The following is a 144179-nucleotide window of genomic DNA, read 5'->3' as shown; positions in this document are numbered from 1 at the left end:
ATTGTCTGCAGTGTACCTCATCTATGGATCACATAAAATATATTAACAGTTGTATTCCTTGCATTTGCACATGTCAATTTGCCTATGGTCAGAATCCCACATCCTGGAGGTATGTACCAGGAGTGGAGTTAGGAGTAGGCACTTCGGGGGAAGTGTTAAGCCTCCCATACACTATGCGCTTTTGGGCCTATTTATCCTGATTCTGATGGATCATGCAGTGAAATCGGCCCAAATCACATGTGTGTGACATAGTCGCCATGGCACTTGCACAGGGGGGGGGGGGGGATGGAGGAGTGTGTGTGCCCAGGAAAGCGTTGGGTGTCCCCATAGGAACACAGATGTGCACCTGTCTTCCAGAGGTGGACAGCTGATCACAGGACGTCGGCTGCCCGCCTCGTTCTCGGACCTGGACGGCGCAAGTCTAGGTCAGTCTAGACTGATTTCAGCCCCTATGCTACCTTGCAAATGGATGTATATGCAAAACATCTATCTGCAAAGAGGAGGGGATGATCAGAGCATGGCGGGGGCATGCATTTGCACGCCCGGCGGGCAGCGTTAGTAGGATCACCCCCATAATGTGTTATAATCACCCCCAAAATGTAGGGTGTTGCCTAATATGTAAGGGGCATTATGATAACAAGGAAAAAGGGCTAATGGGGTGTGTGTGCTGAAACATACCATTGCTCCCAGCACCATGTCGTCTGATGATATTTATTAAAAGAATATATTTTATAAAAATATTTGATGAACAATTCACATTAGTTCTTCCAGAGAATGTAGCAGGCCCAACGTGTTTCGTCACTGAAAGTACTTCATCAGGGGCAAAAGTAGCAATTTGTAACAGAGTACACTTGTGTGTAAATCGTCAGAAAGAAACAGGCACAATTTGCGCTGCGATCATGCATTAATGGTCCCAAAAGGTAGAATCCATAAATATTGGAGGCAATCCCCATAAATTTGATTCAAAATCAAGTTGGATAAAGCAAAGCAGGGATTCACAATTTGATGTTAGAATATTGGCCCCCCACTCACATAGGCAATCAACAATGGGGATATAGAATCAATGGGACCGGATGTGCACTCTAGGGATCCAAAAACAGAATCATGGGTACGCATTTCGTAATGCAACTTCATCAAAGGGCCCTCTGACGAAGTTGCATTACGAAACGCGTTAGTCGGGGCTCGTAACGTCGGCTCCCTCTGTGTCTGGCTCCCCTGCCTTGTCTGTTCCTGCGTGGTTTCCCGACACACGGTGTCCTTGCACGTTGTGCCCAGCGGGTGATCGTGGTCTCCAGCAGTGCCCCAGATCGGTGGTAGGAGGTTGCCTGGCTTAATTTTATTTGAATCTTGTGGTACCCAGCCCACAGCAGTTTTTTTTTATCTGGTACGAGTACACTGTTGCTCCATTGGATTTGTCTTTTAGTACTTTTCATTAAAAATCACTTGTGATAAAATAAGAAACAGGAGGGGCGCTCCGTAGTGTAACAGATTGCCCGTTTTCCTCCTGTAAAGCCCTGGGAGTACTGGAGGCGGCTGCATCCCATTTATGGATTTAGTGTGCTCAGCTGGGATTTCGTGTTAAATCAGCTGCTACGTTCGTGTTGGAGTGGTAACACCCTCATTTGCGCTGAAAGTCCATTACCTGCTTTTTCTACACACATATATAATATATATATATATATATATATAAATACAAGAAACGAGGCGTCACTCAGCAGACTGTGAATATGAAGTCCTTTACTAAAGGACTTCATATTCACAGTCTGCTGAGTGACGCCTCGTTTCTTGTATTTGCATTTGGAGGTTCCTACCCAGGACCTACCTAGGAAGGCACCGCAGCACTTGTCCTCTCTGCACTATCAAGCTCTCATTGAGCAGTCCTGAGTGCCGGATTACCTGCATCATATATATATATATATATATATATATAAACGAAAAAAAGGACGCACTCTCCAGGTTTTTTTTAAATGCAAAATAAAATCAGCTGTGTATTTGGTAAATCATCAGACATGTAGTATCATGGTATACTCAACGTTACGTAGCGTTTCAGTCCATCTAGGGACCTTCATCAGGAGCTGATCAACATAGGCATCCAATAATAAGGCACAGCATAGACCACACAGCAGGTTCCTACAGTGTGGTCTATGCTGTGCCTTATTATTGGATGCCTATGTTGATCAGCTCCTGATGAAGGTCCCTAGATGGACTGAAACGCTACGTAACGTTGAGTATACCATGATACTACATGTCTGATGATTTACCAAATACACAGCTGATTTTATTTTGCATTTAAAAAAAACCTGGAGAGTGCGTCCTTTTTTTCGTTTATACATACGAATTTGCTTGCCAATTCTGGATGACACCCTAGGAGTTGCACTATGATGGATGGAGTGCGATCTTGTACTACATAATAATATATATATATATATATATATTTTTTTTTTTATTCTTTGCGATCTATTTTTTTTAACCTTCCTTCTGCCTTTTTCAACAAAAATTTCCTATATGTAAATATGAATGATTCTCCATTTTTTATAAATAGAATGATGCTGGTTATGCTGCATGCATCGGATAGAATATACTGTAAATTCCCATAGCAGTGTCAAAAGGATAACAAGTTATGAGGAACAGACAAAAAGGGACTTAGAAATTATGCAGGAGAGGTTTGTTGAGAGAGGTTACAGGAGAGATGACTTAGAAGCCACCAAACAAAAAGTATTGTTGATGTCTAGGGAAATGGCCCTCACATCCAATAAAAATAGAGAAAAGGACACAGACCAACAACTTAAAAACAGAATTCCATGGGTAACACAGCATGCAGCCAATAGTGAGGTTCACACTAAAAAAGTGAAATCTCTTTGGCCTATAGTCTCCTCGGACAGGGAATTGAAGAGCTTGCACAATAAAAGAATCATGCCAGCATATAGGAGAGGCAGGAACCTTGCAGACATGCTGGCCAAGGTGGATGTGACTGAGCTTACTAAGAAACCAGCAGTAAGTAATTTTTTAACCCGTCCTAAAGGCTGCTACAAGTGTATCGGGTGTACCACCTGTAGAGCCATGCTTGTTGGGAGCACTGTCAACCATCCACACACGGGTCATAAAATACCCATTAAACACTCTGTGACATGCTCTACAAAGTACGTGGTTTATGTTCTGTCTTGTCCATGTGGCTTATACTACGTGGGCAAGACAGAGTGCCAGTTTAAAGAGTGCATGGAAAACCACAGGTTGGCCATCCGACAGGCCCTCAGCACCAGCACTAGTGACCAGCCAGTCGCAAGGCACTGCGCTCTCATTGAACACAGCATAGCAAGCATCAGATTTAAAATCATTGACCACATACCCCAGCATGTCCGAGGTGGTAATAGAAGTAGGAAACTGCTACAAGCAGAATCCAAATGGATTTTCGTTCTGGACACCTTATCGCCGAGAGGGTTGAATGAACAGCACGGGCTGCAGAGCTTTATTTGAAAGCGTTTTAGATGAATGCAATATTATTAGTTAAGAATGAAGTGCCTTTGGCACCAAGCTCTGCACGACATGCTGTTTGCGCATACCTGACGGTGATCAGCCGGGTCAGCTTACTTACACTGGTACAGTGCTGTTAATTGTTATAGTTAGGTAATTAAGGTACTAATATGAAGCAGAAAGAAAGTTATTCACAAGGAATAATCATGCGCCTGGTGTAGAGCTGATCCTCCAATAAAAGCAGCTGCTCAGGTGTGGGGGTAGTCACTCCCCACTTTTTTAAAAGGGAAAAAATGGGAAACACGCACTAGGCGAGTCGAGCAGCGCTTAACACAATGAATAATACCAATGGGTAAAAAAGTAACAATTTTACTGTTAAAAAATTGCATACAAATAATACAATAATACAAATGAATAAAAGGAAATAAGGTGGGGAAATAAACGTAAATTGGAATTAATATAACTAATAATAAGGGATAAAATTGAAGAATATGAATCCTCGCCTCAATGGACACAGCTGTGGAGTCTATGGTTCACTTATTGAGAATCAGGTAAGTGCACATTACCAGAATGAACAATGATGTCCCACGGGAATTGTAGCAAGACTGGGAGTCCTCACGATGTAGATGGCCAGGTGGAATGGCCACTGGAGGAAAACAGATGAATTCGGATGGAGTCAGTCCTCTAACTGAACAGCGAGAGAAGATGTAAATTCTTGGTCTCAAATCGCCGGAGGATCCAAGACGAATTGTCCAGTGGGTGTTGCTGTGGTGGATTATGGCTTCCGTGTCTAAGTAACTCACACTGGTGTGGATGTTTGTAACCAGGAGTTGCTAACCACGGTGTCCGCCGTTTGAAGAAACCACAATGGGGATTAAAGGATGGTAGCGTTCACATGTAGTGAGATGTCCACAGTGAAGTCCAGAGGCTGAGGAAAGTCACTAACGCGTTTCACTGCGTCCTGCAGCTTTATCAAAGTGACCAGCCAGTCGCAAGGCACTGCGCTCTCATTGAACACAGCATAGCAAGCATCAGATTTAAAATCATTGACCACATACCCCAGCATGTCCGAGGTGGTAATAGAAGTAGGAAACTGCTACAAGCAGAATCCAAATGGATTTTCGTTCTGGACACCTTATCGCCGAGAGGGTTGAATGAACAGCACGGGCTGCAGAGCTTTATTTGAAAGCGTTTTAGATTAATGCAATATTATTAGTTAAGAATGAAGTGCCTTTGGCACCAAGCTCTGCACGACATGCTGTTTGCGCATACCTGACGGTGATCAGCCGGGTCAGCTTACTTACACTGGTACAGTGCTGTTAATTGTGATAGTTAGGTAATTAAGGTACTAATATGAAGCATAGTTATTATGGTACGATATGAACTATGCAAGCACTTCCAGTGTAAAAATTGTATTTCCAGCGTTTTTATATGTATTTATATTTCACTTTTTCACTTTATATTTGTGTAGCACAAGTGATATGGCAGCTCGCTGCCTCTTAAATGGCTTATATTAAGCCTCTTAACAATGTTTTTAAATATCGGTTTGTTTTTTTATATTTTTGTAGATGTGTCACCATGGAGACGGCTTTCTGAGGTGCCCAGAGCGAGGCTTGGCTGTGAGCTGCGGTTCGCAGTGCGGGGCTACGGCTGATGACGTGGCGGGCAGTTCCTATACGAAGTACTGGGTGCCCTGCGTGACGTCATCGGTGGAGCGACGCACGTGGAGGTGGCGGGAGCCGGACCTGGCGATGGACGCCGCAGGTAAGCATGATCCAGGTGGGGTGTGATTAATTAGGGGGCGGGTTCTGCCTAGATGTTTAAATATGTGCACTTGTACTTACACTGTTGATCCCTGAGGACGGGCAAGACCCGAAACATGTTGGATCGTGTTTGAAAATAAAACTACACGTTTGTTCACTAAGAAATCCTGAGAGTGCCGCCTATCTGTACCTACTATATATATATATATATTTTTTTTTTTTTTTTTTTTATTATTCTTTGCGATCTATTTTTTTTAACCTTCCTTCTGCCTTTTTCAACAAAAATTTCCTATATGTAAATATTAATGATTCTCCATTTTTTATAAATAGAATGATGCTGGTTATGCTCCATGCATCGGATAGAATATACTGTAAATTCCCATAGCAGTTTTATATTGTGCATAAACCAAGTGAAGGAAGAAAGGTAGGAGAATGTTTACAGTAAAAGTTGCAGAAGGGCATCCTGGTGTATTACTATTCTGCTCAGCAGCCAACAGCTTCAATATAAATCAATTTCTAATATTCGGTTTGCTCGCTTTTTAATATTTGAAGCTGACAGTGTTGTATGAATATACCAAGATATTTTCATTTATGGTATATAAAATGGGAAATGTAATGGCGTGAAAAGTTGACTATTAGGTATAACACAAGAAAACATTTTTGTTACATATTTTACAATAAGTTGCAGAAGAAAAAGAAAAATGAGTATTTTATGGTGTAAAATACTTTTAAATGTTCCTCTGTCTGAAAATAATTTTCTTTCCAAAAATCTTCCACATCTCTCATATGTGACTGCGCACTGCATTATTTATAGACTCACAAGAAAAGTGGATTTCAGAAAGTTAGCAAAGTATAAACGTAGCCGACACTTACAGTGTAGTCAGAATAGCGGATATCATAAATAATTGAAGAATAATTGAAGAACGGAGTGACTAACTTCAATGTTTCCCTCATTGGCTGCCAATTGTAATGGAGTAAAGCCATCATTATTTTCTAGATGCACAATGCCAATCCTTGAGTGACACAAGGTCTAAGATGAAGCTGTAGATTCGACAGGCCATTTCTGTGTTCTACTGCAAGACTCATAGAAACATAGAAACATAGAATTTGACGGCAGATAAGAACCTCTTGGCCCATCTAGTCTGCCCCTTTTTTAAACATGTTACCTCAAACCAAATTTGATCCTTATTTTTTTGTAAGGATATCAATATGCCTATCCCAAGCATGTTTAAATTGTACTACTGTATTTGCCTCTACCACCTCTGATGGGAGGCTATTCCACTTATCTACTACTCTTTCTGTGAAGTAATTCTTCCTCAAATTTCCCCTGAATCTTCCTCCCTCTAGTTTCAGTGCATGTCCTCGTGTTCTGCTGCTCCTCTTCCTGTGAAGAATGTCTCCCACCTGTACCTTGTTAAAACCCTTGATATATTTGAAAGTTTCTATCATGTCCCCCCTTTCCCTTCTCTGCTCTAAAGTACAGTATACATGTTAAGATATTTTAGTCTTTCCTGGTACGTTTTGTGATGTGGGCCATGCACCATTTTAGTTGCCCTTCTTTGTACAGTCTCTAATGTATTTATATCCTTCTGGAGATATGGCCTCCAGAACTGAACACAATACTTCTTTCTTTCTACTGCTGATACCTCTCCCTATGCAACCAAGCATCTGACTTGCCTTCTTCATTGCTTTGTTACATTGCCTACCTGCCTTTAAGTCCCCTGAAATAGTGACACCTAGATCCCTCTCTTCCTCAGTAGTTTCCATTATAGTGCCATTTATACTATATTTAGTCTTTGGATTTTTGCAACCCAAGTGCATGATTTTGCATTTTTTGGCATTAAACTGTAGTTGCCATGCTCTTGACCATTCCTATAATCTACCTAGATCCTCAATCATTTGTTTTACCTCTCCTGGTGTGTCTACCCTGTTGCATACCTTTGTGTCATCTGCAAAAAGGCACATTTTACCCTCAATTCCATTTGCAATATCGCCAATAAAGATATTAAAAAGCACTGGTCCAAGTACAGATCCCTGGGGTACCCCACTTGTAACCTTTCCCTCCTTTGACTGTACTCCGTTTACTACAACTCTCTGTTTTCTGTCCTGCAACCACGCTCTTATCCATTCAACTATCTTAAAATCCAATCCCAAGCTTTCAAGTTTATTTAACAGTCTGCGATGTGGGACAGTGTCTAAAGTCTAGATAAGCTACATCTACAGCCCCACCATGATTTATTACTTTAGTCACCCAGTCAAAAAAGTCAATAAGATTTGTTTGACATGATCTTCCCCCAGTAAACCCATGCTGTTTCTGATCCTGTAAATTGCTGGTTTTGAGATATTCTACAACTCTTTGTTTTAAGAGTGTTTCCATCAATTTCCCTACTACTGATGTAAGGCTCACTGGTCTTATAGCTACTGTCTGTCACTGGTCTGTCTTATAGCTACTGTCTGTCCTGCTTTCACACTGCAAACCTAATTGAGACCCGGTATTTATGTGCAGTGTGCAAGGGGTTTAAAATGGTAATATACCGTTTTAAATACCGTTTCAAAATACCGGGTCAAATACCATTGTCAAGGCTTCTCTGTATATTGGGAGTCCCTAGCGCTATATCTAGGTGCAGGGTGCGGCACCCCAAAAACCAACAGAAGCCAGAAAGCCCAGAGCAGCACACCAGTGAAAATACTATAGTGTTAATAAGGATTAGTGATAAGAAGCCAAAGCTATGCCATTCAGTGTGCTGGGAGAAACCATGTATTGTAACTATTGTCCATTTAATCAAATGAACGATATATCGCAAGTGAGTCAGCAGGTGTGTACAACAGATGTCTGTGAGCAACGTTGTTCACACACATATCACATAGGTCAGGTAGTAGTCTAGTCTAGAATATTGGTAGGTCTGCTTGCGTTTATGGGATGCCCACTTACCACCAGTACACTGGCTGTAGAAAATGAAATCAGAGCTGGGAGAGCAAATTCAAATGCCTGCCCAGCTGTGATGAATAGTATGTGCTGCACGTAATATCTATGGAATTGCAGGAGCGATCGTTCAAATGCAATCTGCAGTTGGGGGGATGGAGGAAAGGCTTTCGGTGGCATCGGGTTTGGGGGGAGGAGGCCAGAGGGACTACTGATGGTGTCCATCTGTGTATTTTAGTGCTGTGAAGGAGTACTAGCGGGCGGAGGGGGTCAGCGGTAGTTGCAGAATTGTCTAAAAGAACACAGAGAGCTCAGCCAATCAGAGAGCCATCCAGGGTTTTTTTTCAAATTCTGCAGCCGCGCTGACCCCCGTCACCCGCTGGCAGTACTTCATAGCGCTACGCTACTCTGCCGCTACATAGTGTTACGCTACACTACTTCATAGTGCTACGCTACTCTGCCCTCTTCCAGCACCCGATGTGTCAATGCAGGATGGCATGCGACATCGGGTGCTGACAGGGGGCACTTTTTGCACCATTAGATGCAATCAGATTTGATGGACATCGCACTTCGTATCAAATCCGATCGCATAACTGTATAGGTAGCATTAGAGCTGGGTTCATGACATCATGTATAATATTTTCCTATTGAATTTGAATATTTAGGTTGTAAGATCCTATAATGGATTTTGTACTCAGAACTGATTATAGATCATTTTCTCATATGTCAAGTTGTATGCATCTGTACGACTGCACCTGCCTTATCCATACGCTTGCCTAAATAGCCAATGACTATATATGTCTGAGCATCAGTGGGTTACAGATGGTGTGCACTGTCAATTAATAGCAACATAAGTCACTGTGCTATTTAAGAAACAGTTAATAAATAAATAAAATGAAAGCTGTAGCCAACATTAGAGAATCATTGTTTCAATACACACATTTAGGTGAAGATATATTCCAAGCCGTCCAGTGACTTTAGGGAATAGGTAGATTGGGTGCCACAGGAAATATATCTAGAATATAGCATTATGTTCTACTCATCACAGCTTGGAGACAGAAACTTTCAGAAATCCATCTCACCACAGACAACTCTGCCCGTCTTTATGTCACTGCAGCAGAAAATATCCCTCTACTATAAATATAGCATAGGCTGCAAGTGGTGAAAGCTGCACTAATAAATTGCATTCAGCACACTAAATAACGTCCTCTGGGAGCTGAGTATCTCTGCAGAGGTGATCTACTGTAGGGATATGTGAATGACATTGCACAAACCTCCTGATTCTGATCACTTTGCTACGCTGTGAATCCGCAATGGCGACCAATGTTTACTTCCTGAGCATAATCGCTTATGCAGATCTTCACTGTGGGCACCCTCAGAGATTTACATAGTCTCCATGGCACTCGCAGCGGGGGGTGGGGGCATGCAGGAGGTGGGTAGGGGCATCCGAAAAACACTGGGCACCCCATGCAAATGGGGGAGGGGTTTCACCAGCCCTTCCGTGGGCGGGCAGCTGAGGTCACCAGATGTTAGGTGCTTGCCCTGTTCACTGAGCAGGATGCCACTAATTGAAGGCACCGAGGAGCGAGCGCTTCAGAAATCATTAGATGGTCGACGAGAATCGAATGATTTCGGGCACCTGCACAAGGCTGCAATTGGATGTATACGCATATCATTCATTCGCAGTGCTGTGGGAAAATCGGGGAATAGCCACACGGCGCTACAAGGCTCGCATAGAATAATACGAACGCAGCTTTGCGAGCCAACCAGAGAGAGGGCCGAAGTGCCTTGAGTCCCATTGGAGAAAGTGATACAATCTACTCTCTCTAAATGCAGATAATAAACTTGGCACAATGAAATGCAGATGAAACACCAGGCACATTGGTATGAATGTTACCAAAGGTACTGCTGAGTGCATCTATCCTATGTAGTCTGAGTTATAGATATACAGTACAGTAGTCTTTTATAGGAATTAGGAAAGTTTTTTTTTATCCAACAACACCCTCCCTGCGTGACAGCTGCTGATAGTTCTCCAAAAGAAAGGTTTTGTAGCGTCTCGAGGGCTAAAATACTACCAAAAACGAGAAACAGCACTCTGTAGTGTAATGTATGTGTATACAAATTTTTGGAATATTGGTAATATGCTACTGTATAAATAAGAATATTGTGCTCATCAATAAACCTTTTCCATTGGTCCAAATGACCAGGATGAACCCGGATGCTGCCAAATAGTGGGGATCTTATTTTTCTACGTGTACATGAGGTTGCTCCTCAGTGTGATGCCGTGCAGTAAAAGGAATAAATTCAAATTCGGAACAGTTAATGGAGTTTTATTTTAAGTGACAAGTTACTGTACATAAATAAAAAATGCTTACATAAACAGAACGGTGCTGGTACCATAAATAGAGGTCTCTCTTTCGACACTTTCGCCACTTGCTTAGGCCTGGACTAAGCAAGTGGCATGAGTGTATTCCTTTTTTCCGCAAAGCATCACTGAGGAGCAACCTCATGTACACAGAGAGAAATAAGGTCCCCACTATTTGGCCACATCCAGGTATATCCTGGTAATTTGGACCAATGGAAAAGCTTGCATTACCAGTATTCAAAAATTTGGATACAAATATATTACACTAGAGAGCACGGTTTCTAATTTCGTATAGTACACTGATATGAATGTTTATGGCAGATAGAAAATGACACCCGTTTACCAAAGTTGTTACTCTCAAGCATTTGCAAATGCATCACTGTTTCCACCTCCAGCACAGCTAGTGTCTCTTTTATGGATCAGTAATATATAGCAATTTATGAGCTCAATAGCTCTTATAACATAACTCAAACTGATTTAACCCTTCAAAAACATCTGGACCTCACAATTGACGCATAGAACAAAACTAGGGAGTAATTGGGCTGTATTTGAGTGCCAGCATCTCTCTGTGATTGCACATGCACACACAAAGTGGAGTGGCCATGCCGAAAGTGATCATTGACTCATACTTGCCTACCTGACCCTCTCCTTCGGGAGAAAATGCTCTGTTCCTGGACATCCCTGGTAATGTATGATTGCCAGCACCTGTGTTGAAACACCTTTCTCAGCAATTAACCTCTTCAACACAGGTGTTGGCAATCATACACTGAGGAAAGTCCAGGAACAGAGCGTTGTGTCCGCTCCTGGAGAGGGTCATGTTGGGAGGTATGTAGTGTGAGGTTGGTCACTTTGTTTGACCTTATAGGAAAGTGGGAACTTGTGTCCTAGTGCAATGTGTGCAGTATATCTGTGCATGTGTGTCACCTAGGTCTGTTGCACACAAGTAACTGGCTATTTGTATTCAGGTAAGGAGGATGTTTCACTGGGCACACTTGTCTTGTGTATTGTGCCTCCCAGTAGGTAGCATGTAGGTGAGATCCCTTCCCCATGCTCCAGGATGATGGATTGTAGTACTGCACATAATACAGTAGCTTGGTAAACAGATCATTCAATTCGGATTTTACTACTTGACAAAAAGTGACAACAAAAGCATAAGGAGAGGGCCCACGTGTGTTAGGAATTAATTAAGGGCTTCACTATATTAATCTAGCCATGTGCATGATACAGAGGATAAAGGTTTAGTTCTGCTTCATGACCTTACTTTCATTATGTTAAAATAATTCATAATTTGCTGCCTCAAAACCTCAGCACATCACTTCGAAACAATAAGTGACTTTACATCACAGAAGGCTGAAGCTAAGGTTCAGTGTTTGGTACACAAGAACGTGACTGTTGTGGCATCATGAAAAGGACTAATTATTTTGGGTTTAGCTAAATATGAAGCACTTCTGCACATGTGCATATGCTGGGTGCGAGCGGGCACGGCAAACTGCTAGTGCGCCGACCCATTCGCACCTACCAGTGCTGGCGGGGGGTGTGGGGCGACCTCGATGGGCTGCACCCATGGGAACACCCAGTGTTTCATGGGTGTTCCAATGAAAACGCTGGGCATTCCCATAGAAATTAGGCAGTGACGTGGTTGCCGGAGACGGGCAGCTGACATCACCCCATGTCAGCTGCCCACCCTCTTCCCCTACAGGGAACATGCAAAGCTAAGACACCAGAGAGTTTCTTAGTTTTGCGTGTACCTTCCAAATCGTTCGATGGTCAGTCGGTTTATGCAAAACATCCATTTGCAGAGGTGCAGGGAACTCGGCGAGTGAGGGGGGAGGCCGTGTGCCAGCAGCGTTTAATCCACACGCAGAGCTACAAAATTTGCATGTTGCCTGTGGACCAGAATAACCTCCTTGATGTAGAACCCCTTCCCTCCAGTGATTAATACGGCAATTAGAAGTTTTCAATGAGCTTAATTATGACAATAACTTCATGTTATTATTGGAGTGAAATTCTGCAGAATAATAGGTTCAAAGATGTGGTAGAGGTGATGGGGACTGGGGGAAGGGGAGATTCAGAAGGAGCCCCCTATCCTGACCATATTCCATGCTAAACTATTCTATGTACTTATCATGTATTCTATGTAGTTAGATGCTGGCACTGAAAAGCCTTTTTGAGATTTGGGAAGGGTATATTGACACCTTGGCTGCTGATGCTACAGGACAATTACACAATGGTTTCACTTCTACCCTATGGCACGATACCAAGCAGCTCAGAGGAGACATTCTGATCATGCTGGCTGCTTTCACTCCAGCTTCAACCATGACCTCTTTTATGTTGGCTTGACATGTACAGATCTCTGTATTGTTGATTGCTATGTGTTTTCATGCCTAGCTTTGCCTGTTATCTATTATTTATGTGCTTTACTAATACAATTAAAAAAAAAAAAAAAGTAAAAAAGGAATACAATTATTTCTTCTATACTATACTAGTGGATAGTGTAATAGGTGAAGAATAGCAGGTTTAGGGTCTACAGGGGACATGGGGTTAGTGTGCCAGGGGAAGGTTAGGGTTACAGAAAAAAGAGAAACCTTGACGGTTTCGAGCAGCACTAGAAAATATGAAAAATTGTAATGGTACCAATTGGATGATCTTTACAATAAAGACATTTTAATTAAATAAAAAAATAATTATTAACATTCCTTAAAACATATATAAAAACATGATCAGCACATTAAATAAATATTGCACATAGATGGCATAAAAGTGGGTCTGTTCCTATGTTGCCCTCAGATTAGCAGATCTATTAAATGTGCTATTTATGTTTTTATACACACACACACATATATATATATATATGTTTCAATGTATGGCAATTTAATTAAAGTTCTTTATTGTAAAGATCATCCAAATGGTACTATTACAATGTTTCATATTTTCTAGCGCTGCTCAAAACTGTCAATGTTTCTCTTTTTTTCTGTAGTTTCACTATGGGGTAGGACTATCCTGACTTTGCAGCTGCTGGGTTAAGCGCTTCATGCTGAGTGGCCCATAAGCACCTCCCACGAAGGTTAGGGTTATGCTGTGTGGAGGGGTTAGGCACTAAAAATGGGGGGTTGGGTAGTAATGGGAGAGGCTATGGGAGGAGGGATAGACTGAACGTAAGGAGGGTTAGGGCGGGTCGGATATGTTCTGAGCACTGGAACAAAGAGAGCGTATTTTTTCATCTGAGCCTATATAATGACTTCATGGCATACGGTACATCAGGTATATACAGTATACTGCATACTACTGTTGCTGACTGCGTCCTAACATAGCTGCCACTTTACATATGGTCACAATTTCTGCTGTCCTGATAAGCACAATTCACCCATGCATCCTGCAATTTGGAGCACCATTAAAGACAACTTTGATATTAATATTTTGTATTAGCTTCATGTTATTGTTTTCTAGTTATCAACTTAAAATATTATTTGATAAAGGAAACACAAAAACAACAGTGAACTTCTTGAGACTGTAATAAAAGATCAGTAGGTAAAATGTGCAGTAGCGATCCCCATCACCTGTAAATGTAGGATCAATATCTTTCCTTTCTAGCAGTCTTCAGAGCTAAGCAGTCATTCGATGTAGCAGCATGAAACGAGAGCCTGCCATTCCTATAAAATAACCGTAACAATAATGTGATCGTCTGGCGGCTGCAAAAAAGGAGAAAACTTAAATCGTCTTTCCATAACTTTTAGCAACATAAGTAGAACAGATGAAAGCTGCAGAAAGCTGGAGATAGATACCTGCAGTGTGTTTTACCTCTAGTGCTTGTGCATGTAATGTTCCAATACCTTTTTGAAACTATATCTAGCACCGAGCCACAGGCAGTTCTGTGATTTTTCAAAACCACATTCTTTTCTGTAAAATGTGCCATCCCAAGTTCCTAATTAATGTATTACACTTTATTGCATACTGCATAGATCATATTCAAGTTTATCCTGGATATACAGCTGTTTATACGGTTATGTGCTATGTGAAACATGTTTAAAATGCACTTTTTTGTTTAGTTGTTTGCAAAAGAGCACAGTAATTGCTCAGGTATTACTTGTGTAAATGTATTGAAGTATATTCCAAAACTGTAATGTTTATTTGAAAGAGTACAAACTGTAGGGTTGCTTTTTCTTGCAAGCCTACAGCACAGACTTAACAAGATCCATTTTCAGCACTTTTAGAATCACTAAGCATCAGAATACTGATTTGACATGCCTCAGACAAGGTAGCATGGGAAGGGATTCCATTTTGTTGAAGATGCCAACGGCTTTAGAGGTATGAGGGAAAACTAGCAATGCTGGCAGAAACTATGTACTATTACGCAATGGGATATTGTGTCAATGCTGAGAATTCATTTCATAGATCTTTTATAATACAAGGAAACTTATTAAAATAAACAAATATCAAGATCTGTTTTTTATTTTAATTAGTTTCCTTGTATTATAAAAGATCTATGGAATGAATTTTTTTTATACTATTGCCTTGGGAGATATAGACTCCTCCATATATAGATACAGATATAGATTCTTTATATTTATTAGTGGGAAGATGGTTGATAGATTTAAAGTAGTATCTATTGATATATTGATTATGTGTTGAAATGCTGATTGTAATAAAGAGTATAGTAATAATATCTGCAGCGCAGCATGCAATAGCTGCATATGTGGCTATATAAACCCATTGAAACAGTAAATGGGCATAATTTGCATATCAATGTTAAGAATAATATAAAGCCAAAAGTCCGTCTACCAGACGAATACAATTGCTTCCCTAGCTTCCCTAATTAAAGATGGCTACGGCGTACTCGTAACGCATCAAACAGAAGAAATCACTAATAAAAGATGCATATTCCATCAGTAAAAATGGCCGCCGTATATACTTTCTCACAGACATCTAAAAGAATCTGTGAAGGTCCAAGTGAGGGACCACAAATGATGAACACTCTTACCATGCTGAATGGAACGCAAAATGACGCGTTTCCGGTCCAGTGGAACGCACGGACCGGAAACAGAGCTACAAACGAAGGGAAGTCGCCGCATAGCCGGAAACGGCCAGACGGCGCTAAGCCACGCCGCTCAGACCATCCTGAAGTATAAATATGAGATGAGATATATAAACATCTTCTTGCTATTTTCCTTTATTCCCTTGAAAAAGCCGCTGAGACCGTCATCGGAGGCGGGGAAACGCATTGGGATACCCACAATTCTCTTTCTTTGCACCAAAGGGGAAAAACCTACAGGCTCATCACCAGACCACCAGACCACCAGCCCGAAGGTAACTCCAGATAAAGTTGGACCAAGAGAGGTGATTCAGCACCACCCACTGGGAGACCGGAGGAATTACAGGTGGCAGCTGTAAGATACCCCGAATACAAAATTGTCTGGCCAGACATAAAAACCTGGACAGTTATTTCACTAATCCACAAAATAAGACTGTTACTAAAACCAGCATTCTAACCAACTAATACACTAATATGACTGTGACTAATTCAAGGGAAGCAAATTGTACTTGGTTTTAATACTAACCAGACACGACCGGTTGTGCTTATATATATATATATTTTTATATACCCCTCCCCCCCTTGTTTTACTAATTATTATAATTGTACTTTGAATTGTGTATGTTTTTTATATATTTTCATGTTAGTGCATAAATAAATTGCATGTGTTCCCCTTTATTGCGCAGTTCTATTTTTCTTGTTTTTTTCTGATTTGACATGCCTCAGACAAGGTAGCATGGGAAGGGATTCCATTTTGTTGAAGATGCCAACGGCTTTAGAGGTATGAGGGAAAGCTAGCAATGCTGGCAGAAACTATGTACTATTACGCAATGGGATATTATGTCAATGCTGAGAATTGATGGGCAGATTTACTAAACTTGGTGAAGTGATTTAGTGGCTGGTGATAATACACCAACCAATCAGTCCCCAACGGACATTTTGCACACCCAGCTTGTAATATGAAAGTTAGGAACTAATTGGGTGGTAAAGAAAACCGATGGCTGAATAAGCACAGAGGTGACATAAACCACTGAAGGGTTCTAAAATGCTGTCACTTTAAGTAGCATGTTGTCTAGTTATTGTAAGATCTGACGAGGTAGGGAATTACCAGTGGGGTAACAGGGGAGGAGTAGGCAGGCTAGGAGAGGACAGGGAGTCAGGGGATTGGCCTCTTTGTGAAGTTTTCACCTCTCTCCCATCCCTATTTTTCCTATTCTCGGCGGTGGTAAAGAACAGTCTCTTGTATATATATAGTAGTATGTAGATAGTGGGTGCGCTCTCTCGACATCGATATGTCATTAGTCCACGCTCCAGGACGGGAGAGGGCTTACACCACCTGCACAGGTGGGTTGTGAAGGGAGAGTTGATCACCAGCGGTGTGTGAATTGTGTGTGGTGATGTTACCCCCATTTCCCCTGACCGTTCTTTAGTGCCGCCACCATTTATAGTCATAGTCAGATCATAGTCGAAGTTATCAATCAATACATTTGACATTCATTTTGAAACACCAGCACTAACGTTTAAGTTGATTAAGGGTTAAGTTTGTTAAAGTGTATGCATAAGGATATACGATGGTGAGTTATAAAGTACCAGGCACTTCATCATCACTTCACTGGGCTTAATGAATCTACCCCTCTGTTACTCAGAGGATCCAAAATGCAGTCCTATGGTGCAGGTTTCAAGTATATTCATGGCACAGCACTCAGCACAGATGGTTTAAACCGACAGGTTCTAATTAACTCACCTCTGGCCAAGCAGGGATATACTTAAAAATAGGTCATTTGGGGTGCCTTGAGGTCTGCATTTGGGAACCTCTGGAGTAACCCCATTGAGCTGATATAGGATAAAAAGATAAAAAAACTTTCTATGACTTCCTATGCCCTTATATTTCTTCACCTTTACATACAAATTATTTCTATTATGTAGGAAAACTGTAGACCTACAGTATAACTTAATTTACTCAAGTGGGGTTAATTATCATTTACCAAACATACTGTACATATGATGCTGCCATTATACAGTATGTGTTCTGTCTGGTGATTTTATGAAATCATTCAGATTGTAGCCCAGAACAGTAACTGTGCTTTCTGCAAATTGGATACACATGTCATTAATTATTTATTAACAGTTTCTTATATAGCGCAGCATATTCCATTGCACTTTACAATGGGATACGGTCACTAGGTCTACAAGCATTAGGTCGACACCACTAGGTCAACATACAGGACTGAAGGTCGACAGGGTCATTAGGTCAACACGAGCATTAGATCGGCATGGAGAAGGTCGACAGTCAAAAGGTTGACAGTTTGTCGCTTTTTTTTGAGCCGACATCTGCCGACAGGCGGTATTTCATGCTCTACCATCCACTAGGGTGTGGTGGGAGAATAAAATAGTGTGCCCGAAGCATGGTGAGCGGGCACACTATGCTACGTTTCAATGTCCATGACGACTGTGTCGAAATTCGGGATAAAAAGAGAGTGAAAAACCCCATGTCGGCCTTTTGAATGTCGGCCTTCCCATGTCCACCTAATTACCCTGTCGACCTAACCCATGTTGACCTTCATGCATGTCGACCTAGTGGTGTCAACCTAATGTCTTGTCTACCTAGTTGCTGTCTATCCAATGATCCATACCCTTTACAATAGACATTTACATTTACGATGTCATCTTTTTATATCCAAGTCAAACTACCAGATGTACTGTACATTTACAGTGATGGATTAAGCCTTCAGGAGGCCCGGGTCACTTTAGACAGGGGGGCCCTCTCCCTCTTGTCATTACTGGCCGCATACTGCACGGGAGAATAATACATTGTCACAACACAGAGTAAAGGCAGTATAAACTAAAGCTGGCCATACATCAGAAAGATCGATCTTAAGATCGATTGCACTCATGATTGTGTACAATTTCCCTTGAAATCCCCAGCAGTCCTTGGTGGTTTTTGGACACACAATCTACACACAATCGATCATATGATCAGTCATACAATCCATCTGCTGCATGATTTTGTACACAAGATGTGCACACAATCTGCATACAATCCATCATACAATCAGTCATACAATCCATCTTATGATTGATTGTATGATTGTGTACACAAGATGTGCGCACAATCTGCATACAATCCATCTTACAATCAATTGAGATTGTATGATTGGGTACAATATCTTTCTGATGTATGGCCAGCTTTACAGTCCATAGTGACAATATTAGCAGCAAAGCTTTGCTTGTAGATCATACTGTACATATGATTAATTTCACTGACTAGTTCAAATACAGTAGTACTGGGGAAGCCAAGTCCAGTCCTCGAGAGCTACCAACAGTTAAGGTGGCCATACATCAGAAAGATATTGTACCCAATCATACAATCTCAACTGATTGTAAGATGGATTGTATGCAGATTGTGTGCACATCTTATGTACATAATCATACAATCAATCAGCAGATGGATTGTATGACTGATTGTAAGATGGATTGTATGCAGATTGTGTGCACATCTTGTGTACACAATCATGCAGTAGATGGATTGTATGATTGATTGTATGATCGATTGTGTGTAGATTGTGTGTCCAAAAACCACCAAGGACTGCCGGGGATTTCAAGGGAAATTGTACACAATCATGAGCGCAATCGATCTTAAGATCGATCTTTCTGATGTATGGCCAGCTTTACATTTTCCAGATCTCCTCACAGAATCGCAAGAGAAGTAATTAGCCCCACCTGTGGATCTTTTAAAATGTGTTGGTGAGTAATGAGTGCACCTGTGCAGCAGCTAGGGTGTCTGGAAAATGTGAACTGTTGGTAGCTCTTGAGGGCTGGAGTTGGCTACCACTGAACTAGGAGGCAAGTTCAAATGTAAGGACATGTTATAAAGCAAAGGTAGGAACATTGCGCTAAGGGAGTACATGTAAACTGCAAAGTTGTTGGGAGAGTACAGGCTCCATGAGTAAGGGCTATTTCACACGCTCCGGCTCCTGCCGGGCGGCGAAAAGCCGTGCCGCACACCTTCGTTAATAATGGACACAAATGTGTCCATTCACACGGGACAGTCATGGACTGTGGCCATCCCCACCATTGTAAACTGCTGTGTGCGGCGCGGCTTCCTGGTCATGCAGGGTTTCGCCGCCCAGCAAGAGCCGGAGCGTGTGAAATAGCCCTTAGCGTGCTAGCCAGGGCATCTGAATTATCAGAGAGTTGTACCCATAATATATGTGGTCTACAACTGGAGGTGGTCAAAAAGAATAGGGAAAAATGATGTGGGAGAGTACATACAAACCTTCTGATATTATATATTTTGCCAGATCTAGAATATTCAAAAGGTTTATAATCTAAAAAGCTTTAATGGGGAAGTGCTCATAAGGGGCTCAGGTTAAAAGATCAATGGTCAATGGGTAACTTCAGAGGGGGAGGGAAAAAAACACACCACATGAAAACACACCACGTGTGTTTGTCCCTTTGTACCTTGCTCTGTAGGAGACTCATTTCTCACCTTCCCTTCTCACTACTTTACCTCTCATGACTATTTCTCACCTCATTACCTCTTACCAATTTTCTCCTGCTAGTTTCAGCAGCCTTCACTAACCTATATTCACTTTTTCACTATGTATTTTTTTTTTCACTTTTTTGTTGCCCTGAGGGTCACTCAGTTGCTTAGCTCTGGGGTGCCCCACACCCTAGATTTGTACCTCCCAAAATGTTAGCGACTTGCCCGACTAATGAGGTCACCTCCATGCGGTGGGAAAGCTGTTACTTATGGCCATAACTATGCGATGAACCTCGCTCAAAATGCAAAATATTATTGCAAAGATTATTATTAATAATTGGGAGTTTGAATTGTGCACCTGCAACCTTGTCTTTGTATGCAGTACTACTGAAAGGTCTCTGCAGGGTCGCAACTCATTACTGGTGTGCACCCCAGGACCCCACCCCAGTATATGTAGGAGACCACACAGGCTCAGCACTACCTCTGATTAAAAACCTTCCCATAACAAGGCTGCTGCTGCTGCTGTTGTCCTCAATGGGCCTGAGAAGCATGTGATGAGCTCCAGCAGTCAGAGCTCAGCACAAGCCTCTCAGCCGCTGACCTCTTTTGCATGTCTCATGGGACTTAGGGCCTGATTCTGGTTCACTTGCAAAAGCAAATTCTACTCTCTGAGGGGGTGTGTGGTAGTCCTCGGCTATGTTGAGGTGAGGGAGGGGGGGTGGGGGAGAGAAGTGTCTCCTGTAACTGTGGGTGGAAGTGATGGTGATTCAGAGGATTTGCCTAGGGTGCTGAGATGGCTCGCACTGGCCCTGCCCACAACCCCCCACCCCTTAAATCGGCCCTGTGTGCAAAGCTAGATAGAGCATACACACAGTGAGATATGCACTATTTTTCTACTCAAATTTGCTTATAGAAGCAAAATGGAATGGGCATCGAATGGTTTTTCTACATTCGTTGCAGATTCGATCCCAGTGCAGGCTCCCGTGTAGTGTAAATCGAACAGAAAAATAGTTTTGGCAGCCAAGACTATATAGTGGAAATCTAATCTAATAGTACTGTAGATAGTGCAAATCTAATGTATTCACTGCAGCAGTGTTAATAGCAAATCGAATGCACATCAAATGGAAAATCAAATAGAAAGCGTGGAAATCAAAAAGGAGTAGAAAAAACTTCAGAGCAGGTTGAATGGTCCATATCATATAGAAATCAAATGGAAAATGGAATTGAACCATGTGTACGCACCATAACACTCCAGTTGACACACTAGCCCCCAAGTGTTGTGTATAGAAAAAAATGATTCTGTCAACTATACACAGAAATATTAGGATTATATACACACTGAAATACACCTTATATAAATACACTAGAACACCAATTATTTTCAATGCAATCTCAGCTTAAACAGATACCTTCTAGTATTACTTTCAAGGTCTGTAATAATTATGGTTTATTTTATTTTACGTCTGATTTCAGATTTATGCTGCAGGTAATTATCTGTCTGTATAACTACCACAGGAAAATATTACATACCCCATGCACTGCTGGATTCCATCCATGATGAAAGGGCTCACTTTGATCACCTGGAATAAAGGAGAGAGAGACATAAAATGTTTCTCCCAACCACGTTACATCATTTATATATTCTTGTGGAGAAGACATAACAACTTTTCTCCTCAGCAGCTAGCAAATAGTCTGCAGCAGCTTGTGTTGAACGAATACGCTTCTCGAATACAGTATGGACTCGGAGGGATTCGGTATGAAATCCCGACGGTCAAAATCCTGAATAGGTCATAATACCGACAAGGACAAAATCCCGACAAGGACAAAATCCCGACATTTAAAATACTGACAAGGACAAAATCCCGACATTTAAAATCACGACATGGTCAAAATACCGACATATAGAATGTGCAGGTGAAACTGTCAACATGACTTTGGGTCGACAGGGTTTTTTTCACTGTTTTTTTACCCGAATGTCGACACAGTGAACATGGACACAGTTGGAGGTGAACCGCCGCCCCTCCCTTTGCTCGCAATGCTTCGGGCACACTATTTTATTCTCCCACCACGCCCTAGTGGATGGTAGGGCATGAAATACCGCCTGTCGGCACATGTCAGGTCAAGAAACAGTGAAAAAACCCATGTCGACCTCGCAACCTGTCGACCCAAAGTCATGTTGACAGTTTCACCTGTACATTCTATATGTCGGTATTTTGACCATGTTGGGATTTTAAATGTCGGTATTTTAAATTTCGGGATTTTGTCCTTGTCGGTATTTTGACTGCATCCTGTATGGAGAAAGGATAAAAGCCAGATACAGGTCCCTATTGCTGCTCAGTTGCTTACATCTTTCCAATTCAAAATACTATAAATACCCATGATTGTTCAGTTCTATCCATTTCCGGCAACAAAAGAAGCTTACTGACAGTGAGCTTCGGCTGAGGAAGCAACTTGAGGTCTTCTGCTGCTGGGCTCAGATTTTTGAAGAAGTAAAATTTACTTTTTTTTCTTAACAAGCCTCAGAGAGCCCCCAGAAGACATTCTGCCTGGACTGCTGTGGGCTCTGAAAGGCAGAGACTTACAGAGGGCCTCAGACACATCCCCCAAGTGGTCACACTGCAAAACTCATATGCTGCTCTTGCAGGGCTGGAATGTATGACCAACATAGGCAATAAATGCACTTCTCTTGGGAGATTCCATTATTAGAGGAGTAAATCTGAAAAATGCTCATCCTGCTAAATATTCTGTTTTTTTTAGCATAACTAACTGTAGTGGTGAGGCACACTCTCCTGTCCCCTCCGGTCTATCGTGGGGCCCTCTTTTCCCAGCGACTGCTACCTTACGGCTGGTGACTTGTTGCGGCCTGCTCCGTCGACGTTGTGCTCCTGGTTCCTCCGGCTGCCTGTGGGTGCTGTGTCGGACGCGTGGCTTGTCCTGCTCCCTCCTGGCGTTCCTCCGGTTATCCACCTGATGTCCTGTGGAGGTCTTTGAAGCAGCGGATTGGTATTTCTCTGGCTGCCCCCTGATTGTGAGTCTTCTTCACTCGGTGACCAGTGTGTGGAAGCCATTTTGGGACCTCCTGATCCTCCGTCCTGGTTGTGCAATATACCTGCCTTTAATGCTGTGCTACTGTAGCTACCATATATACTCGAGTATAAGCCTACTTTTTCAGAACATTTTTTATGCTAAAAAAGCCCCCCTCGGCTTACGTTTTCCCAGTTTTTTTGTTGTATAATTAGGTGCCTCGGCTTATATTCGGGCTGACTTATACTCGAGTATATACGGTAAGTAGTTGCTCAACTACAAGTACTTTTTAAACAGGCCGGGTGGTGTGCTAGCCACCACCGCTTGCTGTTCTGTGTTTTTATACAGTGACAAATCTGATACCCTGCATGCTTGCAAATACAGCCGCGTCCTTTATACAGTCAAATATGGAGATTTCTCTGCAACACATATTGCAGGCTATCTATGCCTCTACTGATAGACTTGTGGCCAGAATAGCTGCTGTGCAGGAGGATGGCCTCTCTACCTCCTGTACGCCCGACGAGAGCTATGTGCCTTTAGACCATGGACCTACAACCCATACTAATCCGGCACTATACTGTCCCCTGGATGAGATATCTATGATGGCCTCCTCCCGTTTTGGGGACATATTCTATCATGTTTCAGCAAACTTCTCTACCTCCTGTGATTTTGATAATAATGCTGATGATGGGGAGGAAGGTATCCTGTATGGCCTTATTTCTACAAGGCATACAGGTCCTGTGTTTGAGAGTTTACTAGAGAAGTGCTCCCTGATGATGCTGTTCCAGTTTGTGGATACTCTCTATTTCCCTATACTACACTCGGATGCCGATGGGAACCACCAAACACTTGTTACATTGTCTCATACAGTTGTTTTAAAATCCTGGATTTTATTATACGAATCTCCTGAAATTTTCTTTGTTCATTTCAGACTGGCTGGAACGATCCTATTTCATGCTCCTTGGTTCCTTCGTGGATTCAGGGTCTGGCCAGACTAATTTCCTAGACCGCACAGAAATATTGGATAATTCTTCTGTTAATACTTGTTTTTTATCATGCTATTGTGCCTTTCTATATTGTTTTTAAATCACCCATGTCTTCTTTGTTTTTAATGTTGGTTTGTGCACTTACTAGTCAATCTCCGTGTTGTACCCTCATATTATATATCACTATATTCTGTGTACTATATTTGTATATTTAGATGGGGGAGCTGGGTCAAACTCAGTTGTGATTAGGACCATTAATCTATTGCTTTCTGTATATTCTTATTTTTATTTTATTTTTTATTTATTTTTATCCTGAAGATATATAGTCTTGTGCTTCCTACCTCGTTCTACTATAAACTCCTGCAACTAAGCTGTTTCTATGATTTAATTATCCTACTTTATTATGCTACTCCATGTTGATATTATTTGGCTAGGGTATTGTCTGACCTTCAAATCCTCACCTTGGTGGGAGGGTCATGCTTGCCCTGGCTAAAAACGCTAACTCATAGCCCCAGTCAACCCATGTCTCACTTTATCCTTTGTTAGAGGGGGGAGGGGGGTAGGATGTTTAGGTTATAATTTTAGTTAGTATTGTTAGTAGGGTAAGGGATATGTTAACAGGGCTCCAGGTATACCTAGGTTGGGGATAGGTCATACAGGGTGGGGGGTTATGGGGAGGGTTGCTTTGGGATTTTGGGGATTTTGCTTTGTAAGTAGGGAGTAGTTTAGGTTTAGGGGGTCATATTCATCATATTCTTTTCTTCTTGAATCTGCCGGCTCGGATGGCACCTTCGAGCATTGGCTACTTTTATTTTTATTTTTTCCTTGAACATGCAGTGCTACACCATGCTGTATTGCTAACCCTGCTACGATGTGCACTCTTGGTTTTTATCCATTTCTCTGATATATGTAACTGTCAAATTGCGATACATGTGTACCCTAGATGTGCTCATTGTCATAATTGTTATGACACCAAGCCTCTGTCATTCATCACCCACACTCTACAAAAAAGGAGCGTTGCGCAGCACAAATACCAACATTTAAATAATTGTTATCTCCATTTGCTACGCTCGCTGTTAAAATCTTCAATAAAAAATGGTACTTATGTATTATCTGGGCTGCCGATTTTTTGATTGTATGCCTTAACTTAAGGCATACAATCAGTGCGATGCGATGCGATGCGATGCGATATCGCATCATATCGCATGCGATGCGATGCCCTGATTTTTCCATAGGATTCAATGTTAAAATGGACTGAGTCCATTTTAACATGGAATTCAATGGGAAAAAGGGGTCCTTTTCATACCCCTACTATCCAAGTGGGCATGGAGTTGGATATAAACCTGTGGCGAGCGTAGCGAGCCACCGATCCCGAAGCGTGGCGAGCGAAGCGAGCCCCGCGAGGGGACGGTATTCTGTGTCCCCTCGCGGGGCTCACCACGCTTCGGGCTCGCCACAGGTTTATATCCAACTCCATGCCCACTTGGATAGTAGGGGTATGAAAAGGACCCCTTTTCCCATTGAATTCCATGTTAAAATGGACTCAGTCCATTTTAACATTGAATTCTATGGAAAAATCGGGTCCATCGCATCGCATCGCATCGCATCGCATGCGATATGGTCGTATGCGATGCGATGTGATGGACCCGATTTCAAAATCGGCAGCCCAGATATTACATAAGTACCTAAAAAATTACTGAATTTAAAAAAAAAATAATCTGGAAAATTCTACTAAAGTAGAGAAACAAGTAAGGTGCTTACCTGGAGCCACTGCTCCAAGAGATAAAGAACGCATGCTAAGAATTGTAAAGGCAGCAAGAAAAGATGGGGAGGTGGATGTCATCGTCCACCTAGGCACAAATGACCTGGTTAATGCTGAAGTCATGGCTGTAAAAGATGAATTTAGGAAGTTAGGAACTGCTCTAAAACAGGTGGCAACCACCGTAACTTTTTCAGAAGTATTGCCAGTACACCGATGGGAAGATAAAAATCAGAGAATCAGAAACTTCAATGTTTGGCTAAGGAATTGGTGCAATGAGGAGAGATTTGGATATTTAGGTCAAAGTCAAGCTACCTGGCAAGACAGAGCCTTATATAAAAGTGATGGCTTGCACCCATCTTCAAGGGGAACGAGAATATTAAGTGAGAAGTTTGGAAGCTTCATCAGCAACTATTTAAACTAGCAGAGGGGGGCAGTGAACCAAATAAGAATGAAGAAATCTGCTCCCCCAACCTAGAGGTATTGTCTCTGCAGGCAAATGGAACAGGAAAGTGCAAAAACAAAAGATGTGAAACTGCGCTAGGTTTAAAAAAATGCAACAGGTGTAAAAAATAGTAAACAGTTTTAATAAAAGTATTTATACTATAAATTAATCTAGTAGATTAATTAAATAATTCCATTAGAGATTACTGGTACCAAAAAATTAGAGCCTGGATAGTCACCCAAAGTTCAGGTAGAGTGGTGTCCTGTGTCCGTTCCTATAGTGCTTCCTTTGTTAATGTCCCAATTTCTGGAGGCCGGTTTTGGTAAAAGTACTTGTTAGGAGAGATTGCATTCTCCAACCCGGGGAACGCCTCTTGATGTAGGGTTCTACCTGGTAGGCTTGTATCATATTGTCCCAATATTCACGGCTGCTGGGATGGTTCAGGAAGCTGGTCCGGTCACACTGTAAAGGACAAATTGAGGGTCACAGAAATGGGTGTCCTGGCTCTATTCCACAAACGCGTTTCACTCTGCAGCTTTTTCAAGGTGATGTCTGAAGACACTAACTGTCAAGTTACAGGCTAGGTTTTAAAATGGCAGTTATGGCCACTTTGCCTGCTGTGTTATCACCGGCCACTTCATCAGACTTAATACATTTGCCACAGTATCTTCTATGTCGTAGTTAATACCGTATAAATAATGAGTGCAGTGTTTAGTGCACAAGGACCCCATCAGTTAAGGGGACCATTGTTTTTTCCCAGACAATGAGGAGCACTGTTCCACATCGATGCTGCTATGTGGTCTAACTCATCTCCCATACTGCACCAATGTTCTTACTCTTCTATTCCCAGCCAGACTTGATTTGATTTGTATCTCCTGATCGGTCAATATAGTAGATAGTAGATCCAGCCACAGTTATAAGGCTATCAATGCTAGGAGTGGAGTAGCTCATCTTTGGCCAAGATGCCAGTAAGGGAGGATTGAGGATGGCCTCCTGAGCCTATTCTACAGAAGGAGAAGGCATCATTTTTTGGTAGATTGCGATATTGTGTATGTGATTATCTCTGGAGTTTTTTCTTATGTGTCCACTGCACATTCTAAACCTATTACCTAAACCTTCAGTGATTACAGTACACTTTCCTTCACGCAGAGTGATCAACAGTTAGGCTCCATTTGTGGGCACTGAAGGCAGGTCTGTCGGGGCCGTATTTGGGTGTCTGTTCCAGCTGCCATACTGCTTGAACCTTTTGTGATGGCACTGGAGGTTGTGTCTCCTTTTCAGGACTGCATAATCTCATACATCCTCAGCCTGCACAATCGCAGCTGCAGTCGGGATAGCATCTGTCAATGAATCAAATGACTGGGCTCTGCACAAGTAGCCTTCATTATCTCAACCTCCTGGGTACCACAGGGCTGGGCAGAGGACACAGGACTGGAACAGGACTCAGAAACAGGGACCAGCGGCAGACAGCAAATCCAACAGCAAACTCAGGCAAGGCAGCTGCAGATGAAGTCTAAACAGCAGACCCACGGTTGGGAACTCAGACTGGAACAATAACCAACAGACTGCACAGTGAGAAGCCATTGCTGACACTCACTGGCGAACAAAACAGTAAGTATAACCAGCAGGGAGCAGCTGGTCAGAATCCCTAATGAAGGGTAACCAGCTAATGAGAAATACAATGCAGATGTGCTTGCTGAACAGAAGACCCAGTCCAGGTTGTTTATCAACAGCTTCATAACAAAACCATTATCAGCACACCTAATACCTTCTAAAGAGGGCAAGTTAAGGTTTTGCCCATAGCAACCAGATTTTTTATTTTATATTACGGAATGTATTAAATTCTAGCTATAGTCTGATTTGCTGCTATTGGTAACATCAGCACTTGCTCTCTTTAGAAAGGCCTGATAAATCTCCCCCTGAATGACAATGTCTCTCAACATCTTTATTATTCCTATGTCACCAGGAAGTGGGAGCAGAAATAAGCATTACTGCCTCCCCAAAGCTATGATTCAGTAACTTATTACACAAGGAAGCAGGCCATGTAGGCCAATCTGTGACTAATTGATTTAGCTCCTAAAAATACCCGATGACACTTTCCTGTAAGTAGTCTAAAACTATCAAGATTACAACTTTTTTATCTATTGTGTAAGTAGCACTGCACCATGAAGTCTAAAAAATGATACTTCTGTCTGCAACCCAAAAACAGTGCAATGTACTGTAGGCTCCATAAACAAGCATGCATTCAGCTTTGCATATCCCCGATCTATACATGTGAACTTCTGATTATCAAAGGAATCACTAACTTGATATTCTATTTGTAAAGAACTTCCATTTTGTCCCATAGAGAAAAGCACCATTAGAAACAGTGCGTATGAAGACATGTGCTACATGAAATGTCCTTGTTAACATCTATAAGACATCCCTATTGTCAGCTACTCAACAGATATTTAGTTTTTTGTTTTGATTTTATTTTCTACTGAATTGCGGGTGTCTTTTTGTGATGTTTTCTCTCTAGGCTGAGCTCAGATACTATAAACCCTCATTTAAAATGCAGCAGTGCACAGGGATTCACTGGCTCAATATGTAGTTCTCACTGGAACCTGTTCAAGATAATGTTATTGTTGCATCAGTACTAGATCTCATAAATCACTATAATAAATGCTGAAATGAGCAACCCAAACTATCTCCTACTTTCCAGGTCAAAGCTGGAACAATACTATCAAGTTCGCTACAATAAAAGTATGTCTTTCTGCAATAGTCTTTTAAAGAGGAAACAACATTTATTTAAACAAACAGCATTTACTTATTAACCATTATAACAGAAGAAATACCTTTTTAATAAAATCACCTTCCTACTAGAAGATCCTGGTCATGTTTGGCGACATTTCGTTTTATGCCAAGCAAGAAATAATTTACACCGTGACTAAAAATGAGTTGAAACATTTGCATCATGAACTGAAGATAAAAAAGCATGGTAGAAAATAGGATTTATGGTCTTACCTTGATAAATCCCTTTCTTTGAGTCCATAGGGGGCACAGGAGTTCACGCTGGGGTATGAGAGGTGAGGTAGCAGAGCGTGCACCAAAGGGTTACAGAAATGTACCCAGCGTGCTCCCTGCCTCCCTTCTCCCTCATATCCCGCCCCCTGACCCTGGGTCACCAGTTTCGTTAGCAAGCCCAAGGCAGGAGCGGAGCAGAGAAGAAGGAAGAGCAAACACACACACATAGCATACAAGGCCAAAGCCATGGAACTTCCCCATATAGGAAGCCCCGCTACCAGGTGCGTCTGGGAGGGCGTCCTGTGCCCCCGATGGACTCAAAGAAAGGGATTTATCAAGGTAAGACCATAAATCCTATTTTCTTTTTCGTCCACTAGGGGGCACAGGAGTTCACGCTGGGACGTCCTAAAGCTGTCCCCTCACGGGTGGGGGACGCTCCTGGACTGCGGAAAGCACATGTCTACCAAACTGTGCATCAGCTGATGCAAAGGTATCAAACGCATAGAATTTGATGAATGTGTGGGAAGAAGACCAAGTCGCTGCCTTGCAGAGTTGTTCTGCCGAGGCCCCTCGACTAGCGGCCCAGGATGTACCCACAGACCTGGTAGAGTGTGCCGTAACCCCTTCAGGGGGAACCAACTGCGCTGAAAGATACGCTTGACGAATGACTGACCTGAGCCATCTTGCCAAGGATTGCTTGGAAGCAGGCCAACCTCGCTTCCTGGCCTCATACAAAAGAAAAAGAGAATCCGACTTACGAGTCGCCTTAGTCCTGCGAAGGTAAATCTGCAACGCACGGACTACATCCAGAGAAGCCTCCGCTTCTGATGATCCAGGAAAAGAAGGAACTACAATCTCCTGGTTGAGGTGGAATTTTGACACGACCTTAGGAAGAAAATCCAGCTTGGTACGTAGAACCGCCCTGTCGGGGTGAAACACCAGAAAGGGGGGCCTACAAGACAATGCACTAAGGTCGGAAACCCTTCTAGCCGAAGAAATAGCCAGGAGGAAGGCCACCTTCCAGGACAGCCACTTCAAATCCACCTCCTCCAAAGGTTCAAAAGGAGCTGACTGAAGAGCTCTGAGAACTAACGCAAGATCCCATGTAGCCACCGGTGGGCTTACCGGAGGCTGCACATGAAGAACCCCTTGAAAAAAAGTTTTTACATCTGACATGAACGCCAACTTCCTCTGAAACAAAATTGACAAGGCGGACACTTGTACCTTTAAAGAGGAAAGGCGTAAACCTAAATTTAAGCCCGCCTGAAGAAACTCCAACAGGCGGGACAAACGAAAACGTCTAGGCTGAAAACGTGCTGACGAAGGCTTTCTAGCACGCACCATAGTATGAATGACCTCCGGTGAAAAACCTTTATGCCTTAAGAGGGATACCTCAATAGCCAGCCCGTCAAAGCCAGGCGGCTCAGGTCCAGGTGGTGGAGCGGACCCTGAGAAATGAGGTCTGGACGTAGAGGCAGTCTCAGAGGAGACGCCACTGACAGATTCCTTAGGTCGGCATACCAACCTCGACGGGGCCAATCTGGGGCCACTAGAATCATCATTCCTCCTTCCTTCTTGAACTTGCGTAGAAGACGAAGAAGAAGCTGAAATGGGGGGAATGCATACACCAGACGAAACGGCCACGGTGCCGTGAGAGCGTCTACCAGGAAAGCTCCGTGGTCCCTTGTTCGAGAGCCGTACCGAGGAACTTTGCAATTGTGCCTGGACGCCAACAGATCTACTTCCGGCACTCCCCATTGGGACGTCAGCCACTGGAACACTTCTGGATGAAGTTCCCATTCTCCTGTGTTGATGTCCTGCCGACTCAGATAGTCCGCTTCCCAATTGAGAACCCCTGGGATGAAGACTGCGGAGATTGCAGGAAGACGTCTCTCCGCCCACCTGAAGATTCTGGACACCTCCTTCATTGCTCCTTTGCTGCGTGTCCCGCCCTGCCTGTTGACATAGGCCACGGCTGTGGCGTTGTCGGTCTGGACTTTTACCGGGCACCCTTGAATGAGAGATTCTAAGGCCTGAAGAGCCCGAAGAATTGCTCTCAACTCCAGGACATTGATAGGCAGGTGACTCTCCTGTGCTGTCCAGCGACCCTGAACCGACTGAGAGTTGCAAACCGCACCCCAGCCCCGAAGGCTGGCATCCGTGGTTATTAGAATCCAAGATGGAATCCAAAATGGACGACCCTGGGATAAGTTGTCCGCCTTCAACCACCAAGTGAGAGACAGGCGGACCTCCGGAGATAACGTGATCAACTTACTCTTCAGACGAGAATGATCTCCTGACCATTGGCTCAGAACGCACAGCTGAAGCTGTCGCGAATGGTACTGTGCATACTCCACCATGTCGAATGAAGCGACCATAGAGCCCAACACCACCATGCAACTGTGCACAGAGACCCTTCTGTAGAATCTTTTTCTGTAGAGAGTGGATCTTGCTCTCCGGCAGAAAAACCCTCTGGAGCTGAGTGTCCAGCAGAGCGCCCAAGTGGACCATCCTTTGAGAAGGAGTCAGAAATGATTTTCTCCAGTTTATCTTCCAGCCGTGAGATGATAGAAGCGTAATCGCCAATTGCAGATGACTCTGCAATAGGTCTGGAGAATTCGCCACAATCAGGAGATCGTCCAGGTACGGGATCAATCAAACCCCCAGACGGTGCAAGTGAGCCGACATAACTGCCATCACCTTGGTGAACACCCTGGGAGCCGTGGACAGTCCGAAGGCCAAAGCCCTGAACTGAAAGTGGTCCTCCTGGATGGCGAACCTCAAAAACCGCTGATGGTCCAGCCGGATGGGAACGTGGAGGTACGCGTCCTGGATATCGAGCGAGGCCATGAAGTCCCCCGGTTCCAGGGATAGAATAATGGACCGAAGAGACTCCATACGAAACTTCGGCACCCGCAAAAACACATTGAGCGACTTCAGATTGAGAATCGGTCTGTGAGAACCGTCCGGCTTGTCGATCAGAAACAGAGTGGAGTAGAACCCCTGCCCCCTCTGTTCCTGAGGAACTGGAACAATAACATTTGAGTCTAAAAGGGATCGGATGGAAAGCTGTAGCGCCAGTTGTTTCGCTGGGTCCCTTGGAAGACCCGTGCGAAAATAACGCTGAGGAGGGGGAACCCGGAACGTTAGGGCATAGCCCCTGGAGACCACCCCCCTGACCCAAGCATCCGTCGTGGTGTCGCACCACGTCGGCGCAAAGGACAGGAGACGGCCCCCCACCCTGGGATCCCCCGGGTGGGGCCTCGCCCCGTCAGGCTGCAGGCTTGTCGGTCTGCTTGGCCGCTGGGCGTCTGGTAGCCCAGGGCTGCTTGGTGCGGGGTTTGGCTGATTTGGAGGCCGAGGCAAATCTGGCAGCAGATTGACCTCTGGCCTTACCCTGGGTCCGAAAGGACCGAAACGTTGACTTCTGCCGGGGAGGCGCCGCCGAAGGCAAAAATGCCGTCTTAGAGGCCGCCAGGGTAGTCACAATTTTGTCCAACTCTGGACCAAACAGGGTATCCCCCTGAAAGGGGAGAGCCTCCAAAGCCCTCTTGGAATTGTTATCCGCTCGCCAGGACCTAAGCCACAAAACACGTCTGGCAGCAATAGTGGCTGCGGAAGCCTTAGAAGCCAGGACTCCCGAGTCCAGAGCAGCCTCCCCTAAATACAAACTAGCTTTTTGTATATTCTGTACGTGGCCCAGGAGAGATTTGCGACTAGAACCATCGGACAATCCCGACTCCAACATGCCCGCCCATTCAGAAACTGCCTTAGCAACCCATGCTGCTGCAAGAGAGGGACGTGTGACTGCGCCCACCTGTGAATAAGCAGTCTTAAGGAAATTTTCCAATTTCCTATCCGACGGGTCTTTTAAGGAAGAAGAATCCGGAATGGGCAGAACTGAAGAGCGCACCAGCCTAGCCACATGAGCATCCACCGGGGGAGGCTTCTCCCACTTAGCCCTCTCTGAGGGAGAGACCGGATAGAAAGAAGTAAGGCGCTTAGAAAGCTGGAACCTTTTAGCCGGCTGAGCCCATGCTGTCTCCAATAAATCTTCCATATGGGCCGAAGGTGGAAACTGAGCCAACACCTTCTTAGGCCGCTTAAAAAGCGGGACCTTACTACTAGGAGCAGGGGCCTCATCCTCCAACTGGAGGACTGCCCTGACCTCCCGCACCAGTGAGTCTACCTCTGCTGAGGACAAAGTGTCGTCAGCCACAGTGGATCCGTGATCTGAAGTATCAGTAGACCCCCCTGTAGCAGAGTCCGAATCGGAATCATGAGAATCCTGCACAGGACTCCTCTGCCTAGGCTGCCGCCTGGACCCCATGCCTGCTAAATTAGCCGTTAACCCCTGCACAGACTGCAACCATGGGGGTTCTACATAAGCCTGAGCTGCCCCACCACTGGCACTAGCGACAGGGGGCAGGGGCGCAGGGGGAGCTGGTGCAGACAAGCGGTCAATAAGCTGTGTCATTACCTGAGTCAACGTCGAGGCCCAGGCCGGTTCCTGCTGGGTAGGAGGCAGAGGTAACGGATTTGCTTCCACCGTGATACACCTGGAACAAACCTCCTCCTCTTCTTGAGACAGCACATCCGAACAGTCTCTACAAGTACGCTGCATTGGAGAAGGAGCCTCCTTGCTGGACTTCGCCTTAGGCATACTGACCGAGCAAACAAACAAACACCAGCAGTTACTACCAGACACAGAATAAGCAAGTGTCCCTATATAGGAAAGGCCCAGGGGCACCACACACTTGCAGCCTTTCACACAAAAAGCCTTAGCAAAGCAATTTGTAAAGGGCAAATATATCACAGTTCAGCAAGCTGAATAGGAGACAGAGATTATGCAACACACAAACTCTGTATGGTAACAACTCCTTTCACCTGTAATAGACAAGATTGGCCTGTCTATACACAGGAAAGGAGACAGTAGCAGAGCTCAACAATCCAGCCAGCAGCAGGAGAGGAGAATACTATACCAAACCAGGCTCCAGGAGCAAGGTGTAAGGGAGAATTCCAGCAGCCTCCTGTCTCTATACCCAGCATGTGCCAGAATGGCTGCTGATTAGGCTTTTTAAAGGAGGAGCTGGAACACCTGGGGCTGTGAGAGGTAGCACTCAACACGTCCCCAGGGGTGGGGGAGGGACCTCAGGACATCCCATTAACCCCCTCAGGTATCAACCTCCGGGGACACACCTGAATAACAGTCCCTGGTGGTCTAGTGGAAGGGTGGCTACGCCAGACCCACACAAAACAGGGGGGATCTGCTGCTAGATGCGGTCCCCTGCACGCAGGGAACCGCTGCTTACCTGTCCCAGGACGGGGCGCAGCTGCGGGAGCCTCCGGAGTGAAGACCCCGCGACGGAAGACCCCAGCCCAGTTGCCAGCGCTGCCGTCTCCGGGTGTAGGAGCTGCGCCGCTGACACTCACTAAAAGAGCAGTCGCTGCGGCAGCTCAGTAATCCTGGCTGTACTAACAGCCGAGAAAAAAATGGCGCCGCTCAGTCTGCCTGAGCACCAAAGAAAAAACTGGTGACCCAGGGTCAGGGGGCGGGATATGAGGGAGAAGGGAGGCAGGGAGCATGCTGGGTACATTTCTGTAACCCTTTGGTGCACGCTCTGCTACCTCACCTCTCATACCCCAGCGTGAACTCCTGTGCCCCCTAGTGGACGAAAAAGAAATACAATTGTAGATCTGAATATACTTAGATCTTATAGTAAAAATAAAATGTTATATACTGCATGTATTACCCAAAGTTATTTAAAAATATAAGTAAGTGCTTTACACTACTATTCAAAAAGTTTGGGGTCACCCAGACAATTTCATGTTTTTTTTTTTTTTTTTTTGAAAATATGTTTATTCAGAGCCATTGCATATAGAAGGTAAACATTTTACAATAAACAATGAACAGTAAACATTCTGTAGTACACACCTTCTTGAGCATAGCAGACACAATGTTAGCAGGTTCATGTTACACAGTAACAAGGACTTATTATCTGTGATAATAGTATACACTAAATCTCCTTAGTCCTTTTGTAATCTATATCATGCGTGCCAATTGAGATTCTGCTGGCCATCGGTGTAAATAAGAGTGTTGCGTCTGCACATATATTCAGAGTTAACTAGGCCCATCATTTTCTATATAATATAAAAAGGGGGGGGGGGGGTGGAGGTTATCATATGATGGCGTAAATATGGAACATGTGGTCAGGGAGGGGAGGAGGGGGGGGGGGGAGGTACCTTATTGGATTTCTGCTCTGCAGCTCATTGTACAAACTTGATACATTCATACAACTACCGTGTTCCTACCTGTCTCAAGTATCTTATAAATATTTTGTCTTAATTCTGGGTCGCGACTCTCTATGAATGGTGTCCAGACAGCATAGAAGCGTGAAGAGGGTGAGTTTGTGTTTCGAAGGATGTCATATCGGTCGTAATACATATATTTTAAGAGGAGAGTTTCGACCTCAGTTACAGTGGGTACATGAGGGGTTATCCAGGCATTTAATATAACTTTTTTGGCTACCGTTACTATAAGTGTCAGGATGGGGATTAGGTATAGCTGGGAAGGGGGGAGCGACCATGGGTCAAAATTTGCAAAAAGAAGCGGGATCGGGTGGAGTGAAACTTTGGTTTGGAAGTTTCTATTTATAAAATATATTAGTTTAAACCAAAATTTCTTTATACACCTACAATTCCAAAAGTTATGGAGGTAATTTGCTAACTGGTGTTTGCATTTAGGGCATTTCCCCGATTCCTCTGGTACATAATGGCTGCGTTGTTGTTGGGTGATATAAGCTCTGTGGAGAGTTTTAATATGTACCTCCTGGAGAATTGAGGCTTTCAGTATACGTATGGTGGAATGATAATATTTATAGAGGAGTGTTTTGTCTTCTGACAGTTGAATATCTTGCGACCATTTATGCGTTATCTTTTCCCACACAACCTCCGCCGGCATTTCCGCCAGTGCTTGATATAGAAATTTGGTTTTGTATTTACCTTTTTGGAGTTTCATAATTACAAATTTTAGCCATGGTGGTGTAAGGCTCTGGGTGTTCATATTGGGAAGTGATCTGGCATAGTGCAGTAGTTGATATATAGCGAAGTAGCTATTTGCGGGGAGACCGAACCCATCTTGAAGCTCCGAGGTCGCCAACATTCTGCCTCCGGGGTCGAATACCTGTGAAATAGCTTTGAGGCCCTTGTTTCGTAGACGGTGGAAGATCGAGCTATCCACACCTGGTGAGAACATCGGATTTCCCCAAATGGGAAGCCAGTGTGATACTCGGGGGTCGTGGCCCAGAGCAGTGGAGACCGCCCACCATGCTGTGTGGACGTCTTTAAAAAGAGGGTTTTTGTAAATGTGTGTTGGTATGTGAGTCTTAGGTGTGTGTAGGAGAGCGGCTGGGGAGTAAGGGGAGAACATAGCGCTGTCCACGTGGAAGTCCGAGTAGTCACTTTTCTCTAGTAGCCAACCCAGAGCAAATCTACACAGGAGTGATCTCGAGTATTGCTTTAGGTTTGGGATATTGAGGCCTCCCAGATCTTTAGGGAGGTGTAACTTCTGTAGTGCGATTTTTGGCTTTTTGCCACTCCAGAGGAATTGTGATATCAGGGAATTGATTTTAAGGATATCTTTATTGTTTAGCGGGATAGGGAGCATTTGCATTACGTACATCAGTTTGGGCAGAATCATGGATTTTATAACTTCTGTCCTGCCTAGTAGCGACAGAGGCAAGTCTTTCCACGTGGACAGTGACTTGGTTATGTTTTGAATGATGGGGTCATAGTTGCTGGGATATAGTTGGTCAATTGTTACTGGTATGTATATGCCTAGATATTTTATCTGGGTTTTTTGAATCTTTATGCTGCGAAGATTTGGGTCATCTGGAAAAGAGGGGGGTGTTCCTCTCAGGGTCATCAACTCTGATTTGTGAATGTTAATTTTATAACCTGAGAAAGTGCCGAATTGTTGGATAATATTGTAGGCTTCGGGAAGTGAATGTTGTGGGGCAGTGAGAAATAGAAGCATATCATCTGCGAACAGGGATACTCTGAGGTCTACAGATCCAATTTGTATTCCCTGAAACTTCGGGGACTGTCGGAGGGCAATCGCCAGGGGTTCCAGGGCTAGGGCAAACAACAGGGGCGACAAGGGGCACCCCTGCCTGGTGCCTCTTAAAATGGGGAACGGATCTGAAAGGATTCCATTGCAGTGTATCCTGGATGCAGAGTTGCTATATAGAGTGTTTAGTATGGAGATAAATTTTTCGGGGAATGAGAATTTACGCAAAGTGGTATATAGATGATCCCAGTGGACCATGTCGAAAGCCTTTTCCGCATCCAGCGACAGTATCGCCAGCGCGGGGCCCGGCACGGCCCACTGGGACTGCTGCAGTACCGACAGTACCCTCCTGATATTTGTTACCGGATTGCGTCCCATAACAAATCCAGTTTGGTCTTTGTGTACAAGGGTAGGTAACATTGGTTTTAGCCGCTCGGCCAGGATCTTAGTTAGGATTTTGTAATCCATGTCTAGCAGGGATATAGGTCTGTAGGAGCCTGGGTCTGATAAATCACGGCCCGGTTTGGGGAGAACCTTAATTGTGGCTGTATTAAAGTAGAGAGGGGCTTGGTCTGAGTGGAGAATAGAGTTATACATGTCCATTAGTATGGGGGCGATTTGTGGTGCAAGGAGCTTGAAATATTCAGACGTCAAGCCGTCTGGGCCCGGGGCTTTTCCGGGTTTGAGACCTGCTATAGCGTCTAGTACTTCGTCTAATGAAAAATCTTTACAAAGAGAATCGGCCATAGGTGTCGTCAAGTGTGGTGTCGGAAGATTTTCCCAGAATTGTGTGGCTTCACAATCATCAGAGGCGGGGGCCGAATATAGTGATTTATAATAGGCATTTAAGGTGTTGGCAATTTGCGCATTAGTGGAGGTTATGGTGCCATCTTGACATTTCAGAGGATGGATTGTGGAGGGGGAGTTATATCCTTTGAGTAGATTTGATAACAATCTGCTAGATTTATTGCCATACTTGTGAAATTTAGCGTTGGAGGCAAATGTGTAAAGAGCTTCAGATTTTATAAAAAGACCCTCAAATGTGGCTTTGGCCTGGGTGTAGTTAAGTTTGGTGGCTGGGGTGGGAGAGGATTTATATCCCAAGAAAGCGGTCGTGAGGTCTGCTTGGGCTTGGGCAAAAGCTAGGGCTATCGTTTTACGTTGGTATGAAGTGTGTGCGATTATAGCTCCTCTGATTGCAGCTTTGGAAGCCTGCCAGAATAGAGCAGGGTTAGTACGGGCCGTTTCTTTGTTGTTTTGTGTATATTCTTCCCATGCTTTTAGGACCACTGCTTTTAAGGAGTCGGATGTAGTGATAGATGAGGGGCATCTCCATGATATGAATGAGCTTTTTTCTGGTGATACTTTTAGGGAAATCCAGATCACAGCATGATCGGATAGTGAGATTGGTTCTATATGAGACATGAGGATTTTGGGGAAAAGATCCGTAGAAGTAAGTATGTAATCTATCCTGGATAGCGTGCTGGTGGCTGAGGAAAGACACGTGTAGTCACGGTCAGTGGGATGGAAGATCCGCCATATATCCTGTAGATGTAGTTGAGCTGCTAGGGCCGGGACACCTAAACTAGGGAGCTTTCTTGATGTAGGGAATTATTTGTCTAATTCTGGGTGGGAAATTAAATTGAGGTCTCCACAGAGGATGATTGGGAGGTGCATGTGTGGGGTGAGTTGTTTAATGATAGTCTGGAAGAACGTTTTTGTATAGGCATTAGGGGCATAGGCGTTAAGGAGGATGTATTGTGTTTGTGCGATAGTGAGGCGTGTTAGAGTATATCTACCCTCTGGGTCGGAGTATAAGGTGTCAGCTGTCAGCGGAGTGCGTCTCTTGCTCAGGACCACGACCCCCCGGGCCTTGGTGTTAAAGGATGCAGAGGAATGCACCTGCCACTGGAGAGCGTTAAGTTTGGCGACCTCGGTAGGCATCAGATGAGTTTCCTGCAAACACACAATGTCAAGGTTTAATTTATTTAAATACATTAGAATCTTTTTGCGTTTTTGTGGGGAATTGATGCCACCCACATTCCAGCTACCCAATGTTAACGTGGTCATCTAGGTAAAAGGTAGGGGGAAGGAGACAATGATGTACAAAGCATAAGTTGAATTATATTTGTGAAACACAGTATCTGCATATTGGTACCTTGTTGGGGGAGAGGAGAGGGAGGGTGGAGGGGGGGAAACTGAAGTAAAATTGAAGTGAAGACTTCCAAACATAAATATAACAAAACATTTCGTCATCGATATTTTCCTCATCGATGAGATGTGGCGCTCCTTAACCTCGGAGCCCATAGTTGAACGGAACAGTAGAGGTATCTAGACCTCAAATTAACTAACTGTCGCCCGCCAGGCGATACTAGAGAGTGGGTAAATGCAATAACAGGGGGAGGATGGGGGGGGGGGGGGTGAGTAGAGAAAATGGCAAAAGGGGAGAGAGAGAGGGGCATTCACATAGTATTGCAAATTTCAAAAGCATATTGGCATAAACCTAAGTGTTAGTCTGCAAAAACCCATATAATTGGTTTAGTTCAAGTGAGGAAGGGTGGGGGGGAGGGAGAGAGTATGGAGGGGGGAGTTGAGTAGTGAAGTAATAACAGGTGAAAGGGGGGGGGAGAGGTACAGTGATGAAAAATTGATTGTCCAGCCTATACCTTTTACAGTGGGTAAGGACAGTACGGAGTTTAGACAAGAGGAAAGGTATAAGGTGGGGGAGGAGGCTAGAGCCTCGGTGACTGAGAATTAAGTATGTTATTCCAGGAAAATATTATCTATCTACATTTGCTGAACTGGTCCTGCCAACATTCAGCAAATGAAACAAGAGTTATTAAACTATTTTCCGTAATATATTTTTGTACCAGTGTGGAATAAGCTGCTAGACCAGCGTCTTGCCGCTTAATTATCTGCTGCCCAGTCTGTTTGTTGGTCTGCAGGAGGAGCGGCTTCATCCAGGTAGGCATCGGCGTCCAGATGGGAGAGAAAGTCTTTAAATGAGTTTCCCTCATAAATGCGTAGTCGTGCAGGATACAACATGGCGAACTTTATCCCATCCCGGATGAGTCTAGAGCAGGTGGGGGCGAAGTCTCTCCTAGCTTTAGAAAGTTCGGCAGAGTAATCCTGGAAAACAAGTATTTTATGGCCTTGCCACGTAATGTCTCTGATTTTGCGAGAGGATGACCATATGAGTTCCTTATGTAGGAAGTTTAAAGTCTTGAATATTACAGCGCGGGGTCTGGCGCCTTCTTGTGGCCGTTGAGAGCCCAGTCTGTGTGCGCGTTCGATGATTAGATCATTACACCTGTCTGTGATATGCAAGAGTTCTGGTAAAGTGATTCTAATAAAGTCAAAGAGATCTTGCCCTTTTACCGATTCAGGAATGCCTATCAGCCGTAGGTTACATCTCCTGGACCTGTTTTCAAGGTCCTGAACCTTGTTATGGAGGAAGTTTATTTCCTTGTTTGCAGATTTAAGAGATGATTTCAAGTCAGTAATATCAGCAAAGTTTGCGCCTACTGTTTGTTCCGTGGAAATTACTTTCTGTTGGAGCTGATCTATTCTTCTGCCAAGATCGTCAGTCTGAGCCTTCAGCAGAGGACCTATGGCTGTCCTGATGGCCATAATCATGTCCCCATATGTGACTGGGGAATCGGGGGAAGGCAGGGTCTGGAGCGGCTGCGGGCACTCACTGTGGGAAGCGCTCTGGTCATTTTGGTGAGAGGAGCGTGGGGGGGGAGTGGGACCCCTTGAGTCTGGGGCAGGTGAGGATGGTGCAGCTCGGCGGGAGCTGGCGTCTTGCGCCATTTTCGGACCCGGTGTTTGGCGGTCCTTGTCTTTCCTGCGTGTTTGGTTGTTCGGCATAGCGTTGTAATAGCGCTTCATACAATGGGGTGTAGGTAGGGGGAGGTGGGTTAGTGGCGGGCGGCAGTTATGAAGGCAGAAAGCCGTGTATATTAGGTTTTCGGGCTGCCGGGTATTGGAGCTAAAACCCCCTGTTACTGCTGCATCAGGGGGTGGGACCGGGAGTCCTCACTCATATAAATTTATAGAGTTGCTGAGCCTGATGTCAGGTAGTTTAGAGGTAGGATAAGGTATATTGCAGGGTAAATATAGACATCACTGAGCTTTGGTGGGGGGTGGTGGATGGTGGTAGTTTCCACCTGTGGCTATAGACCTGGGGGGAGAGTAGGATGTTTAGTAACCAGCGTGCAGCTTCTGAGCCTCTGTGTCTGACTGCCTACAGCAGTGTAAAAAGTCAAAATAGTATAGTTCTTATGGGGAGAGAGCACACAGTCCCCTCCAGATGAAGCAGATCAATAATAAAGGCATATGAGGCTTATTCACAACTTGGGGGGCAAAAATAGATAGCCCAGGGTGTCTGCTGTGTTTGTGCTGCGTTTTTAAAATGGCGGCCGGATCCTGGGAGCAGGGAGGCTTAGAAGCCCAGTTTCGTGCCCACACTCTACCCTGGAGGGAGGGTTGCCGCTGAGGCGGCCTCCGGAGGTGTTGGGAGATGTGCTGATGTGTGTGGGTACCTGTAGCGGGCGTAGAAGCCCGCGATCGCGTCCGCGGCGTTCGCGTCTCGGCCTGCTCCCAAAATTTAGGCCCCGGCTTCACCGGCCGCTCCGTCTGAGTAGGCCGCAACCCGCAAAGACGCTTAGAAGCGTCCTCCGGCTTCGCTGCTCTACCCGGCGGGCGTCCCCGGTATCTGGGCGCTTGGTGAGGTGATCTGAGGGCTCTGCAGAGGGGTCTAGGCACCTGTAGAAGTTATTTTTCTGGTGCTTTTGTCCGGAGCTCTCAGGCACTGCGTCTGGTCCTGGTCCCGGTCAGGCCACGCCCCCGACAATTTCATGTTACATATTTACATGAAAACTGATTTTATTTATCAAATCAGTCACAAAATGAATAGAACATATTCAAGACATTTTTATTTGAAATAATAATTTTGTTCTTCAAACTTTGCTTTCCTCAAAGAATGCTCCTTTTGCGGCAATTACAGCATTGCAGACCTTTGGCATTCTAGCTGTTCATTTTTTGAGGTAATCTGTAGAAATTCCTGAAGCACCTCCCACAAGTTGGATTGGCTTGGTACAAGCTGCTCCCACAATAGCTTAATGGGTTTTAAGATCTGGTGACTGCACTGGCCCTTCCATTACAGACATAATACAAGCTGCCTGTTTCTTCCCGAAATAGTTCATAATTTGGCAGTGTTCTTTAGGTCATTGTCCTGTTGGAAAAGGAAATTGGCTCCAATCAAGCACTGTCCACAGTGTATGACATGGTGTAGCAAAATGGAAGGATAGCTTCCTTATTCAAAATCCCTTTTACCTTGTACAAATCTCCCACTTTATCAGCACCAAAGCAGCCCCAAACCATCACATTACCTCCACCATGCTTGACAGATGGTGTCAGGCATTTTTCCAGCATCTTTTCACTTATTCATCTTCTGTGTGATCCAAACACCTCAAACTTCGATTTGTCTGCTCATATCACTGTTTTTGAATCTTCCTCTGTCCAATGTCTGTGTTATTTTGCTCACTTTTGGACATTCTCAGATATGGCTTTTTCTTTGCATCCCTAAGCCTCTTCCCTGTAGACGTGGACACTGGCGTTTTGCGGGTACCATTTAATGAAGCTGCCAGTTGAGGATCTGTAAAGCTGTCTATTTCTCAAACTAGAGACTCTAACTTACTTATCTTCTTGCACAGCTATGCACTGGGGCCTCCCACTTATCTTTCTACTCTGGTTACAGCCTGTTTGTGTTGTTCTCTGAAGGGAGCAGTACATACCGTTGTAGGAAATGTTCAGTTTCTTTGCAATTTCTCGCATGGAATAGCCTTCATTTCAAAGAACAATAGACTGTCGAGTTTCACTTGAAAATTCTCTTTCTGGACATTTTGAGAGTATAATCCAACCCACAAATGTGATGCTCCAGATACTCAACTAGCTCAAAGGAAGGCCAGTTGTATAGCTTTTCTAAGCCACAAACACGTTTTCAGCTGTGCTAACATAATTGTACTGTACAAGGATTTTATACTCATCCATTAGTCTTCTAACGCAATTAACAAACACATTGTACCATTAGAACACTGGAGTGATGGTTGCTGGAAATGGGCCTCTATACATATTCCTTTAAAAAACATATGTTTGCAGCTAGTATAGTCTATTACCACATTAACAATGTATATATGCATTTCTGATTAATTTAATGTTATCTTCATTTCTTTCAAAAATAAGGACATTTCTAAAGTGACCCCAAACTTTTGAATGGTAGTGTACATAAGGACCAACTGTCCTTAATGATGAAGGGTTTAAAATTACCTACAAACCATTTAGAATGTGGGAAACAAAGGGATCAAGAGGTATATTACTTGGGCGATTTTAAAGTGATAATTATGTCATAATTTTGCAGGAAAGAATATTGCAATGGTATGAGAAAATGTCTAAACAAACAGTGGCGATTTTAAAACAAGAAGTGGCCCAGTGTGTCAACTCTGGGTGGTACTACATCTTCCTCTACAGTATTGTCACCTCAGTCCATCCCCTCCATACTGTATTACTTTACTCCGTTTCCAACCTAAGGTGGCTCGAATAGAAATCCGTGGCAACTGCCTTCCCTGCAGGTGCCTCAAAGCTGTGGGTTAACTGGCAGTAGCAGGTAATTGAACATATATATTTTTTTGCTCTGCAACCAAAGTCTCTTAAGCCTCTTACTCACTAGAGAACATTGTGAAAGATAGATCTCGGAAAGGGGCTTCTGAGCGATATCTTTCACATTATCTTCTATGATGGGGAACCTTTGGCACTCCAACTGTTGTTTAACTACACATCTCAGCATGCCCATCAATGGTTTTAGCATGGCTAAATAGTAAAACTGCAGCAGGGCATGTTGGGATATTTAGTTCAACAACAGATGGAGTGCCAAAGGTTCCCTATCCCTGGTCTATTGTATACTCTCAATATCATTAACAATGGTTGACATTTGCTGAACATGCAGGTCAATTCAGCTATATAGCCAATGACCAGCATGTTCAGTGGGTCCTGGTGATGTCACTGAATAATATTGTATACCAATATCGTTCAGTGTATATGCACAATATTGGGACCTGCATCCAATATTAATTATATTGGCTGCGGCCCATATAGGGGTTTATTCAGGTTGATTCGCAAGGCTGCGAATTCGCAGCCTTGCGAGTCCACCAAACCCCGCCTGGCGAACGCACGCTCCCCCGCCGCCCCAGCAATGTGTGGCTTCGGCCGCACAGAAGCGAATGGATGTTTTGCATAAACATCCATTAGCTTTGCTGGGGTGTCCGCCCACATCATTCGATGGTCACCGACCATCGAATGATGTTTAGCGTGCACGCATATATAAGTGACTTTTCAGTCAATTACATTTGCGTGCACGTTGGCGTGATATGGGCGGGCAGCTGACATCCGGTGATGTCAGCTACCCGGCCCACACACCCGCGTCACTGCCTCATTACCATGAGAACGCCCAGCGTTCTCATGGAAACGCCCATGGAACGCTGGGCGTTCCCAAATGGTAATGGGGCAGCCCGGCGCCCCCCGCCCATCTCCGCCCCCCCCTCGCTGCCATGGGTGCGTGCACCCGGCGACGCGAAGGGTCGCCGTGGGTGCACGCACCATATGCCTGCACATGCGCAGATACCCGTCTGCGCATGTGCAGATGGCCAACATCGGATCTGCGTGCGAATGCACGCAGATCTGAATAAGGCCCATAGTCCTGTGTGCATAAGGCTTTAGTACTTAAAGAAATCTTGGTTTGAATTTTTATATTGTTTGGTGATATGGAAAGTATGCCATAGGGAAAGTATGCCAACATCATTAATTCTAAAAAGATGTTCTATACAATTTACACTGCTGAATAAATAAAATAAATTCTTACTTGATTGTTCTGCTTCCAACTGGGGACCATCTGCTTTTTCATTCCAATATCTGTCAGACTTCAAACAAGAGTTCTAGAGCTGGAATAATTATTACTGGAGACAAAGTGGTCAACTTACATGCATGACCATACTCAAACAAGGGAAAGGGCTTAACGCTTTAGCACTTCTGAGCAACATCTTTTACTTTTTGTCTTGTCTAGTGTACACACTCAATATTGTTAAGGATGCGCACTCCTGCGCATTAATGATCCCCTCTCTTGTCTGTTCAGTACAGCTACACCATGTCAGAGAGGAAACTAGGATTTTTGATGCCCGGGAGCAAGGCAGTAATTTGAATTGACCATATAAAAGGTGTTTTAGTAAGAAAGGGAGGGGACTATCTGGGGGAAAGCCGGGTGAATGGTTTCATGAAGATATGATGGACTTTGAAGGTCATTATCAGGGCAATAAAATAAGAGTATGATGAGGGATTATATTCGGGGGCTAATACTAGAAAGTCCATACAATCACAGAAGTAATATGAAAAACAGTAATTTCTAAACTATATATATATATATATATATATATATATACTGAAGAAAAGGGCACTCAGGTACTCTTTAGCGGTGAAAAGTGGACTGGTTTATTCAGTCATATAACGCCTACGTTTCGGGGTCTCCCCCTTCGTCAGGACAGGTAAATGGTGTAGCCATTGGTGTACACCATTTACCTGTCCTGACGAAGGGGGAGACCCCGAAACATAGGCGTTATATGACTGAATAAACCAGTCCACTTTTCACCGCTAAAGAGTACCTGAGTGCCCCTTTCTTCAGTACATATCTACAAGGGGCTGCAAGGTCCCCATCGTTGGCACCGGGGCACTTTATCTATACTGTCTACACTCAAGTCCTGCTGTGCCGGTTCTCACTTTTGTTTATATATATATATATATATATACATATATATACATACACTGTTATAGTGTGTACAGACATAGGGAACATCGGAAGCCATATCGCATGCTTTTGTGAGCGCATATCGGCAGCCAGAAAGAGAGGGCAGGCAAGACTATATAGTGCAGATCTGCATTATATAGTCTAAATTGTGCCCCTCTGGCATGCTGTGAGATGCGAGTCCCGATGCTATCTGATCGCGCCGGGACTCGCATCTCACAGCAGGATCTGCCGTGTGTACACACCATTACAGTAGTTTATTATTATTTTTTTATTGTAAATAAAAGGTTTGTTTTATTTTTACATACGATAAAAGGTATAAAACTAAGGAATTATTTTATAAATCCGTAATTTCATTTTGATAGCTAGAAAAGCAAACTTTTGAGCAAAACATTTTTTTCTTTAATTATTAATGTGGAAGAAATAAATATCAGATATGCAGAATCCAGATTTAAATTTGTGTTGGCTGAAGTAATTTGTTACTTATAAATAAAAAAGAAATGCATTTTAGGAAAAATTAGGTTTTCTTTCGCACAAAAATGTGACACTGGGTGATGGCAATTTGTCCCCAGAGTTCAGTAGCTCTTTTAAACAACCTCAGCACATGTTGTCTACCTCGAGTTTTAGTGTGGTATAGGAAACGCATGACCACAATCTCTAGGACAGTACATCTAGGACAACGCAAAAAGCCGAGAGAGATATACAGACACACATATTCTGTAAATAAGAACACACAACAGCTGCATGAAAGCCAGACAGACATTTTAATGTTGTAAATTCATTTATTGCTTCATATAGGTAGCAACATTGATGGAGTTAGACGGATAAACAACTTTAATGCCAGATATATCAATGAAAATACAAACTAAAAACATAAAAAAATCTTTGTTTTCTGAAATACGTATGTACATATTATACATTTTACAAAACAAAGACAAACTTTTATTTATTTTTTAAATATAAAATGCTGAAAATTGACAATTTGAATGGCGATGTAGAAAGCAGACGCAACTTTCCTATGTTTATCAGCAGCACCTAAAGAAACAAAACCTCACACATTCTAAAATAGATTTATGAACAGTAAAGTTGCATACGTGTGTTGTGATTCCCAATGCCAGCCTAACAGACAAAAAGCAAATCTGCAGCTGCTTGGTTTGTTGAATTAATGATGACTTTAGGACCATACTAGCAACCATGATTTTCAGTATTCAGTTAACAAAACTCTTAAATGTGGGTCAAACAAATGTCATTGAAATACATTATTTCATATGAATATAATTGGTAATTTTTTAAATAACTGAAACGTGCAAGATGACATAACAAATCACAATTGCACAAACAAATGTTCCCCTTTGAATAAAGTTAATTCAGTTCACAAATTACTTTGAGACCCAAGCAAGACCCAAAATATAATGAGTTCTATACTTAATCAAACCATTTTCGTTTACCTCAAATTTCAAGGATGGTTACACAGCTCGTTTTCATACCTGGTGCCTGTTTGTCCTTTAGTTTAATAGTTCCTTCATATATGTTATAAATGAAATGTTGAAAGATATCCAATATCTAAAAAAATTCCTAGACAAGTCAGACTAATCACTTATACTGCCAATGGTTTTGCTTAATATTCATTTGAATGTACAAAATACACCAATTGGTTTGTATTTAGAGATTGCAGAGAATAAAAAGTCCTGTAAGTAATAATTTTGATATACTAAATATAGCAAATTCCTTAAAAAAAAACACACAAAAATAATTATATTGACTTTTGTACAATATGGTTGTATTAACAGGAGAAACAAAACCACACAGTGCTGTTCACTATATATACCTTTTTTTTTTTTACAGTGTTTACATCAGCTATTAGTGTAATGAATATTACCGATACCGAAGTTTGACAGTTTTTGATCTCGATACATCAGTTAGACTAGAACAGCATATATGTATCTGTCAGAACAACTACTAAGAATTATGGCATCTAGTTGAACCTCAGAAAGGCATTTATGGTGTAATCAGAGGTGTAAGTTCATCCCAGTGACTTGGAGGCAAGTTGGAGTTTGGTGTGCCCACCCAATAAAGGACCGGAGCCCACAGTGAATTAAAGAATTCCAACTTCCAAAATAGTATGTTAGGTCCGACTCAAGACATTGAGCAAGCAGAATCAGCATTCACTGGCAGGTACCATCTCACAGTACAGCAGTGGTGGCTGTTACTTGCTGCAGCACATACTGAGCCAGATAAAGGCTGTCCTGTCCCCCATTGCATGTCTTAGCAGGGCCTCAGGGATAAAGTCAATAAACTATGCAGCGTCAGTGTATATGGTGCAGAGCTCCGCTTAAGGAGCAGCAGTCACACTTGGACCCTGCTGTAAACCACACAGGTGCTGCTATATATGCAGATGCCCCTTGTGCTTGAAACCCGGAGGCAGGTGACTCCATTGCCTCAGTTACGCCCCTGGAAGTAAAATTGTTCCTCTTACAGATTTGGTAAACAAACAAAAATATAACTACAGATTGAAAAGCCCATATCTGAAAATATCTTGTAATGTTTTCATAGTACAATGAGATATCTTGGGGATGAGACCAAGTCTAAACACAGAATGCATTTATGATTCATATATGCACCTTATACACATAAGAAAACAATAGGAGTGGGGTGGTGCGCTATCAATAGCAGCTGGCACTGGGTTGTCAAGCCCAAAAAGTGTATATTTAAAGAAACAAGAGATGTGCCAGCGCTAGCTGCTTCCAATAATGTAACAAGACGGTTCTCAACAATTAGTATTTAATTAATAACATAGGTGATGTACATCTATCACATAATAAATAAAAAAAGAAAAAAATATACATAAAAATTGAGCAATAGGTAAAATATATTTTATCTATTGCTCAATTTTTATGTATATTTTCTTCTTTTTTGTTTATTATGTGATAGATGTACATCACATATGTTATTAATTAAATACTAATTGTTGAGAACCGTCTTGTTACATTATTAAAAGCAGCTAGCGCTGGCACATCTCTTGTACCTTATACACATAACCTGAATGTAATTTTATAAATTGTCTACAGTATTATTGATAATTGTGTGCTTTCTACACTAAACCGTCAAAAACCAAAAGGTGTCTCAGTATTTTGGATATACTGTAGGTGACTCAGGCTGTAGTTATTTATGTAGCACCTATATGTTATTATGTGTTTTACAGACAATAATGAATCCATTAAATCAGCCCCTGCCCCAGTGGAGCTTAAAAATGTAGTCTCTACAACAAACCCACGCTAGCGTTAATATATAAATATATTTTTGCCAGAAGTTAATTAAAATCATGGGGAGGTATCTTATTAGCTTCAGTAATTTACTGCAACGAATTGACTCACCCAGGACCTTCCTATTAGCCCGGATGCCGGTACTTATTGGGGGATTTGTTTTGCAACCCCGATAAGCATGGTTACTTTGTAGCTATCACTTCTACAAAAATACAGGTCCATGGCTTTTTGCGAAACCTATATGTGCTCGTACTATATTGGGAACAAACAAGCTGTAATTGGCATGACCAATAATGACCATCAGGCTTTTATCATGATCAAAGCATTTTTTTTTATCTTTTGTGTGCCAAATTACCATGGGTATAGGATAAAGTGTGTACTTGGATCAGAGAAACTAGAACATCTGCAGGGAAACCAAGCATACATGAGGAGAGCACACATGACTCCAGTGTTGTGCGGCAGGAAATACTGTTTTCTCTATAAGAGGTCAGGGAACGTTGTGTCGTGTATTTAATAGAAAAGTAGGGAAGATGTGACACTTCGGGCAATGAGCGACTGCAAGTCCCAGCATGCCACTAATTGCCTACTATCTCAGATAGTATTACAGCAGCTTAATACAAAGCTTTTGACAGATCATCATTTACTGACAAGTCAAATATTTATAGACTATATATATATATATGAAGGATCAGAGAAAGTATACATCACTGACCCGTGTTACAATTTATTGAATGCTCATCAGCCTGTCCACATGACATCCAATTATCTATAAATATATATTAAAATTATATGCAAACCAACTCCAGTTTAGTACCACTGTAGAGACTGATGATTTGCGCACACAACAGTAACCAATATCTGAGGTAAAGAGTATTATTTTAGAATTACCATCAATCATTTAATATGGCGTCACACAGAAAGTAAATACACTTGCATAATGTGAAGTGCTGCCGATAAGAAAGCACTTTCAATCAACAATATACAGCAGTCATTATCGATATGGAAAGGGGCGGCTCACTTCCAATACTGACACAATTAATAGTGATTCATCAGCATCACTGACACAGTGAAAAGTTATCTATAATACCGTTCTAATGTGCTTGCCAATTATTATAGGTAAAGATTTTAGGACTGGTGTAAGAAACAAGGAAGGCCAATCACATATACATCGTGGTCATGGTTTTAGTGGACTACAGACAAATCTGCCCTTGTTAAGATTATACCAACATTCTTCTTTGGGAGTTATTTAATACAAGTTGTAGGAAAAATGTCTGAAGCAGAAGAGAGTTATTACTTGCTCCAGACTGCTAAGGTAAAGAGCTGTGCGACTTTCAGTTATAACATACAGGGGTAGATGTGTGAAGCAGTGATATCAGCTGCTCTGTATAATTTTATATTATGCAAATTATAGATGTTACTTCAGTGCCGATTGGTTGCCATGGGCCACTTCTCCTCTGGCTCACTTCTCCTTCCTTATCACTGCTTCATACATGGAGTAATAGTTCGTTATCCCCATGCACTCAGTCAGTACAGCCTCAGTGTATAATGTACCGGATTCTGGTTCACTTGCCAAAGCAAACTCTCTCTCTAATGGACAAAAGTTTGAAGCACAAACCCACCCAAATCTAACACTCTCTAATTACATCTGCCCCACCTGCAGTGCGCATGGTTTTGTCCATTAAGAGAGAATTTGCTTTTGCAAGTGAACCAGAATCAGGCCCAATATGCACTACTGTTGGAGCCCACACACAAGGAACAGACAGAACTGGCACAGAGGGAGTTTTATACAAAACATTAAGCACTTTGGGTTACTAACAAAGACTGAAAGTATGAAAGGAGCCATTCTTACTTTCCCTGTAAATGCTCGGTAACAGCACTTTATATTCTACTCAATTATTATTCTACTACGTTGAAGGGGAGCAGTGATTACCATTTCAGGGGGTGGGGTGGGGAGTACCATCCAGTGTTAAAATGACTTTCAAAATAATGTTAGACATGCCGGCCTTCACAATGCACCAGTCTGATTTGGACGTACAGTACCTGTTTTTTAAATGAACGAAGCACAAGAGCCAAAAAAAGTTTTGCAATAGCATGGCTATTAAAACCGGCAATTACAGACTGAAATATAATCAACTCCCAAACTGAAATACAATTGAAAGCACTAGATTTATTGTTGCCATTACTGTAAAGGCAATGGAGAACTTATTTTGTATAAACCTCACGTAACTTTCCCTGCCAGCCTTTGTACAGTACATGAAAATTCTTCCAAACCTCTCGAATTCAGTAGCGCCAAGCTGTCTAGCAATGTGTTATATGTGTGAGTAACATAACAGCCAAACACTTTGTACTGTCAGTACATAGCTCCTATTCCTGGATTTGTGGAATGATCATGAATGAGTAGAGTGCAGTATATAAATATTCAAAACAATTCATTATACAGCGAGATTGTCATAAGGAAACACAAAGCTAATATTAATAAGTAAAGACACCTTTTGACAGTCCTATATAAAAGTCTGAGCATTAGAGAGAAACTGAAAGAAACCATATATTTTGCACAGAATGCTGCCTATTCTACTGCTTAGGAGAATGGAGCTTCTCTGTCCACACAAATACCAAGTGTCAGCTGCTGTGACTACAAGTCTCCAATCACAGAGCTGTTCTGCATAGATTTCAGACTGGTGAATCCATACACCCTGGAAAAACATAAATCAATATAGGTCTGACCACGGAACTTGGCCATTATAATATGCAGTAGCATAACTCTTTAAGATAGTGTCCAAAATATGTATAAGGCGGTTATCTCTGCCTATGAATACTGAAGGAAGTGTACAATCTTGCTTTCATTTTTATTGAAGACTAAAGAATGAGTTTATCTGCCTAACTGATCAATGGAAATGACAGTTTGTGGTTTAGTTTTCCATTCAGTAATAGATAGCACAGAACAGTCAGTGATGGGGTTTACGTAAATGGACCTATTTGACCGAATAGCAAACTCTGCAATATCTTGCAATTATTTTCTGAATGCCTCAATCAATTTTCCATATGATAAATATATTACAGGTAATATGGCTGCAATGTAGCTATTGTACTTTTGATTTTAGAAAACGTATTGTTTAGACATCAAAGAGGATTACCATATGGAATATGCCATATGTGTAGATTATTTTCCCTGGCCCCAGGAGACACCGGAGGGGAAGCCCAGGTCAAAGGTGCTGTGAATCAGGACATTGTGCAGCATCGGAGTACCTGGTTCACAACAAATCCCATCATGAAGCAACTAAGCTGCCCACTTCTCAGGGGACTCCGGTATCTTCTGGATGACCAGGAGAGAAGGCAAGTATGGTTTATACACACATCTTTGGACATATTGGGGCAGATGTTTTAAGCCTTAACAAGGGTGATAAAGAGTCTAACCAGTGTTGCACAGCAGGCGAACAAATGCTACATGCTTTTGTACCCCTCGTACCGTAACACGGTCCCCCATGAGAAAATTAGCACATTTTTGCTTTGTTGCTAAATCTAAATGACACCCAAGATATCATCAGTTGGTTTAACAAAATGAGTTATTTCTCTTACGCACCTCATTCCTATTAAAGTTGATTCCAATCAATATTGCAAAATTCTATCAGGAAGACCTTGATTACTGGGATATATTACAGGTAATAAATACAGCAGGTAAAGGTCTGAACTCCCTCTTATAAAAAGGGATGTAAGGCACAGAACCTACAACTCACTGCCCTATAGATGGTAGTACTCAATACTACCGGATACTGCATTGTTGTGCATAGGAGACTTCCTCTCCTACATTATTTCCACTCCTCGCACAGGAATGGATTGCTAATAAAAAGAATTTTGCATTCAAAAATTGTATCTAAAGCCTGAAGTTAATAAAAGAAGTTTCATGTAATAAAATACAGCTTTTATATAAATCTCTCATGTTCTAATATAAAAATATAAAAGGACAAGACAGAAAAAGGCCATCTTGGAATTTGCAGTAGGACATATTGTGTGTGTATTTTACAGGACATCACATTTCTGCCCGACGCTTGCTTTTCGCTCCAGGTACTCCCTCTTCCTCTTCTTCCTCCTCTTCTTCATAGTTATCCTCATGGTTTTCTTTTCGCTCCTCATGCAGCGCTTCATGATTCCTCTCTACCCCAATCTGTTTTTCCCCATCCTGAAAGGGAGCAAAATCAGAGATTAGTAGGTGAAATCATTTGTCATTGCACTAGCTGTAGCATTAGTCCTCTAGGGCAGTGGTTCCCAAACTGTGTGCCGCGGCTCCCTGGGGTGCCTTAGGACACTTGCAGGGGTGCCACAGGCTGGGGGTCCTAGACCAATTCAAATTATTTATGGTAAATTATTTATGGACAAAACCGGTGCTGGTGGCTGCCAATCATAAAATAAATGTACAAACAGAAGCAAAGCATGCCCTTTACCACATAACTGAACCTCAGGATCACATATAAACACAATCTAATAATTTTTATATTTTTTTCTACATTTTTTGGGGGGCCGTAAAAAAAATTATGATACTCTAGGGTGCCGTGATTCAAAAAAGTTTGGGAACCCCTGATCTAGTGGTAACTGTATGAAGATTGGAGAAGTAGTATCTATCCCAATAAAGAATGTTATGTGTAAGGTGATAATGCACCAGCCAATCAGCTACAATATGTAAATTGACCATTAGGAGCTTATTGGCTTCTCCAAGCTTCATACATTTACCCCCTAGAACAGTGGTTCCCAACCCTGGTCCTCAAGTACCCCCAACAGTGCAAGTTTTCCAGGTCACCCAGCAGGTGCACTCATTATTCAGACACATTTTAAAAGATCCACAGGTGGAGCTAATTATGTCACTTGTGATTCTGTGTGGAGACATAGAAAACGTGTACTGTTGGGGGTACTTGAGGACCAGGGTTGGGAACCACTGCCCTAGAGCAGTGGTTCTCAACCTCGGTGCTCAGGACCCCTCAATGGTGGCAGGTGCACAGGTGCACTGACATTTTAAAAGATCACAGGTGGAGCTAATTATGTCACCTGTGAGTCCGTGAGGAGACCTGGAAAACATGCACTGTTGGGGGTTCCTGAGAACCGAGGTTGAGAACCACTGCCCTAGAGTGAAACTCTCCATTGCAATCTCATAATGTGGAAACACAGCTCTGCTCTTTCTAGACCTCTTTCCAAATATACACCATCCCAGCAACCAAATGAGACAGACATATCTGCAATAACAGGAGGCATACATTCATGGGAGATATCCAGCATTTTGACTACCCTTGCACTCTTAACTATATTCAACATTAAGGGGTAAGTTTACTGAAACTTTGAAAAATGAAAAGAGGTAATGTTACCCAAAGCAACCAATCAGATTATTTTTATTATTTCTCTATTGCATCATAGAAAATGAAAGACAGAATCTGATTGGTCGCTACGGGCAACATCACTTCTCTTAATTTTCAGAAGCTTTAGTAAATTTACCAGTAAGTATGTCCATAATCTCCATGTGCAGGACCATACACCATTTAATAAATAGCCATAACCTCATTGTAAGCCATATGCACCCTCCGGTACAGTGTTGCTAGTAGCTCAGGGGTATCAAAGCTCTGTGCTATTCTGACTTGTAGTTTTAACTTTTAATGTAATTGAAAGGGCAGACTAGATGTGCCAAGTGGGTCTTTTCTGCCATCAAAATTCTATGTAAAATACTTATTTTGATTACATATTGGGCCCGATTTTGATCGGTTCAGTCAGGGGAACGATGTTGAAGCACTGTGCATATTCGCATGGCTACTGTGTGGGTGCCTTCGGAGACTTGCATGGTCTCCGTGACGCTCGCATGGAGGGGGTGGGTAGAGGTGGGCAGGAGGCATTTCCTGGATGCACCCATCAAAACCCTGGACATGCCCATGTGAATTCAGACGGGCACCTGCCCACCCAGTTCTCGAACCAGGACACAAGCCCAGACTTGATTTGTGAGCACTGTAAAAATCATTCAATAATCGTCAACTATCGAAAAATTTCGGGCCCACGCACTACCCTGCGAATGGATGTTTATCCAAAACATCTATTTGCAGAATGGCAGAGATATTCGCTGGGCATTCACACACAAGTGGGTGGTGTTAGAAGGCTCACTAAGCAGCGAACTACCGCTGTTTAGCGAGCCAACCAGAATGACCCCCATTGTCTGTATATATGCTGTATGTTTAAGATAATATTTTTTCATTTATCTCTATCCTCAAGTGAGTAACATTCATTTGATTAATTACAATATATAAATACATATATTCACAAATAACCATTCAATTGGGCATATAGAGGATTCTGTGACACAAAGTAAAGGGTTTTCGGAAGCTGTGATCCTTACCACCTGCCCCTTCCTTTATCAAACAGACCAGAACTGATACAGGAAGGAAATAAGCTCAACAGAAAGATGCTGCAGATGGTTCCTTGCAGGATGGAAATGTGCGACATCTGCAAAGTATAAACTGTGTACCAACTGTGTCAGAACAGAGGTTCAGAGAATATGTGCGGAACCTGGGTTTGGTATCTCTTACAATATGCCACTCAGACTTACAGCAAATCCATTTTATGATGAGTTTTTGTAAAGTTAATGTGTTTAAAGCATTCTTTGATTTTCTTTAGTTAAGTAACTTGAGCATTATAATGATTTTTTTAAACACAGTAAAGGAGAAAATACTTTGCTGGCACATTTTCCTGCCCGATGAGTTGAACTACAAGGTCTCAGCAAGAATGCTCCAGGGAACATCGAGTACTAGTACCTGTTGATGCTGCCCTTGAAGCTTTTCCTGGGCTGGTAGCCAGAAGTGTACTTGCATTGAAATGCTGTCATTAGAATAGACTGGACAAGTCAGTGCAGCTGTCCAGCTACAATAAGAACATGTCAATGCAGGCAACTTCCAATCATTCTTCTTGTGGCTGCTAGCCAAGAAGTGCCTGGTGCAGCAGCAGATGGAGGGGCACCCGGGCATTGAACGACTGCAGTTGTGTTGTTTAAGGTTCATTGGCAAATATATCAGTTGGAGTAAATTTCATATACTGTACTGTACAGAACACATGAAATCAAGTCACAAATAACTTTCTCTAGCCTTACATTTTCCCCATATGGTTCTTCAGCATTTTGTTCCCTTTTTCTTTCTTCTGTTAGATCTTCCTGGACCTTGATACATGCAGGAAACCATTAAATGAATACATTAGTGTCCGCCTCATTTAAAAAATAATTCACATATCCAATATCAACTAACTGTAAAACCTCCACCTAGCGTTTAACGGATGGTAGATCAACATTCAATAGGTGTACAGGTGTGCTGAGCGAAGCACCGTGCCTGAGGCATGGCGACTGAAATGAACTCGGGAGGGCACACATATGGTATACAAAATTACCTAAAAAACTGTCAGCCATTTCCATGTTGACCTTTCAATCTTGACGGCCTTTTCCATGTTGACAAATTGCATGTTGATCATATGGGGGGTCAATATTTGTATCCACACCCTTATAGGACAATTCTGTACCTACATGCTATAGTGTTTCTGAGCATTCAAAAACTGAGGGGCCACTGCTATTTGCCCCTTAGCTACAGTATTCTGGGTTCCCCAGAAATCCTTTGCTAATAATGCTAATTTAACAAAATCCAGACTGCTGATACGCTCATATTACAAGAGGAAGTACTGTAGACATAGGGTTCTATGACTGATTTCCCCAAAGTGAGATCTAACAAATTATTGCACATTGCACCTACTGTAGGTAAGCTTGTATGACTGAATAAAATGACTTATAATTTAGTACACAACCATAAATTAAAATAAACTAAATTGTATAAGGCTTTTGTAGTGTTGGAACCAAGTCTGATATAGTTGCATAAAATGTGAAATCAATAATGCAGTTGTACAAGCAATCACCCAGTGCTGCAGTCACAGATGCACCCGTTACTCTGCCAGTCATTACCTGAACTGCAGTCATTGGGCTCTAGTATAAATGTGTCAGTTTTTGTAGTTCTCTCCCCTTTCAAATAATCCTAGAACATTGGCGTAACATCCGCTGGTGCAGGAGGATGCAGCTGCTATGGGGCCTGGGCTAAAAAAAATTTTTTTTTAGGAGAGCCCACAGGCTGCCTGGCCAGTAATCAATCTGATCTCTAGCGTTCCCCTCAGGTCTGCAGGGTATACTGTAAGTGGTGGACTAAATATGCTAGAGTGCCAATGGTAAAGGGCTCACAAGGTTATAGTTACGTCTCTGCTATACAATACTGCATTTTGTTTTCTTAATCACTTTTCTGATGTTTAATCGTGTAGTGTTATCAAAAGAACTATAATGTATACATGCATACCTCTTCTTCTCCTTCCTCTTGATACTGTTCATCAACATTATCCTCTTGCTGGTCAGGATTTCCAGCCATCTTTAACAACAAACATCAATATTATTTAATGATATAGAATCGCATAAGGTAAATGACATTACAGCCAGCGCCATTACCACTACACTTCTGTGCCAGAAACTCAATTTACTGCTGCAAACTGTGCGATTTTAGTTATTTACATTTCTTGTCGTTAAGACTGTAAGCTGAAATTATTTTCACGGCATTATTATTTTTTGATGCAGAGTAAACAGGAGACATTCATTACAATAATTACAATGTCTTGTGGTAAAGAAAAAAAGTGACTAGCCATTTGCTTTTCAAGTCAAGCATAAAAAGGTGTATTTTCCGGGAGTATTTGCTTGGAAAGCTGGATGGAGTCTGTGGGTTTTCACAGACATTCTTTCAGGATCCTGCTTTGTGGAGTTCTTCTGCCTCCAAGTGACTTCAAGTGGCACTTTATTCAGTAATGCCGAAACTCCTTACCACTAGATGCTCTTGTTTCTCTGCTTGGCCCTGCTTCTGCCTCTGCTCTTCATTCTCGTCTGGCAGGTTCTCTTCTCGCTCTTGTTCTGCCTCTTCAAATTCATCTTCCCCTTGGTTATTGGGATCATCTGCCGGGTTGACATCCTCTGCAGCAGCCTGGCATATAAGCACATTAATCATGTTATCATCGTGTTGGAAATGCATTTATAACAGCAGCATAATCCTGTCTCCTATGTTCCCATTTACACAAAGGAAATATTCATTGTTTACACTAAATAAAGCACCACACTTTAATTACAACTGAGATCACAGTAAACAAACAAAATACATTACATTCTATGATCTTCAAATCCTCATTATAGAGGAATTTTTTTTAATTAAAATTTGACTTTGTTACCGTGAAACTGGCTAAATAACAAAGCACCAATCAGTATTCTATTTACATAAGTAACGGTGTATGATTTGTTTTATTGCTTTTACAGGTCTCTGCAATGGAGTTCATTTGCAGTTTTACAATATCATGCCTTTTTTTACACTGCTTAGTGTAATACCCCTTTTACACCAACCACATTCCCCAGGCTATTGCCGGATCCACCTGGATCGCGCCTCGGTGTAAATGAGCCACTTAAAAATAACCTGGTTTAAAGACTCGGGAAATCAGACCCGGGAAATGTGGCAGGTTGAATACGGGTGGGACCTATATTCAGGGGCAGTGTAAATGGGTATCCTGGGTTATCCGAGCCAGGACTCATTTACATCAATGGAGGAGAGCCCATACTTCCTGACCACAGCGGTCAGTATAGAGCAGGGGTGTCCAAACTTTTTGCGAAGAGGGCCAGATTTGGTGAAGTGTTGATGTGTGGAAGCCGACCATTCAGCCTGACATTCTTTGAATCATTAATCATATCAGAATGGTCCCCCATTCACTGTATTTCCCACAGCCTGCCCCTCCTTTACTGTATGTCTCCCATTCACTGTATGTTCCCCACTCTGCCCAATTCACTCTGTCCCCTAGCCTGCCCCTCCTGCACTGTATGTTCCCCACTCTGTACCCATTCACTCTGTCCCCCAACCTGCCCCCTTCTCTTAATGTCCATCAGTGCCTCCATTCAAGGTATGTCACCAAGTCGGACCTTCCTTCACTGTATGACCCCCATTAACTATGTACCCCACTCTGCTCCCATTCACTGTATGTCCCCCAGCCTGCTCCTGTTCCCCCTTCTCTGAATGGCCATCACTGCCTCCATTCACTGTATGTCCCCCAGCCTGACCCTCCTTCACTGTATGTCCCCCACTCTGCCCCCTCCCTTCTATGTATTTTTCCCAGCACCTTGTGCGAGCCAGAGGAAGGAGAGGCAAAGCAGGCACTGCAAGGAGAGAAGATGCTTGGGCTCCCGCTGCCGCCCTCCTCCACTCTGCATGTTATGGGAGCAAGCTTCCCCCTTGCTGTCCCCCTCCCCACAACACTGCTGTCACTGTGATTGTGGAGTAGGGTGATATACGATTGCGCTCACCGGGGCCCAACCTTTAGTGTCCTGGGCTGTGCTTCCCTCATCTGATGCTCTGCCTGCTTCCAGCTGGAGGCTGCGGGCTGCTTGAAATGACAGCACGGGCCGCAATTGGCCCCCGGGCCTGACTTTGGACATGCTAGGTATAGAGGTTAGGACAAGGCACATGCAGCCTCCGCTGCTGTATGCTGTATTTATTTTATTCACAGTTTCTTACATAGCGTTGCGCTTTACAATTGGAAACAACAGTGATTAAACCAACTGGGTAGATACAAACCGACATGGAGGTAGGAGGGCCCTGCTCGCAAGCTTACACTCTATAGGGATAATAGGAGGGATACATAAGGATAGAATTCCATAGCATGGTAGTCCCACCAGATTACAAGACAGTCCTGAGGGGATGCAATTAGATATGGATGCTACTGGAGGTTATGTGGGGGTTCTGGAATATGATAAGCTTCCCTGGAGAGGTTAGTGTTCAGGGAACGCTTGAAAGTTTGGAGGCTAGAGGAGAGTCTTAATGTACGTGGAAAGGTATTGCATAGGGTGGTTGCTGCCTGTCAAAAATCCTGCAAGCAGACATCAGCGGAGCCGGGGAGGAGATGAGTGTGCAGACATCAGCAGAGCCGGGGAGGAGATGAATGGGTAGACATCAGTGGAGCCAGGGAGGAGATGAAAGGATGCCTGTGTGCGGTGTCCATTCACCTCATGGTCGGAGGATCTGACCCAGATTGGGACGGTGTAAAAGGAATTTTGGTGTACAGATGGAGCCAGCCTCTTTCATGCAGGGGCTGGCAAAACTTTTGCCGGGCGCCGCCAGCCGTCAGGGCGCGCGCATGGCTATGGAGCTCCCCCCGGGTCCCCGACGCCTCACCCCCCCCCATCCCTGCCCGTCTCCCTGAAGTGGAGACGGGCCGGGACCCGCAGTTCCCGCTGTCCCAGTAAGATCGCCGGCGATCGCCAGCGGGGACATTCTGCCAATCCCTGGCACTGACTGAGAGGCGCTCCATCTGTAATAGGGGTATAACTGATCCAAAGCTGTATATACAACACAGATGAATGTCACTGACTATGACTTTTCTTTTACAGTACACAGAAGCGGCTGGACAAACAAGGGAGTGGATCTACAATGCCAGTTCCATCGTGATTGAACATTTATTCCCAACAATAAAAAAAACTATTGTTGGTACAAATTGGACTTTATTGAAAGCAAACGCATGCCTGTGCTCTCTTCTATTATCAAACCAAGCTCACAGATCTAGAAACAAGGAACACACAGTCTATTGAGAATACACCCGTGTCATATTCAGGGTAGTTCACTATTACAAACCCTGCTCCATCTGTATATTATGTCAGGTTAATGGCCCTATGTACAACAGCTCTGTAAACCCTCTTTAATAAGGTTAAACTGTTTGACTCTAATCAATGAACACGATTAAGATGCTTCATTAAACCTCTGTGCTTGCTATCAGACGAGCAGTCAGGGTTACTGCCGCCTGCATTTGAAGTGCTGCTGTATTTCATAACATTCAGTTTGCTGCTGTGGTTTTTGTTATCATAGCTTGTCCAATAAGAAAAGGAACACTCGTGTCTCTTATTTGCATATAACAGCTGTCATCTACAGTACTTCCAGTAACATAATATAATCACACATACTGTACCTCGTGTTGCTCTCTGCTCGCAGCCTCTTGATCCACAGCTTGCTCCTCGTTTGCATCTCTACCTGCATCATCTACTTCTTCTGCTTCGTCTTGATGATTGTCTCTTTCGTAGGCTGGAATAAAATGCCATTAAGAAAATGATGTGGGTCTCATAGGGTATGGCTGATTGCAGATTGTTGTTGATGCAAAGTGCTTATTATGCTTTATTTGGCGGTTTATAAATTCTGTTCTCGGCAGTGATCACTTAAACATCTGCACCTGGCACAGTGACCCAATTAGGAATGGCGCTGATGTAAATTGTTCGACGTTTGCCTCTGCCTGGTGGCCTCTGATAGGTCCTGACAGGTAGTTATGTATAACAGAAGTAAGAGGTTAAGGGGAGTGTTGTACTGAGGAATGTATTAGTTTACTAATAGCCTTGCTAGCATTGGGAACATGTCCATAAATATTTACAGAAATCACTTGTTTCTGTAATGAAATCATAAAGTGACATTTTTTAAATCCTTATGTAATGCCCAATAAATAACATTTAGGGGGATTTAGGACATGCTAGTTCAATGAAAGCATAGATTTCTACCGTTGGACTCAGTGATTGCTTTTTTCGAGAAGCTGTGGAAGCCAGATTTACTACCGTATGCTAATGTCAGTTCCGTTCAGTTAATGTGAGAACCTTGTGTCTATAAATGATTTATACCAATAGTAGTATTGCCACCTGCAGCCCCAGCCCCATGCTGGGTACACGAGATGATCTGTCTGAACTGCACAGAGCTTTCGCTACACGCCCATGATAATATTCCCACCATACAGATCTCTAGCGTGTTGCTGCCCAGTTTCAGGCCATTTCATACAAAGAGTGACCCAGCAGAGATCCATCTGACATAAGGTGGGTACACACTGGCCAATATATATTGGCCATTCAAATGTACAGCGAACATATTGTGGGTGAATCAGTAGGTGTGTGCCAATGACATGCCCACAACACAGGCATATTGTGAAGGCGCGCCACACAGCCAATATAGGTGCAGAAGCCACCGGTGACAGACATTACAATTGGGAGGGCACATGTAAATGCCTGCCCAGTTGTGGAGTCCGGCACTAAACATCGGACCAACAATTGGTAAGTGTGCATCAGAATGGTGGGCAAATCATCCATTCTGCTGTCCTCCCAATGAAGGGGTCCCTCCACTCCAAAATTTACCAGCCCATGCTGAAGCCTAGGGCTGTCCCAGATGCCCCTGGGCATCGGGCTGATAAATGTGTAAAATAGGATGAAACTATTGTGTATTGTTGTGAGACAAGTCCCAGCAAGCCTGCACCACATACAGGGACTTGGAGAACCACAAGTCCCAGCATGCGGGGCACTAAAGGGCCTGTTGGGACTTGTAGTCCCACAGCAGTATAAATAGTTAAATAACTATCAACATACTGCAGGTAAGTATCTGGATGAATGGGCTCCATATGTAATAAAGTTTTATTTCTCTGGTGTGTGTGTAGTTATTTAACTATTTGTACTGCTGTGGGATTACAAGTCCCAGAGGGCCCTTTAGTGCCCTGCATGCTGGGCCTTGTGGTTCTCCAAGTCCCTGCATGCAGTGCAGGCTTCCTTGGACTTGTAGTTACACAACATTACACAATAGTTTCATATAGTTTAAATATTCAGGCAAAAAATGCGAATATAAAACGTGTGTGATCTGGTGCGATTTCCGAAAGGGACTAAAAATTGCATCCCATTAAATGTTACCCCAGATGTCATTATAGTGTGTAACCAGCTTTAGGACATGCACTGATACTGGAGGGAAGGAGGTTCGGGAAAAATGTAAGAAAATAAATACTTAGCAGAAAAGGTAGTGGATTAGTGGAATAGCCTCCCACAAGAGGTGGTAGAGACTTATACAGAAGAGCAATGTAACATACTTGGGATAGACATAAGGATATCCTTACAAATAAATAAGGATCAGATAGGGTTTAAGGAAGCAATGTGGTGACTAGATTGGCCAAGCAGTTCTTATCTGCCGTCAAATTCCATGTTTCTATGAATTTCAATAGAATATTGGAGGAATTTATATAGTAACATCCACAAGTCTCTCCATTACATAATTGTATTTCAGTTATTGCGTCTGCTGAATGGAGTAATAAAGGTGAGACGATCGCTTTCTGAGCCTCTGCTTTGCTGCATTGTGAGAGATAAACACTGCCGGCAGCTCTGCACTGCAGCCATCTACACTTGGAACAGACACAACCAAATGTTTCATTGCGAATAATTAAAAACCGCTCCAACACAGAGCAAAGTTTATACAACCAAATGTCTTGGCTTAACGGATACGTGAATGTATTATTTAATTTATTCGATATTGAAGAACAAATAAAAAAAAAAACAGATCCCAAGAGAGCAGAATATGTTTATGTATTTGATAACAAGTGGTGGGCAATGTGTGGAATTACTATGAGGGGCATTGTGTTGTGGAATTACTGTGCTGTGGGGTTGTGACAATGGGCACTATTCAATGCTCAGGATTCACCATTTTTTTTTGGCGAATCGGGCGGTTTTTACTGTCTGCGGTGAATCTTTTTCACTGAATATCTGAGTCACCCTATTTTAATGTTCATTGTTCGGCAAAAAATGAACAGTGAATGCCGGCCAGTTCTCCGTTTCATGCTCGCTGCAATTCGCTGGTATATTTCAATGGGGTTTTCACTGGGATTCGCCGAGAGTGTATTCAATGCTAGGATGGAGAATTTGTATATGCATTCAACATCTTTTTAAGGTGAACTGGAATGTGTTCTTTTAAAAAAAATTGTCAAAAAAAAAAAAAATCACAAATTTTATTATGTGAAGGTGCATGCTATTTAGATTCATGTGCATATATATTTATTTTGTAATTGTTATTACAACACGTCAGCGGGGGGGCGGGGACCTGCTCATGAGATATTCACTGCGCCTGGTCCCGCTCATTACATATGCATGGAGCGGGACCAGTGCAGCACTCCCCGCACCTACCTGCCTCCTCTCCGGCCAGTATTCAGCTGCAGGGACCCCCTGCCCTCTGGTGGGTGGCATGCAGCGTGGTCTGGCAGCACAGGGTCAGGTTGGGTAACGCTGGCGGACAGGGGAGAGGGGGGGCTGGTAGCGAATGCTCCAGCCCTCCGGAACAAGGCAAATGTGCCGCGAATCCTAAACAGGATTTGCAGCACATAGTGAAAAATCTCATTGAATACTGGCCAATGTGTGACGTTACTACAGGGGTGGCATTACTGATGGTGTGTCTTAGAATTCTGGTATTGCTGATCAGCGGCAGTGTCTCACCTAGGGCTGCAGCGCAGACTAAACTAGCAGAGGGGAGCCGGATAAGGCAAAACTTTCCTACCGGGAAATATCGTCACTCGCCTATTAAATGCGGTCGTTAATGACACATTGAAAGCCGACAGATCTGACTTTTTTTTTTTAAGTTGGATCTGTTTTGTTGGAAAGGGTTATGGATTGTGAAATTCAGGGACAATTTTTGATAGTCTGCAGCCGTTTTCGCCGATCCACGGACTTTGCAACACTCGGAACAATGAATTCCGACTGTTGAGGTACTGTCGGATCCGACGAAAAAGGGATTCCGGCTGTTAGGATGTTAAGGACTATTTCACACGCTCCGGCTCCTGCAGAGCGGCGAAATCCCGCACGGTCAGAAAGCCGTGCCGCACACAGTAGTTTACAATGGAGTGGATGGCCACAGCCCGGCAGCCGTCCCCTTCCACTGGTGGGAACCGGCTGCAACCGGACGGCCGGGCCGTCCCGCGTGAATGGACACATTTGTGGCCATTATTAACTGCTGTGTGTTGCATGGCTTCCTGAGTCCCAGATTAAATGCCCCTAAATGCTCAAATTGATGAGAAAGAAAACAGATTTGTGTTTACTTTAGCAGATTATGGAGGGAATTCCATTCTCTGCAGTAATTTATAATGGGCTAATTGAACCCCTGGGGATATAAAATTGTCCCCGGCAGTCATCAAGAATTTTTGTTCACCTGTCTGAGGCAGGTGAAACAAAAATCCCCTCTAATCAGCCCCACCAGCCTTGATTTTTTTATGCCAAATAGGAAATAAACTGTATTTTCCAACCTTGAAATTGGGCCAATTTAATATGCCCTTATGATTGACACCATAGGGGATGACTGTAATAAACAATGGGCTACAGTTCTGAACAATTTTAAGGGTGTAGAGATTACCAGTTGTTTAATGAAATTTGGTAAACTATAGAGACTTTTTGTCCATTTAATTAGTATCCTCACACAAGCCAGAAAGCACATCTTTACAACTTAATACCATTACATCTAAAGAATGCATTTAATGCCCCACTATCTCTAATAACCACAGATTTATATAATATACCCAGTAGAGGGCTCTCTCCTACAACCATGGAAGCAGGAATTAAAATGAGACCAAATGGCAGAGCAGGTAAAGGGGCAATTGTGCTACCATGACCCTGGAAAGGAAAATCATATGTAGGATAAATTGTGGGGACATGAAAGATTTTATATGTACATTATGTGCTTTGTTCAATGGTTATAAAAAATTATGGTTTATAAGTGGGCCAAAGTGTTGTGAACTCCATTGGTATTAGTAAATAAGCACACTCCCCTTCCATTGCTATATATATGCCTTGATAAAGCAACGGGATAAGGTATTGTTATGCTGCCCATACACGGTACAATTTAATGGGTGCGATGCGATGCGTGCTCCTGTGCACATCACATTGCACAGCTTAAAAAGTATGTATTGCACATACTTTTTGGACTAGATTGCATTGTGTTCAAAAATTGCTAGGAGTGCACTCCCGTAGACAGTCCTTAATGGTCACTGGTTGAAGGAGCATGCTCCTCCGATTATGGCTAAAAGTCGCTGGTGCAAAATGCACTGTGCACCAGCGATTTCTAGACAAAATGAGGCAGAATGCACAAAGACACTATGATATTGAGCACTGATTGTACAATATTCTGTACTGCAGCTGTACTGCATTCCCCTCATGGACTCAGGCAGACAAGACCGCAACTAGGACTGCACCAGCGGTCGGAGGCTATCATTGGAAACTGATAGCCGGATCCCTCCTGTTATATCTGGAATCACTTAAGTATTAAACCACTGGAAATGTGCACATTGAGTGGGGACTACTAACTGGTGATATTTGCAAACTAACCATACTAACTGATTACAACAGAGGAGAATCCTAATCACTAAAGCCAAACTGATCGAGTATAATGGAGTACAATAATTCTCAATATTGAATGTTTGTGAGTCTTGTTTGTCTTATCGTTGGCCACGATATTATATAGATTTTAATAAATACTTTGATTATTCAGTACAGAGACAGAATGCTGAAATGGTACACTGAGCAATATGGTCACTGAGCAATATATTGCTGAGAGATATTAAGGCAACAAATGGTACCGTGTGTACACACCTTTATAGTAGTTTGGTCACATTCTGTTTGTGCAGACATTAGGAAGGCAATAACATACCTCCCCCTTCTTCTTGCAAATGTTGCTCTTCGTCTCCTTGTACAATATCATGGTCCATATTATCGTAATGTGCTTGTTCCCTAAAATGAGTAGAAAAATATTTATTTTAGAGATAGTAGTTTTACAAAATCCAATCTACTAAGGTTAGAGTTGTAGTTATCATATATAACAAACCTATTAACAAATATGCATGTACTGTACATGTATTTATTGATGTTTACTTACGTAGCACCGGCACTGTTCAATTGGGAACTAAACAGTAAAATAACAAGACTATGCAATAACAGACAGACATAGTGGTAACGTACATACCAATACAGTATTTCTTTTTTCCCCTTTAAAATAAAAATTTATTAAGAAGCAGTAGCAAGTTATAAGTGAAAAAAAAATGAAGTCATAGAATTAATCCTAACTTTCTTCACAAATAACAAAATTAACATTTGGTCTAATTTTTTAATCATTGTCCTCAAACTCTCCCTTTTCTCTTGGCACTCACTTCACACCATTGGAATCTGTGACACAATTCCTTCCTGGTTCACTTCTGACCTATCAAACCCTTAACCTCTAGCACAAGGGTGGCCAAACCGGTCCTTGAGGCCCACATTTTCCAAATCACCTAGCAGGTGCACCGCTGTAGTCATTGCTAACTGTCACATTTTCAAACCTGCTGCATTCATTCTTACTATAGATCCACAGGTTGCCTGACAAACATGAACTGTTGGTAGATCTTGAGGACAGGTTTGGCCACCCCTGCTCTAGCACATCCTCACTGCCACTCCCATAAGACTCTGCTCCCGTGCCTCTGCTTTTCTCACATCTTCACTTGAACTTATTCAGCCTCCAGGATCACCTATAAGCAAATGCCAATGCCATGGGCAGACTAGATGGGCAAAGTGGGTCTTATGTGCCATCAAATTCTAGGTTTCTATAATGATCCACCAACGACTACACCTCTTCTGTAACCTACTGCTTTTCTTTATGGTCTACATACAAATGCCTAAATGCTTAACATGTCCAAAACCAAGCTCATCACCTCTCTCCGCCAAGAGTCACTGCTTACCCTTAAATTTCCCCACAATTTCCACATGTCTTCCAACCTTGCTGATGGGTACCATACTCCAGTCCACCCTCTGGTTTATTCCTTCTCCTTTCTACCTTAGAAATGTTTCTAAAATTCACTTTTATCTTACCTAAAATGCCATAAAGCTTCTTCTCAATTCTGTAATCATAGCTCACCTTGGTTACAGCACAATCCTCCTATCTGGCATTCTAATCACCCATTTATCCGCAATGAAATCTATTTTAAATGCAGCAAGACTGAGGATAGACATTTATGTTTTGCAAATCCCTGCACTAGCTCTCTTAGAAATGAGCATGGAGGGGCTCTGGACTGGCATATAAATGGGAGTTAGAGGCATACTGTATAGGTGAATGAAAGGGACTATTACAAGAGAAATAAAATGGTAGTAATGCTACAGCGGTATTGGCCGTGCTGCCTCTCCAGGAATCTGAAAACAATAAAGTGGTAACTTTGTTCCAAAATGTAACAAAAATGCACATTGTTGAGGTGAGTCCATAACCAGATTGCATATTCTTGTAGCTACTGTAGAACACATTGTTACCTGAAGCACTCATTTAGAAAGGAAATATTCCACACCTTAGCTTGTCTGCAATGTGGGATTCTTTGATCTTATTTTGCCTCTCCATCTCTAGGTCATTCTCATGTATTTGCTGCTGTCGCATCATGTGCTCTTTCAGCCTGTGCTGGTACAGGGAGTCCTGCTTTTCTTGGAGGACCCGAGCTTGCTCCTCTTTCTGGGCTGCCAGCTTCTGCTGCAACAACTGTTCATTGTAGGCAGATTTATACTTGATTTGAGGTTTAGCTGTTTGATCCGTCTGTCCCATGAGACAGAAAATAAAGAAGAAAATGATGTATGGTTGAAATAAATGTCTGGACAACATAAAAACAGAGGATTTGGGACATGGGGGAAAGATTTGTAGATGGGTAGAAACTGGTTGCGGAATTGAGAACAGAAAGTGGTTGTAAATGGTGCAGTATCAAGTATGATACCAGTTGTAAGTGGAGTGCCTTAGGGGTCGGTGCTGGTGCCCCTTTTATTTAACATATTTATTAACGATATTGGGGTGGGTATACTCAGCAAAGTTTCCATCTTTGCTGATGACACAAAACTGAACAGAGTGGGCAAAAAATTGGAAAATGGGGTTCAATGTGATAAATGCAAGGTTATGGATCTTGGGAGATGGTGAGCTAGTTATAACCTAAGCAGGGTTGCTTTTGATATTTCAGAACTGGAAAAGGACCTAGGAGTCCAAATTGATAACAAATAGGGGTGTAGTGCTCTGTGTCATATAGCAACAAATAAGGCCAACAGGATACTAGCCTGTATATGAAGGGGTATGGAGACTAGGGACTCAAATGTAATTATGCCACGCTACAAAGCATTGGTTAGAACACATCTATAATACGGAGTACAATTCTGGGCCCCGCACTATTGAAAGGGCATCATAGAACTGGAAAAAATCCAAAGAAGAGCAGTAAAGCTAATAAGAGGTTGGAGAGTTTAAGCTATGAACATAGATTGAACAAATTGGGATGATATACGCTAGCAAAGAGACAATTAAGGGGAGACATACTAAACATGTACAAATATATCAGGGGCCAATATAAGGAACTGTTAGGCAACCTTTTTGCTTTCAGGAAGGAACCTAGGACACGTGGGCATCAGTTTAGACTAGAGGAAAGAAGATTTTGTTCCCTTAGAGGGAAAACTTTTTTTACGGTCAGGACAGCCAAATCGTGTAACTCTCTTCCCGGAGAGGTGGTGTCGGCAGACACAATAAATATGTTTAAATAAAGGTTGTACAAACATCTATTTGGTAAGAACATCCAGAGGTACAAACAACAATCATAATCTGTCATTAAATAAATCAGAATACACAATGTATAATAAGGGATGTAGCAAATAGATCATACACACTAACCAAGTTTGCACTCGATGGACGCACATCTTTATTTGGCCTTAACTACTATGTAACTAAGTAAAACCATAGCTTCTCACATTTCTTTTGATGCAGCTGATCACTAATCTAAGTATGGCCAGCCTCTTATTATTAGGCCCCACCCATCAAATAATGCAATGCTCTGCAGGTCTATTAAGAGTAGGTGCAGGCTATGTCCCCCCCATACCACTCATTTCACTAGTAATCATAGTAGCCTACTAGTACTTCTACAAACACAGAAGTTACAGAAAGGTATTTTCCAAAAATAGAAAAATACACCTCTGCAACACAAATACTGTTTGTGAGGTCACACGCGCGCGCGCGCACACACACACAAACACACACAATACCATCACCGAAGGCGGGATCCGGCTTCAACCCGAGTTCAACCCAGAACATTTGTCTGTTTGGAATATCCCAGGTCGTCACACATTGCCTGCAAACCTGTTTTTTGGCGCTCTCCTGCACAAAATCCCAGGTTATATTTGATAGTGAAAAAGGGGTATTAGTGTCCCCCAGCTGTGGCATTACCCTGATGGCTGTTTGAGCCCAGTGCTGGTTTCAGAAATACAGGGGACCCCTGCTTATTGTGTCCCCCCTATTTTGGGAACCAGGACTGGGCCAAAAGCCTGGTGCTGGTTATAGAAATACAGGGAAACCCCATTTGATCTCTTCAATGAGCCCAGGGCTGGTAATGCTCCTGGGGGGACGACCCCACACCTTTTTTTTAAATTATTCAATTTGTTTTCTATTTCAGCTGAGCTTGCTAATTTACCAGCTGTATTTGCATTCGTGCCCATTCGATCTAAGTAAATTTACTCCTAGAATCATACAGAACTGAAAAACGAGAATATCTGATCTCCTTTGCCAGCTATAGACATACTATATGAAAACATTTCAATCAGGGAAGACTTCAGTATTATTCTACTGTATGTATTTTTTGATTCAGTATTCATGACATGGGGATTTGTATTTTGGAAATCTGCATATAACACAAGAAACCATAAATGATAGGATTCTATACTATGGATTTAATATTAGACCACCTATATATTATTATTTATTTGTATAAATAGGATAACTACCAATAAAGTGAAATTAGGACTCACTAATATTATACCTTCATGCATTTCTCTCACTGTTTCACTATTATTTCATGTCGCTGTACTTCCAAACCAATCTAATGGTCACCAAGTAAGTGTCTTCTTCTTCCTAACCTCACTCATAACATTCTGGACCTGTGTGCAAAGTCATCCACAAAAGGGATGTATTACTGTTAGCCAAATGTAACAAATAGCCACCATGAACATTTGTTCATTACACGGTACTTGTGTCGTTTCACAGCGCCACTTCCCTGCAGATCGCATCATATGCAAATTGCATGTGATATTTGCATGCGATTTGCATATGATGTGATCTGCGATGCGATTTAGCACACCCCCACTATCCACGACAGCCCAAAGCGTGTCGGCGCAGAGTTGATTTTATAAAGAGTGGGCTCGTTTTAAGCAGACGCTCGCCTCGCTGCGCTCGCCACACTTTATAAAATCAACTCCACGCCGTCGAGGATAGTGGGGGTATGAACAGGTCATGAGTATGCGTACCGAATCCCCTCGCGGCACACACTGCGCTCGCCACGCTTCAGGCTGACGTGGATAGTGGGGGTGTGCTAAATTGCATCGCGGATTGAATCGTATGCAAATCGCGTGCAAATATCGCATGCAATTTGCATACAATGTGCAGGGAGGTAGCGCTGTGAAACTACACAAGTACAATTGGAAACGGGTTGATATTCAAGGGAGAATATCAGGAAAGAAACTCCCGGGTGGGGCACTGCCTTCTATAATATAAACGTATCAGTCTAAAATATCAACTTTATTAATACTAAAATTGATCCTGTTAATGGATCAAGAGACGAACATGAGACGAGGACATACAGATAACATGAATAGAAAAAATTGAGAAAAGATCGTGAAAATATGATATCTGGGTCTGAAAATGGGCTAAATGCCTCTGTTCAATATGGCTGTAATATCAGCGTATTCCTGTAAAGGATTATTTCAGACTAAGCACGTCTTCAATTAACCATATTGGTTATCATAAGCACATATCTAATAAATGCGTAACAAATGGCACACTGTCTGGCATTACAACTTATTGTTATCTTAATTACTTTCTAATGGTCGAAAACTGTGTATAATCTCACTCTAATTGGACTGCAAGATCCAAGAGAAATTGAGAAATGTGGTGAAGTACCTGGGTTGAAAATGCTCGCCTAGTGGCTGCTGCCTGTGCATATGATGGCAACCGGACAACTGCACAGTTGAGCGGACTCTGCGAGCGTCACAGGTACAGGAGTTAAGACAAAAAGGAGGTTTCTGCTGTCTCCAGGGGTGACCAACCTGGCCCTGTTATACAGTGACAGCGCAGAGTCAGGTAATGGGTCCCCTGGGGATGAGAGAACCCCGACTATGGGAGATGCCAGAAAAGAAGAGCAATTTCACTTTAATCCCAGGTATACGCTACTGTCCAGTGTGTACGCATGTAGACGTAGTGAACAATGGTTGAGCGGTATATCTGGGTAGTGAATTGCAGAAGGAAGCACAGGGTGCACTCTGGTATTGTTCCTAGTGGGTCGCTGCTATACCGTGCAAAGGTAGTAAAAAAGGAGGAGATTTCAGAAAATGCACAATCTGTACTTCACATAAGACTGAATATCTTGCTCTAATTGGCCGCAAGCCCAAGAAAGAAATGGGCTAACAAAAATTTTATACAACTCCCAGTCAGATGGATATCTATGATAGAATATACACAATGGTTTAGAATGCAGTCCTGGTCTGTAGTCTTGTGTCGGCACACACTATGTGTCGACCTTACCCAAATACACTATATTCAATGTTGAAATTTTTGATGAATGGAGGGAACAAGTCCCACGTATGTGACAGGGTGAGAATATATATGAAGGAAAGAATCCCCTATAAATACGGAGTCACACTTTAAAACCTTAAGTCAATCAATACATTCAAATATAGCATAAACTGGTATAGGCAGGGTGACAGGGTGGGGTAATTGGAGAGAGAAATCCTCCATGCAATACAGGTTCACAATTTAGTGCATGCAACTCCCAGTCAGATGGATATCTATGGTGGAATATACACTATGGTTTAGAGTGCAGTCCTGGTCTGTAGTCTTGTGTCGGCACACACTATGTGTCGACCTTACCCAAATACACTATATTCAATGTTGAAAATTTTTGATGAGTGGAGGGAACAAGTCCCACGTATGTGACAGGGTGAAAATATATATGAAGGAAAAAATATATATAAAGGAAAAAATCCCCTATAAATACGGAGTCACACTTTAAAACCTAAGGTCAATCAATACATTCAAATATAGCATCAACTGGTATAGGCAGGGTGGGGTAATTGGAGAGAGAAATCCTCCATGCAATACAGGTTCACAATTTAGTGCATACAACTCCCAATCAGATGGATATCTATGATGGAATATACACAATGGTTTAGATTGCAGTCCTGGTCTGTAGTCTTGTGTCGGCACACACTATGTGTCGACCTTACCCAAATACACTATTTTCAATGTTGAAATTTTTTTAAATGGAGGGAACAAGTCCCACGTGTGTGACAGGGTGAAAATATATATATGAAGGAAAGAATCCCCTATAAATACGGAGTCACACTTTAGAACCTAAGGTCAATCAATACATTTAAATATAGCATCAGCTGGTATAGGCAGGGTGACAGGGTGTGGTAATTGGAGAGAGAAATCCTCCATGCAATACAGGTTCACAATTTAGTGCATACAACTCCCAGTCAGATGGATATCTATGATGGAATATACACAATAGTTTAGAATGAAGTCCTGGTCTGTAGTCTTGTGTCGGCACACACTATGTGTCGACCTTACCCAAATACACTATGTTCAATGTTGACATTTTTTAAATGGAGGGAACAAGTCCCACGTATGTGACAGGGTGAAAATATATATGAAGGAAAGAATCCCCTATAAATACGGAGTCACACTTTAAAACCTAAGGTAGATCAATACATTTAAATATGGCATCAACTGGTATAGGCAGGGTGACAGGGTGAGGTAATTGCAGAAAGAAATCCTCCATGCAATACGGGTTCACAATTTAGTGCCTAGGTGAATCAACATGTGATATCAATAAATATAGGTAGGGGGTTGTATTGCCATAACCCTGTAATTCCAACCATTAAAAAGCAGATAATGACAGTATTGCCCTGAGGGCTGTTGGTAACTCACGGACACCGGTTCCCGGGTGCAGCGCTGGGAATATCGCGCTGTCAGGGCAGTAGTAGTAGCCAAGTAGATATGTGTGAAGCGTGCAGGGTCCCGCTTGTACACAGCGGGGTCCTAGGACACCGAGACGTACGTTTCACGTAGGAAGCTTTCTCAATCACACCGATTGAGAAAGCTTCCTACGTGAAACGTACGTCTCGGTGTCCTAGGACCCCGCTGTGTACAAGCGGGACCCTGCACGCTTCACACATATCTACTTGGCTACTACTACTGCCCTGACAGCGCGATATTCCCAGCGCTGCACCCGGGAACCGGTGTCCGTGAGTTACCAACAGCCCTCAGGGCAATACTGTCATTATCTGCTTTTTAATGGTTGGAATTACAGGGTTATGGCAATACAACCCCCTACCTATATTTATTGATATCACATGTTGATTCACCTAGGCACTAAATTGTGAACCCGTATTGCATGGAGGATTTCTTTCTGCAATTACCTCACCCTGTCACCCTGCCTATACCAGTTGATGCCATATTTAAATGTATTGATCTACCTTAGGTTTTAAAGTGTGACTCCGTATTTATAGGGGATTCTTTCCTTCATATATATTTTCACCCTGTCACATACGTGGGACTTGTTCCCTCCATTTAAAAAATGTCAACATTGAACATAGTGTATTTGGGTAAGGTCGACACATAGTGTGTGCCGACACAAGACTACAGACCAGGACTTCATTCTAAACTATTGTGTATATTCCATCATAGATATCCATCTGACTGGGAGTTGTATGCACTAAATTGTGAACCTGTATTGCATGGAGGATTTCTCTCTCCAATTACCACACCCTGTCACCCTGCCTATACCAGCTGATGCTATATTTAAATGTATTGATTGACCTTAGGTTCTAAAGTGTGACTCCGTATTTATAGGGGATTCTTTCCTTCATATATATATTTTCACCCTGTCACACACGTGGGACTTGTTCCCTCCATTTAAAAAAATTTCAACATTGAAAATAGTGTATTTGGGTAAGGTCGACACATAGTGTGTGCCGACACAAGACTACAGACCAGGACTGCAATCTAAACCATTGTGTATATTCCATCATAGATATCCATCTGATTGGGAGTTGTATGCACTAAATTGTGAACCTGTATTGCATGGAGGATTTCTCTCTCCAATTACCCCACCCTGCCTATACCAGTTGATGCTATATTTGAATGTATTGATTGACCTTAGGTTTTAAAGTGTGACTCCGTATTTATAGGGGATTTTTTCCTTTATATATATTTTTTCCTTCATATATATTTTCACCCTGTCACATACGTGGGACTTGTTCCCTCCACTCATCAAAAATTTTCAACATTGAATATAGTGTATTTGGGTAAGGTCGACACATAGTGTGTGCCGACACAAGACTACAGACCAGGACTGCACTCTAAACCATAGTGTATATTCCACCATAGATATCCATCTGACTGGGAGTTGCATGCACTAAATTGTGAACCTGTATTGCATGGAGGATTTCTCTCTCCAATTACCCCACCCTGTCACCCTGCCTATACCAGTTTATGCTATATTTGAATGTATTGATTGACTTAAGGTTTTAAAGTGTGACTCCGTATTTATAGGGGATTCTTTCCTTCATATATATTCTCACCCTGTCACATACGTGGGACTTGTTCCCTCCATTCATCAAAAATTTCAACATTGAATATAGTGTATTTGGGTAAGGTCGACACATAGTGTGTGCCGACACAAGACTACAGACCAGGACTGCATTCTAAACCATTGTGTATATTCTATCATAGATATCCATCTGACTGGGAGTTGTATAAAATTTTTGTTAGCCCATTTCTTTCTTGGGCTTGCGGCCAATTAGAGCAAGATATTCAGTCTTATGTGAAGTACAGATTGTGCATTTTCTGAAATCTCCTCCTTTTTTACTACCTTTGCACGGTATAGCAGCGACCCACTAGGAACAATACCAGAGTGCACCCTGTGCTTCCTTCTGCAATTCACTACCCAGATATACCGCTCAACCATTGTTCACTACGTCTACATGCGTACACACTGGACAGTAGCGTATACCTGGGATTAAAGTGAAATTGCTCTTCTTTTCTGGCATCTCCCATAGTCGGGGTTCTCTCATCCCCAGGGGACCCATTACCTGACTCTGCGCTGTCACTGTATAACAGGGCCAGGTTGGTCACCCCTGGAGACAGCAGAAACCTCCTTTTTGTCTTAACTCCTGTACCTGTGACGCTCGCAGAGTCCGCTCAACTGTGCAGTTGTCCGGTTGCCATCATATGCACAGGCAGCAGCCACTAGGCGAGCATTTTCAACCCAGGTACTTCACCACATTTCTCAATTTCTCTTGGATCTTGCAGTCCAATTAGAGTGAGATTATACACAGTTTTCGACCATTAGAAAGTAATTAAGATAACAATAAGTTGTAATGCCAGACAGTGTGCCATTTGTTACGCATTTATTAGATATGTGCTTATGATAACCAATATGGTTAATTGAAGACGTGCTTAGTCTGAAATAATCCTTTACAGGAATACGCTGATATTACAGCCATATTGAACAGAGGCATTTAGCCCATTTTCAGACCCAGATATCATATTTTCACGATCTTTTCTCAATTTTTTCTATTCATGTTATCTGTATGTCCTCGTCTCATGTTCGTCTCTTGATCCATTAACAGGATCAATTTTAGTATTAATAAAGTTGATATTTTAGACTGATACGTTTATATTATAGAAGGCAGTGCCCCACCCGGGAGTTTCTTTCCTGATATTCTCCCTTGAATATCAACCCGTTTCCAATTGTACTTACCATACTCCCCGGGAGCACCTCCACAACGAGATTATAACATAATTTACTCACTCACATGTTGACTGGAGTTTAACCTTCTTACCTGCTAGCAAATTAGTCCTGTGCACCTGGCCCCCATCCCCTCCCCCTTTCCCCATTTTTTCAAACTACACAAGTATAGTGATACTATTATTTCTGTGTGGGCATTCGGATATTTCCGTGTGTCTCTCTGAAAGTAGATGCGACTAGGACTCGAACAGAACTGCCTCACCTCAGCATGTTCCTGTTCTTGCATCATGTTGGTCTCTTCATCCTCCTCTTCTTCATTTCCTTCAGGCCCCTGATCGTGTTCTGACTGTCTTAGCTGCTCTTGTTCCTCTTGCACTTGATCCTGCTCTTCCACTAGGCGCTCCGGCTTTCCCGCCTGCTCCATCTCTTCCTCCTCCAACTCTTTTTTGTTTTCCTCTTCTACCTCCACAGGATGCTCTGTGACTGGCCCAGCTTCCTGCTGTGGACCAGTGTCCTCATCTGCTTTATGAAGATCTGTCCTCTCTGTCTCCTGATGTTCATCCTTTTCATTAGCAGCCTTGCTCTGCGTGACTGTACCTTCATGCTCAGGCTCTTGCTGTGCCTGAATGTTTGTCTGCAGAATATAAGCCCCACACACACTCATTAGCAGGAAATATGCTCAGATCTGTCTAATACCATGCTAAACAGATTCAGATTAGTGTTATCTAACATTTCATTTACAATGTTAGAGATTTAAAACTTCAGCTGACACACTGAATTTGATGCTTAATACATACAGAAAGGAGTAACCTACGATACCGTAAAAACCAGGTAGCATTTTTGTGCTTGCACCGGACAATAAAAGCGTTTTTAGTTCCACAAACTGCTGTGTTGTACGTATTTGTACAGTAAGAGGTATAGTTACTAAACAGCAATTTGTATAATGGATGATTTTTGATAATTTTACCACAGGATTTAGAGTGTACATTTTTTAAAGTTAATACACAGCATTTTACATATCATGGCAAAATAGCCAGTTAGTGACTATACTTTTGTGTAATTTACTAACTAACTGCAAATGAGCTTTGATAGAACTGGTGTAAGTTCTTGTAGAACACAAATATGTAACAATATTACAATGTTTTTGGTAAATTGTCACTTTATAAAAAATATTCTTGGTGACACTGAATCCATTACTTCAACAAAACTGCATCTACCACATGCACATTTATATACCAGATGTATTATGTTGCTTGTTAATGTGTTCTCAGACATCTTTGCTGCAGTCATGCCAAACAGCTCTTCCTGGCACGCCAGGTCGAGTGAGAACCTTCTAGCTTTGGGTGTTTTTTGCTGAAAATGCATCTTCGTTGCAAAGTGATGCGACTAGAACACACGGAGACTGTGCTGATGGATTTCATAGGACACTTGCAACGGAGTCTCTGGGGTAAATTACGAAGGTCGGACACGTTTTATACAATGTCCCCCAGCCAAACCATCAACCTGTGGCTGGTCAGCCTTGGCTGAAGCCCAGGGCTGTCCCCAATGCCCCTGGGCAGTGGGCACCAAGCTAGTGGCATGTGAAGTGTTAAAAATAGAATAATAAACATTGGGTTTTGTTGTGGTGTATGTCTACATATTAACCCCTTCCTGACAGAGCCAGTTTTTGCGTTCCTGACAGAGACATTTTTTTCAAATCTGACATGTTTCACTTAAGTGGGGATAACTTTTTTTTGCTTTTACTTATCCCAGTGATTTTGAGATTGTTTTCTCATGACACATTGTACTTCAAGTTAGTGGTAAATTTGGGTCGATACAGTCTGTGTTTTTTTGTGAAAAATACCAAAATGTCGTGAAAAAATGGAAAATTTTGCAATTTGCAAAATGTCACATTTTCTGCTTGTGAGACAAATAAACATACCACTCAAAATAGTTAATAACTAACAAAGACCATATGTCTACTTTATGTTGCAATCATTATTTCAACCTCCTTTTCATTTTTTTGGACACTAGGAGGCTTCAAATATGAATAGCAAATTCTCAAATTTTCAAGAAAATTTCAAACACTGATTTTTTTAGGGACCAGTTCAGTTCTGATGTGACTTTGAGGGACTTGTATGTGAGACACCCCCATAAATGATGCCATTTCAAAAACTGCACCCCTCACAGTATTCAAAACAGCATTTTGGAAGTTTGTTAACCCTTTAGGTGTTTCACAGGAATTAAAACAAAGTGTAGGTGAAATTTCAAAATTTCTTTTTTTTTTGCAGAGTTTCAATTTTAATACATTTTTCTAACGAACACAGTAGATTTTACTAGAGAAATGTGACTAAAAATTGATTCCCCCAATTCTTTTGTTTTCATAAATATCCTATATGTGGCCCTAGTGTGCACGTTGACCAAACCACAGGCTTCATAATAGAAGGAGCACCTACTTGATTTTGGAGCCTCCTTTTTATGAGATTTTTTTTTAGGCACCATGTAGGTTTCTAGGCACCATAAGTGCTAAAAGTTAGGAACCTCCCCCACAAGTCACCCCATTTTGCAAACTACACCCTTCAGGGAATTCATTTAGGGGTATAGTGTACATTTCAAACCCCCAGGGGTTTCACCAATTTTGATACAACTGGGCTGTGAAAATGAAAAAATTTAATTTTTCATTTTCACAGCTCAGTTGTATCAAAATTGGTGAAACCCCTGGGGGTTTGAAATGTACACTATACCCCCTGATGAATTCCCTAAAGGGTGTAGTTTGCAAAATGGGGTCACTTGTGGGGGGGTTCCACTGTATGGGTGCTTCAGGGGTCATTCAACCAGAATCTGTGCTGCAAAATCCAAAAATCACTCCTTCCCTTCTGAGTCCTGCCATGCACCCAACTGGTATTTTTTGGTCACATGTGAGGCATTGCCATACTCGGGAGAAATTGGGGCACAGATTTTGGGGTGCTTTGTCTCCTTCATTCCTTGTGAAAATGAAAAATTTTGAGCCAGATCTGCATTTTTGTGTAAAAAAATGTAATTTTTTACACAAAAATGCAGTTCTGGCTCAAATTTTTTTTTTTTGGCAAGGAATGAAGGAGACAAAGCACCCCAAAATCTGTGCCCCAATTTCTCCCCAGTACGGCAATGCCTCATATGTGACCCAAAAATACCATTTGGGTGCATGGCAGGACTCAGAAGGGAAGGAGTGATTTTTGGTGGTGGAATGAATGGTGGGTGCTATGTCGCATTAGCAAGACCCCCGAAGCACCAATACAGTGGAACCCCCCCACATGTGACCCCATTTTGGTCACCAGCTTTGGGAGGGGGGCTGGCGCTGCGGCTGGTGGGGGGTTGGGAGGGGTGCTGGCGCTGCGGCAGCCGGGTGGGTGGGAGGGAGGGGGGCTGCCGGGTGGGAGGGGGGGGGGGGGGCTGGCGATCGGTGGTGATCGGTGCTGTACTTAACAGCACCGGTCACCACCGATCACTGTGTTACCGAGCGGCTTAGCCGCCGGTAACACAGAAAACGCTGCAATTGGCTGTTCACATTTGAACAGCCAATCGCAGCGATCGCCGCGAGGGGGGATGTCTGCTGTCAGGGACAGCAGACATCTCCAAACTGTCACCGCGTCTATAGACGCGGTGACAGTTTATAAAACCATGACGTATATATACGTCTTCGGTCGGGAAGTACCTCCCGACCATGACGTATATATACGTCATATGTCGGGAATATCTGTCTGGAAGCATATATATATATATATATATATATATATATATATATATATATATATATATATATATATATATATATATATATATATATATATATATATATATATATATATATAGTCCAAGTATCCCTGCCACTTGCTGCAGGGAAGATGAACACTCTCCAAATATATTCAATGAATTAGTCCATCAGAAGTGGTGATATAATAAGACAATTTTATTCCAAAAGGGTATATTCAATCATCCTGCCCCGACGTTTCGGTCTCAACCAGACCTTTATCAAGGAGCGTTTTAGGATGTATCAAACAAGGAGCACATGGAGCTTCAACGTCAGCCCAGGAGCGGGGGTACAGCTACAGCTGTACCCCCGCTCCTGGGCTGACGTTGAAGCTCCATGTGCTCCTTGTTTGATACATCCTAAAACGCTCCTTGATAAAGGTCTGGTTGAGACCGAAACGTCGGGGCAGGATGATTGAATATACCCTTTTGGAATAAAATTGTCTTATTATATCACCACTTCTGATGGACTAATTCATTGAATATATTTGGAGAGTGTTCATCTTCCCTGCAGCAAGTGGCAGGGATACTTGGACTATTTATGAGGCTATATGGTTTACATATATACCTCCTGATGAACACCCCAGCTGTTGTGATTTGATGGTGAGAGTGCGGTCTATCTGGACATATATATATATATATATATATACATATATATATATACATATACATACATATATATATACACATATATATATATACACATATATATATGTGTATATATATATACATATATATGTGTGTATATATATATATATATACATATATACACATACATATATGTGTATATATATATACACATACATATATATATATATATATATATTTATATATATATATATATATATATATATTTCATTACAACCCATTTTATTATTTACTGCTGCTGCTGCAGCTTGCGGGGGGGGGTGGGAGGGGGGAAGCGCTGCGTGCGCTGAGGCTGTTGCTGCTGGGGGAGCCGGGTGAGCCTGCTGCCGGGTGAGTGCCGGGTGGGTGGAGGGGGGTGCTGCCGCTCGGTGGTGATCGGTGCTGCACCGATCACCACCGTTTTCTGTGTTACCGAGCGGCTTAGCCGCCGGTAACACAGGAAACGCTGTGATTGGCTGTTCAGATTTAAACAGCCGATCACAGCGATCGCCGACCGGGGGGGGCACCCCTGCCCCCCCTGGGCGGCGAGGGGGGATGTCTGCTGTCAGGGACAGCAGACATCTCTTAACTGTCACCGCGTCTATAGACGCAGTGACAGTTAGAAGCCATGACGTACATGTACGTCAAATGTCGGGAAGTACTTCCCGACCATGACGTACATGTACGTCAAATGTCGGGAAGGGGTTAAGAAGGAACATAATCCCATCAGTACAAATGTTATTAGCATAACAACTTGATAATGACACTGTAGAATGAAAATGATTTATTCTGCTACTACCACCAAGTCATTCAGTGCCCCCAAAATCCTAAATGTACTTCTGTATCATTGCACTTCCCAAGAGAACACCGATGCTTGTGCACAGCGAATATTGGTGTGAAATAATGTCAGTGGACCTTGAGGTACTCATTAAGAAAAGAAAGGAGTCTGTTTTTCCAGGAACAAAATTATGGGGAATACCATGGATACTGTTTGAAATGAGTTGGATGCAGCGTACTAGGTATTTCGCACAATAAATCCCTAACCTGTTACCCATGCCTACCCCTTCATGCAAAATCACTTATTCCTTAAACAGCACAACAGATTGTTTTTGGAATAGGTCAATAAGATTGGGTCTGCATATTAAGCTGGGTACACATATATACAATCGTCGGGCCGTTCTTCCAATCTGGGGGCAAACGGCCGTTCGATTGTATAGGTGTGTACGCTGTCCCAATTGCTGCTGTGCGACCGATAAACGGCCAAAAACGCTCTTGGCCGTCCACGGTCGGTCGGTCGAAGGTTCTTTGCTGCTTAATATTTCATCCGACAGGACGGCTCCATATCGGAACAAAAGTGAAGTGTGTACGCACCTTCGATCGATATGCTTGACAGTTTGACAAAGCACGGTGGTATGCTGCATTATGAGAGACCCTGTAACCCTTTGCCTGCTGTTTTAACTAATGTGTGTATAATGCCTCACTGCCCAACACTTTAGACGCATCACTTTAAGACATTAATCAATGTTGAAGTTTTAATAGTGTGAAGCTGGTGCCCTGAAAAGAGCTTCCAGCCCACTCTATTAAAACTTCAACATTGATTAATGTCTTAAAGGGATGCGTCTAAAGTGTTGAGCCACTGCTCAACATATATACATTATATACACATTAGTTAAAACAGCAGGCAAAGGGTTACAGGGTCTCTCATATACTTCTTCTTGCGATTGTTTGGACGGGAGTACATCGGACGTCGCAAGTAAAATTGTACATATGTGTACGCGCAGAACGGTCGTATGTTTTGGACGGCCGAACGTGTATTCGGTCGATCGAACGGTCGCAAGAAAAAGGAAATTGTACATATGTGTACCCAGCTTAACTTGGTGAATATACTGTATAAAGTCACTTGGACATTAGAATACATCAGTCAGTGTCAAAGTGAAATAAATGATCTATTTTGTCACAGAATTGTGTTAAAAGGTGGTGCCTCTCCGCTTTGCATTACCATGCTATACATCCACAATATCAGCAGCTTTTACGGATTTTACAGAAAAGTCCCCACGGAGCTATGACTAAAATGATGTGGCCAGGGAGGGTCAGCACTGAGAGAGTGATCCTGGGAATCATTACTTGTACGTAACTTCAGTAAAGAGGCTTCCTTCTCAGTTTCCAAGACACAAAACTCCAGAATGACAAAGCAAGCATCACTGGAAGGCCATGCTTTGTTATTTCTTTGTTTCCTTATATAGCAGTAGCAAATCAGTCAAAGTAAATGTTGTATGTTTGGCTACAGCTATTATAGAATGTGGAGGAAATAATGAAATGTTAACAAAGTAGCAGTGGAACATCAGAGTGACTGAATAATGCATTTTAATTTCATTTTCATGTGTAGAATTTACATTTTTTATGTTGATGTGTCTTTTCAAAAACCATGGAAATATAGGTATCATATATAACAAGTGATGCATATACACAATCATGCAAACAGGATTTTTTTAAGCTCAGTCACACTGCAGTATTTATTGATACTGCCTGAGATACTTGGCAGAAATGGACACATCTGGTCAATCAGGGCATGCCAGGGTAAAGGGGTGTACACACACACACCTTCTCCTAGAAGGTTAGCTAAAATCTCCCTATTTTTCTCCTGCTTAGTCAAAATTGTCTAGCATAGATTGCTTAGTATAGATTGACTGTGCAGGCAAGGCAATTTTGACTAGATCAAAGACTATCATTACTTAGACAAAATTGCTTAGTTAAAATTGTCCATTAGCCTCCCCATGTGTACACCCCTTAAGATGTGAGCCAATCATGTGAATACCAAAAAAATATAGCTCTCAGATAAACAAATGTTTTAATCCTCTGGAAATGTATTTATTGTAATGCAGCAGCACTTACCTGTGGTAAAAGTTTGTAATGTCCTTGTATAGTTAAAACTGATGGTCGGATTTTAGGCACTGTGGCTTGAGTGCTAACTTCTGCTTGCCGAAGACTCGACACTTTATTCAAAGCATGTTTAAGTTGCACAAATTCTTCTACTTGTTTCTAATAAAAACAAACAGTAGTAAAAAGAGCAGGTTTGTAGTGTATTTCCGCATACATATCCCACAGTGAAGGTAATCAGTAATATTTACACATCCCCCCCACGTCAGCAATTTGCACATCATTGGGAAGAGGACGGTGGTAGTTGAAGGATTAGCATGTGTTCTTTTCCCTATTTATAAAGTATACGTCAGACCCACAGATGAACATTTTACTTTCAGGCAAAGTACCAAAGGAACAGCTGTCAAAGGGATTTCTTAGTTTAGGATTTATAGAAGTCATGCCTGATGCAGGGAAAGTTACATTTTCTTCAGATGTTGGCAGACTAAGCGCTGACACGGAGTGAGGAGGCGACAAAAGATGATTTGCAGCATTCAGACCATATGGCTGAGCAGTAAAGTTTTGGAAAAAAAAAATTCTCCATACACCTCTAGAAAGGGGCAAAACAAATCCAGAGTGTCCCATAATCCCTTTAACATTTCCTTCCTCTTGGTAAACAGTGTTAAGCAGAAGAATAGAAGACAAGTGATTAGGACAGATTAGTACTGAATACTGTATGTGAGGAATACATTTTACTCTTATTAGCAATAACATAATAGCACAATGCAGTAATGAGTTATCTCTGTACATGCTTGCACTGTGGCTAAATCCAGGTTAAATTAGGTTTTTTAATAAGACCACAGGCTAGGCAACGTCCGTGGAGTTTGCCAACTGTAACTTATATTGTGGCAGGCTGATCTTCTCCTCCTCCAGCCAGCATGGATGTTTTCTCAGATGATGCTACTAAGGTAAAGACAATGTTACATTGGTCAAGTGACCACAAATACATTCATCACACTCAAAGATCAGTTAGTTTACATATAGGGTTAACCCTCTCCCACAGTCACATGCATATAAAACGGAGTGGTCAAATAAAAGCAAGGTGTATATTGTATTTTTCCATGCTTGTTTAGTGTTATCTATACATAGATCCGCCTATTACTACAGAATAGGGGACAGCAGCGAGGACTCCAATGGTTAGACAAGGCCGAGTCCACATGCAAGCTGAGCAGCAACTGTGAGCGATCAGAAAAGAAGGAACGGAGAAAGGGCTCGATTTCCTCTAACCTGCGCAGCAGCCAGTGCACTCTTGTGGTTGTCCAAGTTCATTACAACTTGTTCATGTTGAGAAAGCAAGTTCATATGCTGCTGCTACATTAAGAGAAGAAGCTTTCATGATGTATTTAGCAAAATAAGACTGAGCATTTAAAAAAAGATGAGGGAAAGGCAACATTGTTCTAGCTTACCCATCAAGAAGAAATACATAAAGAAAATGAGATTAAAAAGATATTACAATTATATTTTCAGTACGTTTAACAGTATTCAGACCTTAAAAATGGATCTCTCTCTCTAACAATAAGCTTTAAGATGAACTAGAGCAGCTGGTGCACAACATTCACCAGACATTTACATACAAAATAGAGATGAAATTAACCAAAACCACTCATTTTTAAACCAGCATATCACACAAACAGAAAAAAAAGTTAAATACAGATGTGCCCTCATGCAATAGGTCAGAAGAGTCTCTCAGTGTGCAGCCAATTAGCTGTGCCGGTGTGGGTATTCTGACTGCCAGTTATCCAAATGTATTCCTTGTCAACATAGCAAAACTGTCAACATTACCATTAGGGTTACACTTAGGTGTTGGGGATAGATATTGTATGCATTGCCTACATTATTACCATGATGACATACCCCAGCAAAACACGCATTAGTATTTTTAGGGAGTCTCCTAGTGTGCATACCTGGGTACACTCTTCTGCACCATGAACTTCAGCTACCACTGTTCACTACAGGGCACCTAAACTTTTTACTCTTGCTGCACTTTCATCAGGATTCCTTTAGGTTTTTAATGTCCTGCAATGCTCAATGCATCCTGGATCAATTAACCAGCAATGTCCAATGCATCATGGGTCAATTAATGGTCAGCGGATGTAGCCACAACCTTCCTTCACTGTGCCATTGCTTAAGAACTCTCATACCCCATTAACTGCTACGCCATACTTGCCTACTCTTCCGGAACGGACTGAAAGCTTCAGGCTCCCAACACCCCCCACTCGCTCTACACTTTTACTGTATAGTTTGCCTACACAGCATCATGCTGCCACTTTCGTCACCTTTACAGATATCCCAGCACCCACTAATTTGTTAGTTTTTTCATTTTATTTTTTAAAATCTCTAGCTATATATTTCTTATGTTTCTTTAACCCCTTCCCGACATTTGACGTATATATACGTCATGGCCGGGAAGTACTTCCCGACACATGACGTATATATACGTCATGACTTCAAACTGTCACTGCGTCTAGAGACGCAGTGACAGAGGGACGATGTCTGCTGTCCCTGACAGCAGACATGTCCCTGCATGCCCAGGGGGGGCTGCGATGCCGCCCCCCCGTCGGCGATCGCTGTGATTGGCTGTTCAGTGTGAACAGCCATTCACAGCGTTTTCTGTGTCACCGGCGAATAACGTTCGCCGGTGACACGGGATCGGAGGTAATTGGTGCTGTAAAGTACAGCACCAATCACCGCGGGGTGTAAGGGTGACACTGGTGTCACCCCACCTCACCCCGCCCGCCCCCAAAGGCCGTGATTGGTTCGTCGGACCGACGGACCAATCACAGCCATGGAGGGGGGTTTAAACTAACGGTGACTGCACTGCAGACGCCATTCCGGTCTGGAATTGCGTGCAGTGCGGTCACCGTGCCCAGCTGCCGCCATATACTGACCAGAACCTTGCTAAATACTTACCTGATCACTGCCTGGATCTTGCTTCTTCTTGTGACATCCTGTGCTGTGTTGTGCTGTGTTGTGCTGCTGCGAGTTATTAGATAGAGAGATAGAGAGAGAGAGATAGAGAGGCCTAGTGACAGAGAGTGCTATATTTTGTGCTGCTGCAGTGTAATAGAGTTATAGATAGAGAGATAGAGAGAGATAGAGAGAGAGAGATAGAGAGAGATAGAGAGATAGTGACAGATTGTGTTTTTATATAACTGACTGCTGCCCCCCCTTTTGTGCTGATCAGTATAAATTAACTGATCAGCAACTTTTTGGGGGCGCAGGTTTTTTTTTATATATATATATACCTGTCAGTGCTGCTGCTGCAGTGTCATAGAGTGATAGATAGTGAGAGATAGAGAGAGATAGTGACAGAGAGTGATAGAGAGTGCTAAATTTTGTGTCTGCTGCCCCCGCCTTTTGTGCTGATCACTATATCTGAGGTGATCAGCAACTTTTTGGGGGTGCAGAGGTTTTTTTTTTTTATATATATACCTGTCAGTTGCTGCCAGTTGCACTGTCAGTTGCACCAAAGGTTGTGCACCTGCTGCCCCTCACTGGTAATCAGTGTCGCATCACTGATCACCTTTTTTTTTTTTTGTGGGTGCTGTGGGGTCTTTTTTTAATTTTTTTTTTACACACACTGTGATTTTGTGGGTGTCCTGTGGCCACTGTGCGCTGATCAGTGACGTACATCACTGATCAGCTTTTTCGGCACAGGGTTGATCTATTTTTTTTTTTTTTTATCAAATTCCTGTTGCCTTTGAGCGCTGTTCAGTGACGGACGTTACTGACCAACATCTGTGCTCAATTTTTGGCGCAGGACCTTTTTTTTTTTTTTTTTAACCACTTCAATTTTTTTTTTTTGTATAAATTATTTTTTTTTTTCTGCACTACATACACACTACATACCCCCCGGGTTGAAATAAAGTTTGTACCCCCCCCTACACTATACACGTGTTGAAACATTTCACTACCAGTAACACAAAAATAAAAATGGCATCCCAAATGTCATCCCAAATGTCATCCCAGTCATCCAGAAGAATGTATTCAGCGGAGGAGGCATATGCCATGCTTGCCTCTGACTCTGACACAGCCAGTGATGCAAGCGGGGAATTTGAAGGATTCGTCTTAAGCTCCTCTTCCTCCTCTGGTGATGAGGGACCCCCTCAAAGACGCCCCCGTAGAGCAGCTGAGACCCCCCCCCCCAATAATTGATCTCGTATGGACCCCACCACCAGACAATTTTGAGCCCCAGGTTCCTGAGTTTTTGGCCATGCCAGGAATCCAATTTGATTCCACAGGTCTCAGAGAAATTGACTTTTTCAAATTATTTTTCTCTGATGATTTTATAAATTTAATGGTGGACCAAACTAATTTATATGCCCAGCAGTTTATTGCTCAAAACCCCACGTCATCATTTGCTAGGTGGACCCCTGTAGATGCAGTAGAGATGATGACGTTTTGGGGTCTGGTGTTTCATATGGGCATAGTAAAAAAGCCAGAAATTAGGCAATATTGGAGTACAGATGTTCTGTACAGCACCCCATTTTACCGTATGGCCATGCCCCGGGCTCGATTTGAGACGATCCTTAAATTTTTGCATTACAACGATAATGCACAGTGCCCACCCAGAGATGATCCCACCTTTGACCGGCTATTCAAAGTCAGGCCGGTCATTGATCATTTCAGTGCCAAATTTGAAGAGATGTACATCCCAGATAAATTCATTTGCATAGACGAGTCCCTTATACATTTTAAAGGAAGGGTTAAATTCCGCCAGTACCTTCCCAGTAAGAGGGCAAGGTATGGCATAAAAATGTATAAGCTGTGTGAAAGCACCTCAGGGTACACTCACAGGTTTAGGGTATATGAAGGGAAGGATTCAAGAATTGAACCGCCAGAATGCCCCCCCTCCCTCGTAGGTGTTAGTGGAAAAATTGTCTGGGATTTAGTGCACCCCTTCCTGGATAAAGGTTATCACCTCTATGTGGATAACTTTTACACTAGCATCCCCCTGTTTAAGGCCCTTGGTTCAAGAGGTACAGCAGCTTGCGGTACTGTGCGCAAGAACCAAAGAGGCCTCCCAAAAACGCACATTGCCCAAGTAATGAGAAGGGGTGAAAGCAGGGGAATATGCACCGAAAATATGTTGTTGGTCAAATATAAGGACAAGAGGGATGTCCTTATACTGACAACAATTCACGGAGACAGTACCACCTCCGTCCCTGTACGAGGTACCAGTACCCACACCTCAAAACCTAATTGTATCCTGGATTACAATAGGTACATGGGCGGAGTGGATCTTTCAGATCAGGTACTGAAGCCGTACAGTGCCCTGCGGAAAACAAAAATCTGGTACAAGAAGCTGGCTGTGTATATCATCCAGATGGCACTGTATAACGCTTACGTGCTATTCCGTTCTACCGGCCAGAGGGGGACATTTATGCACTTTCAAGAGGAAGTCATAAAGGGCCTAATATTTGGGAACCAGCAGGCAGAGGGCCCCAGTACTTCTAGTACTGGCCCCCGTATTGTACCAGGGCAGCATTTTCCGAACGAAATCCCCTCCACTGCAAGAAAGGGCAGGACACAAAAAAGGTGCAAAGTTTGCTATAAAAAGGGAATAAGAAAGGAAACTATTTTCCACTGTGAAACTTGCCCCGACAAACCCGGCCTATGTATAAAGGAGTGTTTTAAAATATACCACACATCTATGGATTATTAGGTTCATCATTTCACCGTGCTTCGGGGGTCTTGCTAATGCCACATAGCACCCACCAACATTCCACCAGAATCTGAGCTGCAAAATCCAAAAATCACTCCTTCCCTTCTGAGTCCTGCCATGCACCCAACTGGTATTTTTTGGTCACATATGAGGCATTGCCATACTCGGGAGAAATTGGGGCACATATTTTGGGGTGCTTTTTCTCCTTCATACCTTCTGAAAATGAAAAATTTTGAGCCAGAACTGCATTTTTGTGTAAAAAAATGTAATTTTTCATTTTCACTGCCCAGTTGTACCACAATTGGTGAAACCCCTGGGGGTTTGAAATGTACACTATACCCCTAGATGAATTCCCTGAGGGGTGTAGTTTGCAAAATGGGGTCACTTGTGGGGGGGTTCCACTGTATTGGTGCTTTGGGGGTCTTGCTAATGCGACATAGCACCCACCAACATTCCACCAGAATTTCTGCTGCAAAATCCAAATATCACTCCTTCCCTTCTGAGTCCTGCCACTTTTTGGTCACACATGAGGCATTGCCGTACTCGGGAGAAATTGGGGCACAGATTTTGGGGTGCTTTTTCTCCTTCATACCTTCTGAAAATGAAAAATTTTGAGCCAGAACTGCATTTTTGTGTAAAAAAATGTAATTTTTCATTTTCACTGCCCAGTTGTATCAAAATTGGTGAAACCCCTGGGGGTTTGAAATGTACACTATACCCCTAGATGAATTCCCTGAGGGGTGTAGTTTGCAAAATGGGGTCACTTGTGGGGGGGTTCCACTGTATTGGTGCTTGGGGGGTCTTGGTAATGCGACATAGCACCCACCAAAATTCCACCAGAATCTGAGCAGCAAAATCCAAAAATCACTCCTTCCCTTCTGAGTCCTGCCATGCACCCAAATGGTATTTTTTGGTCACATGTGAGGCATTGCCGTACTCGGGAGAAATTGGGGCACAGATTCTGGGGTGCTTTTTCTCCTTCATACCTTCTGAAAATGAAAAATTTTGAGCCAGAACTGCATTTTTGTGTAAAAAAATGTAATTTTTCATTTTCACTGCCCAGTTGTATCAAAATTGGTGAAACCCCTGGGGGTTTGAAATGTACACTATACCCCTAGATGAATTCCCTGAGGGGTGTAGTTTGCAAAATGGGGTCACTTGTGGGGGGGTTCCACTGTATTGGTGCTTGGGGGGTCTTGCTAATGCGACATAGCACCCACCAACATTCCACCAGAATCTGAGCTGCAAAATCCAAAAATCACTCCTTCCTTTCTGAGTCCTGCCATGCACCCAAATGGTATTTTTTGGTCACATGTGAGGCATTGCCGTACTCGGGAGAAATTGGGGCACAGATTTTGGGGTGCTTTTTCTCCTTCATACCTTCTGAAAATGAAAAATTTTGAGCCAGAACTGCATTTTTGTGTAAAAAATTTAATTTTTCATTTTCACTGCCCAGTTGTACCACAATTGGTGAAACCCCTGGGGGTTTGAAATGTACACTATACCCCTAGATGAATTCCCTGAGGGGTGTAGTTTGCAAAATGGTGTCACTTGTGGGGAGGTTCCTAAATTTTAGCATCTTATGGTGCCTAGAAACCTACATGGTGCCTAAAAAATAATCTCATAAAAAGGAGGCTCCAAAATCAAGTAGGTGCTCCTTCTATTATGAAGCCTGTGGTTTGGTCAACGTGCACACTAGGGCCACATATAGGATATTTATGAAAACAAAAGAATTGGGGGAATCAATTTTTAGTCACATTTCTCTAGTAAAATGTACTGTGTTCCTTAGAAAAATGTATTAAAATTGCAAATCTGCAAAAAAAATGAAATTTTGAAATTTCACCTACACTTTGTTTTAATTCCTGTGAAACACCTAAAGGGTTAACAAACTTCCAAAATGCTGTTTTGAATACTGTGAGGGGTGCAGTTTTTGAAATGGTATCATTTATGGGGGTGTCTCACATACAAGTCCCTCAAAGTCACATCAGAACTGAACTGGTCCCTAAAAAAATCAGTGTTTGAAATTTTCTTGAAAATTTGAGAATTTGCTATTCATATTGTAAGCCTCCTAGTGTCCAAAAAAATTAAAAGGAAGTTGAAATAATGATGGAAACATAAAGTAGACATATGGTCTATGTTAGTTATTAACTAGCAGAAAATTTTACATTTTGCAAATTGCTAAATTTTCCATTTTTTTACGACATTTTGGTATTTTTCGCAAAAAAACACAGACTGTATCGACCCAAATTTACCACTAATTTGAAGTACAATGTGTCACGAAAAAACAATCTCAAAATCACTGGGATAAGTAAAAGCAAAAAAAAGTTATCCCCACTTAAGTGATACATGTCAGATTTGAAAAAAAGGGCTCTGTCAGGAACGCAAAAACTGGCTCTGTCAGGAAGGGGTTAAGTAATACCAAGGGTACGGTATGACTTGCCAATGGTCGGGATTCCGATGGTCAGTATACAGACATTGGATTACCGAACGCTGGTATTTTGGTATAGAACTTCACTCACCAAAAGTTCTATAGGATACTATACATATTATTAGGCTTGGTATTGGATGTCGGATGACTCGCCAACAGTCAGGATCTTGAAGGTCAATATACCAACATCGGAATATCGACTGTTCCACTGCCCTACAGTTGCGATTCCGACCAACTGGGGGTTGTGGACCTCCATAACGGAGAATAGCCCTGTTGGTCCAAATCGCAACTGTCAGGCAGTTGAACAGTTATTTTTCCGATGTTGGTATAGTGACCGTCAGGATCCCGACTGATGGCGAGTCATCTGACACCAAATACAAACCCTAATAATATGTATAGTATTTAATTGGATCAACAATTGTTCAGACTATGTAAGTGCGTTAAAGTTACAAAATTATACACTTCTGCTTTAATTAGGAGTGTGCCCCTCCTTTGAGTACTTTTTCATCCTTGCTTGCATACATGTCGGCACTTCATCAGCGTTTGCATACTAGATGTCAACAAAATGTACCAAAACCATCAGCGGTAAATAATCACATTCAAAATTATGTTCAAAAGATAATTAGCATACATTTGACAGCAATTATAGTGATTGTGATTAACCGAAAATAAATAGCAGCTGTTCCTGAAGAATTTTCTTGCAATTATTTTGGATCATACTGGGACAGTCCTGGTTTGCAAGGAGATTTTAATACACATTTGAATAAAATCAATCGTTGCATTCTGGTTAGCCTTACTTCCTCAGTAGCATTCTTTTGCAAGGCACGCACCCTCGCTTAATTAAAATTGGTAAAATGTACCCTTCCCTAATCTGTGACGCCCCACTGACCTCCTGCTTAACGATTGTCTCCTTCTACATTGGCTTGTTGGCAACTGACGCACTGACCCCCGGATGAGTCCCCTCCGCTCTCCTGTTGTCGAGTGGAACACCCGATGGACTCTGGAGTCAGCGGCAATTGGATGTTGCAATTTTGGTGCAGCTTCTTCTAGTTTCTGGGTTTGCCTTTCCCTGCTAAGGCAATCCCAGCTGCACTCTGACTCTTGATGGCAGAGCAGACGTCAATGAGGTAAGGCCATTAACAGCTGCTTGGATTTCTCATCTTGCTGGGGACAGACTGATTGGCGATCACTCCTCGTGCAGGTATCAAACTCATTGAAGGTGCATGTGGGGTGGTAAGCGTGACATTGATGGGAAGCCATTTTTGGAAGTTCTCAAGGGGCATTGATGGGACATTTGTGTTGGTCAAACGGCAAATAGTTTAAATGCTACAAGCAATATTATGCTACACTTTAGTACCCCCTGTTCACAACACAAAGCTTCACATAAAAATGTTGTATTTAATAAATGTAAAAGTGCCCTTCTCAAGGATAAGGGCCTTGTCCTAGTGAAATCCTAGAGTGAGCTGAGTTCAGAGTTCTTGAATGACAGTAAGTTCCCAGTCATCACCTATATATGTAGTGTTTGCTGTTTCTGGATGCTGTTGTTTTTTTGTTTTTTTTCTCACACAGCAAAAAAACATACTGGCAGGTTAATTGGATACTGATAAAAAGTAACACTGGTATGTGCATTGGTATTAATACACCTATCAGTGGAAGAATATAAAATTATTTTAAAGGAATTAAAATAATCTATGGAATACTGACAACCATCGATCCCCGTGCGAATGTTCTGGTCCGTGCGGACCCCCTATGTGTATAAGGTACATATGAAACATACATGCGTTTAGACTTAGGTATCATATCCAAGATATCTCAGTATGGTTTGCAAATATTCCAACATACGGAGGAATCCAATATCCAAAATACCTCTGGTCCCAAGCATTTTGGATATGGAAGACTCCATAACCTGTATATATATTCTCCATATGTGAGACAAAATAAAGGAACAATAGTGTAGTATGTATAAACCAAAGGAAGAGAAATATACCATACAATACCCAGTAAGAAACTGGCTTTGATATGTTTCAAGAGGTATGGGGGGTATTCAATCTACCGCAGCCATCTCCAGACGGGGGAGATGGCTGCGGGGCCCTGTTCAATGCTGTCTTCCCTGACAGCATTGAACAGGGGATCTCGCAGAAAGAGCCCGACTTCACAAGAAGTCAGAATTGATGAGCTCCCGGCCGCAGCTCGCCAATTCCCGGCCACTTCTTGCGGCCACACCCCTTTCTCGTCCCGCGGCAGGCAGGACATTGAATCCCGTCTGTAATTTCTCGATCAAGCAGACCGAGAACGGGACAGGGTCATGGCTGTCGAGCCAGCTCGACATCTGTGACCCCGCATGGAATACCCCCCTTGTCTCATTTGATAACCAGCCTGAACATATTAAACTACTGTACAATTGTTTCTTTCTTTGAGAACTGTACTTGTAAAGACAAAAAGCATTAAAAGGCAAAATAATATCATACAGCTATCATGGTATCTCTCATTGGTATATAAATACTGCACATTGGAGGTACTTATCCTTGGCCTCCAGAAATAACAAAGGCAAAAGCTATATGAAGAGCCAGGGAAATCAGGATATGGTCACTAGGTCTAGATGCATTAGGTCGACATGCAGGAAGGTCGACATGGGGAAGGTCGACAGTCAAAATGTCGACATGGGGTTATTCACTTTTTTTTGAGCCGACGGGTGGTATTTCATGCCCTACCATCCACTAGAGCGGGTGGGAGAATAAAAAAGTGCCCGAAGCATAGCGAACCATCTGAGGGGATGCGGTGCTACGTTTCAGTGTTCATGTCAACTGTGTCGAAATTCGGGACAAAAAAAAGGTGAAAAAACCCATGTTGACCTTTTGACTGTCGACCTTCCCCATGTTGACCTAATGCTTGTGTCAACATAATACCCCGGTCGACCTAACCCATGTTGACGTTCAGTCATGTCGACATTCCTGCATGTCGACCTAGCTGCTGTCTATCCAATGATCCATACCCGGGAAAATGTGGTAGGGGTAAGTCTCAGAGGATCACAGTAACTTGACAGCATTTTGTGTATGACACTAGGCAAAGGGATCCCCAGGGGAATTATTCCAAAAATAGAGAAATCTATATTGAGTTGCTCAAAATGAGCCTGTGGTTTTGACAGCAAACTGCCTAATTTAGTGTCCCAAAATAACAAATTGTAAGTTGCATACGAACGTGTGCTCTGCTGAGACTTGTATTCAACACAAGATGCAAATCAATAGTCAGTTACAGTTCAGGGAAACTTGACAAAGCATTGCCTGGTGGCTGGGAGATGTGGATGACATCTCTGTTCCATGGTGGGGATTGAGCCAGTTCACTGGCATTAGGATCTTTGAGAGATTTCTTTTCACAGTCAGCAGCCAATTATTGATATCGTAACAAAGAAAAATAAGTGCATCTGTGTCAAATTCCTAATGTTGCTATGAAGGCAACCGAATACCATAATTTAAAAAGGAAATTTGACTTAATAGATAAAAAGGGCATTATAAAATAATTTTGGAATTTGTAGTTGTCCTAAAAAAATATATTCAATTATACATTTGCAAACAGTTAAGGACAATTTAATAAGTGCATGATCATAACATTAATCTAAATACTGTATATTCAATTTATGTAAATTTAAATCTGCTTACAGTTTGCATTGCTGTCAATGAGTGGACTTGCATGTTTTCTATTTAATTATGATTGTGTTAATCTAAATTGTACGGTATTCGCAATTGTTCAACTCTACATACAAATTTCTATATATAATATGTATGTGTATATACACAATAATAAAGCTTACCTTAACCCCTTCAGTGGTGGGTTTCTTTATAGGGAGCGCTCCCCACTGGGTGAGTTTTTTAGAGGGGAGTGCACCCTAAAGAAAAAAAAAAAAACACCACGCTGTCTCCCGGGGCCGCTGCCCGGCCCTGCCCCTTGCAACCAGGTGTGACGTTACAGTCACATCTCAGACTGTCACACAACAGCCAGGGGAGGGGGGGGGGGAGGAGGAGGCACAGCCAAGCAGCTTGCAGCAGCTAAGCAGCGGCAATTCCGAGAATTTTCTGGGCTTGCCAGTTTGGGCACTAAAACTTAAGGCCCCCCTTACATCGAGGCGATTTGGTCCGATTGCGACCAATCGGCCCGTTAAATCGGACCAAATTGCCTCTCCCCGACATGCCGTCGGGTCCGATGTGCTGTCCCGTGCGCATCGGACCCGACCAGGTGGTCGGACTGGCAGACTGTCCGACCACCCGTTCCTCCAGGCGTTGAGGCGAGCGGGAAGCAGGGACGCATGCGATTCGTCACAACGGATCACATGCGTCCCTGCCGCCGGGAAGTTCCCGGCAGCTCGCAGGGTATCGGGTGTCCGTACACTGCTACGAGACATCGCAGGCAGTGTATGGGCACCTATAGCCCGGAACAGTGTCAGAATTACCACTGAAGGGGTTAAACAAATAAAACTTTAAACAATAGACAACAGAAATATTTTATGCTGCACAGTATGTTATACAAATGTTGTTTCTCTTGTTTGTTTCTAGTGACACCCTGGGAAAACCGTGACTCAGAGTCCTTACCTTGACATCATGTAGCTGTGTGTGGACGTCCTGGTGGGCTTTCCTCAGCTGTTTATTCTCTTCTCTTAGGTTGTAAATGCTTTCTGTCATATACAATAGAGACAACAAAAATAAAGATTATTTTAAGTAAGGCCTCGTGGATGCTCTCCTTGTTTCTGCCATACTTCACAGGGTCTTGCTGTCAATCACTGGTACACCACAAGTAGAATCCAGATCCACAGCATCACACAGAGCACTTGCATGGACAAAAAATACCTAACCAAGAACTAATGATCAAAAAGGGCTGAGATTATACCTAAAGGATAAAAAAAGGGGCAGACTAGTGCTTCTTTTCTGCTGTCATTCTAGGTTTATAATTGGATGAGCAGTTGACAGCATGGAGCATTAAGCTCCCACTTAATGGATAGAGTTAGACAATGTCTAGTTTAATAGGACCAATGGGGAGAGGTATCAACAACTTAGAGAGAAAATGGAGACTTTGGAGTGTATTCAATGCTTTCTGTGAGCTGTGACAGCGAACAGTGCTGCCTGTTCGCTGTCACAGCTCGCAGTATTCAATTGACTCCCTGCACACGCCATTTTCTCGCTAGGTTTTTGGAGTGAGGGGGAAATGGCGTATGTGGCCGCTAAAACAGAGAGGCTCGCGGCTAAATGCAGCGGGCTCCCTGCATTAGCCACAAGCCTCGCTGTTTTCCCCGGCGCGTTGAATAGGGTAAGCGGACGGCATGTGGGTTAAACTGCGAGGATAGCTTGTTTTTGTCGATCCCTGCCATTTAAGCCCCTCGCCGGCCGCATTGAATACACCTCCTAGCCTATAGAAACTGTGCAAATAAAATAACTAAGAAATGCTTGGTTACTGTGGGCAAGTCCTTTACTTTATGTAAGGAATACTTGTCTACTCTCCTAGAAGTTGCGGGACACAGATTTTTTTTTTAGGTAGACCACTGCACCCACAGAAGAGTAAACATATCTCCCGCATCCCACCTACATTCTAGTGAACCAGGCAGGCTGAGAAGAAAGTCACTAGAATTGCAGCAGAGGGGAGGTGCTAAGCGGCGTAAACTGTGGCATTTAGCACCACCCCCACTCGTGTCGCTTTAATCAGGTAGGGATGGGCCCTAATGACGTGTAAGCCAGGGTCCTTCCACGAACAGTATGTTCTCTGCGGGTTTCTCCCGAAAAAGAGACAAAAAATGTAGACAAGTATGATCTAAGGTTTGATATGTGTGCTCCAGCCAGCCAAGCAGGATCCTGCTGGACTTATAGGGCCTAATTCTGACCTGATCGCAGGACAATTTTGTTCTCAAAATGGGAAATACCATGCTGTACTGCAGGTGGGGTAGATGTAATATGTGCAGAGGGTTACATTTGGGTGAGTTATTTTGTTTCTGTGCAGGGTACTGGTTGGCTGCTTTATTTTTACACTGCAATTTAGATTTCAGTTTCAACACGCCCCACCCAAATCTAACTCTCTCTGCACATTTATTTTTGCCCCATCTACAGTGCACATGGTTTTGCATATTTTGAGAACAAATTTACCCTACGATCAAGTCTGAATTAGACCCATAAGTCAATGACTGTGTGAGCAACATCTGCATCTTCTATACAACATACCCTGAACTATGGAATGCTGTGTCTAGATAGGAACAAAGTAAAACCAATCCTTAATTTTTCTAAAATGTTTCAAGATTAGCGTTCTTCCATTACAGGTCACTGCATTTTCTTTACACGGCAATAAATAAAATGATGTGTATCACTTTAGTGAAAAAAGGTAAAATCTGTAAGATGCAAATGATTGTGACCATTGCCAAAGAGGTGTTTTCTGTGAAACATCACAGTAAATGGGTATACAGTACACCTGACAAGTGAAATGGCTGTTGCTGTAATCCCTCACCTTGAATTCACAATTGCTTATCTGTACAGTACGTCAAACGTAAAAGACGCTCGAAAGAATCTGAAGTATACACATGTACTTATCGATTCAGAATACAATTAATTTAAAGCAATCTGTCACAATACTGTGACAAATTCTAGTTGAGGCTATACAAGTAAGTGTCTGTGTGTGTGTGTGTCAGTGCAGTGACATATATTGACTTTTCTGAGCACATAATAACAGAGGCCAAAAGAGAGGACGCACCAAAGGTATCTAAAATATGAAAATGATAGACATAACTACCAAGGGCATGCAGTACAACTCAACACAAATATATTCAATAGGTATAATAGATTTTATGTTAAAGCTTCACCTTCGCGATCAATATCTCCATTTACAGTATAAATTGTTTATTCAAAAATTGCCATGGATGGAAGCAGCACTTCACGCGATTACAAGTTACAGGCAAGGAGAAAATTAATAATACGACAGTGTCAAATAAAGGTGGGCTGTCCTAAAAAGTTTCAAATCTAAATGAAAACTTACTGACACAATAGTACAATTTCCAGTTACACTTATTTTCCACCGAGGGAGGGTGCAAGATACATATTTCCACTTCAAATCAGGACTGTCTACTATCGATGGGTGCATTTATCACAAGAACTTGCACTTCTATCATAAACACTCAGCTGCTGCATCTGATCTATGCTGCACCATAGAGACGGGAATACCGGCAAGGTGATCTGCAGATGGGTGCTGGGACTACTAGATTTAACAGCACCCATCAAATCACTCTTATAGGGAAGGTCATATTTTAGAGTACAAATATAAAGTGGAAAGCTCTTTTAAAGGGCTCTAGTGGAAGCAAATGGTCGCATAAAGCCCAATTCACTTACATATGTTTGGAAAAATGTCAAATCAAGTGCAGATATAACTTGGGAAATTAGCAAAATAAAGATTTACCCGATTCCCACTAACCTTTGAGCTTTGAGACTTCCTGCTCCTTCTCTTGCTGCAGCCCTAGATATTTCTCCTTATGATCACTGAATGTTTTGGTTAGGTCCTCTCCTAGTTTCTGGTGATCAGACTGCAGCTCACTATGCTGCTTCCTTAGCTCCTCATGCTGACTCTTTAAAAACAAAAAATTAACACATAAATATGACCATTTTAATTTACAAGGCAGATACATCAATAAATGAACATAAAAATATAGCAAATTATGAATGCAGTAGAGACGTGGGTGCAAAAGTAAATAGCTGCTTACAAAAGTGTACACATACATTTACCCTCCATGCGATTCAAGTCGCATTTAATATAACGTGTGACAGCCCTTCTAATCTTGCCATGCCATTGTGCAACTCTGTAGTGCTGGGTGTAATTTTTGTGACTTTTCCCATTATTTGCAAAAATAAGCAAATGTCATGCACAAGCAACTTCTACTGATTAAAATTATATGCGGCATTCAGTGTGCGCCCTCGGCTGTTTCTGCATACGTTGCTAAGTTACACCATTTTTCATTAATTATGGAGATACAGCGGCAGTCACACTCCAACAGTAATAAATAAACAATAATATAAAAAGGGCTTTCCCACAGAGTCTGCCCAAATAGAACATAGTGTGACACCACCCTACCGATACACCATTGTAATATAAGCTTTCATTAATTCCCAACACTTCAAGTGAATGCTTGCTCTGATATAGTGGGACAATCTATTAGCTGTGGTAAATTACTCAACTAATGGAGGATCCCAAGGATATCCTATTATGCCTGTAATCCCCAATAAGCAGCCACAGGAAACCCCTTTTTTTGCTGCAATAACAAATGGGACTGGGAACATATTCCATATACAGTAACATGTGCTATTGGCAAATAGCGGATCATTTACTGCACAGCAAAAACGGGCTACAATAGGATAGTCAGATAATACCATCGGGCTAAAATCACAAAATGTACCGGTAGTAGGATACCCCCCATAATCTCATATAAGAGCAACTGTGCACACTAATGCAGAGGGATGATACCACAGGGGTTATAATATAAATTGCCACATACCTTTAACATTTGGTGCTGTACGCTGAGTGCATTATATCTGGTATTTGAATCTTGCTGCATAAAAAAAGATAAAGTCATTCTTATTTACATTATGTCAGCAGTTGGAAACATACAAACTTTAGAAAGTAAAACTACATTACATAAGACTGTGGGCATATTTTAATGCAGCTACGTGCCAAACTGCTTCCAGCACAAAACATTAGACCTACCACCGCTAACATAGACTATCAATAGTATATGGATAATTTTTTGCATGTGACACATCACAGCTACTTGGTCTGCTGGTAAGGATTGTAGGTGGAGAGGGTCCTGACCATTGAGATGCCACTGTTGGTCTTCTGACTGCCAGCATCCCAATACCATCTTGCCCCAACCTACTGAATACAAACCTATGGGCGGATCCAATTGTGTGATGTGTTGGGAATTTGGCTGTGAATGAAATTCCCGGCTGGGTCAAGTCAAGTATAATTTTTACTTTCTTAGACAAAAGTATGGTGCCTATTTATTTATTCTACTTTTTTTTTGCACCTTCACCACAACTTTCTGTTTTGTGTGTGTCACAGTTTTTGTGGGGTTTGCGTGTAGACCCTTATGGGCCACCCTCTCCCCAAGTCTCCTGAGGCTCTCTCTTCTGGGGAGAAAAAGATGACCCTGTGCCTTGCAGGGGAGGGAATCCGAAGATCCTTACACCATAATGGGCGTTGGTCTACTGGGTTGGGAATTCAAGAGGTCCAGCATAACATTAGTGACCTGAGGATTCCATTTTCCCCTTAATGGGGCCTTTGGCACTGAGGGGATGGCAAGAAAAGTGTCCCTCCTTCCTTTTCAAGATGGTTCAATGACCCAAAGCCCCAGAACATTTTTTGCACTGCACTGGGTGAATTGGAGAATACAATCCCTGCATCCTTGTACCCTTTTTGTTAGTGTAACACAAGTTTTCCATACAGAATTTGTGTTTTTGACCCTAGATTTGCTGTGTACATATTATCCACCTTGCGTATCTACCATATGTATTGCCTGAAGAATCAGCCACAGCTAACAGACGAAATGCGTCAAGTTAGCTCTGCCCTCTTCTCTCATTACACCATGGGGGGGGGGGGGGTAGATTTATTAAGCTTGGTGAAGTGGTAAACTATCTGGTTTTTATCACTGGCCAATCAGCTCCTTTGATAAAAGCCTCATGTTTCCATGGTATTAACAATACTAAGAGAAATAATGCAGATAGTGATCGATTATGGTTTTACTGTATGCCATTCATTTTTAATAAAACAATTTGTCTATAACTTTCCTGAGACTGGATAGCGCTCCCTGTACGTATGTACTACCCGATTGCTGCCTGCCTTTGTACAGTAACTCCAAGTTTTGTCTACCATGCCTGACTCCATCTCGTTTCTTACTGACCACAGAGAGCGCTCCAATAAATCATGTACGGCTTACCCATGCAGTTTAAGGTTATTCCCTGTTATCTACTGCATATCCCTAATCTATGATCCCTGCCAGGTACCATCATAGATATTTTTAAAATACAAAATAGGGGCAAACCTTGCCTTGGCGCAAATGAAGAAAAGAAGCTAGGTGGTATTTTATGGTACTTACCCTTCCTTTATTCAATGTTTCTTGTGCTTCTAGTTTATAAACAAGATGATCTAGAAGAGACATGCACAGATTAAGGATATAATGCCATAGAGTATGTGCCTTGGTGCGATCCCTATTGTTTATTGCTCTTTTCTTGCATACATCAAGAAACAGATTACAAAGAAAACATCAGAATTGTGCGACTTGTCACACTATATTTTCCATAGGATCTAATTGTACTTTTCTTAGCTCATATTTTTTAGTGACACATCCTGTAGGCTACAGAAAATACCAGGGACAGGCAACAATCTGGGTTTCAAGTTGTTCTGGTACAACTGGCTATTATTGGAGTTGTATGAGCATCAGAGCTACTCATTTTGCAAAGATCAAACTAAGCCAATGTATAAGGTTACATTAACTAAATCAGATATAATGTGTATTAAGATTCAGGCAATGCCATATTATTATGCAAATACTAATGAAATACATTTTTCAATTAGAACCGCCTCTTTAAAAGATGATAATAAATGTAATAAAGTTTTGACTGCCAAGTTATTTTCTACAGTACTGCACAAAGGTTTGTTTCATTATAATCTTCAGTCAAATATATGCTACGTGTTAAATTGTTTTCCGTCACTAGATGGCAGCAGTCAGACGCACACGCATTTTTAGCCACAAAATGTTTCCAGATCTAAAAAGCAGAGTTTCCTGAAAGTAAAAAAAAAATAAATAAACCAAAATTCTTAAAAAGAGAATAATGACTAGCAAAAACTTTAAGAAACATTGTCTCGCTTCTGACTTCAGTTTTGCTGTGCTTTGTAGAAATGGTCTCTTCAACAGCCGTGTGACAACACAAATAAAATTCATATTCTTTCAACTGATAAGAAAAAAAATGCAATTTCACAGTTTATTGGTCAGAAACTAAATAATTAATTGCCCTCATTTGCATGGAATACGTGCAGATAAGTTTGTATGCCTGATAAACACAGTGTTAATTAGGAACATAATGCTGACCAAACCAAAATGTGCAAAAGGGCTGTATGTAGGTAGTTTACTTATACAAAGAAAGAAGATTTATTCAGTCATTTTAGTTCACTAAACAGCTTGTCTTTTACTTTTGGAATAGATGCCGTTACAATAAAGTTTAGAAATAATGATTACTACTGAAAACAGAGTAAGAATATTTTGAAAATGTACAGGAAATTTAGCGAACAGTCCTTTCAAGCCAAAAATAAACAATGGGTGTAAATGTGTATACTGGGCAGCACGGACGGTGTAATGGTTAGCATTACTGCCTAACAGCACTGATGTCATGGGTTCTATTACCACCATGGCTCTAACTGTGCGGAGTTTGTATATTCTCACTGTACTTGCGTGGGTTTCCTCCAGGTACTCCGGTTTCCTCCCACAATCCAAACATATACTGGTTGGTTAACGGTCTCCCAACAAAATGAACCCTAGAATGTCTGTGTGTGCGCGTGTACATGTGGTAGAGAATATAGGTTGTAAGCTCCACTGGGGCAGGGACTGATGTGAAGGATCAAATATTCTCTGTGATGCGCTGCGTAATATGTGCGCTATATAAGAAACTGTTAATAAATAAATACATAACATCCCTAACGACCTGTCTATTAAAAAAAAAGCAATGAACACATTTATGTAATTGATGGTTGTAGATATTCAACTGTTTCAAGCTTAAAGATTAATGTAATACTTCAGCTACTTCACTTGGTACAAGTATGAAGAAATAATATACGTTCCAACACATTGAATGCAACATTCTTACAATACTATGTGATCATTTACCTTCTCTTGCTTTCTTGAGTTCAAGTCTTTCCTTTTGTAAAGATTTTTCCAACCGTGATCGGTGTTCATACACCACTGAAAGAAAAGTATGCCAATAAGTAGAATATTGTCAGAATGTTTCTATGAGTTGGGATGGCCATATTACAGCATTTACAGTGTACTACACATTAAAGGTGCAAGCAGTGAACAGAGTATTTCAACTTTAGATCATTGAATCCTTTCCAGGTTGGTGGTTTTTGAAAGAATATAACCAACCAGCACAATACATAATAAAACATGACTCACATGAGGACTCTGTGCACAATGTACAGTGCAGTGAATGGTTTATAATAAAATTCTGGACTTAATTTTCTCTGGCACTCCATGTCCAGCCTAGGAAGGCCAGTTTGTGTCAGTCAATTTACTAAGGGGTAAATTTACTAAAGCGTCTAAATAAAATTAAAAAGAGGTGATGCTGCCCAATAGAGAAATGATAGCCAGAATCTGATTGCTTGTTACGGGCTACAACATCATCTCTTGTCCTTTTTAGAAGCTTTACAAATGTTACCTCTGGCTGTCCAGGAATTGCTATGCTTGCGGCTGGCTCGGACTCTTTAAGCCAGCTCTGTGTTTTTCAGGCCACCATCCGGAATATCGGTTTGGAATGAATGCTGCACATGTTTGAAAATGTGTCAGTTAGACTGCACATGTTCCCCCAGCTAGGTGGTCTAGAAAACACACTCTGTGGTAGACGTCAAGGACTGGTTTGTACTAGAAGCAAAATCTAATTGAAATTGACTCAAATCGACCCAAAATCAAACTGTGTTAACTGCCTTTGATACAGATTTGATCCCGATGTGCGGCCCAGAAGAAGACTTGGCAGGCAAATCTCTTCCTCCCTTCTGCTCAAGGGCCGCCAGGATCAAAGCATGTCTACACGCCATACCCCCTACAGTCCACTGATCTCTAACTGGCTTCTCCACAGTTCACTGGTTATGGTATAAAACATCTACACTGAGTGTCTAGGTCTACAACTAATGGTCAACAGGGTCAAAAGGTCAATATCTAAATGGTTGACTTAGCACCAATGAGAGGTGTGGGTGCTTTGCTATTATTTATAAAATGTAGCCCAGCTGCTTACATGCCACCAGATAAGTTTTAATACAGGGCAAAAAATGGTGATAGCAATCATATTTTTAAAGTGTACATATACGTCAGAAGTGAAACCCTGAAATTCTTGTACTGGCTTTGTAAAATAACATATTGTAGGTTGTAAGTTGTAAGTATATACAGTAACTGCAGACATAAAGGTTACAAAATATTAACTAATATTAACTAATACCCCTTTCACACCAGAAAATGCAGGAACCCAGCTGGGAATATGGTCCAGAGATCATGCCGGGGCATTCCCGGGTTGGCACCTTTCACACCAGAAAAGTCCCTGCATTTTCTGGTGTGGGAAGGAGGCAGGCAGCTGGCGGAGGCCATTAGAGTACTCACCCCGGGTTACCGGTCCTCGGGGCAGGCCAGGGATCCACACAGACGGCGGGCACGGATGACAGATCAGACAGCGGGCGCAGATGACGCAGCTCACCGGCTGCAGTGAGGGCACCGGAGAGCTGCGTCATCTACATACGCCGCCTGTCCTGTCATCTGTGTGTATCCCCATCTGACAGCATGCACCGAGGACCGGCAACCCAGGTGAGTACCCCTACCCCTTTCACACCAGCCAGGACCCCGGGCTGAGCTCGGGAACAATCCTGCTCCATAGTCGAAATCCCAGGAAATTTTCCCGGGCCCAACCTGGGAATTTAGGCTGGTGTGAAAGGGGTATAAGAGCCAACATTTCCTGAAATGTAAAGATAACAGTTATACAGAAATATCCTAGGTTATACAGATAACACCTATAAGACAGCTTACAGCTCACTTTACTTTTTCAATATACCATGCTTGCTGTACAGTGAGTGTTACACTATCAAAGAAGTTGTGCATCTTGCACTAGCAGAGTGCAAATATAACTACATACCAGAACACTGCATCATTGGTGGTTGACTACGTAGAAACCTTATTTGTACTGTTCGTATATGCAGACCTTCTGAATTCATACAGTGTATACAGGGTAACATACATGCATTTAACCAGTAGGTATAATACAAACTCCAGCATCTGTACACTCCTTTTCTCTTCATTTGAAGAATATGTATGGATTCCAGAGATCAACCGTTCTATCTTGATACATGATTTAGAGCACAATAGGGAATCATACTGTAGTTTAAGTATTCTGATTGACCGTGGACCTTGCAGAGAACTTGAAGAAGCTTTGCAATCAGGGCTTGATTGTAATTTGAAACATCTGAAGTGGTTTTTCACCATCCAGTCATTTTTACACTGCACAAAAATGGAGATTTGATAACCTACTGCAAAACTGCTTAGCAGGATTCCAATCCTCAATGAAAATTTGGGTTATCCCAGGTGATAGGTCGCCTCTTTGTAAATTGTCCAAATGTGGCCACAACCGTTTACCAGAAGGACCAACATACAGCAGTTTACCAAATGACATCTTACTAACATACAGAGCCCAGCCTGCTAGAACAACTCCAACAGAGGCTGTGGATCAAAGGGTCGAAGGTGTACAGGTCACAGTCAATAGGTTGACCATGAATGCAATATGCACCCTCAATTAGGGTAACGCCCTCTACATGGCTCACTTTGCTCCATTCCAAATTGTAGTCCATGTGGATCGTAAAGCATGAAACAGTACAAAGAAAGCCCAAAAAACTTGAAAAACTTGCGGCAACTTTTTCATGTGTCAGTGCTTGTGTTAATGTTAAACTTTTGCCTGTCAATCTGCTGACTGTCCACCTATTAACTGGAACCAACACCAGAGATGAGCAGCAGCTGAGGAACTACAAGTTGCAGTGATGTCCTTCCAGCCTCAACTAAGAACAGGCTGGAATATATTCTGTGTTGGGAAGCCAAAAACAACTCAATATAAAGAAAGGACCATCAAAATCAATAGGAATGTCAAAGGTGATAAAACACCAATGATATCGGATGTCGACAAGAGATGGAAACTCAACAGTTATGAATCATTGGATAGACAACAACTAGGTTGACAAGCATTAGGTCGACACCACTAGGTCGACATGACTGAAGGTCCAGATGGGGTTAGTCAACATGAGAAAAATCGACAGTCAAAAGGTCCACATGGGGTTTTTCACTTTTTTTACCCGGATGTCGACAGAGTCAACATGGACACTAAGAAAAGTGTACTGCAGCGCTCGCCATGTTCGGCACACTATTTTACTCTCCCGCCATGCCCTAGAGGATGGTAGGGCATGAAATACCACCTGTCAGCACATGTTGGTACAAAGCAAAGTGAAATATCCCATATCGGCCTTCCCCATGCCAACCTAATGCTTGTGTCAACCTAATGACCCTGTCAACCAAACCCCATGCCAACTTTCAGGCATGTCGTCCTAATGCTTGTAGACCTGGTGATCCCAACTCAACATGGAATTAGGCTTAGTACAGATGGTCTTAGACATTACATTAAAGAAAATGAAATGGATTTTAGGGGATAAGAAAAAATTAAAAACAGGCATGGGACGTTGGTGGAACTGTAATCAATTCTATCAAGGCTACATCCAATGGGCAGGTCAAAGATTTACTTTACAGCAACACTATGTTGAGAGGTGGTAAAGTGCACAGACAGATGTGTCAGGGGAACAGATAGCCATATCCTGTCCCAATTGCTTTAGCAGGCGGAGCATTTGCATTGCTATTTTTGGCCTCTGAATGCACCGTTTATTTGCCCCCAAGCTCCAGTGACACAGTCTCAGGATGTAAGCGCCAGTGCTTGTGCCCCTGCAAGAAATATATATGTGTGTCATGGAGAATGCCAAACGCATACTTTTTGCATCAATTATGTAGCTCATCAACACCTTTAATTTGATCATGGTGTGTACTGTATAATTCTATACGGTTTCAGAACCATTGTGCCTATTTAAAAGAACGCTTCATTTTACAAATTAATTGTAGAAATTAAAAGGTACTTGTTTCCTAGCACGGCGCCCGTCGGGTCCCATCGCATACCTTAACTTAAGGTATGCGATGGGACCCGACCAGACCCGACCAACCCGATTTTCGGGCTTTAAAGACGTTTTTAATACAATTAAAAAATCAGTCGCATCGCATGCCATTATAATGGTATGCAATGCGACGCGACCGACCCGATTTTACATTGCACCCAATGTAAAAATGGTCCCTGAGACCCGATTTTACATTGGACCCAATGTTAAATGCCCCCCAGACCCGATTTTTAATTGTATACCCACCCTGATGGTTAATTAGTATTTCAAATGCCCCCCATTGTTAACGCAGCACCACGGTCAACGTCAACCCGAAGCGTAGTGAGCACAGCAAGCCCGCGAGGGGCGGCGGTGGGCGTCCTCTGACCTTTTCATACCCCCACTATGCACATCGGCGTGGAGTTGATTTTACATAGTGTGGCGAGCGCAGCGAGGCGAGTGCAACGAGCCCCGCGAGGGGACGCGTAATACGTATGAAGTTATGCGCGTCCGCTTGCCTCGCTGCGCTCGCCACACTATATAAAATCAACTCCACACCGACGTGGATAGTGGGGGTATGAAAGTTCGGAGGACGCATACCGCCGCCCCTCGCGGGCTCACCGCGCTTCGGGTTGGCGTTGATCGTGCCATTACTATGTCAAATGCCCCCCCCCTCCCATTGTTAATGGCACGATCAACGCCAACCCGAAGCGCGGTGAGCCCGCGAGGGGCGGCGGTATGCGTCCTCCGAACTTTTCATACCCCCACTATCCACGTCGGTGTGGAGTTGATTTTATATAGTGTGGCGAGCGCAGCAAGGCAAGCGGACGCGCATAACTTCATACGTATTACGCGTCCCCTCACGGGGCTCGTTGCACTCGCCACGCTTCGGGCTCGCTGCGCTCGCCACACTATGTAAAATCAACTCCACGCCGATGTGCATAGTGGGGGTATGAAAAGGTCAGAGGACGCCCACCGCCGCCCCTCGCGGGCTTGCTGTGCTCGCTACGCTTCGGGTTGACGTTGACCGTGGTGCTGCGTTAACAATGGGGGGCATTTGAAATACTAATTAACCATCAGGGTGGGTATACAATTAAAAATCGGGTCTGTGGGGGCATTTAACATTGTAATCAGCCATGAGGGTGGCTGTACAATGAAAAATCGGGTCGATTTGGTCGCATGCGATGCGATCGACCCGATTTCATACAATTGAAATCGGTGGCGCCGTGCTAGGAAGCAAGTACCAATTAAAACTTTTTGAAATACTGCTACAGGTAGTATTCCCTACAGTCCCATTTATTCAATGGATTGTGGCAGCAAATATCTGCTGAGAATCTATGTATATTTTTTACAATTCTGCTATAATGAAGTGTCATACAGAAGATGGGAATGTATTTCTCCTATGTTGCACTTTGGAAACTCTATAATATCCCATCTACAGTCACAGAGGAAGGAACTACCAACTCTTCCATAACACTGTCATCTGGAGCAAGCTACTGAAGGAAAAGATCCTGCGGAGCACTAAGAAATCACATTTTATAGGGCTAAAACAAAAATACTGAATGAATACCACATGGCGTAGCAACTCAAAACAGCTTTATTCTTTTACTTAGCATTTGCAGGACTTACAATCTTCATACAAAATTCTAATTAGAAACGAACTACACTTTGTGAAATAAAAAGACATGAGATTAATGTGGGCAGCATGGGCGGTATAATGTTTAGTATTACTGCCTCACAGCACTGAGGTCATGGGTTCGATTCCCACCATGGCCCTAACTGTGCGGAGTTTGTATTTTCTCCCTGTGCTTGAGTGGATTTCCTCCGATTCCTTCCTGCGATGCGATCCCAGTGCCGCCGTGAAACTACACAAGTACCAAAACAATTAACCCTAGAATGTCTGTGTGTGCGCATGTACATGTGGTAGGGAATCAGCCACTGCTCCACTGGGGCAGGGACTGATGCGAATGTTCAACTATACTCTGTAAAGCGCTGCGGAATATGTGTGTGCTATATAAATAACTGGTAATAAATATAGTTTAAAAAATGTAGGCAGTACCAGACCTCCTGCATTCAAATAACTACTACTCTCAATATAGCAGAGTACAACTGAGTGCTAGGGTGCAGACTATCGGGAGAATTGCCCATTTGATTATCAGGAGCCTCCAGGACCATTTTTCCCCCTCTATCTGGGTTTCAGCGCATCTCTCATCTCCTTAACTTTCCCTGCTTATATATTCCCTTCTTATTTGGCAAGAGGGATGATCCACTAGGTCACCACTCTTTTATTTCGCCGAAAGTACATCTTATTCGTAGCGCAATGTGACCAGGATGCACAGATTGTATGGATTAATTTGATATTGGTGACACTCTGAATCTGTACACAAAGTAGTAGCTGCAGCTTTATCCAATGCAAGTTCTGTTTTGCTCCATACACAGACTATGGACCTTATTCTGATTTGTACGCTCCCCTGCTTGTTCGTGCAGGGGAGCGATGGTGACGACTGCGCATGCACATAAACTGTTATGCGCATATGCGGTCAATTTAGGCGAGCGGGTGCGGTGAACTGCTTGTTCACCGCCCCATTTGCGGGTGGGGGGTGTGGGGTGTGGGGCTGCGCCCATGGGAACAACAAACATTTCATGGGTGTTCCTATGGTAATTTCCAGATGACGCAGGTGCCGGGGCGGGCAGCTGACATCACCAGTTGTCAGCCGCCTGCCCGCTTCCCGCACAGGGTGCATGTGGATGTAAGACACCAAAGAGGTGTCTAACATCTGCGTGCACTGTAGAAATCATTTGATGGTTGACTGTTTATGCAAAACTTCCATTCGGGGAGATTCGGCGTGCGGGGGAGGGGCGGCCTTTTGTGAGGGCTTCATTAAAATGACAAATTATGCGGCTTTGTGTGTCAACCAGAATCAATTGTCATATATAAAATGAATCAGAACAATCTCCCTGTGCATCTTAATCATAATTTCAGCAAATAGAAATCTTGTGATGCATAGAGTATGGAGGCTGCATGTATGAGGGCATAGCTGTACCTTCCGACCAGGTCTCTGTTGTCAGTCAGCCCCTGGGCTGCTATGCATGTAATATCAGCGCTTGGCATGTAGTGCACAATTGGACTGGCATGCATGTACACTGCTGCAATCATGTTATCTATGCTATTAGCCAGCTTTATTATGTGCATCGAAGATTGAGTATGTAATCCACTACCCCAAATCTATCTCAGGGGAAGGCAAAGTGCAGTACCCCAGCCGCAGTTGTAGTATGCCCCAACAGCAACTCTATGGCAGGGCATGCTGGGATGTGCAATTCCACAGCAGCTATTATGGCATGCTCTGCCTACATCTATTCCATTGTAGAAATGATCTATGTGAGAGATACTCCATCATGGTGCAAACAATATTTTATCTCAAGGTTACCATACTCAGGATTATATATATTTTTATATTGCACAAAACTTCCTATATGGAAATGCTGAGAGAATGGTTTGATGTACTTCTACAGATGTGTTTATGTAACGTACAGCTGGTGCATCATGTTGCATCCTGGATCCAACATAAGAAGCGGATATTAACAATTTTGGGGCAGATGTATTAATCCTTAAAAAGAGATCAATTCAAGGGTGATAAAGAGTGAAAACGTCCAGCCAATCCGCTCCTGTCACTTAATAGGCTGTTTGAAAAATGTAAGTTAGGAGCCGATTAGCTGGACATTTATCACTCTCGCAATTATCTGTTTTTAAGGCTGAACACATCTTCCCCAATGTCTGCTATACTTCCAAGTTTCTTCTCACAACCTCTTGGTGCTTTATAAATAAGTTGGTTTCAAAGTATTAAGCCACGTACACATGGGGCAATGGGTGCAGGAAGGCATCTCGGTACACACACGTTGCACACACCGATGTGTGCAGACCAAGGTTTGCCTATTGTATATAAACAACGCCTCACAATCTAGCAGGGAAGACAGAGCAATCGCTGTCTTTCCCTGCAGTCGATAAATTAGACCGCGCATTGCCGTCGCCCGGAACTATACACACGGAGCAATCAGTGCTCCATTTCTAAGCAATCTTGTCAAATCGCTTAGAAATGGGGTGAAAATCGCCCAGTGTGTATGCCCCTTTATAGTACAAAACCCCCAACAATAACTTGCAATATATGAACCTAAATTCACATTGGTTCTATCAATGTATTTTGGTTTTAGGTTTGCTGGTTATACCCAATATTTAAAGATGTTTGCATTTTAGTCCATTTACTTAAAAAAACTGTTCACACAATTATTGAGAAACGCTCCATCGTATTTTATTAGCAAAACAATTAGTCACTGCGTGGCAGTACAGCAACTGAGAACATGATGAAAACACTAGAAAATCTATTGAATTATATGTGAATTTATTTCTAAATATATCTTGACTAACTTATTTTGCAACTATTTTACCATGGCTTCCTATATCCTGTCTATGATGTTTCTGTACTAGACACTTGGTCGCACCACAATTATAAAAATAATAATTCAATATATATTTCTATTGATGGTTAAATTCAGGGGTAGCCAACTCCAGTCCTCGAGAGCTACCAACACGTTTTTTAGATCACCTAGCTGGGGCACAGGTGCACTCATTACTGACCGACACATTATAAATGATCCACATGTGGAGCTAAATACTTCACTTATGATTCTGTGAGGAGACCTGGAAAACGAAATGGAATTAGTTTGCTAAACATACAGAATGTTCTGATCCGCCCATCATTCAGAATAAACATTTTCCTTAAGCAAAAGATGCCATTTAGCTGCACAAACCAAGATGCTTGACATCGCAGTAGAGAAAAAGGGTGTTCCTTGAGACCATCTGTAGTACAACTTCTATACCGTCTCATACTAGTACTTCGGGTTGCTACGGTCAGTTGGCAGATATCGTCCTTGAAAGGTACTCTGTATATTTAAAGCTCCATACACACGGATCAATATATTGCTGAGCTCAGAGTACTGTTTTCATCAGCGACCACAGATAGTCACTGATAAAAAGGAGACTCTCCGCCAGGGGAAACAGCTGATCGCAGGCACATGCACCTCCGATTTCTGGCGATATAGGCTGCGATCGCCCTATATATATATATCGATATACATAGTGATATGTGTAAGGCTAGCACACAGCGCTGACAATCCACACACAGAGCAAACTGTCAGCACTATGTGCTGAGCGAGCTAACAGCGCCAGTGTTCTCCGGTGGAGAACACTGGCAACCAGCGAGATTGATGGACACTGCCCAACAATCTCGGACAGCAACATGCATTGCCGTCACTATAACCCCTACACACACACACACACACACTGATGTAGGGGCATTTTCTAAGCGACTTTGCCATACTAAACAAAGTCGCTTAGAAAATGCCTTTATTTCGGTATGTGTGTAGGCCCTATAAACACTGAGCGTTCTGTGCATTGCAGTAGTTACAGTATATGTGTGCAGAAAGCAGGAATAGTACCTAAGCTTAAACATTCTGTTTATATTTTTTCCATTGATACATTGTGGAGTTTTTCTACAACTATTATTAGTGTAGTTACTATGCTAGATTTTTGGACTTCCAAACGCCTGACAACACTGATTGGTAGAGAGAGATTAAAGATTGAACAGTCAATACAGAGTGTATTTATCCATTTACATAAGCAGCCCTTTAGCTCTATGTGCTCTGCTGAAAATGTAAAACCTGCCAAGAAAGGTCCAGCCGGCAGTGCTTCATTTTGTCCCAGCTGAACAGAGCTTTATTTCAAAGAGGTTGAACAAGATGCCTGTGTACCCAATTAATAGTTTTTCGTGTTTATTTCCCAAAGTATCCACCAATTCCTATGCAGCAAGCACTCTGTAGATAGATAGTGCAGAAAGGTATATTTTGCACCGACCTACAGTAACGGTTACTTGTCATCGGATCTCTTATACTCTGTGACTCGTAGAACTGTTGTTAACAAAGTAGAGAGGTTAAAAATCAATTTAAATTATGAAAAGAGAAAAAAAAGGAGTGTTAAAATAAAAATAAAACTGCAACATGCAATTATGACACCTATTCAAAACACTATCCACTATTGAAGCATTCTCTAATCCTATTTGACAATAAAGTAGACTATATGCATTTTGATCTAGAGCAGTGGTAGCCAACCCTAGCCCTCGAGAGCTACCAACAATTCACATTTTCCAGACAACCTAGCTGCTGCACAGCTGCACTCATTAATCACTGACACATTTTAAAAGATCCACAGATGGAGCTAATTAGCTCACTTGTGATTCTGTGAGGAGACCTGCAAAACATGCACTGTTGGTAGCTCTCGAGGACTAGGGTTGGCTACCCCAGATCTAGAGAGTAATGCAAAATTACATTTTTACCGATACTTTCATAATTTTTTTCCCCCACATAAACAAATTCTTCAGTATAAAAATATACTATAAGAAATATAAATGCAGTATATATAATCTACAAACAATCTACATATATGAACAGATAGGGGGAAATAAGATAGGAACTGCCAAACTACATGGGCATTAGGAGTTATACCAGACACTGTAAATAACTATACGTTTAGAGTATTCTTTCATATGTGTTGCGGATGATTTCTCTTTTCACAAGTGCATAATTTAATGGTGAAACATTAACTCTTTTTATAGAAGCAATTAAATTGCTGTGGTAATAAATTCTATCACATAACCGTAGCACGTACAAGAACACTGGCACTTTCTAAGATTACTACAATGTGTCATATGCCATAGAAGGATCAGCACTGAAGGTAGAACCACACTCACATGAGTCATCTCTTACAATTGTGGCCTGTCATAGTGTGGAAGTCACAGTCTGATCCTATATAATATTGGCAGCTACCAGATGATGCTGACCGTCCAGGGTCCCAGCAGCACTGACATTTTGAGGGGTGGGTGACTAGTCTGCAGCACAAATCTGGGGGTACCATTTATAAGCAACCACTGGCCCTTCCCTGGTGCTATGTGGGAGCAGGACATGCATTTAGCATGCAAACTAATTATAGGGCATCACGGACGGTGTAATGGTTAGCATTACTGCCTCACAGCACTGAGGTCATGGGTTCTATTCCCACCATGTCCCTAACTGTGCGGAGTTTGTATATTCTACCCCTGTTTGCGTGGGTTTCCTCCGGGTGCCCTAGAATGTCTGTGTGCGTGTACAAGTGGTAGGGAATATAGATTGTAAGCTCCACTGGGGCAGGGACTGATGTGAATGTTCAACTATACTCTGTAAAGCGCTGCGGAATATATGTGGGCTATATAAGAAGCTCATAATAAATAAATAAGTAGGTCACACACACTGTTTGGATGAAAGTACACAATGAAATAGCTTTATCTGATGAAGGAGCCATTTAATAGTGGAGAAATTAACTAGCCATGCCTTCAGTTACATTACTCCATACTCTCCGACAGTCTCACCAAAGAGCCCGATTGATTTAGCAGTCTAGCACAGACACACTACACACTGCCATATGATTGGCAACGAAATCTTTACGCTGTCTCATGTAAACTGCATGTGTACTAAATACTGCAATGGTGATAAGACAAATCTGTATTGCTTCTGCATGAGGCTTAAACAGTTTGCCATACCAACCTTAAGTTAGGTTTGCACCAACTCTACCACTTACCATCATTTGAGTTTCTGTGCTGTAGCAAGTAGAAATACTGTAAATTGGTACATTTGTTCAGAGAGACTCATTTTGAACCAATAATTGCACAATTTTCAATAATATGTGAAAATGTGCAAATAGCTTGTCCCTACCGAGTGTTCTACAGTCATGTTTCTGCCCTCATCATTTATTGCTTTATATCCACATCTACCAAACATCTACCCTCAAATATCCCCAACAGGCCATGTTTTGAGGAATTTGGTCTATGGAAGCAGATGGGATTATCATGGAAAATAGCAAAATAGATCAGCTCACCTGTGCTTCATGAAATAAATTCACAAAACATGGCCTCTTGGTGGAATTTGAGCAGTCATACTTTAAACTACATGTATAGGAGAATGTATATATAGACAAAGTAGTCAAGTGGCAGGATGCAAAAGGAAAAAATAAAAATAAAAAAAAGTGTCCTCCATCAACCATACAGTATCGGTGGTGCTTCTCTCATTGATCTGGATATTGGGGGTTGTCCTCTACTTGTTCTGTTTCCCTTTGCTTTCGCTTTTCTTCTTAAGGCTGTTTTACACGCTCTGGCTGACACCGGGCAGCTAAACACTGCATGGACAAAAGCCGTGCTGTACACAGTAGTTAATAATGGACAAGATTGTCCATTCACACGGGACTGTCACAGACCGGCCGTCTGGTTGCAGCCGGATGTCACCACTGGAAAGGACAGCTGCCAGGCAAAACAGTTGTACTGTCAAAGTCAAATCAAATCATTTTTATTGTCACAACAACATTAAAAGAAATTCATAAGTGAAATTCCATAAGAAAAGGAAATAAGTACTCACAGGTCACACACTACAATTCAGGCTTGAAACAACGGTTCCGCAGCCGATTAATATGGCAACCTAAACACCCATAACATTTTCCAGAGGGTAACAGGGAGAAAAAAGAATAATAAGGGTGGCTAGGATATGAAATAATTTTATTAGCCTTAATTTTACTCCTTTTGCCAAAAATATCTGCCACCCTAGTCAAGTATGGGGAATACTTGCGATAGGTCGTTCAGACGGTCTTTTAGGGCCCTAATCAGAGTTGAACACTGATGTGTGAATTTGCAAACCGTTTGATTATTGAATGGCTGCACAGGTGAACATATTGTAATGCGCATGCACGAGCGCAAACAGCAACATAAAAGCGCAGTCTGACAGAGAGGAAGTCACTGTTTGGGATGATAACCTGCCATTTTCTGTGCCCAGGCATTTTAAGGGAGGTTAAGTGACGCCAGCATGTCACGGTCATAGAGTTGTGGAAGGGTCAGACTTATTCTTCATGATTAAATTTGCACAGACTGAAAAAATCATTCCACTGTGAATGAATTGAGTATGGATGTGCAAAAGGATAGCGGATTCTGAGATTTTCGCAATTCACTCGCTGATTTACACAGGGCGGGTTTTCTCTGTCTGGGCGGTAGCTATGTACTGCTTATTTGCAGATAATTAGGTCAGTGATCAGGTCTGATTCAGGCCATTAGAGTGAAAATCCCAAAATTATTAAGAACAAACCAGTAGGAGAGTTTGATTTGGGTATTGGGAATGTCAAGTTCAGTGCAGTCAGAGGGTTGTTGGAAATGTATAAGATAGTATGATAGGGCTGAATCAGGAGTATTAGCTGGGGGTTCAGTATGCACGAGCAATCAACGGTCAGTAGATAGACAGCGGCTTCCAGCTGAACCTAATCCTGACGGGCTGTGTAACTATACTTACCTTTTCCCCCTACCCTACAAACCCCTTTATCTTTGTGCCTAAACACACTAACCTCCCCTTTTAATGTGAAGCACTTTTTAAAGCTGTCGCCTCTTCAATGATTTAAACACTTGGAATTAAAGGGAAGTTATATATGGTGCAAAAATAGGGATGTTTATATAGCGGAGCAAATTGTGTTGCACTTTACAATAGTAAAAGGAATTTGGGGCATACACTCCCCCCCCCCCCCCCCCCAAAAAAAGGCCATTTATTGGTATTTATTTACCTTTGTCAATATGAACGGACTTTCCTGTGTCTGTCATACGGACATCAGTGAACTGACAAACGTATGTAACATTTCTTAAGAGATTAAGGCGTTTAAATAAAATCGTAAAAATCGAACTTCAGTAACTACAGCATTTTGTAAAACAGATCAAAGTCTACATGCTGTTTAGGGACTGTACATGGGAATCTGTTTGTTTATTGCACTGAATCCTCTTAGCAAACACCTCCCATGGCTATTTATACATCTAACACACTCAATTTCCACCAAACGGAATCAAAAGGCGAGTGGGTGTGACTCAGAAGCATAACAAGTTAGATGTTTATTGAAAAGAAATTGCTTTGCAATTAGTATGTCATGAAGACTATTTTTGGACATTTGGGTATTAAGCTTCATGTACAATTCAATAAAAAAACAAAAACGGATAGTGTAATAGAAAATAATGAGATCCAATGTTTCTGTCTAATAGTCTTGCCAAAAATGTGTTTTTCCCTGAAGGCTGGGAGACCCACCTATCTTTAGTCTCACATCTGGTCTTGTAATGGATCTCTTGCAATAGTGTCAGTTTAATGTAATAAACTACACCTTCAATGTATCCTCCTTTACACACAATGCACATCAGAAATGGGGCTCCTTCAAATATACAATTGGTGTATATATTTTTTTTCATACCGTGTTCACCCACCATACATTTCCATAAATAAAATAAAAAATAATGAAGCTCGAGGAAAAAAAAAATCCTTCAGCCACAACTACACCTTACCAAAGGAGAATCACAGACTAGCACTTATACAACGGTCTAGCCTCAAATTCAGATAACTTACGCAATGTCCCCCCCTCCATCATGTATATTGAAGCTCTGTAAATAGAAGAGGTCACAGTTCTACTTTTATTACTTAACAGCTGTAATACATTCAAAAGGACCCAACTATGGCACACATGTAAGTGGAAACATATTTTTGAACTCTTTTCTGCTGCATGCTAATTCTTTGCACTTCCCTCCTTAATTCAGGCATATGTAAATGTTTATAAAAACTGTGACCTACAGCAGTGGTTTCCAACATTTTTTATCTCCCGTACCCCTTGATTAGACTTTTAATTTATGAGTACCCCCTCATCTCAATTTGAAATATCCACAGTACTTACGAGTGTAGTGGAAGTGAGCAGTATGTGTGTACTAATGCGTGTCCTTATATTAAGGAGTAGTGGAGGAGTAGTATGCAGTCAGGAATCCTCTGTGTCTGGCTGCTGGCTGTGTACTGTCATCGGGGTTCCCACTAATGCCTGTAGGATTAATGCCACTGCTTTCTTGACACCTGACACGGGGCAGATGATTGCTGATGTTTGAGGGCAGCATAGGTAGCTCCTAGTGGATTGCTGGTCAGGCAAAAGCACAAGGAGACACTAATGACGCTGCAGACAGAACCAAAAGGGACACAACGTGGTTCGTCTCCATGGCAATGGGAGTCTTCTGCCGCCATCAAAAGATTTTTCCTTCTTCCGACATTACCAATGTTATTTTCAAGTACCCCCAACTGGTCTGCAGAGTACCCCAGGTTGGGAACCACTGACCTACAGTATGGAGCTAAATTAGATGTACACAAAATGATTGTTTACCGAACTGTGGACCGGGTTTGCATTTGTATACAAATCCGATGATATCTGTACAAATCAGGTGTTTGGGGAACTGCACATGTGCAGGGACTCCTGGACACAGCTGACCAGATCTAATGCTCGATTTAATGAGGAGTGAAGGAGTTTGTATCTGCATTTACATTTTAATTGTACAGTACTGCACAGTTGCTTCCCCTTATTAATGGCCATTACTATGCTAATAACCTCAAATGCAATATAGCAAGATATTAAAAGGTCTAGCATATATATTTAGTGTGCACCTGCAAACTCCTCCTCCTGCTTGCTGCACTACAAGTCTCAGCAGGTAGCACCTCATATGTCCAGGGTGTGCAGTTTAGGGCCCCTCCCCCTATGTACTATATATTGTGTATTTATACACACTGGAAGGAACTAGAGACGCCTTCCTCCTTAACTAGCACCCCACCCACCTGCCCCAGATTGATTTTAAATAGGTTGGAGTCCCAACATTCAAGACTGCACACCTCAGCTTGGCACTATGAGGGTAAGTCCTACTATACATATATGCTGAGTGTTAGTCTGTGGGACCGTGTTTGGGGCGCTGGGCTCTTTGGGCTGCTGTTGCTGGGCTGCTCCATGGCATCATATCGTACACTTTCAATCACCCCTTTAGTTTGTTTAATATATATGTAGCACCCTTCACATGTATTATTACTTCTTACCTTGGTAAGTCCTATCACATATAATTTCCCCTATCCCTTTTACTATCACTTTAATTTCACACTAATGTGATGCCATGGGGTGGTTCTGCTGGGCTGGCCTGGGGGGCCCTGTGCCCTGGACCTGTCCCAGAGTAGTGTTAGGGACTTGTCCTATTGAGGTAACCTGGATGCGGTGGACAAGCCCATACTTCGACCATTACTATGCTAATAACCTCAAATGCAATATAGCAAGATATTAAAAGGTCTAGCATTTATATTTAGTGTGCACCTGCAAACTCCTCCTCCTGGAACTGCACATGTGCAGGGACTCCTGGACACAGCTGACCAGATCCAATGCTCGATTTAATGAGGAGTGAAGGAGTTTGTATCTGCATTTACATTTTAATTGTACAGTACTGCACAGTTGCTTCCCTGTGGCTTTGCAGTAACGTATAAAATCAGAATCAGGCCATGATTCAGACAAGCAGAACGGGTATGAATGTAGCTGTTTCGGGACAGGGCAGGGATGGACTTCCCCCTGCAAAGGGGGTTGCATCAGTCCAATTTCCGAGATGATCTTAGGCCAATATCTGTGTCTTCTGAAGTAGCTTCACTGGCCCTGGCAAAATGAAAGTATCAGCAATACTGAGTAACCCGAATGAAGTTCACACAGAGTGATCGGATGCTGCGTCTTTGCACATAACAGCCCAGAAAATTGCTGCATTAGCATATTAGCGAACAGCAGCTGCGTCCAGACATCTAGCTGCTTAACGATCTGTGCCCATCTCTGAATCAGGCGCTATATCTCCTCATTACATGCTGCACTTTGGAATTACAACTGAATGTATTGGTTAACTACTTGCTTGGCATGGCTGCATCAGATACGACAAAACCAGGCTAGGCTTTACCTGACATGGTCACACCTGATGTGACCAGTCAGAAACTGAAGGAAAAAAAATTCTAGCACCTGCCAGTCTCAGAGGGACCTCCGTCCCAGCCCCTCTGTACCCATGGCTCCGTCCATGTGTCTGATGATCACTGCTAATTGAGAAAGTCCCATGCAGGGATGTAATACATTTTTATTTATAAAGTTCAAGGAATTTCTTTCACAAACATCAATATACATATCTAGACAATACAGACTGAAATATCAATATCCTAATGCAGATCACACCAGTATTTTCAAAACTTCTATTGTGTCACTGGAGAACAGAGACATCTCTCATATTATATTTATTTATTACCAGTTATTTATAGTGCAAACATATTTTGCACTTCTCACAGTCTCCCTCTACCAGGTGCTGTCTTTTTCCCTGACAGCCTCATTCTCTCTTGTTCCTTCCCCCTCTCTGAAACCTTCTCTCTAGCTTTTCCCATCGAGATCTCTCTCTCTCTCTCTCCTCACTTTCTTCTGCTCCCTCATTGTAGTGAGAACGGTGAGGTGGGAAGGCTCTTTAAAGATTTTGCTATGGGCCCCACAAGGTTATAGTTACACCCCTGATTGAACTACACATCCCAGCATGACCTGCAACAGTTTTAGCATGGGCGAAAAGAAAAACTGTATCAGGGCATTCTGGGATGTGTAGTTCAACAACAGCTGGAGGGCTAAAGGTTCCCCAACCCTTACTGAATGGAAGGTGCATCCCTTATGGTGTGTACACATTGTATAAGTACTGTGCGATCAGATCGCATTGGGATCACATTGGGATCGCATAGCACGGCATGCATGCGTTCTGCATACAATTCTGACTATATAATGCAGATCTGCACTATATAGTCTATGCAGGCATGACTTTCTGCTTGCGATACGGGAGCGCAAGGGTTAAAAACCCATGCAATCCCAATGAGATTTTGACTATATAGTCAAAATCTCATGCAAATTGTAAAAGTGTGTACACACCATTACAGTTTACAGATCTTGTCCACATTGATGTAATTACTGAAAAGATCATATAAACATCTGATTTCCAGTGTACACACTACTCAGTTATCATTCCAAACATTACTCATTCACACAAAACCTTTTCTATACTTACAATATAGTTTTAATTAGATAATATGAAATAAAATGTCTGAAAAATGCATTATTAATACAATCAGTTTGATTCTTTCATTTGTTATGATTTATAAAAACCAAATTAGGAGTCTCATCATAAAGAAAAACAAATGAGAACAAAATTAGGTACTTGTTTCCTATCACGGCGCCCAGATTTGTTACGTACGCAAACATAGTCAAATCGCATCGCATAACGCATAGTACTAGCATGCGATTTTCACTAATGAATGTTCTTAAATTATTTATGCTACATTAATCAAATTTGTTAAGTAAATTAGTTATTAGTTAACACGTCGTCATTACTGTGTCAGCTGTATGAATGTGCAGGTGTGAATGTGTTCGTAAAACACCAGCACTATCCACGCCACCCTGAAGCGTGGCGAGGGCAGCGGAAAGCGTCCTCCGACCTTTTGATACCCCCACTATCCACGCCGGCATGGAGTTGATCTTATATAGTGTGGCGAGCGGACGAGGATTACTGTACATGTATTCCGCGTCTGCTCGGCACGCTTTGGGCTCCGTGGCTCGCTGCGCTCGCCACACTATATAAAATCAACTCCACGCCAATGTGGATAGTGGGGGTATGAAAAGGTCGGAGGACGCATTGTGCTGCGCTCGCCACGTTTCAGGGTGGCTTGGATACAGGGGGGTGATGCAAAACAATGCCACCCATCACATGTAATCACATCACATAGTAAGCACCCATCACATCTCATGGCATGGGTGCTTGTACAATGAAATATCGCATCGCATTTTGTGCCATGCCATCCTATGCGATATTTCATTGTATAAGCACTCCTGTGCACTTAATATGGACATCGCATCCCAGCACTATACACGGTACGCGATGCAATGTGATTTTCCTATGCAGAATAGCCCACTAAGCTATTTGCTTAGTGGGCACCGTGCTAGGAAACAAGTACCCAAAATGATGTCTATAAAAAGAGAGTATGCCTGCTGTTCATTTCTGAACAAGACATTTGTGTGGCAGATTAGCTAGTAAGGAAGGATGACTTGCATAACTTTGTGCTTTTGCATAAGAAGTGAATAAAGGGGGTTATTCTGGTCCATTCGCAAGGACCATACGCTTGCACGCACGGGGACTGATGTTTGGTGTATGCGCATGTGTGGCCGCATTTCTGCGCATGTGCATACACCGAGTGCGTGCAGCCACAGCGAACGCACCCATCATTGCGGGAGGAAAGCATGGGGCTGTGGCAGATAGTCTCGCCCATGGGAAAGCCCAGCGTTTTATGGGCATTCCCATGGAAATCGCCCAGTGACGTGACAGCTCTCAGCCAATCAGAGAACAGCCAGTCATTTGACAGGTATTTTAAAAATCTAATACACGCCACTGCACTGCCCGTCCCGCAGTGCTGCTGATATCTGTGATCACACCGCCCGGCCAGGTCAGCACTCGCCGGCGCCGCCAGCCAAGCACGCTCCACTGCTGCCCCGGTCAGTCTGCATGCATATATGCCTGTCAGGTGGGCAGGCATATGCATACAGGGAGGTCAGACGTGATCTTATGTGCTGACCGTCCAACCTCCCTGATCCGGCTTGATGCGCTGGGACCGCGCATCGGATCGGATCAGATGTCACACATCTGCGATTTCGGGCCGAATTTCGCCCGGTTATCAGCCCAAAGTGCCGAAATCGGATGAAATCGTCCCAAAATCGCATAGTGTATGGGGGCCTTAACAGCTTCAGATAGATCTTTTTTGCAGCACCTAGATTTTTTGTGTGTGAAATGGATCTGAGCACATATTATCTGAGGGATTTGCCCTTTTTTTTTCAGATCTGTCTGTCAGATCCATCTGAATCTGGAGAAAACAGACCAAATCTGACTAGTGGATGGGGGCCTTAACCCCTATGTAGGATGATGAAGAAGTCTCCATAGCAAAAGCAACATTAACCAGAGCACATTAGGCTGGTATATGCAGCCATTTCTCTCCAAATCGCATGGATTTTTATCTTGTATTCTAGATTTTATTTTCCTGATGCACCAATTTTTTTTTTCCCAAATTGAATCTTGAATTTCAAAACTGAATTGTATTTAGTTGCCCCATGGCTTGGTAGATCAACAGGATAAAAATGAAGATCAGGAACTCGTAAAAGGATTAAAAAAAAAAAAAAAGCACCATACAAATTCAGTTGTGTAGATTGGATAAAACACAATACATTAGTTAAGGCCCCCATACATTAGGCCGACTTGTCCTAGGGACAAGTCGGACCCAATTTACCTGCGAGCCGCCCGGCAGCTCCCCGGGAGGCTCACATACAATTTGGCACTTGATGTGCCATTTTTTACATGGGATAAATCGCATGCGATTTATCCCATGTTAAAAAAAACCCGGGGAGCTGCAGGGCGGTGAGGAGTAGTGGGGGCGGGCAGCGGCAGTAGTGGGGGCGGGCAGCGGCAGCTGCGGTGGTGGGGGCGGCCAGCGGTGGTGGTGGGGGCGGCCAGCGGTGGTGGGGCGGGCGGCGGGTGCGGTGAGCGCTGCTGACCTGGCAGGGCAGTGTACTTACTTACATAGCAGCAGCGGGGACGGGCAGCGCAGTGGCGGCTATTATATTTTGAAAATACTTGTCAAATGACCGGCCGCTCTCTGATTGGCCGGAGAGCTCTCAGCCAAACAGAGAGCGGCCGGTCATTTGACAAGTATTTTAAAAATATAATAGCCGCCACTGCGCTGCCCGTCCCCGCTGCTGCTATGTGTAAGTTCACTGCCCGGCCAGGTCAGCAGCGCTCACCGCACCCGCCGCCCACCCCCACCACCGCTGGCCGCTGCCCGCACGCACCACCGCCCGGCCTGGTCAGTCAGCCGGTGCTCAGGGACCCGCTGCCCGCCCGGTGTCTGCATGCATATGCCTGTCAGGTGGCAGGCATATGCATACAGGGAGGTCGGACGTGATCGTATGTACAGACCGTCCGACCTCCCTAATCCGCGCATCGGATCGGATCAGATATCACACACATACGATTTTGGGCCGATTTCATCCGATTATCGGCACCAAGTGCCGAAATCGGATGAAATCGGACCAAAATCGCATAGTGTATGGGGGCCTTTAGACCTTGGTACCTTGAAACAACAGCTATACCAAAGGCCCATACACACGGGGCTAGTAATCTAGCTAGATCGCTTAGAAGTTAAGAATGGATTGCTCTGTGTGTATACCCCCAAGCAACAGCAATGCGTGGTCCCGTTGGTCGCCATCGCCCGACTAGGTCTTGATTGCATGCAGTATATATCTAGTCAGATCGCCGAAAACACTGGTCAGCACAGACTGCTGGCTCATTGCATGTGTGTCAGCAATGTGTGTTGAGCGACCTGTGCACAACGATGTACTTAAGCAATGTGTATGGGCCTATACTCTACTGCTGGACAAATAAAGGAATACCAACTCCAGCAATTAAGAAACCAGCCATTTTAATGATTATGTCTGTATAAATTTTGATAAACTTGAAATGGTTTGGATTATTGCACTTGCTCGCTTAATGTTCAGAAACTTCACTGTGTGCCAATGTGAAAACAAAACAAGTATTTATATAGGAGATTGTGTTTAAGGAAGAATGAAATAGGACATGGCATGGTTCTTAAAAGCCCTAAAGGTATCAATATATTAACATGGTTGTGCACAGACTTCTTTTAGTCCTGTGAACCATTGGAACACATTTTAAAGAGTAAAAATTACTCTTTAATATGTCTTTAATATTTAATATGTCAGTGTACATTCACCTAAAGCCAAGTACACACTGTACAGCTAGGAGGAGCATTCCATTGGTGTACACACTGTACAACTAGGGGGACCATTCCTTTGGTGTACACACTGTACAACTAGGGGGACCATTCCATTGGTGTGCACACTGTACAACTAGGGGGACCATTCCATTGGTGTACACACTGTACAACTAGGGGGACCATTCCTTTGGTGTACACACTGTACAACTAGGGGGAGCATTCCATTGGTGTACACACTGTACAACTAGGGGGACTATTCCTTTGGTGTACACACTGTACAACTAGGGGGAGCATTCCATTGGTGTACACACTGTACAACTAGGGGGACCATTCCTTTGGTGTACACACTGTACAACTAGGGGGACCATTCCTTTGGTGTACACACTGTACAACTAGGAGGAGCATTCCATCAGTGTACACACTGTACAATTATGGGGAGTATTCCATTGATCTAGATCAAAAATAATAAATTGTTGACGTTATTTTGGGAAGAATTTGGATTCGCCATATTAAAAAATAAAAAAAACACATGTATGGGCAAAATAGCGGGAGTCTTCGCCTTTTGGGACAAAAAAAAAAAGGACCAAATTTAATGCCCAAAAAACGACTAAAATCGGATGAAATTGAATACAATAGCGGCAAAATAGTTTGATTGAATACCCCCCCCCCTCCCCCATGAAGCGGGTCAGATGAAAGTTGTATAGTGTGTGTGTAGGCATGTTAGCCGTAAGCGCTCCTACAATCAAACAGATTGGGATGTCAGAATCTGATACACACTATCTCACGTCTCACCTCCAGATCCCATTGAAAATATCTGAAAAATAACATGAAAAATAAAAATAACAGTCTGATGCCAGACAGCGTCCTATATCACAGACCCGTACAGTACAGGCACAAAACGATAAATAAGTACTTTGCAACATGATAACCACACCTAAAAATGGCCCTTTGGTTTTTGAATGATCAAATACTGATAAGTAGGCATTAAATCTTGGGTTCCTGAGAGAAGACTTTCAAATATATAAATTGGTTTTGCACATGGAAGAATGGCTATTCTGAGGCCATCCCAGAAAACATGTTGGATAAGACAAGACCTCTCTTCTAGAGACACGTAGTGTTCATTCTAGCACCCGCCAACTTTGAAAACCCATGCAGTTCCTCTTCCCTGCCTGGGGTGTAGCTGTCTGCTGTAGTGCTTCTAGCACAGTGTGGTCTGTATATCGGCACTGATCTGCAAACTAGACCTGTGCTAGAAACACCACAGCAGACAGCGACACCCCAGGCAGGGAAGAGGAACTGCATGGGTTTTCTAAGATGGCGGGTGCTAGAATGAACACTAAACAGGTACACCTTTAGCCAGTATACAGTTTGTTGCATGTTTATAGACATATATTTTGCTCCATCTATTCTACAATCTTCTCCAATTTTTTTTATTTGAATACAGTGTATACAGTGTATGGGCCCATTCTACCGGACATTTAGAGCAATCAGATCCTGTCTACTATCTTCTAGGGTGCCAAATAAATAAGTAGCTGCTTCAGATTGGTTGCCCATTGCAACTTCACATGTGAAGTTCAATTCCCATCTTAGTAAATTTCCCCCACTATTTTATTTCATCTGCATGAACTTCAAATAAAGGCCCATACACACTGGGCGATTTTGAGCTGAAAGCCTCTCAAAACACCAAGTTTGAGCGGCTTTCAGCTCAAAGCCGCCCAGTGTGAACGGCCCGGCGATGAGTGGTGATGCACGATCCCGCATTATTGCCGGGAAAGCCGCTCATCTGCTGGTACAGTGCTGCACTATGCAAAGCCATCTGTGCCCCCCGCTGACAGCACCGGGCAGGGGGAAAGCCGCTCATTGTGTATGCACTGAGCGGCTTTCCTCTAGCGATGACAGCGGTCATCGCTGTCCATACACGCTTGGCATAATTGCCCAGTGTGTATGGGCCTTTACTTTCCTAGTGCACTTATACAAGCCTCAAATGCATCATATGTGCCCAAACAAAGTTACATTTAATTAGCTCCATGTGGTGTCCTCTAGTGCAAACATTTTAAACCAGACCTATGATACAAAGCACTTGTTAACAAATATATGTTAGTTATACGGCGCTGCAAACCACTTGTGATGCCTTATAAATACAATGTAATAATAACTTCTGCTTGTACGTTTGTGGCAGCTACTGTAATGTTGCACTTTTCATACCTTTATTTATTAAAGATCATTTAAGGTCCATTGGACATGTCATCACTGACTAAAGGGGTTGTCACTACAAAATCCAACATGCCCTTCAGCCTGGGACATAACATTCTGTAACTTATAGTGCCACAACAGATGGAGACATATTGCCTGACATCCTGTAATTCATGCTAGAAGCACAAACATAGTTCTGCTAACACATAAAAGCACAAGGCTGCAGGCCTACATATTTACAACATATGCAAATGGCTAAATTGGTCCTAATTCAACTTCAGTTGTAGTTTTGCAAAGATCGACTAAACTACAACTGCCAGCGCTTGCATGCAGGGGGCCATGCCACACAGGACAAGGCTGCTCCATATGCTATGCTAAGCCACATGCTGCAATTACAAAATATAGCACTTGCTTCTCTATACAGCTGAATGCTTACATAATAACGGTAGACCCCTGTCTGGGAAGCGAGACGCAGGGCCATCATCTTCTGGGTCACAGTCGCTTTGTGTGAACTCACTCCACCAAACGCTTTGGACACGCCTGTGTTGTCTGGACCACACTCCAGAATCTTTTGCAACACCGAGTCACTGCCCCCCCCCGCCTGCCCTTACACTGCGGTCACATTTTTCCTCAATGCAACCGCAGATTCAGGGCTCACGCTAGCATGTGCAGATCCCCAACAATCGCCTAATAGTGGTTTTCGCCAATTTGTGGGGCTTATTGAAATCAGGCACATTATCGCATACATTAATGAAACACAATGAAATGGAAATCACGATCCATTCAAAAGCATACTTTTTTAGCCAAGTACAAGTGTTCTGTTACATGTTTCCAAATGCCCTTTCCAATTGTAACAAATTGCCCTGTAGTATTGTAATGAACATTCATAATACACTGCAGTTTTAGTTTTTGCATTATATGAATTTCCTGCCATTATTGATAACATTTCAATTGTTATTTCATCCTAAATAAATACAATAAGGACATTTATCTTAAAAGCCTTAAGGAGGTATCCAATATACCGCAGCTAAAGGAATAGCGGGGTCTAACCTGTTAGCTGGTTCATCTCCAATTGCCAATGCTTATCAGGGATTTGTTTTGCATGGCTCAGGCATGCATAATGTAATGTGTAAATTTTGTCACGATAAGTCCCACGAAAATACATAGGTCCATGGCTTTTCCACAGGAACTATGTATTTTTACACACACACACAAAAAGTTGTTTGTTTATTCCAGCTGGTATAATAGGATAGGGGTGATAAAAAATGTAAATGTTTAAATGGATATTGACACTGTTCTATGGAACTCATACACAACAATCCAGGGAATTTCATGTCCCACACTGTGTAAGCGCTCTACAGTCTGCACTAGTCATTCCTGGCCTGGATTCTCTGTGTTTTCCAGAATATGCACACGTCTGTTTAGCCTAAAGGGGGAGGAGGAGGAGGAGGTGCACCCAGACACATGAAAGTTTACTTTAGAGGTAGTATCCCACTCTGACATTCCAATCAGATAAGCAGATGTGTGTCCAGATCATCTGCAAACACTCTCCCCAGGCCTAGGTAGCCACCAGGGCTCATGGTCATAAATAATGATAAGTAACACATTTCCCATATACCTTTGGGATGGCTATTCTCATAATACACTTCTTTCAGTTCTTATTACTACTACAATGTCAGCTATTTCACGTGGCTTCAATTGGTGCCCTGAGAGTATATGTGTATATACATATATATATATATATATATATATATATATATATATATATATATATGTGTATATATATATATATCTGACGTGATCCTGTACCAGTAAGCAGGTCTGCAGGCCTCAGTATATGGCAGCACTATGCAGTCAGGCTGTGTGGCCACAGGGCATAGGTGCAAGCTTGTTTTGTCTGGCAGGGCATGCTTGGACCTATAGTTCCACAACAGGGTCACAGTAGGAGAGAGCGCTGGTCTCAGGGTAGTGACCCCAGGCAGACCTACCTTGTAGCTGTGCGGACAGGGACTCCTGGTGCTGCTGGTACTTCACAGCCATGGCCTCGGCTTTCCGCAGCTGGCTCTGCAGCTCGTAGTTCACCATGGCCCCATAGATGAAGGCAACGGTGACGGCCAGGCAGGCGAGAGCCTGGAGCAGCCGCTTCTGTCTCCTGGAGCACATACCGTTTCCCATAGTCTCATGGGCTCAGGCTCCGGCACAGTCAGAGAGGCGCAGACGCGGGCTCCGGGGGGGCTGCAGGCATAGCGCAGTACTGGGGGCAGCGGGCACTCGGGCTTCTCCCAAATCTACTACTGCTTCTGCCCGGAGCTGCGGACTCGTCCTTCCCCGGGAGTGCAGCGCAGGCAGGGGGCCAGCATGCTAATCCGCCGCAGCTCTGTGTGTGTGAGTGTCTGTGCGTACACACTACTCCCTCCTGTCTGTCTGTGCGTGAGTGTGCTGCTGCCGGAGCTCACACCGTTTACAGCACCTAAACAAAGAGAGCCTGCTGCCTCCTGCCAGCCATCCCCGCTGCTGCTACCGCTGAGTGTGTGATCCGCCGTCGCCGCTTCTCAGTATCGGGGCCTCCAGTAAACTCTCTTTTTTTTTTTTTTTTTCTTCACTTTTTTTTTTACATTGCTTTATTAGGATTTGCAGAACACAACATGGTCTCTCTGCTATCAGGTAGCTATCACTAACTAGATTCAAGTAGCGTAATATGAGTTATACATTTTAGAATAAGCGTTAAAGTAAATTACACCACTACACCCCAGGGACCTGCGGTGAGGTAAACGAGGAGTGAGGAGTCCCTGGCAAGTACCAGAGCCAGATTTGCACACAATGGGGCAGATGTATTAATCTGCCTATAACGTTTGGCGAATAACGAGTCCCGCTTCTCCAGCATAACGTGGAGAAGCAGGCAAATGTTATAGGCAGATGTATTAAGCAGATAAGGAGAGCCGTTATCCCCAGCATGAACGGCTCTCCTTATCGACTCCCTCGCCGCCCCGCACATGCGCACTCACAGTCCCGTCCCGACCCCCCGGCCGGCTTTCTGGGCATGCGCGAGATCTCGCTAAAACCGCGAGATCTCCAGCGCAGCCCAAGCCAGACGCAGGGCTAGCATTGTCCCCACAGCGGGGGATAGGACAACGCTAGCCCTGAGCTGGCGAAGCGGCCGGGGTGAATTAACGCCTTGAAGGCTGTTAATACATCGCCCCGGCCGTTAATCCCTGGGGGGGATTGCAGGGGACAGCCCAGCCGAGCGTAACTCTGCGGGCTCTCACTAGCGCACGTTAGGTGCGCTAGTGATACATTAGGGAAATCGTAATCCCCCCCAGTTAACCAGCGTTAAGTGCATTTTTGCACTTAACGCTGGTTCATACATCTGCCCCAATATATGAGCCATGGGGTACATGACACCCTTCCTTTCTTTCATCTTTCCCACTCTCCTAACTTTTGTCACAATCCAGTCTGGTTTTGGCTCTGGTCGTGGCTACTCACCAGTTCGGGGACTATGCCCACTACCCTTAGAGCGGTACAGCATTTTTGGGATTCGCTAATTATTATTGCAAGTTTATCTGCGGTTTCTCATCCATAATTGCTCCCTCACCAAGAAAGGAGCTAATCCTGGTCGTAGGCCTTCTCAGCTTTCCATCTTTTCAAACAAACTTTTATTTCAGCACCAGTTCTCTCACCAGCCCGATAATGCGGGTATGGGTAAAAACTGGACCCAGACAAGACCCCGGACCGCTACAAGCTCCGGACTGCAGACTTTGATGTCCGTTCCGTAGTCTTGTCCGGGTCCATTTTTTACATAGTCCCCGATAACATACCCTCCAACAGTACCGATTTTGCTGGTACAGTACCGTTTTTAAACGGTCTGTACCAGCAAAATTCAAGTGTACCAAATGTACCGCTTTTTCTGCCCGTAATGCACCCGTTCCCAAGGGTGCATTGCGGGTCCCAGGCCAGCGTGCATGATGTCACTGTGATGTTAGTGTATTAGAATACTTAATATTTGTAGACATCCCTTACTAATATGTGTAAGCCTGAATCTTCGGTTATGGTCCCTAGGACCAGGGGAATGCTAGGAAGTGGGTGGTCCTGAGGCAGTGTGTCTGGAGTTGGAGGGAATAAGACAGCACACCAGTGAACTCACATGTCTCTGTGTCCTTATGACTGGATTTACAAACATGTGAACAAAACATGGTGTCAGAAGAAGTTTAACTTGGACTGCTAGTGCTCTCAGAGTGTGAAAGATCCTGCAGCAGTCTGTAATGGCCCCCACATACAGCACGATATTCAGGCATTTTCTGAGCGATTCTAACAAATCGCTCAGAAAATGCCTGAAGATGCATGTAAATCGCTGTGTATATAGCCCACACAGCGATTTACATGCGCGCACCCGCCGTTCTGAATCTGTCCAAGATTCAGAACGGACGGGCTGTACAATTCAGAGCAGTCGCTCAGAAAGCTCCTGCTCATCTCCCGCATGTGTGGCTGCGGGCAGATGAGCAGGACTGAGCGACTGCGGACGCCGCAGACCCGCCGCACCCCGCACCGCAGAACCGCCGCACCCCGCACCGCCGCCACCCCTGACCTCCCTCCCCCACCAGCAGGAACACCCATCGCCACCTCACCTCTCCTCTCGGCGGCAGCGCGGCGGCATCGGGACGGGTCACGGAGATAAAAAAAAAAAAAAAAATTCAAATTTCAAAATGGCCGCGGCCAGCCAATCATGGCTCGCCGCGTCATTGCCCCGCCCCCTAGAGCTGGCTATATTAGCCAGCTCGAGACAGGGTCGGGGCAGTCAGTCCGACGGCGGAGGAGGAGTGAAGAGCTCCTGAAGTCCTGGGAGGCGCGGCCAATGCAAAAGAGCTTAAAAGGCCGCCGCCCCCCAGGTGAAGAACACAGATGAAGAGGCAGAAGCCCTGGGAGGCGGCGGCCATGCAAAAGAGCTTAAAAGGCTGCCGCCCCCCAGGTGAAGAACACAGATGAAGAGGCAGAAGCCCTGGGAGGCGGCGGCCATGCAAAAGAGCTTAGGGGGCCGCTGCCCCCAGGTGAAGACCAGATGCAGTTTAATAAAATACTAAAAACTCTGTGTTTGTGTTTTTATTAAATAAAACATTTAAAACCAGTGTTTGTTGTTTTATTTTAATATTTCCTTTACAGGGGGGCTATAGGTACCGGCGGGCCTTTAATGCCCCACATGCTGGTACCTGTGGTTCTCCCAAGTGCCCACATGTGGGGCAGGCTTGCTGGGACCTGTAGTCCTACTGTAAAAGACAATATTACTGTTAAATAAGCTATCAACCCTGCACCCACCGCCCAGGGGTGCAGGGGATAGCCCCGGGCTGCAGCCCAGGCCTGGGGTGCACTGGAGAGGGGGGACCCCCTTATTTGGGGGGTCCCCACCTCCCCAAAAACTCCCGGCCTGGGCTGACTAGTTAGGGTGGGTAATGCTTTGGCCACGGGACACCATCAAGCGTGTCCCCTGGCTATGGCATTACACCCCCTGCTAGTTGAGCCTGATGCTGGTCTCCAAAATATGGGGGACCCCTATTCATTTTGTCCCCCGTATTTTGGAAACCAGGGCCAGCTCAAGAGCCTGGTGCTGGTCCCCAAAATCTGGGGGACCCCACGCACTTTGTCCTCTGGATTTTGGGAACCAGGACCACTCAAAAAGCCCGGGGCTGGTCATGCCTGGGGGGGGACCCCATGCCATTTTTTTTTACAAAATTATTGTCTGTATGACAGCGGATGAGACGCTGGACCCCGGACTTGGTAAGTATTTTTTTGTCAGCTCCCACTGTACCACCAACGTTTAATAGTTTGCATATGGGTTTGCATTCGGTTCAGGGGGAACCACTAGCCACCATGATTTAATTTTTTTTTTTTTGGGGGGGGGGGGGTAGCATATTAGGGGAGGTGAAACTTATTAAAGAAGACATAAAGTTATGTGCTAGATGTGTTCAGTAATAATAACATTTTTGTGATGAAGTGCAGTGTTTTTACTTCACTTTCTGTGACAGATTTGAAATCTCCCGTGCTGAATCTCCCATTATGAATCTCTGACACAAATCTCTCTGTATGTGGCTCATTGTCTGAAATGAGTCACAAGAGTGAAATCTCTTGTGCTGAATCTCCCGTTATGTATCTCTGGCACACATCTCTGCGTATGTAGGGCCCATAAGGCTGTGATACTCAGGGTGAGATTTAATAGGATGAGAGATTCAGAAAGTGAGAGATTTGGTAAGAAATCTCCAGTTTTTTTAAAGCGGCAATCATTTACAATGCAGAACCAGTTTGATTTTGAAGTGTAAATGATTGCCCATTTAAAAAAAACTGGAGATTTCTCACCAAATCTCTCACTTTCTGAATCTCTCATCCCATTAAATCTCACCCATAGTGTCTGCAAAGCCTGCCGTGTGCTCCTCTCATCAAACAGTGAGTAACCATGGATAAACTGGCTCCTCCAACCAGCATGCTGATATCTGGTTAACTTGTCTGAGAACTGGAAAAGATTTAAGCAAAGGTTTAATATATATCTTGCTGCATGTGGAGCTGATACAGAGGCTGCCAAAACCAAGGCATCCATTTTCCTCCATGTGATAGGAGAGGATGTGCTGGACATTTATAATAGTTTTCAGTTTGCTGAGGGGCAGAATATGGTGCTATCTTCTATAATGCAAAAGTTTGAAGAATACTTTGTGCCAAGGAAAAATGTGACATATGAAAGATATGTTTTCCACATGTGATCAGAAGTCTGGAGATGGATTTGATCCGTATGTTACAGAACTGCAATCACCTGTGAGTTTGGTGATTTAAAGGATTCACTGATTAGAGATTGTATTGTCTGTGTAATACCTGATGATGGACTCAGAGAGAGACTGCTGAGAGAGCAAGACCTAATGTGGGGTACACACCAGGACGACCCGCTCAGGATGCACATCGTGAGCGGGTCGTCAGTGTTTGTTCTGACCCGCTTACGATGACGCGGGGGGCACAACCCGCTCATGATGTGCACCTTGAGTGGGTCCAATCCGATGGCGACCCGCACCCGGGAGCATGGTCTTTCCAGATCCTACCTGCTGCAGGTAGGATCTGAATAACGACCGACCCGCGGGACCGCGCATCGGATCGGTATCGGTCCACACCAGGACAGAAAAGGGCCCAATCACCACACATTCTACATCCAATCGGTCGGAATTGGATCTAGATTGATGGGATCGGACCCCTGTCCTCCTGATGTGTACCCAGCATAACACTAGACAAGGCAGTGACTATGTGCAGATCTGCAGAAATAACTAGATTTCAAGCCAAAAAGTTACACAAAGAAGCTGATGGTGCCATGCATGTAGTGCAGAAAACAGAGCCAAGCAAACCTCCATTTTCAAGAATGAAGCCGACAAAGCCACAGTCTAATAAGGAAATTTGTAGTAGATGTGGAAATGCTCACAATCCTAAAATGTGCCCTGCTTATGGTAAAACCTGCATGAAATGTGGTAGACTTAATCACTTTGCCAAATGCTGTAACATGAAAAGTGAAACAACCAAAGTGCATGCTGTTAAACAAACAGAGGAGTTCTTTGTGGATTGCATTGAACTTTGCCAGTGCAGAAAAGAAAGAATGGATTGTCCCTTTAACTGTGAACAAGATTGTCATTCCCTTTAAGCTTAATACTAGCGCGCAGGTGAATTTAATATTGTTTCAAGACTATAAGACTTTAAGAGTAAAACCTAAAATTCATCCAGCCAAAGTGAAAGTTACAGGGTACACTGGGGAGGAAATTTATGTGAAAGGTACATGCTTAGTGACACTGAAATATAAGGGACAACAGTTTAAAACATCTCTACTGATTGTGGATAAAAATGTGCAACCGATTCTAGGAATAAGTTCCTGCGAGAAACTAAGCTTTTTACGGTGACATCACAAGTAGAAGATGACTGCAAATCGATGTTTACAGAATACAGAGACTTGTTTGAAGGTCTAGGTTGCTTGCCTGGAGAGCATAAAATAAATATAGACACGCAAGTTTCTTCCGTGATACACCCCTGTAGAAAAGTGCCGTTTGCACTGAGAGAAAGACTGAAATAAGAGTTAAATTGCATGGAAGCCTTGGGTGTGATACAGAAAGTTGATGAGCCTACTGAATGAGTAAGCTCCTTAGTAATTGTTGAAAAAAAAAATGGACAACTCAGAATATGTCTAGAACCCAGAGATTTAAACAAAGCTATTAAACGAGAACATTTCAAACTACCAACTAGAGTTGAAATCATGTCGCAATTCACGGGAGCAAAATGGTTCAGTAAATTGGACGGAACTTCAGGATTGTGGCAAATGAAGCTAGATGAGGCCAGCTCAAAGCTTTGTACATTTTTAACATCAATACATTTTATTAAACTTTTGATCTACAACTTACAATATTCAAGAGTATCAAGGAATACATACATACTGTACATATATAAAGCGGAAAAATCATTTTCCAAATTTTGCAAAGAACACTGTGTCACATTCAACAAGTGATAAATGCATGGCAAATTATATTCTTACTTAATTACTAACCTAAATTTGCAAATTGACACAAGTGTTGTACTAAACTTTATCCTTTGAGACATGCTCCTGAAACTTTCAAAAGTGTTACAAACATATTTACTCTTACTTTACTTTAGTTTTTAGAATGGATAATATAGATGGAAAAATAAAAAATATATGGTTATAAGAAACTAAAATAAAGAAAAGCAAAAAAAATAAAAAAATGGGAAAATTAGTTCAGACAATTTTTGCCCGGTGGAATTTATAGCGAAAAAAGCAGTTAAGTGTTGGATTTTTTTTTTTAAAGAATTACCATGGAAGAGGTCACAATTAAAATTCAGAATACATACTTTTCAAGTTGGACAAGTTTTTTTCCCGCCATATAGCGATTGTGTATAAACAAACCAAGGATTCCAAATTTGAATACATTTTATGGATCTGTTCTGTAGAAATGCTGTTATCTTCTCCATTAAAGCCACAACCCATATCTTATTTGACAATGTTTGAGCAGAAGGGGGGACCAGGCTTTTCCAGTGTGATGCAACTAGACAATCTTGCAGCACTTAGTATCTGGGTTGCTAATTTTTCTGAAAGAGGGTCTACGTAAGTTATAGGATGACCTAGTAGGAAAGACCATGGATCTCTATTTACATTAGTTAGTAAGACTTTATTCAATAAAATTGCCACTTCTTCCCAATACGCTGCAATTTTAGGACAAGTCCACCATATGTGTAAAAAAGTGCCTGGTTCACCACAGCTTCTCCAGCATAGGGGAGAAGCAGAGCTATAAATTCTATTTAGTCTAACTGGTACCAAATACCAGCGATACTAAATTTTATATGCATTCTCCTTTATCAAAGTAGAAATTGAATTTTTCGATAATCTTTCACGAATTAGAGACCAAGAATTTTCATCTGGGAGATCTCCTAAATCTATCCCATTGACGTTCGAAATTGGGAGTGGGGGGTTCTGATTAAAGTAATATCAAATTATATAATGACGACATTATACTTTGTACATTTAATACACCAGAAGGTCGATACAGATTTCTTTGACTACCATATGGAATTTTGTTTGCTCCAGAAGTATATCACAAAAAGATACACATGATTTTGGAACATATTCCAGGTGTTGAAACAATGATGGATGACATTGTCTGGGGATCTACAAAGGATGAGTATGATTCTAGATTGAGACAAGTAATGGAACTTGTCAAGAAAGTGAATCTAAAGCTAAACAAGGACAAATGTGAATTTGGCGTGAATACACTTACCTTTATGGGTGACGTGGTCTCGGATCAAGGTGTAAAACCAGACCCAAGGTAAATATCAGCCATAGTGAACATGGAACGTCCTAACAACAAAGACGATGTCAGAAGATTCCTAGGAATGATTACTTACTTAGGAAAGTTTATTTCTCAACTCTCTGTCTAACAGCCTCTCTTAGATGGTTGTTGGACAAAGATAACGAGTGTATGTGGTCACATGAACAAGAAGAGAGTTGGCAAAAGTTGAAACAGATCATTACAGAGCAACCAGTGCTAAAATTATTTGATCCTGCGAAGAGAATGATTCTTCACAATTTGGCCTAGGCTCAGTGTTGCTACAAGAACATGAGGATACATAATCTATGCATCAAGAGCACTGACAAGTGCTGAAACAAGGTATGCTCTGATAGAAAAAGAACTTCTAGCGATCACATATGCATGTGAGCGATTTCATCAATTTGTGTATGGTCAAACATTTACAGTGGAAAATGACCACAAGCCATTGGTAGCTATCATGATAAATCATTACATGATTGTCCCATGAGAATTCAACGAATGTTTATCAGACTACAGAAATATGATTAACACTTGCTGTACTATCCCGGTAAATACATGTACATGTACATAGCTGATACACTTTCTCGTGCTGTGGACAAAAGTGAAGGTTCCAAAAGTCTGATGGATGAAGAGATAGAAGCCTATGTTAATTTGATCGTAGCTTCTCTACCAGTGTCTCTTGTAAGACAAGAACAGATTAGGAAATAAACTGAGACAGAAAACACAATAAAAGTGTTGAAAGATATCATTCTGAAAGGTTGGCCAGCAGAAAAACATGCGTGCCCGCTGTCTATTCATGATTATTGGATGTACCGCAGTGACCTCACAGTTGTCAATGGTATTATTTACAAAGGCAGTAGGTTTGTCATACCTGCACAACTAAGAAAAACTATGCTGTGCAAGATACATGAAGGCCACTTAGGAGAAGAAAAAATGTAAGCGGAGAGCGCGTGAAGTTATGTATTGGCCAAGAATGAACCAAGACATAGCACAGACTACAGCTACATGTGAATTATGTCTTACATATAGACCGAAACAACAAGTCGAGCCACTGAGTTTTCATGCAGTGCCAGAGAGACCATACCAGAAAGTTGGCGCAGATTTGTTTGATTGTAATGGGAAAACGTACATTGTCGTGACTGATTATTACTCTAACTACCCTGAGGTGAGGACACTACATACAACTAATAGTAAAGCCGTAATCAATGCATGAAGTCAATCTTTGCAAGGCATTGTGTTCCTATGGAAGTGTATGCAAATGGTTGTGCATCTATACACATCCATTTGCAAATCGAGCCATTTCATTCGCAAGGTGAGATTTGGTGGGTGTGGACCCATGAATGCTGGGTGGCTAAATTTGGACCGGTGTGAACTTGCACCCTATAATAAATTACAGAAAAAATAGCACTTAAATAAATCCCTGGACAAACTGGAGCCCAGCATACAGCACCATGTGCTCATTTGTTGTAGTTGCTGTGAGGTAACAGGGGCCCCACTGGGTTCCTCGATAAGGCCCAAGTAATTAGTACCCCTTCACCCCTTAACGCCACTGGTTGTCATCCACATCACTGAAAGAGTGGACAACCCTCCCACATTCTCCCCATTTCTCTCTTTTTCCCTTTCTATATTCTCTCTCTGAGGGCTCCATTTAATAAATAATACCGGAGGCATATTTTCATACCTCCAAACCTTAACTAAACCAAGATCGGGACCCTTGCGTGCCAAAGGCACATAACCCAGAAATGGTGTGGCCTCTGTTGGTAAGGCATGGTCTCAGGTGCGGGGATGTGGCCTTACTGCCCGACACTGTATAGGTAGACATTCAATAGGTCGACTCTAAAAGGTCAACATGTGCTAGTTCAACAGTGACAAAAGGCCACAGGCAAAATTTGCAACATGGAAGAGGTTAAAACATGAAAAGTTTGACATGAGTTTTTCAAGAATTTTTGGTGTCAATACCTCAGCAAATGGACCTCCAAGTAGAGTAATGCTCTACCATACTTCGGGCAGATTCCGCGCTACGTTTGCGTTGCTTTTACTGTTTCCAATTGAAAGAGCATTGTGTCCATCCTGGAGAGGGTCATGTTTGGAGCTATGCGCTGAAGCTATGAATATTGGCAGCTTGCCAGACTGCCTTAAGCTATGCTACCAGCGTAGCGACTGTTTGAATTCTGGCAGCTTGCCAGCTGCTTAGTTGTTTAGATTCAGGGCGGTAGCGCTGCTACTCCTAACCTTCTGTGAAGTGAGCGCCTCTCACACAGCGCATGTGCCCGCATGATATCCTCTGTCCTGTGGAGAGGGGATCATGAGGGCCCGCCGGCGGAGAGGCGCTCCATCTTTGTTATACATAGGAGCATCTCAGACGCTCCAGCGGCGGTGGCAGCAGGAGCCTGCTCGACCTGTGGTAGGGAATATAGATTGTAAGCTCCACTGGGGCAGGGACTGATGTGAATGTTCTAATATTCTCTGTAAAAGCGCTGCGGAATATGTGTGCGCTATAAAATAAACTGTTAATAAATAAATACCAGACTGACCAGCTAGAGCAGGCTGGCTTTCATCACGCCAGGGTCAATCATCGTTTCCACTTTGTGGATCCAGAGAGCAGCATGCATACACAGAACATAAAAAGGCTGTGGCGATCCTGTAAGTGGCGGAATTTTTTTTTCATTTATTGTTTTGTGTTTTCCTAAGTACAAATATAGGTTAAAGTGTCTCACCCAGTGCGCACTAGCAGCTAGGGTATGTGTTCCCCTAGGGGGTTTCTCAGGCACCCCAAAGAGAGTAGATATAACAGAAAAAAGGTTGGGATTGCCCACCACCAGCGCTAGATACAATAAACAATGTTACTTCCCTTCTCCTATGTCCTTTTAGGAATCGGTATCACTCTCAGCTCCTTCCACTCCGTTGTACATGTAAAAAGAGCATATAATTCTCATAGTGCATACCGTTTAATTTTTACATATATCAATCATATTTAAGGGAAAAAAAGTTTACATCAAGGTCAAAGTTTACAAAAGTAGTTTCACACACATATAAAAAATCCAATGATAAAGTGCCAAGTGCCAAAATGGAAAAGGTGCATGAATGTAGTTACCAGATGGTATGTGAACCGTAGAATATACAGTTCAAAGTGCGCATGCGTATAGTCCGGGTGGCCCGGGCACAACCTGGTTCAGAGCGCTGCAGCTGGTCCCATGTTCCTGCACCAAACTCCACTGCTATAGGCCGCTTAATAGCAGTGGACTTTGGTGCAGGAACGTGGGACCAGCTGCAGCGCTCTGACCCAGGTTGTGCCCGGGCGACCCGGACTATACGCATGCGCACTTTGAACTGTATATTCTACGGTTCACATACCATCCGGTAACTACATTCATGCACCTTTTCCATTTTGGCACTTGGCACTTTATCATTGGATTTTTTATATGTGTGTGAAACTACTTTGACCTTGATGTAAACTTTTTTTCCCTTTTTTTCCCTTATAGGTACTCTTTACCTAGAAGGGCGCCCGTCGCGGGCATCGCGGGTACATTTATGTATGGCCGCGACGCGACCGACGCGATGCCCGCGATTTCCCATTGAAACCAATGTTAAACATGGAAATCGTGTCGGTCGCGTCGCGGCCGGCCATAAATGTACCCGCGATGCCCGCGACGCGATGCTCACGATTTCCAATAGGAATCAATGTTAAAAGGCGCGATGGACCCGATTTTACTGTTAAATGGCTCAATCCACCCGATTTGGCCATAGGAATCAATGTTAAATGGGCCACAGAGCCCATTAACCCTTAAATGTCCCCCCAAATTTTTAACGCCACCCCACGATCCACGCCAACCCGAAGCGTGGCGAGCCCGCGAGGGGCGGCGGTACGCGTCCTCCGACCTTTTCATGCCCTACTATCCACTAGGGCGTGGTGTGAGAATATAATAGTGTGGCGAGCGCAGCGAGCCACCGAGCCCGAAGCGTGGCGAGCGCAGCGAGCCCCGCGAGGGGACGCGGATACCTTCACAGTTATGCGCGTCCCCTCGCGGGCTTCACAGGTGTCCCTGGCGAGCCGGACACCTGTGAAGCCCGCGAGGGGACGCGTCTACCTGTGAAGGTATCCGCGTCCCCTCGCGGGGCTCGCTGCGCTCGCCACGCTTCGGGCTCGGTGGCTCGCTGCGCTCGCCACACTATTATATTCTCACACCACGCCCTAGTGGATAGTAGGGCATGAAAAGGTCGGAGGACGCGTACCGCCGCCCCTCGCGGGCTCGCTGCGCTCGCCACGCTTCGGGTTGGCGTGGATCGTGGGGTGGCGTTAAAAATGTGGGGGGACATTTAAGGGTTAATTTGGCCTATTTGGCCCCAAATCGGGTCCATTGAGGCATTTAACAGTAAAATCGCGGTCAATCTGCCGTTTTAACATTGTTCCCTATGGGAAAATCGCGGGCATCGCGGCCATCCCGATTTACCCGCGATGACCGCGATCACCGCGATTTTTACCCACGACAACCGCGATTTCAATCGCTGGCGCCGTTCTAGGTAAAGAGTACCCCCTTATATATGATTGATATATGTAAAAATTAAACGGTATGCACTATGAGAATTATATGCTCTTTTTACATGTACAACTGAGTGGAAGGAGCTGAGAGTGATACCGATTCCTAAAAGGACATAGGAGAAGGGAAGTAACATTGTTTATTGTATCTAGCGCTGGTGGTGGGCAATCCCAACCTTTTTTCTGTCTATGTCTGTGTGGTTATGTTAAATGTATATGATTTGTCTTGTAAATGTGATGTAATTGGAAGTAAATGTGCTGTAATTATTTGTAATTTTTTTTAATGGGAAAAATGGAATAAAGACGATTGAATTTAAAAAAAAAAAAAGGTATAAGCGCCAAAGGGGGACCGCGCGTCATCACCTGGGCTCATACCTCCAGGAATTGGCGCGGAGGACCCCTTTAAGCGCATTCTGCAGGCGCTGACCCTGCTTCCCCAGGCCGACAAAGTTGACACTGCACAGTTTGAGTCGACATCATCTACATCTGCAGCTGCTTCCTCTGCAAGTGCTGATGACGGCACTGTTGTTCCTCAATAATGACTTTTTCCTAGATTAACTTGTTTTTTCTGTCTTTTTATTGTTCTTCTAATTAATTGTATTCTCATGTAATCAATTTTTTCCTCATTCATTTTACAAAAATAACAGTTAACAGTTAGCATGTCGTCATTACTGTCTCAGGTGTATGATTTTGCAGGTGTAAATGTGTTCCTGAAACACCCCCACCATCAACGCCATCCCGAAGCATGGCGAGCGCAGCGAGCCCCGCGTCCTCCCGACCTTTTCATACCCCCACTATCCACAACGGCGTTGATTTAATATAGTGTGGCGAGCCACCGAGCCCGAAGAGTGGCGAGGGGATGCAGAATACATGTGAAGTTATCCGCGTCCCCTCGCAGGGCTCGCTGCGCTCACCACGCTTCGGGATCGGTGGCTCGCTGCGCTCAACACACTATATAAAATCAACTCCACGCCGACGTGGATAGTGGGGGTATGAAAAGGACGGGAGAACGCATACCGCGTGCACTTGCCACTCTTCGGGATGGCGTGGATGGTGGAATAAGCAAGGTCGACAGCTGTTACGTCGACTACTGTCATTGTGAGCAGGTTTAATAGTGTTTTGCACACTGCACCCCTATGTACCCCTATACCCAACTGAATTTTGCGTCTACTATTTGGACACCACAGCGTCCAAGCAGTAGCCGATTTTGCGTGTACTACTTGGACACTATAGCGTCTAAGCAGTAGACACAAAATTAAGATGCACTGTCAGCACTGAGGTGCCGCTGAGTCACTATGCTGACAGGTGATTGTGGCGCCACAATGACCTGTCAGCGCACAGATGAGAGTGTATCATTGCATTGCTGCTGGAGCACCTGAGACGCTCCTATATATCACAAAGATGG

At 43.0% G+C, this 144179-nt stretch overlaps 1 protein-coding gene across 2 annotated transcripts; it reads right to left on the bottom strand.

Moving 5' to 3' along the window:
• Window positions 1-51582: 51582 nt before the first annotated feature.
• Window positions 51583-130970, bottom strand: GOLIM4 (golgi integral membrane protein 4). 2 transcript variants are annotated; one of them, XM_083177817.1, is made up of 16 exons: window positions 130384-130970; window positions 104388-104462; window positions 102603-102652; window positions 101007-101060; window positions 99932-100082; window positions 97081-97163; window positions 85632-85715; window positions 84381-84527; window positions 77356-77727; window positions 68622-68860; window positions 66965-67044; window positions 61461-61573; window positions 58292-58447; window positions 57779-57847; window positions 56545-56610; window positions 51583-53610 (listed from the first exon to the last, which is right to left on the bottom strand). In XM_083177817.1, the coding sequence occupies exons 1-16, from the start codon at window positions 130568-130570 to the stop codon at window positions 53461-53463; spliced, it is 2076 nt and encodes a 691-aa protein (XP_083033943.1). In that variant the 5' UTR covers window positions 130571-130970; the 3' UTR covers window positions 51583-53460. The 2 variants fall into 2 exon arrangements, with proteins under 2 accessions (XP_083033943.1, XP_083033944.1); XM_083177818.1 differs by lacking the exon at window positions 85632-85715.
• Window positions 130971-144179: the final 13209 nt, after the last annotated feature.

The sequence above is a fragment of the Crinia signifera genome, chromosome 3, assembly GCF_055691185.1.
Source record: "Crinia signifera chromosome 3, ASM5569118v1, whole genome shotgun sequence".
Lineage (NCBI taxonomy): Eukaryota > Metazoa > Chordata > Amphibia > Anura > Myobatrachidae > Crinia > Crinia signifera.
This window is presented reverse-complemented; position numbering and strand designations above follow the sequence as displayed.

Excerpts from the sequence above, each read along its gene's own strand:
- GOLIM4 (XM_083177817.1), bottom strand. The coding sequence starts at position 130,570 with ATGGGAAACGGTATGTGCTCCAGGAGACAGAAGCGGCTGCTCCAGGCT. Across the intron at positions 84,528-85,631 it reads GTGCACTGGCTGCTGCGCAG|AAACAAGTAGAAGAATTTGT; the intron begins GTTAGAGGAAAT and ends TGTTTTTATTAG. Across the intron at positions 53,611-56,544 it reads AAGAACCATATGGGGAAAAT|GATGGGGAAAAACAGATTGG; the intron begins GTAAGGCTAGAG and ends GCTCCCTTTCAG.